We start from the raw sequence: 144,179 nt of genomic DNA on the forward strand, positions 1-144,179 counted from the left end.
TACACCCAGACCATGCCTGTTCTTTCTCAGGGCCCAACCCAAATGCCATCTCCATGAATTCTTTACTCCTTTCACATGCAAAGCAAATGCATTGTTCACACACTGTCACAATGATGCACACAGTTCTTTGTTCCTTATTTTACCAGGTGATGTGCTATCTGACATTTTCCTACAGACTCCATCCTCCTCACCCCACCCACAATCCTTTCTCTCAAGGGGGTAAGTGCTGTATTTATTTTCTAACCATCTGCATTACATTTTCTGTTCCTGTAAAAAAATGAAGTCTCGTTATATATTGGCTCTAAAAACTGAGAATATCTGAATAATTTTCTAATGTTTTAGAAATACTTAATCTAGAAATATTTAAAGGACAAGGAATAAGACATTTTTACATGTAAAGATATTCCTGTTGACAACCTCAGGAAAAGGTAAGCTCTCAGGTATCTTAGAAAATAACAGGGTGAATCTTTAAGGAGACATTTCAAAAAATAAAAGCAAAGGTGTTTCCCCATTTTGAAGGATAAAATGGACTATCTTCTTAAATTTTCAGAAATGAGAGAGTTATACTGTCAGACTCCAAACTGAAGTTTCTAGCAACTTACACAACAGCAAATTTGCACTTGGGGCAATTTGAGATCGCAGCCTAACTTATCTCATTGAGGAAACCCATATGTGAAGAAGAGACAGAATTCACAGAGGGAAAAAAAAAATATTTCTGAAACTCTTGAAAAAAATTAATATGGGGAAAATACTTTTTCACCTAAAGTAAGAAGATCAACATTCATCTGGTCTAACAGAGTAAGTCTTTCCAAAGATAAATAAAATTAATTAAAAGACCCTAAGAAGAAACAACTTTAGGGAACACAGTGACTAAAAGAAAATACACAGTGAAAATCATTCTTCAAAGGCTCTGAGGAATTCCTCTGAAAAGGAAAGGACTCAGTTTTGTTTAATCAGTGGGTTTTTAAAAATATATATATTTGTTTTAATTAGTTATACATTACAGTAGAATGCATTTATGCACTTTGATATATCATACATAGATGGGATATAATTTCTCATTTTTGTGAGTGTACATGTTATAGAATCACACTGGTCATGATCAGTGTTTCGAAAGCTTATTTAGACAGGGAACACTGTTCCTGTCATGCAAACCAACCTATACACTTGACTTTAGGAAATTTAGTCTGACTGTGCTTTCCTGATATTTTATTTATGCAGCATTCATGTTTGTATGAACAACAGAATAGGTGCAAGCACTGTGGAAGGTCCCTGTCTACCTTGGGCATCTCCCAGTTGAGGAGGTTTATTAAGAAGCGAGAAGTTTTCATTCCCACTCGGATCCTACTGTCTAACTGAATACGACCACCTTCCATTAGTTCTTAGTCATGCCCCAAATTTAAAAACAATAAAAAAAGATGAAGAAAACTCAAATCAGGAAAAAAAGAAAAAGAAAAAAAGAACAGAATATAAACTTGAAGAAATGCCTTAAAAACTAGATACCAACAGCAAAGCATAAAAAAAAAAAAAATCCCTGCCAGATGTAGCCAGCTAAAGTCTAACTGAAGTTTCAGTGGCAGGCATTTCATCTGTCATATCAAAACATTTTCAATACCATCTACCAATACAGCACTAAATTCTGGACTGCCATTAATGTCAACCCATTTATAATTTTGGCCCGCAGCACTACAAAAAGGCAGATGACAGCCTACTATTTCACACCTGCTGTTGAAATGAATAAAAATGACTGAAACCCTTAAAAGCAGAAGAAAGAGGAAGGGGAAAAATAAAGCCAACAATACTGTACGATAAGGCTCGAGAGAATTCCCCGTCTGCCTGCCAGCCTGCCTTGAGTTTTGAATATCAGGCTTCAAATGTGTCCCATACACATCGAATAGCAGCCATACAGAAGAGTTCAGGTGTGGAAACTTACCTGCTTGGGAATAATTTACTCTTTTTTTTTGATTGGTATCAAAACCCACTCATTGTATTTTCATGACTTGAACCTGTCCACTCATTCCCTTTCTCCTTGGCCAAAATGAATATGATATACATTTTCTGTAACATTCTTTTATGAACTTTGGCATATATAATATTGGGAATTTTTTGATGAACCTGTGCTCATTTCGGTGTGTTTTGTGAATGTTCTTCGTTATTCTTTCCCTCAGAGAAGGCAGCAGAACATGGGGACCTCTGCGTGTTTGACTAGTATGATTAGTGATCATATTGTCTTTAACCCACCCAATAATAACTGAAATGCAAAATACAACTTTGAATAATTAGTGCCGCAGTCTGACTGGGCACAATTCAGGAGCCACTTGTCAAAAGAAACAAACTTTATTTTTAAAACTACAAACGCCAAACAAAACAGCTCCTCAGGAAAAACCCTCAGAGCCCAACTGCCACCACTGGCTTCCAGAAGCCTCTCCCACACACCAACCACCACCTCCCACAATCCTCCTGCTCTTGAGGCCGATTGGCTAGGTCGCGTGGGCGGAGCCAAAGAAGTCCCCCAATGAGCAGTTCCGTAGTCTGAAGGGCAGGGAAACAGCCCAATGAACATGACTGCAGAGGAGCCAATCAGCTAGATGTTGCTGGGGCCACTGTGAGCCAATCATCAGCTGGCAGCTTGAAGGGCAGGGAAACAGCCCAATGAACATCACCGCAGAGGAGCCAATCAGCTAGATGTTGCTGGGGCCACTGTGAGCCAATCATCAGCCGGCAGCTGGAAGTTTGCTGGCAGCTGGAAGTTTGCTGGGGCCCCTTTGGCTGTGGCTCTCAACAATTAGATGCCCTGGCTTTTAATCCTTAAGTGTGCTTGACCTTGCCAAGTGTAGTTATGATAATATCTAAGCAGCTCTTCTTAAAGTACAGATGGTAGATCCATACTTTTATGATAATATTAAGACATTATTTGCCTTTTTCTTTGTCTTCTCATTTACGTTGGCAGTAGTAAAACGATGGGGATAAAACTGCTAGTACCTAAGCAAATAATAGTTTTTGCTTTGATATTATCTACTAGCTTCAGTTGAAATCTCCAATTATTCATGACTGTGATTTTTCCCATTTCAAGAACAAAGACGAGTTTCCAATACTTTCAGACTCTCTTGATACAGCACAAATCCAGATTATCTAGAATAATATTGAATGGAAATTTACATTCATAGTAAAGTAAGACCAAAACCACAAAGCTGAAAACAAGTCCTATTTATACATCATTCTAAAGGAAATCAAGTATCGTGCATATTCCTGTAGCGCCCAGTGATGTCACCAGGCTTCAGATGACATAAAGAAAAGATAAAGAACTTAGGAAAATTTTGCTTAATTGTGAGATTTCAATCATGGGAGAAAAAGTTATGCTCCAAAGCCCCAAGTTTTTGTAGAAATTAGTGATTCCTATCAGACAGCTGTATCTTATTCCCTGGCTAAATACCTGCTGAGTCATTTTTATAGCTGACATGACTACCTATTTTAAAAGGAGAAAAGGAATTCAAGAGAGTTTGAAGGGCAAACAGAAAGTTTAATCACAAACTTGTATCACTGAAGTAGCAAAGATGTAAAAAGTAAATTTCCCAACTTAATGCACCAAACATAGACAGGAATGAAATAGCATCCACATATCCCATTTTAAAGGTATCTCCTGTACCAGAGGATCCCCCAGTGGTAAAAGGGCTTGTGATGTAATGCCAAGGATTGGAGCTGAGAGAAAGTGGTAAGAAGCTAAGCCACAGAGGGTATCCTCTACTTCCAAGAACTTGTCTCCTAGAGGACGTAACATGTGTCCTTCTGAGCCTTTATTTGGATGCCAACCACACAAGTTTTCTACATTCTCATAAGGATGTTTTACCTTTTCCGTCAATTTTCTAGGTATCAACCTACTATAGATAAAAGAGAGGATGAAGAAGACCAACAAGTCCCATTCTCTTAAGAGACCCTAATGAAGAGGATTGCATATTTAACTAACAGAAGGAGAACTTCCAACTCTATAAGTTGCCTCTATGTCTTTAAGAGATATAAGGAAAAAACTTGACAGTTGAAGGTTAATGATCAAGAAAAATGAACGAAGCCATTTCAAATTTGTTACCCCACTCAGTTTGTACTCCAATATATCTTTAGTGAAGTTAGTTTATCTTTTAAGTATCACAATACTCACAAATATCTCAAAACATAAAATTATACGATGTAAAACTTATTTCTAAATATTATCAATAAACTAAAATGTCTCCCTGCATACAATTCTAAGTGAGAAATGCCCACAAAGGACTGTTTTTATATTTATTGTTTTCCATATGGCGAATAATAATGTCTTCCTATGCATCTCACTAATTCCAGTTGTATTGGTTTTTTTCATGTCAATGAGGTTACAATGAATGCTTGTATCTTCAAATCACCAATATGCGATGTTGGGCTGTGTGCTGTCAGAATCCTCTAATTAAAAAGAATTGGTCTCTAAAACTCTCATCCGTGGCACAGCTAGGAAAACCTGTCCACAAAACATGTAATTTGTAGAATGCAGGGGAGAAAAAGAGTAACCGTGTTATCATCCATCACTACTTGCAGAATATCTAGAGGCAGTTTACAACATTTGTCCAGTGGGAGAACAGTAAGATGCCTTGATGCTCCTAAATTATCTAACTATTTTGGAAAGTTTTTCTAAAAAAAGCATAGATTGCCTTGCACACTTCTGTCACACCAAAGCCTGATATGTTAAAACATGGCATTACAGGCAATGATAGAAGAGACCTTCAATTTTATTTACTGTAAACTTTGTAATTTACTGGTGAATATATTCAGGTATAGGTAAGTTGAATGACTTGTCCAAGGTCTAGAAGTCCATAATTCAATTCTCATATTTGCAGTCCAGTCTTTCCCTTAAGATTCCTGTTTCTAAAGCATCTGTTTATTTACCTCTCACACATTCTCAAATCTGAGTCCAAAACATGTAGGTGACAATGGGAACTGGAAATTTTTTCCTTTCGGGAATAGAAGAACAAAAATGGCAACCATATCAGCAATCCTTCTCTCTTGCAAAGAGATTAGATAATGATAGGATAATAGACAACCATTAGTAAATATCATAGGTATGTAGGACATAATCATACTATCAGTCCAAAATTCCTCCTTATTATAAATAATGCTGTTTGCTGGTAAAAAAAAAAAAAAAGAAAAAAAGAAAAAAGAAATTTTCTATGACCTGTGGTCTCCATTTAGGCTATGATCCCCAAGAATAGAATAATCCCAATAGGAGAGAACAAAGATAATCAATGACGAGGGGTTATTTTTTTCTCCAAGAACTTTTAGAATCTGATGTCCAAAATATATATGACAACTGTGGTTTCTCTGTGGATATCTGTAATACCCGGCATAACTTGACAGTCTGTAGTAGATGCCAAAGGCAAGAGGACTGTAGGCACAGAGATTAATGAAATTATACAGAGCTGGATTGGTTGTTCTTTTCAGAAAGAATGTGGTTGGCAAAGTTAAGAAAAAATTGATTGTTGCCAAAAGAGTAAATATGCGAATGATTTGTAGGCAACAATTGGGGCAGACTAGTCGCACATGATAAATAAATAGAGAAGTGGATCTAGAATGAACAAATACATAAAGGCAGCCATGTTGTTGGGTAACGGTGGGTTTATCAAATATTGACAAACATGAAATGATTGTAATCAGTCACTGTCAAGGGAGAGCAGGTCCCCTCCTCTCTTTTACAAATGATCCAATTAAAGGAAACATGTTGGCTATAAAAGTCAAAATCAACAATGCACTATATACTGACAACCCATCCAACATATAAAATCAATAGTGCATTCTGCTGCCATCCAGCACAAAGCGACAGTAGAAACTTCCCCACCTCTTTAGTCAAATATGACACTATATCAATCGATCAAAACTCAGTACTTATTGAGCAAGGCTTCTGAAGAATGCAAACTACATTATATGTTATGCCCCCATTTTATTTCGATAAATTTTAACTTAAAGGCATAATACCTGAGAATGTTCTGTTGGCATATAGAGTGTTTCTTTGTGTAATCACCACACAATTTGACATTGACTCTATTTACAACAAAATCATAAAACACTGTAGGGCTAGAAATGCAAATGTCACTGAATCAGGAGCTATAATTTTAGTGCTGTCTCCATACCATGGCTTTGCCCAAGTCCTCCATTTAGTGTGACAAACAAGACATATATGGCTCTAATTAGTCATCAGGCTGGCACTAGAACTAAAAATAACATGAAGGGGAGCTGAAAGAGGACTTGGAGATGGAATAAATTATGAGTTTGGCAGAAGAAAAAACAATCTACAACTTCATATTTGCTTCAATGTGAAAGGGCAGCAGAGTGGAAGGGGACTTTAATTCTATGTGTTCTGTCACCTTGAGCAAATAATTTTTTCTTGTCTGGATCTCAAGTTTCTTTAAACTAAAGCATAGGCTCCATAAACTACAGTAACCAAAGACTAAAGTTTGATATTCTAACTTAATGGATTTTTAAGCTTTAACCCTCAAGATCTACAGTCCAAAATATATTTCTGATCATGACAGAGTGCATAAAAATAGAAAGAAAATTTCCTAAACAGTATTTGCCAATGTTCTGAGCAATTTTCTATAACACGTTCTCTTCTATTCATTTCTATTTTCTTAATAAATGCTCGTTATGCCTTCCTGTGGATCACAACCCACCATTTGAAAAACACTGTTTCATATTTGTTTGTTGGTTTTCCATTCTGTTCTCCTTTTTCCCTTCCTTCAGGAATTTCTACCTAAATTCTTATCTCTGATTCTTTGTATTTATCTGAATTTGCATTTTTCTTCAAATAGTCTACATATCTACATTCCACAGGACTAGTGCAATACAGTTCCCTCATTAGGAGCTCAATAAATATTTATTCATTTTACCTACCAATCGCTTGGCTTCTTTGAGAATATAACTCATATGAAAGAAATCTTCTATTACTTGGATTTTTTGAAAAATTTTCCTACCATAGGGTAAATTGTCTAGTTCTTTAAAATTTTAGAGCACTTACAAAGACAGAAATATGTCCATAATATAATTTTAAGTAAAATTATAGATACAATAGTTCATATAGAGTATGATTTCAGTTAAATGCAAGTATGAGAAAGGCTGGAAGGAGAATTTTCAATATAATGATAGACTTTAATTTCTTGGTAGGGAGTTTCTAGGCAATTTTTAAACTTGCCTTTTATAATTTATTCTGTTTTATAAGTTATCTTCCTTAACATGTGCTACTTTGATAATTAAAGAAATACATTTTTTAAATCTTTGAGAACATGAAAACATATGCCAGAAAGTGTGTGTATTAATATATTCCTATATATTTAATTTATTTCCTGACAAAGAACTAGTTCTATCCTTAACTTGTCTTTTAGCCCATTTCTTTTACATTCTTAAGGAATCCAGTTTTGTTGCAGTAACAATACTTCATTTTTTTTACCATCCGAGGTGACAATCTAAAATTAATCAAAGTCTGATTGCTATTTCTTTGTTTTTTCCCATGTATGCCAATCTGAATAAAGTGTGGATATAATAAACTATCACTGATAGAAGCTGATCATGTCAGATGTTGTTCCTACTTGCTCCATGTGATCTCATCACTCCTCACGGTTATCCTAGGACCCCTTCATAGGTGAGGAAACCAAAGATTGAAAGATTAAATAGGTCACCATTTTAAGTGGTGGAACCCTCACTTGAATTTCAGCAGTTACAACAAAATTGTGCACTAGAGACATAGTTGTCTTTAATCCTCATTCATGTAGGAAGTTAGTACTATTATTATCACAAACTTATATGTGAGAAAAAGAGGCAAAGAAATGGCAAGATGGTAGGATGCAGAAGATGAAGTTGTATTGTGCATTTATAAGTTGTCTGCACACAGAAAAAAGGAAAAAATCATCCTATTTATGAAAACTCTTAACTAGAAGATGGTTTAATTCTATCTTTCATATTTTTTATTAATTTCCATAAGGGCATGGAGAATTTCGTCTCTAAATTTCCCAGAAATTTGCATGAGAAAAACAAGGCAAGGCTAGATATACTAGTGACTATTTTTACTGAAAGACCTTTAAGAGATATGGCATATAGTTAACATATAGTAAACAAAATCATAACTCTTCCTCAGTATTTTATATTTTTAATTACAAGTTTCAAAATAATACTACTCAACAAAATATGAATAAACTCAATTTTTAAATGTGAATTATAACACTATTTGTTCTTGTCTTCCCAAGTCTGTGCAGCTCTCCTTTCTACCATAAAAAATTTCCTGATTGGTACCATATTATCCACCATATTTTTTCACTCTGTATCCCTAGAAATTTATTTTCATTCCACCTAAAATGTGTATCAGTAGAACTGCCTCATTCTAAAGTTCTCAGAAACTCTTCATTGGCAGTAAGGCAGAGACAAAATGATCTAATGAGCATACAAGACCTCCTACAAGGATGCTTCAATTAGCCTTTCAATCTGATTTGGGGCAGGACTATGTTTTAGGTTACTCTGTATACACCTCTCTGATTAGCGTGGTGAAAAGATTAATAGAATTTAAGAGCTAGAAAAGACATTAGTATTCATTTCCCTCAGTCAGGTCATTTCAAATAAAATACTGTTGCAAGGAGTATACTAGATCATATAGATTATAGGTTAACAAAAACTTTTCTTCAACTTCTAAACATAATTGGCTCAAAAAATTGTTGAATTAGCTGCATTTTGCCATATATTTTATGCCATATGAGACGTGGTTAGAATTGCAGTGTTTAATGTGAATGAATGGAATGAGCCAAAGTAAGAGACAGGTCCATGTGATAAGCACTTCAATATCAGTGAGACACAGCAATACATTCTTTGAAGATTCTTATTCCTATGTGTCATGAGAAAGAAGGAAGTAAGAAAGAGTATTTCCTGAACCCCAAGTTCTATTGAATGTGCCCTACAGCAGACTTCTAATAAGATACAGACCTGAATTACCAAGAACATCACTCAGTTTACTTTCTAGTTGAGGTGATCAGAGAAATCTAGGAACACAAATAGTTAGAATTAAAAGAGACCATGGAGATGAGCTACATGGTCCAGCCTCTTTATTTTGAATGAGGAAATTAAAATCTAATAAATTAGGATCTAGGATACAATTTTAAATCTTCCTTAAAATAATCTCTAAGAAAATCCATGGATCATGTCAATAGGGTTTATAAACTGCACCTTACTAAACCGTTTGGATCTCCTGCATATTTTCTTTGGTCCACTTCTCACAATGGAAAGTGACTGAGGGGTTAACACATGTAACTTCTCTGTCCTAAATAAGGAAGATATGGATAATATTCTCTAGGAGAAAAAGATTCCAATGCTTAAAATTACTTATCCCAGGATGACTAATTTAGAAAATAGCATATGAAATATGGACAGATTCCATGCCCCCCTTATTCTCCTCTTTTTATCTCTTTGGTGAATCCACCCAGAGTTTAGAGTTGCCATACTTTATGGTTGTAGAATGGTGGTAGAAAGGAATTGAATGAGGCACTGAGGTTTAATGTTTAAAATTCATGTTTAAACCTTAAAAAGTTTCTTTCATAGTCAAAGCTCTCAACTAAAGAAGACAGACAATTATATCAATCATTTGAGCCATCTGAAACCTTTTTGAAATTGCCTTCAAAATCCAAAAACTATTATTTCAGCTCTTTTCAATTGTGGCAGAAGTGTGTCTTTTAAATATGGTTTGTTTTTTTGTTTTTTTCATTATTAAAATGATAATGAGAAGAAAGTCAGTTACTGAGTATGAAATCAAGCTTAAGACAACACTCAAGGTATAAACAGGTCATGATTAAAAAAGGATCAGGGTGATGCCTTAGGTATTTATTAGAAGTTCTTATATGCTGGGGAAAGAAAAGAATTCCAAAAAATATTGAAGATTTGGCTAAATAAAATAGGTGCCATATCTTGACTGTATTAAGCTAACAGAATAAAATTTGATTTGGTACAAGAAATACTTTGGTTTTGAGGAGATACCAAAGAGAACCAAAGAAACCTAAACCTCTTTTCCATCATTTCCAAGTTTTGGGACCTTCCAATATGGGGATGACTTTTCTTACTTTCTTTACTTTAATGTGCGCCTACTAGGGAGAAGATAAATGATGTGCATAAGGCACTCACCATAATTTTTGGCAACTTTCCTGAGACAAAGGCCCAATCTTAGGAAAAATTCCAGGTGAATTTTGAAAGATAACCCCCCTTTTGCCAGCCATCTTTGTTCTTTTCTGAGCCACATTTTTCCATGATATTGTGTGACATGAGCTTTCCTAGGCATATTTATATCATTTGTAAGAATAATACTTCTCATTTTCCTGCCAAGAAAATAGGTCCAAGAGGGCCTCGCTGCTTCACTCATGGTCATACCAAGTTAGCCACATCATGTGACAAAACTCTTCCAACAGTGAATCAAAGGATGTTTCCACTCTTCCACCTGAATCTTACATTACTGACAGACTAGAAGGAAGAGATCTGCATAATGTAAGTGTGTTGCACACTTACCTATTTCATTTTCACATACACTGCTACAAAAAATTAAGTATTAATACACTTACTGAACATGTGAAAATATTAAAGTTCTTAAAGTATCAGCATCTGCCCCAAATGCACACAGTGATGAAGTAGCAAATTGGATTTTAAATCCAAATCTTTCTGGAAAAAAACCACAAATTTCAAACTTATTCACGATAGAAAAAAAAAAAATCAAAGCATTGATGGCCTCACTTCAAAATACTCTGGGAAGAACTTGGCAGAAATATCATGAAATGTGTGAATTATTTAAATCAAAACATGATGATAGTATAACATCTGTTCATACCTGTCCTCATCTTCTCCTCTTATATCTCAATTGCAGGTGTAAGAATGTTGAATCATGTGTGAACATGCCTTTGTCCTCCCAATTTTTTTCACATCACTCCTCAGCTGGTTCTCTGTTCATGACCTGGAGGATGGAGGAGCTACCAAAATTTCCCCAGAATTGAATGAGCCTAATAACCATGCCACTGTATAAATGACTAGTTTATAGTCCTTTACTTTTTTTCTCTCAACCTTAGCCATATGTGTTTCCACTCTTAGGTTCCTGAAACATTTGTCTACCTGCTCTTTGAGGATCCTGATGAAATCTCCACCTTTGTATTCAATATTTAGTCACAAACTCAGAGGACACTAGTATACTCCTTTGATCAAATTGATTGCTAAATGGGGCAGTCTGAGTAATTTAGGGCAGGAATCATTCATTTTTCTTCCACACCAGAATTTTTAGACTTAGAGGAATTAAGAAGAGGATGAGCTGGGGATAACAGAGGAGACTGTTGGTCAAGAGCCTTATAGAAGTACAGAAGACTCAAACTGGCCCAAAATTTGTGTTCATCATCTATTCTCTAATCCATGTTGTCATCAGATGGTCAATGGTGAATTTAGGGGACATGGGACCTGGCCCAACATTTTTCTATGTCACCATAGGTTCCAATTGTTTAAAATGTGTTTGAGACTTTTAATAAACCAATGCCTGGAAGAGACATGTTTTTGTAATAGACACTCCATAAATATTTCTTGATTTGATTAACAGTATTAGAAAGCCAGCATTATAAACTATATAACAAAGTGTTGGTATCTTAAAACACTTTTTATCTCCCAGGACTCTGTCAGGTGCTCTCAAATGCAATTGAAATATATGAACAATTCCATCCACAAAGAGCTTACAATTAGCCAAAAGAAATGGTATTTAGTCTACTTTTATACTGGAAAAAAAAATCCAACTTCAGCCATTAAATAAAAAGAGAGAATTCATTTCAGCTTCATTTTCTCTCAGCCTGTGTATTAATATCTTGATTTCCCTGATAGTATCTAGGCATAAAAGTTATGTTTCCAATTTTTCATTTAGATGAAAGATATTCCACATTGCCTGCTACACCACTAAGGACTAAGTAAATGCTCTTCAGCCTTCCTTTTTAAAAAATAATAACCCACACTTATTTGGATGATTTTCTCTATATGGCTTGAGAAAAAAGAAGTATCAGGGCTGCAGGGATATTGTTAACCATGCAAATGACATTCTAATTGCAAAGCCTTCTTGGCTCACCTGGGATATCACTTCTAAAATTATATCCCAGTAATTTATTCTTTTAATTCCCTAAAGAGCTGGCTTGAGGTCAGCATCATAGTGAGACAGACAGCATCTTTCTGGATAAAAACTACAGTAAACTGCTATTTTAAAAATCCTTTCATTCCTCTTCCCCCTCCCTTAATAATTTGTTCAAAAAGAATTTCATATCAGATATGGTCAAATGCTGGTGATTTCATCGCATGCAAAATGGACTTCTATGAAGACAATTAACTAGTAATTTTAGGATGAGGTATCACAGGGTCACAGACATGGCCTCTTAATTCAGGCCTAACCACTCCAAACTGATACAATGGGATACCAGGAATATAGGTGAAATAGTTGCCAAGAAATTGCAGAAGAGAAAAAGACCTAAAATTAGATCACTTCTCTCTGGATGATTGTCTTCTTGTCATTAAGATGAGAGTTTGGACAAGACATCACAGTTCCAGTAGAGAAGGACTATGCAGCCACTGATGGATCATCAAGGTGGCACAGGTTTTTAGAATCTGCATTACCTAGTTGGAAGTTTCCACCTTACTGGATTGTGATCATTGGAAACTTTGAAAAGTTTCTAAACATCATTTTTCTCATCTAAAGGAAAAAAAATATATCAAAGAGACAATGCCAGCTCATTATAAGTACTCAATTAATGTTTGCCATTTTTCTTGTAAAAAATAAAAGATAAAGGGCAACCAATAATGGTCTACTGCCCCAGTGAGGCAGATCTTTCCTTTCTTCCAGATCTCCTCCTTCTATTACCAGTCCACAGTGCTTTGGTGCTGCTTCTGGGAGACCCAAAACACAGATAGTGTTTACCTGGAAAAGACCTGCTATCCTGCAGTAATTACCATTGTAAGTCATCAAAGAGGCAATTAGCGCCATCTCCCACTTCCCATCTTAGATTAAACTTCCTACAACTCGGCTTTATTCATGTCACCCACAAATCCCAAATCTTTCCACAGATTTATCTTTCCTACAGGTATTGTGCTTGGCAGATCAATCTGTGGTTTGGCTCCATGCTATCTGACCACATTTTACTTCTCTTGTCCATTAGAAACCTGCTCCTGCTCACCTAGAAATCTCCATGCTATGCTCACTTTCTGATCCCACATCTTCATTCACATGGCTTCCTTCTTCAGGCATGTTTTCTTTCTCCTTTCTCATTTTCCAAATGCTGCCAGTGTTTCAAAGTTCACCTCTTCTTGAAGGCCTTGCTGGTTTTTACCGAACATACTCTGTAAATCAGAATTGATGGCATTTTTCTGTAAAGGGCAGGAGAATAAATATTTTAGGTTTTGGAGACAACATCACCTCTGTGGTGACTTCTCAACTGGTTGTAATGCAATGGTAAACATAGACAACATGAATGGGTGTGGTTTTGTTCCAAAACACATGGATGTATAACCAATGTGATCCTGCAATCTGTACACGTGGAAAAATGAGAATTCATACCCTATTTGAATCAAATGTATGATATGTCAAGATCATTGTATTGTCTTGAGAAACTAACTAAAAAATTTTAAAAATAAATAAAACCATCTATTACACTTAGCATGAATATTGTAAGGTTTTATGATATTTAGTATCAATATCAAGATATACTTATATTTATTGAGTTCATCGGAGTAAAAATGACTCAAGTTAGACTTAATTGTAAGAGTAGGTACTATGTAAACCTATTGTCTAATCTTTGATGTCACATATGTTACAATTCCTTTCTTTCTAAGGCTGAATACTACATTATATGTGTATATTGACTTTTCTTATGCACTTACCTGTTGATGGACACTTGTGTTGCTTCTATATTTTAACTATTGTGAATAATGTTGCTATGAACATGGTACACACATGACTATCTCTTTATGACAGTGCTTTTACTTGGTTATATCAATAGAATTGGAAATGCTGGGTCATACTGTAGTTATATATTTAATATTGTTTGAGGAATCAACATTTTATTCACAGTGGCTATATACTATGTTACATTCATACTTATATTGTACAAAGTTTCCAATTCCCCCAACTTTTTTTTTAATAATAGCTATCATAATGGGTATAAGAGAGTATAGTAGTTTTGATTTGAATTTCTTTAATGATTAGTATTTTTGAACATGTATTCATGTATGTATTGAATATTTATATATCTTATTTGGAGAAATGCCAATTTAAATTCATTGCCCCTTTTAGAATCAGGTTCTTTGATTTTTCATTGTTGACTCTTAGAAGTACTCTATATATTCTAAACACTAATCCCTTTACCTGGACTCTTTTGTTTTATTCCACTGGTCTATATGCCTCTCTTTGGCCCAGTTAACACAATGTTTATTATTGAAATTTTGTAGTAAGTTTTGAAACCAATAAGAGTGAATTCTACGAATGTTTTCTACTTTTTCAAGATTGTTTTAACTTTCAGGATCCCTTGAAATTCCATATGGATGTTAGGAGAGATTTTTCTATTTCTTAACAATATCAGTGGAATTCACGTAGGAATTGCCTTGAATCTATAGAATGCTTTGGATAGTGCTAATGATCTAACAAAATTAAATTATATAATCTATGAACATGTAAGTCTATGTATATTGTATAATTTCTTTCAGCATCAGTTTTCATTGTTTGAATCTCTCACCTTTTTAAGTTAATTCTAAAGTATTTTAAAGCTATTATGAATAGAATTATTTTAAAATTTCTTTTTCCAATTGCTCATTGCTGCTATGCAGATATACAAATGTTTTTTATGTGTTTACTTTATATGATGTCATTTTGTTTCTTAGTTCTATGAACTTGTGGAATGTTTAGTGTTTCCTACATATAAGATCATATCATCTGTGAGCAGAGGTAATTTCACTTTTTGATTTCCAATCTGGAAGCCTATTAATTGTGTTTTGTTGTTGTTGTTGTTGTTGTTGTTATTTGTTTGTTTTCTAATTGCTCTGGCTAGAATATCTAGTACTATCTTGAAAACAATGTGAGTGAAAGTTGATATCTTTGCCTGTTTCTGATCTTAATGGTAAAACTTCTAGTGTTTACCATTGTATATGATGTTTATTATGAGTTTTTCAGGTATAATTTTAACTATGTTGTGGTTCTTCCATCATATTCCTAGTTTCTTAGATATCATATCATGGAAAGGTAATTTTGTCACATGATTTTTATTAATTGAGAAAATCATGTTTGCTTGTGTTTCCTCATTCTGTTAAGGTGGTATAATGTGTAATATGGTAGATTGGTTTTTGTATAAAGATCTGTCCTTGCATTCTGGGAGTAAATTCCAGCTGGTCTTGGTATATAAACTTTTTTAATTACTGCTGAATTTGATTTGCTAGTATCAGGTCAATAATGACCCTACAGAATTACATAGGATGTTTTCCTCCCTCTTTATATTTTGGGGAATATTTAAGAAGTAATGATGTTAGTTCTTCCTTAAGTGTTTGGAAAAAATCACCAAGGAAGATGTTAAATACAGAGCTTTTCTTTGTTGGGAAAAAATTGTTATTGATTTAATTCCTACTAATAAATCAGGTTTACTTTTCCACTTTTAATCTTATAGTTGCCATATATTTACTTAAGAACATTATTTTCATATGGTTTTGAATTTTTGCCTAGTACTTTTCATTCCAACCTAAAGTACTCCCTTTAGCAATTCTTGTAGAATCGGTCTGCTGGTAACAAACTCCCTCAGTTTATCTATAAATGTCTTAAATTCTCTCTCATTTTTGGAGAAAGTTTGGCTTGATACAGCACTTTGATTATATCTGTATCTGACTGTTAAAGCTTCACATGAGAATTCTGTTATTGATCATATTTACAATAGCTATAGTGACAAGTCACTTCTCTCTTACTGCTTTAAGAGTGTCTCTATGTTTTTGTCCCTTGACAGTTTGATTCTAATGTTTCTTAGCATGAGCTTCATTTACTTTGTCCTACTTTGGAAGTTGTTGAATTTCTTGGATGTTTATGTTCATGTCTTTCATCAAGCATGGAAAGTTTTCAGCTATTAATTTTTTTAAAAATCTGCATGCCCTGTTCTTTTTCTCTTCTCATTCTGTGACTCCTGTAATATGTATGCTGATTGGCTTAACGATATCCCAAAGGTCCCTTAGGTGATGTTCACATTTCCTTTGTCTTTTCTTTCTGTTTTTCAGGCTCAGTAATTTTAATTACCCTATTCCAAGTTTTCTGGTTCTTTCTTCTGCATTCCCATATAAAAATTTGAATCCCTCTATGGATTTTCTTTTTCATTATTATTGTCATAGTTTTAATCTCTAGAATTTTTTTGTTATATTTCTATTTTTTATTGATATTTCCATTTTGATAATACCTCATTATCCTGACTTTTCCATGCCTTCCTTTAGTTCTTTGAGAATCTTTAAGAAAATTATTTAAAACTCTTTGCTTGATAGGTCCACCAATAAGTATTATTCAGGGACAGTTTCTTCGGCTTACTTTTTTTTTTCTTTTGAATGGGCCGTTTTTGTATATGCTTCTGATTTTTGTTATTTAAAACTGAGTATTTGAATCTAAAAATGTAGTAGTAGTCAGATGGATTCTGTCCCTTTCCTAAGGTGTGAAGAGTTTTCATTTTTTTCTCCTCTTCACTTTTGTTGTTGTTGTTGTTATTGTCGTTGTTGCAAACTGTCTTCATAGAGAAGATTGCACTGAGTTAAACATTTAATGTCTTCTAAGCCTTCTCCTTCCCAGGAGCGGGTTTGGTTTTCTAATTGTCTTGGTGTAAATATTGCTTTTGAATGTCTTTATCTTCAATGTCTGCCACTCAAAAGGGAGAAGAGAGTAAAATGAAACAAGGGGAAACAAGATGCTGGCACTTGAAATCCCTTTTCAGTCACTTTACTCAAAGGAGTAGGGGTTTGCAACAGTGGGGTAGCTTTTTAACAGTGGCTACTTGCCTTTGTGTATGTACCTCCATTGTCAGAAGCAGCAATCAGCAATCAGGATAAGATTACCCAATATTTGAAGAAAAAAAGTCCTTATTGCCCATGGTGGCTGCAAGCTGTGTGTAAGCTGCTCCAGGACCATATGCACAGTTGCCACACACCAGGTTGGAGTTGTTGGAAATGTGTAGTTTCTTTGCTGTTAAAAGTGAAATCAATCAAAATTAGCCACAGCTTATATTATGCAACTGTCTGTTTTGAACCCCAGACAGAGTTCTAAAGACTTACATGAGACAGGTTCTGCCAATATAATTGCAATCTAGGTGGAGTGATTTCTGGTGCTTCCTACTAAACCATCTTCCCAGAATCATCTTGAAAATTTAAGCACTTATTAGATGAAATGGGATAAAAGCTTGGAGCCATTTAATGTCTGCATGAATTCAGTCCTCTCTGGAAACTCAAAAAAACCAAATAGGCTATTGCCTCTCACACACTATGAGGAAGATTTGGGTTAAGAAAATTAAAACATAGTTGGAGAGACAATCTTAAAGATATTATAATAGAATCCAATATAGACATTATAGGTTTAGTATGTCATCAATAGAGTATCCCTGTTGTTCACAGATAAGGAATAAAACAGCAAATACTAATTTACTTTCTTGTGGGAATGGCTACCTGCTCCTACCTTTTCAAGCTGAGAAATGTGTTGTTTCCTGGGGGACTCAAAACAGAAGAATGGAAATCTCTCCCAGAGATTCTTCTTCTCCTCTCCTTCTTCTTTGTAAAGATACATTTATAATACAGTATCACTAAATCCCTACCACAGGATTGGGTAAGTCAAGCTGGCCTAATGTAATGGACACAGAAGGGATTGGAGGAAGTCACCTGATGAGAATAGGACACTGAATGAGATCAGAGTCCAAGGGAAATTAACTTTGCTTTCATGAATGTAACCAAAAGAGTGCCTTAAGACATATTATCCTCAATATCAAATGAACAATAATTCCCTGATCAGGTGTCCTCTCCTCAAGTTTTCTGATTTCTCTGAGGATTTAACAATAACTATTGCTATTTTATTTATGCAAATAATAAAGAGTTGAGCATTACATAGCAAATAATAATTCTACAGATAATTGACACTTATCTCTCAAGTTTTTATCTCATTTTTTGAGTGACAAATAAAAGAAAATATCTACCTGCTTTTGTAAACATAACTCAGACGTAGCAGTTTAATCATTAGTAATGAACACCTGGTGTTATGAGCATGAGTTTTTACATAATCAAAAAAAGCTCTTGGGAACTGTTACAGAGCAAGGGATGATCATTTTCCACATACCCCAGTAGACAAGCAGTTATATTTTGGGGTAATTTGATAAGGTTTTGGGCCACTTTGCCCTTTTTAACTGTGAGACTACTTCTACTACCTCAAATTAGTATTTTTCTTCTGGTTAGTAGTTTATACATTCAGCATCTCAACAGCCTGTGGGTAAACATAGACTTCTAGTAGACTTTAATAGGCAAATAACATACCCAAAACAGTTATCTTATTGGCCTAAAAAATTTACACTATAAGTTAATGCTTGACTATTTATGTGTAAACTTTATAATTATTGGTATTCTTGCTAGATTTTAAATTGTGTTTTTATTGTTAAAGCTTTAGAACAAATACTCTATAGGTAATTGATGTGATTCTTATAAAAGTGAAAGAATATGAAATTGTGGCTGACCATATTTTAATTGACATGCTCTATCACACCCCTAATTGTCCTTTTTTTTTTGTTCTAATGCCCTCATACTATGCATTTTTCATCACATGCTTTCTGAGGCCCTCATATTGAACATACAGGTGAACATACAGGTTTGTTCAACATAGTGAACAAACAGGTAGATATGTGGATTAGACATACAATTATTCATGAAACGAACGAAAGCAAACATAATGCAGTTGAAAGAAGGATAATCAATGGCTGGACTTTGAATCTTAACATGACTTTAATTAAAATGTCCTATATAATTTCAAATAGTATTATTTCATGCCTCTGAGACTTATTTTGATTGTCTCTAGAGTGAAAGACTTAATCATTTCTAAGGTCTCTTAATATTTTGGGATTCTACTCTTTGAGATATAACTTTCCATTCTTGTGAAATCTGCCAAAAAAACACCAAAAATTAATTATGATTATAGAATGATGCATGCTCCAACATTAACAGTCACACCAGATAATTTTTGAAGTTTATTCCCAGGATCCTACTCGGTTAGAAACCTATTAGCATGGGGTTGGTTGCACAAATTTCTTTTGCTGCACTAAGTCACTGTGCTCACTGGAAAACCAAAAGTCTTGTCAAAGTAAATACTGGCTGCCAAACTGCCAGAGAGAAGGTGAGCTGACACAGATCTGAAGAGCACCAGAATAAAAACTTAGCAGAGACACAGACCTTAGGAAATGCAGGAAGGAATTCTGCTAACCTCTTTCTTCCCTCTGTAGAAATTGTGCCTTCCCCTATTGTGATTCTGTGTGTAACCTGGGGCCCGATAAAGAAATACAGAAATGCCACAGGGAAAGCTTCTCTCCCCACACGTCCAACTTGATTAAAACTGGGGCACATGTTCAGGGCTCTCCCTCTGAAAGCTGGGCCTCTAGGGATGTCAACACAAGAAAGAATGAGCACAGCTGCATCAGACCTGCTCCCTGCAGCACCCAGTGTGTGTCCAGGTTGAGGCTAAGGGGGTGTGTTTTCTCCTAGGTAGAGGGTCCATGAAGGTCAGGCATGGGCTTTCAGGATGCCCAAACATAATGCTCCATGTCCACGAAAATGTGAAGCAATGAGGATACTTAGGGTTAGACAACGTAGGTTGAATTTGACTCTGTTGCTTTGGAGCTATGGTTCTTCTATTTACTGAACATTGTGCTTCAGTTTCCTCATCTGAAGAAAATACAGGTGAACTTGTTTTATTGTCATTAGGCTGTGGAGAAAAAATCAAGATAAAACATAAAAATCCTGGATCCATTGTTTAGGACATGATTGTTCTGGACATCATTGAAGGTAGCAATGAACTTTGTTGTGCCTGAGTGTGTTTACTTCAAATAATGAAATAGTAATATAAATACCTCATAAAAATTTGAGGAAGACTGAAACAAGCTGATTCTTATTAAAATTATTTAGATCGATGCCTGTAAAAATCCCCATCCAATTGGCTTGTATCATCAGTAGTGATTCCATTATGGTAATCAACAACTTTGTCAGAGGTGGAAAAGTTCAGGAGTCTAGCCCAAGATATTTGAGTTTTGAGTGAGACACAGTTGGGTTTACAGTTGGTGGGTGATTTGGAGCCTCTGCTTTCTCATCACCAGAAAGGCATTACATATCTACTTCCTGAGACAGCAGAGCATGAAGTCTGGATTCATATGCTCTTGGCTAAAACTCCAGCTCCAAAATTTATTAATTATGTGCTTTTACATAAATTTTTCAGTCTCAGCGCATTTTACTTTTTTCATCTGTAAAGTGAAGGATTTTGCTTAGTATATATACACCTCATGGGGTTGCTATGAGAAGTATGTGCTAGAATGCTTTTGGCTGGTTTAGGTTTCAGAATTCAGAGCCCTTAAGTCATGAATGGCATTGCTTAGACGTGTGGTGTGTATGTGTGTGTGTGTGTGTGTGTGTGTGTGAGAGAGAGAGAGAGAGAGAGAGAGACAGAGAGAGAGAAAGAGAGACTGTGTGTGTGTACTGTACCACTGCTCTAAGTAGGGATTGGTTCACTTTCTCTGTGTTCATTTTGTATCTCCCTAATGTATTAATGTATGTGGGGTTTGACCTTGTGCTGTCTTACCCCATCATCCCGAGAATATAGGAACATTGTCTGGATAGCATGATTCTCACTGGTGTCCTCTAGGAAAGACAGGCAAGCTTTCCTTGTTCTCCTGTGACAGCAAAACACTATGTTACTGAAAGCTACCAAATAAGCTCTCCTTTTTTTTTTTTTTTTTTTTTTTTTTTTTTTTTTTTTTTTGGTGCAGAGTACTGGGGATGAAACTCAGGGGCACTTGACCACTGAGTTATTGTAGTGAATTGTAATCCACTCAGGCCATGATTGAGCATAGTGGTCTCTTTTCAAGTTTATCTCTTGGTTGGGGGGGGCAAAATTGCACAACAAGAGAAATTTCTCTACTATTTCTTAACTGCAGGAAAGACACAAAAGTAGTAACCAATAAATAATAATATAACCAATAAAAAATAATGCTGTTTATATTAATGGGTGATGGAGTTGGAACAAGAGTTAAAGAATCTGTGATTGAATTTTTCCAGCCCTCTGAGAGGACAAAGGAGATGAATTCAAGTGGCTCTGGAATGGTCTCAGTACCTAACAAGACAAACCTTTCACATTTTAGCGGTTTTGTCCTGGTCCTGCCTAAGTGAGTACACAGAGAGATTCAGAGAATCTTTCCATAAAATGAATTATTAGGTAAGGGACATTACTTATGCACTTTTATATTTGTTAATTGGCCTGTGCAGTTTATAGTACACACAAATATGCAACAGATAATACAACCTGGCATCTTTGTAGTTAATTTTGTGAGAAAGGCTTGGCTTACATATGCAAGTTAGAATTTACATTTACATATGCATGTTAACAAATTGACACATTATAAAGCTATCAATGAGCACATCTGAAATGTTACCCAACTTTCCTAGTCCTCTTATAACAGAAGTAAACACAATGAACCAGCACTTAATTTTTAGCCAGCAGAAGGGATACAGCTGATATAGAAGGGGAAGAGGAAGAGACTATGGTATTTTTTCTGCTTGTGTGTTTTCTTCTTATTCTAACAAAAGTCAAGGTGGGAACACCTACTTCTCTTCTATATAAGGATCACATTGTTCTTGGCCCTGGAAGATGTCACAGTTCAATTTATTCCTGTGTAGACAACTCTCATTTTTTTTCATACTTTTCTTTATCTATGTAACCTGAGCTTATCATTAAACTGAAATCAAGAAAAGTCAAAGTCATCAAACACCTTTTCCTTACCTTTATAGTAACCCTACATTTCCGGTGTTCTTCACCATGTCCGATAGCATTACTATCATCACCGAAAGACAAAAGTCACTTTTGAAAACTGAAATGGGTTTTAACATGAGCTTGTTACAAAGAAAACTGTAAACATTTCATTGTCTAAACAAGGACAGTGCCACTTTTTAACTATAAAAAATATTGATAGTGTGTCTTCGACTGTCATGAAACAGTCAGTGATCCATTCTGTATGGTCCTCTTCAGTTGAGATTGTTTATAATAAGTATGTATTTCTCATCCAAATACTCATTAATGCATTCCAAAAAGCACTGCTATTGTGATCACACAATGCTATGATGAGCAAAAGGTAAAAGTGCATAAATCCAATACTGCATGTTCTACTTATATCCCCAGGAGAAGGGCTACAGGTATAACCTTCCTTTTCTCCTACTTGACAGTTTGGGAGGAAATACTAATGAGAAGAATATAAAAAGCTAAGAAAATTTGAAAAAAAAAAAGGGCGATAATCCAAAATTCAAAACAGTAAAGTACTAGTTGGTTGAGCACTGTTTAGTGATAACAATAAATTAAAGGATAAAAGTAACTCAACAAAAATTTACCAGCATACCTCTTTTGAAAAGGATAATAGAATTCTGGTCTTGGATGGCTGAGGAAGTTCCTGTCTGACATTTTTTTTTCTAATTCCTTCATGAAACATGAGATAAAATTATGAGGTAAGAATAGATAGCAGATTGAAGGTATGTGGGTGAGAAAATGAAATGTTATATTCCTAAGTGGTAGAATTAGAAATAACAGAAAAAAGATCGTGACAACAGTGAATTGGACTCAGTGATAAAACAATGAGGTAGTCAGAAGAGAATGAGAGAGATGGTATTATTAGTGCCTGTGTGCCTTTAGGCAAGTCACCCAGCTCTCCTTTCTCCCTTTACTCACCTGGCACATGCAACATAAATATGGTGGTTATGGCAACTTATGCCAGGGGTTGTATGGAGCACAGGTCAAAATGCGGATCCACACTGCATTCCCTCAACATCAGCCTCCTCCCTTCCTGGGAGTGCTGGGTACCTTTTGAGCTATCTGGGCTGCCAATCCTCAAGGCTGCTGATAAAAGACCTCTGTGGAGGAAACAGGTAGAGAAAATGAATGGTCATAAATTCGGAAACCCTCCTGTTCCAAACCCTCAACTCATCATTTTTGCAATAAAATGATCCCACCTAGTGTTTCAGAGTAGACTTTTAGAAATGCTTTGTACAGAGAGAGGGCAACCTGCTGCTTATACACGTTTTAGAAATGTGTGGATAAAATAAAGTTTTGACTCAGATGACAAACCAACATTACCAAAAAACTTTAAATAGACACTCAGAGGAAGTCATTTAAATAGCAAGCCATATATTTACATGAACAGAAATTACATCCTCAAAAGCGGAATTTTACAAATAGAAGAAAAGAATAAAGTTTTTAATCTTTAAAAAAATAATTAGTAGCCAATTGCCAAATGTATTTTTCAACTATGGTTTTCTAAGCCAAATTATGCACGTGGACACAGCTGTCTTTACCTGCAGGAAGAACGAGTCCACAAAGAGCATTAGCAAGGCATTTCCAGAAACTGCCAGTTAAAAGCTATTTTGGTTAAATACAATGTGACCTTGAAGAGTGGGCTATTCCTTGCCCTAAAGTGTTCTAAGAAGGGGAAATGCACTCTAGTGGGTGTCTTGTGGCTTGTGGGCTGGATCAGAGTGAGTTGTTTGATTCCTATCCTGTACTTAGGTCAGAGGATCCCTAGTATCTCCCCACTCCTGTAGAGAACCCATCTGAGAAGTTAAAATGAAAAACAAGAAACAAAGGATTTTCAAGTTATTTAGAGAAATTTAGGTGACAGCCACTCATCCTGATAATTTGGTATCATCCAACCAAAATATCAAGCTGTTTGACTGGAATTTAGAGTCTCTGCATCAAGTGATGCTTTTCTTGTCATGCAGACACTGCCTTTATTTGGAAGAACATGTGCCATATAAGATCTAAACCTTTCCAGAACTCATTTATAATTGTGGTTTATTTATTTTTTTTTTTGCTTTTGATTTTTATTACAGAGCCACCAAATATTGGTAATATTATCATTGGTAATTCTAGTTCTTTTTTAAGATTAAATAAATAAATAAATGCAACATTATTTTGCTTTGGCTTCTGATTAAAATTACCTCAAAAATTCTACATTTGAGCTCAGGCTATCCAAACATTAGTCAACTCAATAAAAAATAGATTTAGACATAATTATTGATGAAACCCGGGTAGGGCTTAAATAATTGCAATGATGGCGGTCTCACTAATACAGCAAACCACATTCTGTTAAAGAATAATCTAATCTTTAGAGAGAATTCTCTTAAAATAAGCCAGATCTTTCTCCCTACTGATTTTACCCACCCTCCTCTTGGGCTACCACTCCGTATTAAAATGTTAAACTATTTTAAAACAATAATATCAATTTTGTCTAGCTGAGTCAAAGAAGACATGTACATGCAAAGATTCTGTTGAATCCAACATTGATAAGTGGTTAGCCCTTATTGTTCAGAAATAAATTCACAAAAAAAGTAGAACACCCAGACACTTCTCTTGCTTTTGACACCATTTGTTTGTTAGCAAGTCAAGTCAAAAGTGTCAGGAAGTTCTGATTTAAGAAAATTCTAGTTTCTGCCGATATGCTATTCATCAGGAGAAAAATATTCTCGGTACTAGTACTGTCTATGTTGGATACAGTATTTTACCTTATAGAGATATTGGTATGTAGCTCTTTCACATTTTTATCTAACAGCTTTCTACTCTGACTACAAATCTCATGTTTATCTTTTGCATTGACTCTCTATAGTTGGTCATCATTTTCTTGTACCCAAATTAATTGTTTCTCACACCCTTTATGGTTTCCCCCCACCCTTGAATCTGGGTTGAGCTGGTAACTTGACTTAACCAAAGCAGTGGGATAGAAGTAGTACTCTGACAGTTCAAGACTCAAACCTGAGGAGAGACAGAGTTTTCACCTTGGTGCTCTCTGAATCCATTGTCATGCTGTGAGACTCCAAATCTACCTGGACAGTCCATGTGGACAAGAAGTATGATCTGGTATTTATCCAGATGACCAGAACCAACCATTACTTGTGTACCATGTTGTGAACCATCTTGGAAGATGCAGAGATGCTGGGCCTCAGATGACGACAGATCCCATGATATGTTAGGGAACAGAGGATTGCTCAGATGAGTCTACAGTAAACTATTACAACAAACCATATTCCATTAAGAATAATCAGGAAATAAGAAAATAGTTGCTGTTTTGACTACTAAGTTTTGGAGTGGTATTACACAGCAGTGGGTAACTTTAACATTACCTATTAAAGGACATAACATCAAGTTCTTCCTCCAGCCATCCAATTAGGTTCTGAAATCTTACTCTGGTACATGAGTGTGTATAAAATAAAGACTATTCTATGTGAAACATTATATGAAGTTTTCTGACAACTGTAAGTTCACTTCTAGAGCAACTCCTTAGAAGACTGGAAAACTGAGTGGTGTAGCCATATCCACATTCTGCACCTACCAAACATCAAATAGCCATTATCATCACAGAATCTGTCATCTGTACTCTTGTAATATTCTTTATTGCCTTCTTTTTCTATTTCTACTCCATTCCTTTGCTTCTTCCCCTTATTGCACTCTGACCTAGGACAAAAATCTCACCTTATAATTGAACTTACTCAACGTGAAGAAAAAAAAAATAGAACTCTAGTCTAGGATTAATCTGGGTAAGAGTATGATTATTTATACAAGATATTAGAAGCTGACTGTTAGCACTAGTAGACTTTTGGCTTCTCTGTGATAGCTTGTAGCCTTTAGCATATTGAGGCACCCTCAGAGATAAAGTGAGTCACTGGTTGGCTCTGGGAAGCACCCAGTAACTGCTTTGGTAAAGAGAAATAATCAGAGGAGCTAAAGCAATGCTTAGGAAGGCTGCTTGCTAGCTGATTGGTGAAAAAGTAAGAGAAAGAGGTAGAAAAAAACAAAATGATTGGCTAAATTAAGTGAATATGAAGAGAGGAAGAGAAGGAAGGGGAAGGAAGAGAGAAATGCACTTCACCAATTATACATTGTAAGAAGCTCCCCAGTGGTTTCCTAGTCATATTTTCTCCTGCAACTTAAATTACATTGAGGAGGCAATACCTATATATATATAATGAGGTAGAACATTGCTGCCAAATTGATGATATCATCCTGTATGTCAATATGAATAAGCCAATAAGATGCTAACAAACAACCTAAAAAGATCTGGCCTCAATAAGATGATGGAACTGGAAGCAAGGACCCGGGGCTGTGAGCTGAGGCTGTGATTCCATTGCTGATTGCTCTGGGCCTCCGGGTGGGTCATTTAACCTTGCCTGTCTTCAGATTTCCTATCACCAAAAAGGAAATTAAAACTGGAATTCATTCTCCTGGGTGGCGGCCTAAGAGCCAGAGAGCATCTTATCATCCTATTTATAATTGTAGACTCACAGAATTTTAGAGTTGGATGGGTCTTTAGCCACCACCAAATTAATCCCCTCGTTTTACAGATGCCGGCACTGGGACTCCGCAAGGTGAAGCATGGCTCTCAAGGTCAAGCCAGCTGGTACCTGACTTTTTAACCTGAGAGTCTATCATGATATATAACACAGCCCACTCCCCCACAATATCCTTTTCTCCTTTCCTCTTTTTGACCATCAACAGTCCTGCATTCAGAGAAAATGTATTTGAGGGTACAGAATCACCTTGAGTCACATTCCAATTGTGTCTTAATGAACAATGCACATATTCACTCTAGCCCTAAATGTTAAGTTCCACATTTACCTAAACATGGACTGTACTAGTTCTAATTGCAGATCCATTAGGCTGATTTGGGGAGGCACAGGAAATGCCTTTGCTTAACAAGTTATGTTTGCTGTTAGTTAGGAATGTGATTATAGCTGGGCTATAATCGGATTATTTCTCCTAGGATTATCCAACCACTTCGTGAGAACGTTTCTCTTAAGATGACAGAAGAGGTGATGATAATCCAAGCTTAAAAAATAAATAAATAAACAAAAATCACCCCCAGGTGTCATTTTTACAAGCCCATGAGATCCACACAAATCATAGGATGAACAATGAGAGGAAAATTTCACTGGATTCCTTTCTATCACCCTTCTACTAGGTCCCACTTAATTTTGAATTTTAGTGGGTGCAAAGGAGTGTACTACAGTTGACAATTTTATTTACATTTCGGACAGAAAGCAAACATCATATGGTCTAAGTCCCAGTGATGCCCCTTTCTACTCCCTTTAAAAGAAAAACATGGCCATCTCCATTTTAGCAATGCTTTAAGGAAATGTAAATCAGAGCTCCGGGCTTTGTGTATGGTGGCTCACAAAGGCGTTTTCTATAATGTATGGAATGAACTGTTTCAAGTTTTTTTTTTCTTTCCTTGCTGCTATAATTTTTATATCTCATTTTACCTCTGTAATTAAGACAGGTCTGGTAGGTATTTAAATTAGCCTGGCTTTCATCTCTATCACACATTCATTTCAAAACTTTTATGAATATTTAATAGAGGTTTTATAATTCATGGTGATATGATGAACAGCCTTTTGGCCGTTAAGTCAATTGACAGAAAAAAAAAAAATCTCTCTCTTCAGGCAGAAATAATAACGATTCTATTTCTGTTCCTAGATTGGTGATTACACAGTCACCTGTTTTCACATTAAACTTTGATGATAAATTACTCAGCAACCATGATAATATCAGAAGTTTTACTGGCCAGAACAAATTGCCAGTAATTGCTCGCAAGATAAAGAGAAAGCACTGCCTCTCTTTTCCCCCCCTGTCCTTCCCCCAGGGGGTTATGGTGAGACCCCGCAATCCAACTGGCCCGAATTCCTTTCATTTGCTCTTTCCTTTATATTCTATTTTATTTTTGTTTCCTTTCAAGCCTTAATCTGTCCTCCTAGTAAGAATATATTAATATTCCATTAGCATGGCTGCAGATTTAGCACGCACACCCAGAACACAGGCTGCATAAAAACAGTTAACTTTGAGATGAATTGTAGTTCAAACAGGTTCATTTTCTACCCGACTCCCCACAGGACATACATGCACATTTTAAAAAATATTTGGGGAAATGTCTCCAGATTAAAGTATGCGTCAAATGATGCGGTTTCCAAAGCAACCTAGAGGTTTTATTTCATTTAAATATATCAAAGGTTTAGAAAAAGACAGTCTGATGATAATGCCTAAGTTATGTATCAGACAATTATAAAATCTAACCTTGGCATCAGATCCAGGTAGCTGGGGCATCCTGCTTTCAGTATTCATCTCAGCACAAAACTGGAACCATAAATGGTAAGATATGAAGGAGTCACGCTCCTTGCTCCAACCCCTCCAAGTCTCCAAGGGGCCCAGGAGGAGGCCTTCCCTATAGCATATTGGGGAACTGGACCATCCGGCCAGGCTTTATGTCCCCTGTAATGGGGTCACAGACTCCACTGTCTCCCTGGGGAGGTAATTCTGCTGCCTAATAGCTTCCACTCCAACAAACTTTTTTCCCTGATATGCAGACAACTCCTCTCTGCTCATTTCCTTCTCAGTAATGCCCCTTTTACTACCCTGCAAATTCCTCTTTGGGGGTTTACAGCCCTGCGGCAGAGGCTGTGATACCATAGCTTTTTAGCAGCAGCTCCACAGAGCTACACACACTACTACGTTCTTTTAATCTCGTCTCGTATGTTAGGGCCTTCATCCCTTCAATCATTTTTGTGGCTCTTCTCCCTACTTTGTCCAATTTGTACAAATATATGACTTGTATGAATGATGAATTTGACTCTATAAACTGCAATGCATCAATGACGACTTGATAGTAAATACTCGAACTCTCGCTGTATCCACAGTGTGTACACGCACATGCACACTGCTCTTTTAGTATATTTCATCCCAAGGTCATAAATTCTAATGGCATTCACTTGCCCTTGGTTTTGCCCAACAAGAAATGCCAAGAAGCCTAGATTGTCCCTCCTCTCCTCAACTCCTTCCAAACTTTATTTCTTCGTGAGATTTTTTGGAAATCTGTCCTTGGATGAGAGAGAGTTAGCAAACTACAGAACAGAATTATATCATGTTATTATCCAATGCAAATTTACTTCCATAAAAAGGCATTAAACATAAGCATGCTTAGGTTGAGTAGTATTCAGAGTCCTTTTTGAGAAATAAAACTGGGGATTCTGTGAATATTCTCCCTCTGGAGAGATCTGTCCCTGCTAAACTTGTCCTGGAGAAGGGTGGAGAGAGTCAATTGTAATCTAAATTTCAGACTGGATCATTTTAAACATCATACCCCTTAGCTCTTATGAGGAGGGAGGGTAAAATTCACCATCAAAAATTCCACACATTCCATCCCCTCTTCCTTCCAATGAAACCTCAGCACTATGCTACCAAAGTGGCATCATGCAAACAGGAACTCATAAACATCAACTGTCTCTGTTGTACAGCTTTTGATGTGTGAACAGTGTGCCATTGTGATGCTGGCAGAAGCCCAGCTCCCTCCTTCTTTATTGTGGGCTGCAGGGCCTAATAGGCATAAAATAACTGCCAACTGGGCCCACGTGCATTTTAGTGCTTTTAGATGCTGAATAATTTAAATATTCATTCCAGTGAGGTGGGGTAAACTTAAGAAAGCAAATGTTTGCAGGATGGTTGTTGTACATAGGTGGACACTCTGGATTCCCACAGCACATACTTGCACATGTAAATGTATATGAATACACACACACACACACACACATACACACACACACATGCACACATACACACACATACACACACACACATGCACACACACACACATGCACACACACACAACTTTGCAGTTAGAGCCATAGAAAAAGAGAAGTTGGATGAGCACAACTTTTTGTTATTATGTCTTTGCCTTCAATACATGTGCACTGTACCTTTGATGAATGTCAGTCATCCTTTTCACTTGTGAATTCTTTTCATCCATAAATCCACCACCCAAAACACTATCTCAAATATTTAATTGAAATGCAAATCTCACAATGTGGCCATCTTCCTTTATTCTATAGTCATATGCATGGAAAAGAAGTTAAAGTTGATTTTGTTCTATCATAAGCAGTTTCAAGAAATCTTCTGGACTAAGAGGAAAGTCTACATTATTTAACACTGTGATGTTCTTCTTTCATTGAGTGCAATTACTACATTTCTAATTTTGATTTTATGCCAGGTCTTTGTGGTAAGATATACATAGAGCTGTTTTTACATATACTTGAATATGATGAGAAATACAGATGCTCAGATGGTGTCCATCACAATCTATCTCTCTGCCAGGTACAATCTTGACTAGAGTTTGGTCAGAGCATACTGCTGTGGCTAAAGCAATGCAGGTAGACCAGATATCCTTGAGGATCCTGGCAGTTGCTGACAGTTTATAAAGACAAATATATGAATTCACTAGTAAATCTGTATGCTTGGTCCTTTAAATGTATATCAAGTATCTAAATAAATGTCACTCTTTGGGACAAACCAGAAATTGATCATAGATGTATAAATGGCAGTTTGCCAGCAAGGCTGTGTCACATATCATGGTCATTACAAATTACAGTCACTTGTGATCATTTTTACATATATCACCACTACTTCAACCAAGTATTGTTTCATACTTCAAAGATTGAGACAATGACCAGAAGATAGAATAAAAACATATACAAATCTCAGAGATTTTGTCTTAGAAGTAGTAAAATGGAAAGGATGCTTAATAATTCCCTCAAATCTGGGTGCTATGCTAAAATGGAAACTGGTGCACACTTACTTGACCCTTATAACAACTCTTTGAGATAGGGTGTAGACATCCCCACACTGCAGAGGATACAAAGGCTCAGCATAATTCACAAGGTTTCCCAGGAAACACTGCACCAAAATCCAGGTTCTGAGTCCAGGTCTGATCACAAAGCCTAAGACACTGTGCTCATATTATCTACAATGAAAGATGTAGCCTCAGAGTTTGCATTGGATTCTAAATTCAGACTCTGTGGGTCGCCAACATTAACAGCTGGAGGGAAGAACTGAGTCATTATTCAGATGTACAGTTGCTTTATATAGAGGCAGAATAGACTGAGACTCTATGGAAGCATTTAAAGGGCTCTGGGGAAGATCGCTACTATTTCCCCAATGAGCTATACCACCTGCTTGCCAGTGCCTGCATTCCTTTACAGGGAACAACACCTTCCATTTCACAAAAACAGAGAAGGCTTAAAATAAAAACCTCCCAGAGAGTTGTACTACATAGTCTGAAATACATACCTAAATTAGACAAGCTCCATTCCTGGGAGTAAGTTTGATCATACAATAAAATATACAGGAAAACATGGATGGGCTGAATATCTCCCTTGAAGGAAAAGGCTGGAAGCACTAGAAATAAAAACAGAGGTGCAATTTGCCAAGTCCAAGTGTGTTCTGATTATTTGAACATTAAATATTGAAATTTAAGTGCCATGTGACATAGGCAGGTCAGGTCCTTTATTTTGCTCTAGGATTCCATTGAACATGGAGACAAACATTTATTTGAATCAGAAATATTCAGCCGCTGCAATAAAAAATATTCATGTTTACATGGGTAATGTGGTGCATGAAGCAAATCATTTACACCTGTTTCTGTGAGAAAAACATTAAAATTAGGAAAAACAAAAACTTCAGAAAAATTTTAAAAAGGTAATTTTTGTCCCTCTCATGCTGAATCTAGCAGTGACTAGCTGAGATATATTTAGAAAGCATATGCAAATATTAAGGAAATATGCCAACTTTTCTTCAAACAGAGTTATAAAAAAAGGAAACTATCATATTCCCTGAAGAACAAGACTGCATGAGATCACACTGATCAACCCCACCCCATATAAGGAATAACTGCTTTTGATACATCAAGAATATATCCAAGTGAGCTGATCCAGTAAAATTAAAAGGGGTAACATAAGCTGGAAGGACCATAGTCAAGCATAGAAAAGAACTGAGTGTATAGAAATGCAACTGATTTTTAGAATGCTTATTTTTCTGTTCTATAACTTTACTGAGTCTATTATTTCTAAAAGATTTTATTTTTATTTTTTGGTGAAGTTGTTAGTGTTTTTTTACATATACAGGAGTATGTCACCTACAAACAAAGATAATTTAATATCTCACTTTTAAAATTGGATGGCTTTTATTTGTTTTTCTTATTTAATTGCTTGGGCTGGAACTTCCAGAGGCAGAGAGGGACACCTTTTTCATATTCCTGATCCCAGAGGAAAAGCTTTCAACTATTTTTTTAAAGCTTCACCAGTATACACTAACAATGAATAATTGTAAGAAAGATATTAATAAAATAATCTCACTAACAATAATATCAAAAAGAATAAAATACTGAAGAATAAATTTAACTGAGAAGGTAAAAGATCCATATACTGAAAACTTTAAGATATTGGAAAAGAAAAATAGATAAAATAAATAAATGAAAAAAAATATATCACATTTAAAATTGAAACTATTAAAATGTCCACACTACCTAAACAAATCCACATATGCAATAAAACACCTACAAAAATCTCAGTGGTGTTTTTCACCAAAACAAAAAAAATCTTAAAATTTTTTTATGCAACACAAAAACACCTGAGGAGCCAAAGTAATTTTGAAGAAGAAAACTAGAAGAGTCACTCTCCCTGATTTGAAACTATCTTACAAATCTACTGTAACCAAAACAGTATGATATGGACATAAATTCATAGACTAATGGAACAGAATAAGGAGCCTGAAAGTAAATCTACATATATATGCTCAGCTAATCTTTGACAAGATTAGCTGAGCATATATATATAGGAATAAATAGAAAAAGTCAATTATTTCCAATAAATGATGTTGGGGAAATGGGCTGTCCACAGCTAACATGGAGGTCTTGGACTCTTGTCTTGCACAAACTACACACACACAAAAAGTAATGGTTTAAGACTTAAATGTAAGATCTAAAATGATAATAACTAGAGGAAAATATAGAAAATGTTTCCTTGGCATTGGTTTTAGTAATGACTTTTTGGATATGATACCAACAGCACAAAAGCAATAAAAATATAAATAAACAAATGTGATAAACCAAATTAAGAGATTCTGTATAACAGACAATCAATATAGTGAAAACCTACAGAATGGAATAGAATACTTTCAAACACTAGATCAATTACAAGATTCATGTTCAAAATACAAATGGGACACATACCACAGAGCAAAAATAAGTAACCAAATCAAAATCCTTGGAAAAAGACCAGAATAGGCTTTTTCTCCCTCCAAGGAAGATTCATAAATTGCCAATAAATATATAAAAATGTCAACATCACCACTGATCAGAAAAATGCAATTCAGAACCACAATGAGTTATCACTTCTAGAAGGCTATTATCAAAAAGACAACATTTTAGAAAAGTTACAAAGAGAATCCTTATATCTTGTTGGGAGGATGTAAATTGATAGTACCATTATGAAAAAAAAATCTTGCTCAGTAATTTAATAACTATTTCTGGGTGTATATCCTAAGACAATGATATTAGTATATTGAAGAGGTATCTGCACCCACCTGCATAGCAACATTGTTCAAAACAGTCAAGACATGGATAGTTCAGACATGCCCATGAATGAATGTGGATATCAAGACATACCCATGAATGGATATGAATAGTCAAGACATGCTTATGGATGGATGGATGAATATACAATGGAACTTTGTACATCAAAAAGTCTGCCATGTGCAACAATGTGAATGAACCCAGAGGAAAATTTGCTGTATTATACATGCCACCACAGGAAGATAAATACCATATGATCTCGCTTACATGTGAAATTATACTGAAAAATTTCACAGTGATAGAAGCAGAATAGAATAGTGGTTACCAGGGGCTGGGGTGGGAAAAATGAAAAAAAAATGTCAGTCAGAGTAAAACTTTAAGTTGTAAAGCAAACTGGTTCTGGAAATCTAATGTACTGCCTGGTGACATGTAACTAATAATTATGTATTTTATATATGAAATTTGCTAACAGTAGATCTTCCACTCACTCATGACACATACACTTATACAAACTGTAACTATCAGGCAGTGGATGTGTAAATTAACTTGATTGTGGTAATCACTGTACAATGTATACATATATAAAATCATCACCTTATAGATCTCGAATATGTACAATCTTATTTGTCAATTAAATGTTTTAAAGTAAAAAATAAATACATATTCAAATAAATAAAATTCACTTGTAGTTCAGTTAGAGTTAAAAGGTAACCACAGTGAACATTTTGAAATCCTTTCCATCTTTGATTTCTTCTCTGCTTATATATATTAAGAAAAACATATATAATACTTTTTCATTGACACGTGCTTGTAAACTTATCTATATCTGCTAAGTGAGAAGTTAGAAATTTAAAACTGTATTACTTTTAAAATTAACATTACAATGTGATTTACTTTTCTAAGTTACTAAAACATTTTTCTTATTGACATAAATAAAAAAAGAACTGATTGACTAATAGGGATCAAATATTGACCTAGACAGGTGAGTAATCTATTTCCCAGAGATATTCTGAAGCAGGCATTTTTCTGAACGTTTCCTAACTCCACCACACAATGACTCTTCTCTCAGTGACTTATTAAAGAAAAAAGTTTTGAAATGAATTAACTATTTTGCTTTAATTGCTTAACATATAAGTAGTGTCATTTTCTTAATAACAGACTAGTCATTTATAGTAATATTTACTTTTTTTTAGGTTATTGCTCAGTGCAGCCTATTTTCTATACTGTAGTATCTTAATGTGGAATGTGACTTTTGACAGTCACATGGTTAATCAATGACATTGTCGGCTATTTAGATAATTACAAGTTCAGTTACGTCTACAACGTTAATTTCTTTGAAAATATCGAGACTTTAAATTTTCAACTCTTCTTGAACTCAATAGAAAGTGCAGCTGCAACCTTTTTCTCACATTTGACTCTTTGGCCAGCTCATCAGCCATCCAGTAATATTCATTGTTCTTCCTCCTTAACATGTCTTGTGTTTAACACCTGTGTACCTCAACTTCACTCTCTTCCTATGGGCCCACATTGCCCTAATCTCTCATATACAGGATCAATTACTGGTTTTGTGTTCTTCTCCAACAAATGTCTTCTTGATACTAGAGGACATTCTAAAATTCAAATCAGATCAGATGTTGCTCTTCCCTACAACTCTCCAATGGTTCCAATTCTCCCCAGAATGCCATCCACCTCCAGCACAACCTCTCTGGTCCTTATCCCTGCTGTTCTCCCCAGCCATCATGGCATTTCATAGTGTCTTCTTCAGGCTGGCTTCTGTTCATGCTACCCTGACCTGTAAGAGACTGCACAGGATGGAGCTTATGTGACCAACTCGGGAATTCCTTCCTTTGTTTCATGAGCCTCTTCCAATGGAAATATGCTTTCCCTTTTCAGAGCACTTAAGACTTTGTGCCATGAACTGTTCACTCATCTTGTGCCTGGCAAGACGATAAGCTTTTCAGTGACAGTGACTTGGACTTACCCATTGATGAATCTTCATGAGCTTCTTATATTCTCAATCCAGGATGAGAGTCTAGGCTTTCCACTGGAGGTTAATAAATACTTACTAGCTACATTTATGTATATATTAAATCTTGTATGATCTAGTCTATATTAATCCCAACTTATAAACAAAGGCTTTCCTTTTTCCAAGCCACAAAACTGCACGTCGAACATTAAACCAGAAGAATGAACCGAACCACTAGAGAAGAGAATGAGGACTGCTCTCTCTGAACAAGAGAAAGGAGTGTTCAGTGTCCACCAGTTAATTCTCCTTTGTTGTTTTTCTCAAGGGTGTACACATAAAGCTGATTTTCTTGCAACAATACAGATTTTTTGGCTAGGCACCATTAACAAATGTGTTAAGTCCCTGTGACAACTGATTAATTTTAGTCTAAGGTTATGAATACAAAACAACGAGTGTTGGTATGTAACGTGCATTTTAATGATGTCACAGCAAAAGTAAAGGATGAGAAAGATAATTTAATTTGCTTTCTCTGAAAGGTCAGTTCTCCTGAGATAAAAATTATCCCTTAGGATACCAATGCCTTTTCCAGCATACTTCCCCTTCTGCTCTTTCTCTAGCTCTTCTGTTCCTTAGGGATGGGAACATTTATAGTTAAAGACAATTAGACTGTTGTTTGGAACAAAAGTGGGTTGGTAGAGGAGAGCAGAGGATACCTCATGCTCCTGAAATGAATACACACACAAACACACACACACACACACACACATATACACGTATATATACATACATTTGCTTGTAATTTCATCATTATTCTAACATACCTTAAGTCACTTCAAAGTATATATTAAAAAAAGAAAATAAATATTAATGGATATGTGCAATTAAATCCATTTGCCAATCTTTGTGTATACAAAGAAATGGAAGATTCTGTAAGGAAAAGAAAAAAAAACCCTATATGTCATGAACTCAAAGCTTGTCGTCAAAGTGATTATAAGTGAGATCTTGTATTTGGGCAGAATTGAATATTTCCTAGCAGCAGGGATCCACACAGGGTGTTCGAAATCTGGGAGCTCTATGCAGAATTGTAGAATCCATAGGTTAATATCCAACTCTAGCCAAATTTCTAGTACACAGCCCTTAAGCTCTACTCAGTAGCACTCAGTAGGTTTTTATAAGCAAGGAAACAAATATTTAGGACATAATTGTTCAAAGCAGAAATTCCCTTAAGAATACACATTTAGATTTAAGTTTCATAGAATAACACAAAAAATAACTTTAATGGCATATTCAATCAAAATTTCAAAAAGCAATTGAATATAAATCATAATTACACTTAAGAAATCAAAAAGTAATCTTTAATATTAAACATATCACAAATCTGTGCATTAAATAAATAGTACTGAAAACCCAGAAGAAAGATGATAGATACAATAATTGAATTCCATGAGAAACAATTGTCCAAGGAAGAGATGTTTCTCTTAAGAAGAAATGTGTATGAGAAGGCCAGAAGAATTCCCAAAAAAAAAAATGGACTCAAATATCTATCTCTCTATCTTCTATTTATCAATCTATGTATTAATGCTCTAATTAACAAAATTAGAAGAAGTTGAATAGGAACTAAGTGAAAATACAGTTAAGTCCATATCAATTGAAGACAAGTTGTGGCAACATAGGTCTTCACATATTTGTGGGCTGGAGACACTCAGATTCATCACCATGTTGTCCCCCCTTAAGCTTATGCCATCTTTCATATTCAGGCTGCACGGAAAGAGAATGGCTACTCTAAGCCTTCCAAACCTAAGGGTCCCTTCATGAGTGGAAGATCCTATCACCATGTTCAGAAACAAAGACTTGTAGGTTCCTGTCTGAATGTCAGTGCAGGCTGGACTTACATGTACAATTAATGCACCAAGGCCCCAAACTAGGGAGACCACCTATGATGGGAGTGAGAGGAGACAGAATATACTGGTGGAAACTTTCACTTTCTACACAGAATTATTGGTTTCCTGAAAATTGCTTGCAAAGTGAATTTTTTAAATCCAACCATATTGTCTCTCGGTTTTGTAACTAAGCCGCTGCTCCTATAGCTCTTGTCTAGTGTTTATTTGTCCTCCTTTTCCACTAAGACATTAAAATCATAGAAAAAAAAAGGTTAAAATCTGTTCCAAATGGTGTCGAATGAAAAGTAAACTTTTTATAAGCTATTATTACCAATAATCAACCAAAGTCTCAAAAGACTAATTCATGTAAGCTATTTTCTCAATTGACATAATAATGTCTGTTGTGAAGAACAAAAATACAGCTCAACCGAACAGAACACTCTCTAGAATCCCATGGGCTCTCGCAGTGTCAGTACTCAGTTGCCCATGGAGTAAGGGAATGGACTCTTGCTATTGCAGTCCAGTGTGGAAACAATCAGCAAGGTAACAGAAAGCCAGGGAATATAAGAGATATGAAAACTGGGAAGAAAATATTGATTTCAAATACATGCACATATACAAGGAGTCAAGGACTGCAATTAAATAATACAAGATACATTCAAAATAAATTAAATGCGCAGGACCTAAGCTTAGTGGCTAAAATGCTTGACCAAGGAGTTCAGAAAATGTTGTCACTTCTTCAAGTAACACACATCAGACCAACTCACTTCTTTTGCAAACAATGTGGAGAATGTTATTCTCTGGACATACCCATTTTTGTAGAGAAAAATAAAGCTATATTTGTTGCTGCTTCTCAAAGCTTAAATTTACCTTAAAGCATAATGCACTGAAGACTGTTCCCCCCTGCAAAAAACTAACCAGTAATGATCAAAGATGTGCAGTTTGGGTAGTTCAGACGAAACTGATGAGATAGTATTCAACCACTTCCTATTTAACTCTCAAGGCTAGAGGACATTTAAGGCAGGGGGGATTATCAGAAAGACAGGGAATCCAGGCCTCAAGAGCAGAAGAATAATAACTCAATTAAGAATATGTACTGAGAGGTATAAATAAGAAACAAAAATAAATACATTTTCCCACACTTGCCTCTTAGGAGTACCTGATTCATTAAGAATTATTTATGTAATGCCAAAATATACATCAGTCTTCAATTTGGCATCATAACAAGAGTGTCATTTGTTTTTGCAACTGATAGTAATGAAAGGCAGGCAGATCAAGGAAAATGAAATACTCCCATTCTCTTGAAAACATTTTTTTTCCTAAGAAATTAAAAAAAAATGGTTTCCTTTATACCCCCCACCCCACCCCCCAAAAAAAAGCTCTGTGAGAAGGAGAATTTGATTCCATATGCAGAGTAAAAGCCACCCTTCAATGCAACCTCTGGCTTATTTGCTACATGCATGCTTGTATTTCTGCACATTAGACTCACTTTTTCCAACCCCATGTTTGAGAAACAAGCATAGAAGAGAAGTACCTCCATGGAAGAAAGAAGGCTACCCTCTCAAAAAATTTGTGATAAACTACTTTCCATGTTTGTTGCATCCAGGAAACGAAAATATTTTCATCAGTAAAACTCTGAATCGACTCTTAAATCCAGGTAAAAAATTATAATGTTGCTCCTAAAACTGAGCTCACTTATTAAACAATGCTAGAGGATGCTCTTTTTATTGAGATATCTATGAATGTTGTAGCAAAGTTGTTCAATGTACAGTCTGTACAGCTGTACATGGCAGCCAATCTTTCTGTGTATGAGAAGTGCTGACCTTCACACCTTGACAGTTTGAAGGAAAATGATTTTAACCATGCAGATGGCTAAATAATAATGAATATGGACATATCCACAACCCCCTTATAAAGTGTAACAATTTTAACCTCAGTCTTAATAATAAGTATGGAAAGTTTCGAATTACCCTTTCAAGATTTGGCACTGTGTTTATGAGAACAAATTACTGACCACACCCTCCCCACCAATTGTGTTATCAAGTTCTTCTCCTAAACACTTATTGACCAGCAAAGTAATGAATAGAAATGCTTCCACCACAAGTGCCTCCTTTGTGTATACTATTTGCAATTTTTCAAATCAATTCAAAACTTGCTTTCAGGACAGATGAGGAACGGAGAATCCAGAGAACTCAGAAATGTGGGCTATGCTCCTTGTGAATAGATCAGCCACGTGATGATGAAATAAACATATTTTCTTACACTGCTTTATCACCCAGGCAGAAACAGGCATGTAATCATTTCCTTTTTGTTTGCTTGTTTGTTTGTTTTTCTTTTGTTTGCAGCCTGGTAAAATATGAAACCAAATATTTGAGCCCAACAAGTTCACTTTTTCAGGAAAGAAGGGAGACAAGATCTCCTACATTTTACTCTGATTTTAGGCTGGCTCCCTTCATGACAGACTCTTCATGGCACAATTTGGTTATGTACCTCATGCTCATCAGTCCAAATCCAGAAGCCCTGCATGCATGGGTGTCTCCTGTTCTCTGCCATGTCCCTTGTGTCCATGGCCTCCTGTCATATGCACAAACTCTCTGCAGTTTTCCAACACAGCATCTCCCCCCAGCCAGTTAATCAGCACCTCGTCCCTCTGCTAGAGCCTGGCTAGACTAAGTAGACAGTGTCACTATTAAGCCTCGGAGAATCAGATGCCATGTCACACATGCAGTTTCACAAGAGTGGCTATAAGAGGGACAGCAACCTCCCCGCCTGTTGACACTGTGATGGCTGGCCCAGTGGACAAGCAGACCAGAATCTCATTAGCCACTTTCCTGACGGCAGTATTGCATGTTAAGCATCCGTCTGTTTTGATTTCAGTTCTCGGCCTGGGGCCTTCAGGGAGTATCCCTCCAATCTAAGAGCCTTGTCACCACCCTAGTTTTTAATGTGGCTGAATCTTTTCAAAATCTTCTTGCCTCTCTGGCCCAGCTTTAATATCACCAATCCTCATCTCCTCGCATACATTCAAGCTTTATCATCGCCTAGTGTAATTTCTTTTGTGTTTCTGTTACCTTTCCAGCTCAGAACCCTCAAGGTATTTTATTTATCTTGGACAAGCCTGGGTGCCAGTCTTTTCACAGGTTTATTTCATAATGCTTAACCAAACTGCTGCCTGAACCAGGGGGTCTCCTTTTTACTGAGTTTCCATGAAATATCTGACGTTGCTTCTGAATGTCTTGTGTGTATCAACTGACCAACAGTCCATGCTTGGTCAGTTGTTAAAATTACATGCTGTCTCTGGACCTACCTGTATCTGATTAATAATCCTTAGGGGAATCCAAGGTATTCCACATCTTTTCTACCTATAAACTCTTACCACATCAACATGAACATTGAAGCAAAGAGCACAACTTCCCCTATTCCTCAACAACTCCACATTTTTATAGGTTTTTTGCAGAGCATCGACAGTGTTTCTGTATAACATTCAAATATGCTCTTAGTGGTGATTGCAGTTGGCCGTACCCCTTTTCCTCAAGGTTTATTCCTTTCCATTAAGTCATGGCAGAATTTATTCTATTTCAAGCATTGGAGTTTAAAAGGACAGGACACAGATCTCAGCCCTCAAGAACTTTTAGTCTGTGAGGAAAAGGTCCATCCTGACTTTGGCAATTTGCACAAGCTTATAGTTGCAAAGCACAGGGATTAGTGTTTCAACAAAGGCAGTTGGTGAACCTTACTTAAGACTGCTTTATGAGCCAGAAATGGTAGAGTGGGACTTAACGGGCATAGAAAGTATAGAATAACAGAAGGAAGGCCTTTGGTCTGGAAGACTTTAAAAGGCAACTGAGATGACATGTCAAATGCTTTAATTTTATGTTTGGAAGAAGAGAAACTAGCGAAAGAAATTGAAATGATTTTGAATGTCAGAATCTGGTAGGTGACGAATAATCAATGTGTCAAGTACAGTGACTCACTTCTAATGTTCAATTCATTAAAATGTACACATTTTTGGGTTGATTGTTCCATGAATGATTTAGTTCAAAAACAGCAAGGTAACAGGGAAGGAGTCCACCCTTTAATCTCTGGAAGATTATAGTGGTCTGTTTGCTGTAAGTGCTCCACTAAATGTATTTCTTTTGAAGACAAAAAAAGGAAAAAAAAATATTTAGACTAAGAATGATAACATCTTCTTTATCATCTACCATGCTAGGCACCATACTGGGCTTTCTGCTTTCATGATCTGAATCGCAGCAGCCCTATGAATCATTCATTTCCATTGTCCTTTACTAAGTCAGGCTCTGAGGCCCAGAGGCGTCAAGCACCTTGTACTTGTGAGACAACTAGTAGAAGATGCAGCTGGGATTCAAACCCTGCATCTTCTGGTTTATGGGGCAGGTTTTATATGATCTGCTCTAGAAACTTAGCTAGGCTGGACTCTGTTCTTGGCCTTTGAACTAATGCAAGAGGGGAATGGATTCTAGATCTTAGAAGGAGTCCACTTGAACTTCTTAGTATCCTTTAAAGGAGCTTATGAATCAGTCTGGGACTCAGCTCCTTCTCTGGGCTGCCCAGCAGATGGAACAGGCTGCATCACTGTCAGGTTAAAGCATACTGTTCTCACCTTTTGCAGATAGGCTTCCACAATTGTAGGACCACGCCTCATTCAAACTTATTGTATTCAGCTCCTGGATTTGTAGGGGTCCAGTGCTGTCTGTTGAGTTATAGTGAATCTTACTAGGATTTGTGCTGGGTATAAGTATAATACAGTATCTAGGTCACAGACCTGGAACTAGGTTCCGGGCCTCAGGATGTCTGATATTGGTAGTGTAACTGCGGGATCCTTACTCTCTTTGAATCTCAGTTTCTTCTTCCTTTACTCCCTTCCTCAGGATTATTGTGAAGATCAGATGAAGGTAAGAAGATGAAAGAAGCACCCAGCATAGTGTCCATCTCACAATTACAGAATCGGATCAGGATTCCTTTCCCTCCCTCCTTTGATGCTAATTTTGAAGGTGACTTTGGTAGATGAGCATCCTTTGAAACCTAGACATTCCAGAATTCAGAGTATTCTTGTGTTTCAACTGTTCTTAGATGTATGCTAAGTGGCCTGAAGCCATTAATGATTCACTCATTGGTCTTAACAAGCTAATATGCCCCCAAAGGTGCCTTCGTAACACAAGCAAAGGGAAGCAAAGGGTTGAACCATTTATTCTGTGAATTTGATTGATGTCGACAGGCAATCTGGACAGCTGAGGCCCAAATGCACATTTTTTTTTCCCTTCTCCTTCATGGCAGGATTGATTTTGGCCTGAATCATCTAAATAATTGCCTTTACTCCCCTAAGACATGTCTTTTACTTTGTGGGTGTAGACAGATATAGAAAACAAGTATTATTTTAACCTCCTCAAAACATGGAAACTCTCAAACACAGAGAGGTTAATTGATTTGACAAATGTCACACAGCTCCTCAGTCACGAAGCTGAGAGACAGCCTCCAGGTCTCCAAGCTACCCCTTCCTCTCAACACATTAAAGAAACTGTTACAGCTGCTTACATGCATCTGCGCTTTAAATAGAAATAATAACCTTTATAAGCACACATTTCTTCCCTTTTGGGCACAGCAAAACTTAGTTTGAAGCTGGTATAATAATGAAGTAATCACAGATGAAGAATTTTTATTATTCCCATTATTTAAATGTCTTCTGTTTTAAACTTATACTTTGTACTCAGGTAAAGCTGACAGTAGATATTTGTGGGAAAAAGAGATTAAAGCCCTTTATCAAATTGTAAATAATGCAATTGAGAGACATAAATTCATTGAATTAAGTGATTTTAAAGATCCTTCTGAACAAGGTGCTTTGTGTTAGAAAGTCAGACTCCAGATAGGGATGAATGAGATATCGGCCAGGGAGACATCTGTCCGTGCTCATGGTGGGAAGGAGTGGGGCTCTCTCTAGGATCTGCAGTAACTGTTCACAACACTGCCAAGTGGAGGCTATAGGTTCTAGCTAGACTAACACTAATGAGTTTTATATACAACCCCGCGAGATAATCTAGAAGAACAAATGTAAAAAAAAAATAGCAGAGGACTATATGAATAAATTGCTGTAAAGGAGGAAGCTTAAATGATGATCAGTACCAGGCTGTACACAAGTGCTGAATCCATAAAGCAAATATTATGCACCCAGAGAATTTCTAGAAGAGTCCCTATCTGCGTTGACAGTTGGGAAATGTCCCCTATTGAAGTTGAGTGGTAGGGAGGAGCACTCACTTACATAGTGCTTTAACTGTGTTCATGGGTATTATGCAGAGATTCTCATTATCACCCCCATTATTCCCTGAGATGGCCATGCGAAGTCCATGTAGGTAAATTCATTGTCTTGCTCAAAATCACACAGCATGCTTCTCTGTAAGGATAGGATTTGTAACTCAGGGCAGTTGGATTGGAGTTGTCCTCAGGAGGCATAAATGTAAGATCAGAGAGAAGAGAAAGGAAAACATCCTATAGAATCACTCACCTCTGTTTTGCAGATGAGGTGCTAAACCTAGTGGAAGTCTTAGAAATACCTGCCTGCTCCAATCCCAGTTGTCTCCCTCTCACCCCCTCACAATTAATCACTACTTTGTGTGCTAGCTCAAGTGCTCATAGTACTTGCTCTAAGATGCTTTCATAATACTTAAACCTAAAGAAGGTGAAGGAACTAAGCATAAGATAAGGCCCAGGAAACTGCACATTTACTCTTAGTTTGGGGACTGACTTGCTCTGTGACTTTGAGCCAATTCCTGAATTTCCTTTAGCGCTCTTATGTTTAATTCTTGCTTCCCTTTAAAATGAAGAAATTATACTAACAATGGGCTATGATAATTTATGTTGCTATAAAGGTTAAAATGCTATGCAAATACAAGATGTTTTATTAAGACAGTTGCTCTGACGGCTATTATAGAAAATGATAGTATATATGATAATCAGTCAATCAAAATGTCCTGAATACTGCATAGGTACTGTAGAGAGAACAAAAAAATTTTTTTTTGCAAGATCATAAGAATTTAAGGGGGATCATCAGGCTAAATAGATGTGATGAGTATGCCCAGGTAGCTTCACACTCAATGGAAGCATTGCTTGCTAAAGAATAAACAGGTGGTTCACATCTTAGAAAATTCGAAATTTCAGAAGAAAAAAAAATTGTATTTCACAGAGAATGTGGAACTTTATCATGTTCTAATAATTAATTGAGAGGACAGGGAGGAGCAGAAAGGAAGAGATATAACTGTGGAGGAGAATATTATCTTCATCAGGACAGCGCTTTCGATCTTAATTGGTTGATGTATCTTAGAGCCATCTACCTGGTTAAGGTACCATAAAATACATAGGATTTATCAATGAGTGACAGCATGAGCGAGACAGGCAAATGAAAATGAGCCAGCATTCTGGCAACTGTGGTTGTCTTTCAGACAGGAGAAGGTTCCTGATGGAGGTCAGTGGAAGTTAATTTTGAAGAGTGAGATGCAGTCAAAGCTGAGAATGATAATAAAAGAATCAAATTTCCTTTGTAGGTGCCACGAAGAATCTTAAAAGAGTGATATTTCTAGTTGGACAGACTCCCAGGAAGAAGAAGCTTCTACATATGTCCTGAGGAATCCTTAACACCCTCCTCCAACATGGTTCACACATGTGTGCACATTTCATGGCTGAGCTTAGCTTTCTGTCTCACCCCTAAAGTAGTATATACCATAAAGCAGAGTCAGAGTGTCTGACTGAGGTCCTAATAGACCTTTATTTGTAATGGTTTTGTTATAAGAGGAGTTTTTTTTTTTTTAATCACTTGTTACTGCATCTGGAGAATCTTCATCATTGACTAATTGCACCTAACTCAGTATCCTACGTTGCCTAAATTTCCAGCACGTGTGTTTATCACCTTGTAAGAAAATGGGATGTGTCTCTGCCTTCAATACATGGCCCAGCCCCATTCAGATTGTAGGGGCTCAAGAGTGCCTTTGTGAATAAGAACGTGTCTTAATCCACAAAGTAATATAGCTCAGTGTTATAATTTATTTCATATTATGAAAATACGACACTTATTATTTCAAAGAGATGGTCTTTTCTGCTATGTGTTTGAGAATCTTTGGTATTCAAATACATCTTCAAGTGCTTTTGAGACATTGTCTATACCGGATGCAATTTCAATAAGCTCTTCTAGAGGACATTTCCAAATAGTCAAAGCTTCTTAGAAAATCTCTCTCCACCTGCTTTTATGACTAGGCGGAAATATAAGAATCATGCCTTGAATATTGGAATCGGGCATTCCTTCACTGAAATCAGAAATTGTAAAAATAAAATGTTCAATATGAATTTTTCAGGTAAGAAGACATACATTTCCTTTAAAATTAAATGAAGTAGTGAGCATATAGATTGGCAGTGTCCTCTGAGAGCTTTAGGTGGTAGTCTCCCAGTGAGGAAGAAATGAAAGTCCATCAAGCATGACAAAATCATGGTCACAAACACCTCTGCCTATGAAAATTAACTCAGAAATAAAGGCTAGAAACTTGTTTGGAAGTGTAGTCAGTTCTAATTCTAGTAATTACAAAAATGCTTTCAGATAAATACTTCTCAGCAAGCTGCGACCAGCAATCTTAGAGATGTCTGATGAACTTTTAACTGAGTCTGAGAGTTGAGGCACATCCCTTCCCCAACAATTTTACCTGCAGGGTTTACTAACAGGTGTCTCAACGAGTGAAAATGCAAAAAAGAGTCTTCTTTTCACAACAGAAAGTTTGGTCTTCCCAGAACCCTGGCTGTGGTCAACATGTTTTGCTGTAGAATGCAGCTCCCGATAGCATAAGAATCACATAAGTACTGTCAATTACAGTGGTGGTAACACACACACACACACACACACACACACACACAGAGTGAGTTAGGAGATATTCCATCTGTTCTCTGTTCTCCACTTGCAGATCCTTGCATTACTTCTGGGTATGATTTTTAAAAATATTAATATAAGCATAAAAACACCGCAAGGAAAGACAACCATAAGTATGATAATATATTAGAACTCACCCAGATATCAAATTTTACAATACTCACACTATCTCTTTAAAGTAGACAAAATTAGGCTTAGATTATCCTTGCCTTAGAAGAGACACTCAACTCAACATCCCTGGCCCTAGCCTTGCGACTCTCTGAACACTGAGTGTTTTCCTTTGGGATGTCTTTCCTAGTCTTCTGAATGGTCCTCTAACAACTGACCCCTCCTTGATTGGTCTTAGAGTACCTAGTCAAATCATTCACTCCCTTTTACATTCTAAATCCTTCCAGAACACATCTGGTGCACTCCAACTCCTCATCTCATTCCCTCGAACCATTATAGCTTTCTCCTAGTCACACTCTCTCCATATTAACCCTCCACCCCTAGTCCTGGCAATAAATCAGATTCTAGGCTGAAAGAGTATCACCACAGAGACCCATTCTCAGGGTGAGAGAAAGGGGAAAAGAAGACAAAAAGAGCAGAATGAAGGACTCCAACAAGCAACAGCAGGAAGCCACCACTGCCCCTGAATAATAGCTGGAGCCAGACAAAAAGGGCTGCATGAGAGATGCTCTGGCCACAGACGGACAGCCACCAATAAAAGCATGGACAGACAGTGAATCTGAGGAATAATCTTCAATAGCTGTCACCCTGAGGAAACGGTGCCTGTGTGTGACAGCAGAGCCAAAATGAGTTACCCCATATGCTGTAGTTGATCTGAGCACCGCATTAGAACTCTCCCTCACCCCCACTTTGCTCTACAGAATAAAGCCCAACCCTGGCATGCAAGGCCCTCCTTGTCTTTGTTTTACTGACATCTCTGTACCATCCCACTTACTCTTTGCCTCTTGGAATTATTTTACACAACTGTAGTGGGATTTTATGGTAGCTTTCCTTATACACCATGTAGCTTATTTCCTTAAGAGTTTATGACTCTTCTTTGGGAATACCCTTCCTTCTGCCCTTACCAGTGGAACTCAAATGCCATCTCATTTAGGAAGCCTGGGCTGACAATCTGTATAATCCTATGCATATTTCTTATCTAGAACTTTCTGCCAAATTAGTTCGGATTGTATGACGCTTCTGGTACTCTGCCTTTTTGACCGACAAAAAAGGAATTTCTTGCGTATAATCCTGTCTGTCTTGCCCACAGGGACGTCTGCTGAATGTAGGCCAATGTCTTATTTTGTTTTATTCCTCAACAGGCTGCACAGTAGACAAAAATGGTGGCTTACATATACAGGCTTATGGATCTGACTTGCACTAAGATACCAATTTTATTTGTCTAGACCATGAGAAGCAATAAACACATCAATCATGATTTCTCTGTAAATATTTGTTGTTTGGAATATAAAACATAATTCAAACCCTTGTTTGTCAGTTCTCATCAATAAGGGAAATGGGTGAAAATTATCTTTTTTTTTTTTCTTTCTTGGTCTGGACTTGACCAAGAATGTACCTCAACTTGCAGAAGAATCAGTTTGTAAACATACTTTTAAGAATGGTAAAAGTTAACTTAATAAAACAGGCTAATCCATACAATTAATCAAATGCACTCATTAGGAAAACACCAGGGGTAAGACAGTAGGTTTTATAAAACACATATTAATACATATAAATAAACCAGATAGAGGTTGAGGTACCTTGTCATTTGCTAAAAATCCCTTCTGGCCACAAACAGCATCTGATTATGTTTGATGTCACTCAAAGTACGAGGGCCTCGGATTCTGAGACCTAAATGGGGCTGACAATCAGAAGCGGCATTTGAGCCTTCTAGATTTATAGTCTATTTCCAAGTCACTTTTCCTTCTTTATTCATAAAAAAAAAAAAAAGGAAAGAGGAATGCCACCTGACCAACAATGACCAATGAGTATTCATAAATCTCTCTCAAGTCCTATCCAAACTAAGGTTTCCCTGGTAATTCTCCTATAAAAGGAAATGTCAAATTTATTCCAAAACGGGGGGGTGGGGGGGTGGGAGGGGACATGGCTGAGTGCATTCAGGAAGCCGGGGCTTTTGAGCAAAATTAGCTCCTGCTTCTTCTGGCAGGAGTCTCATTTGGGGCTCTCATTTCATGAGAAAACCGTTTGTTGTGAAATGTAAGGATTCAGCCTGCGTGTGGTTGTGTGCGCATGCGCGCACAGATCCCCACCCCTCATCCCCAGTGGCACAGGGCACAGGGACGTGGGTCCCCATCCCTTCACGCCTCGTTAGGGCCAGGCTGGGCCAGCTGGCCAGGCTGTCCCTGTCCTGAGGCCTGAGCACCATTGTCCTACAGCTCAACCGGCCCGCATCCCTTTGAAGCTGCTCCAAAGAAACTTTATCCCTCTGTTCCAGCTGGCGTTTCATTAAGCCCCAGCTTCACAGGATTTTCCACTCCCATTGACACATCAGAGCAAAGATGTAGCCATTAAAATAATGAAGAAAAAGGAAGCAGCAGAGGAAAAGCGGTTCTGAGGGGAAATTGAAAAGGAGTACAAGGTTATTTAAAAAATAAAGGCCAACTGCAGAAATAAAATAAAATGTACCCACTTTCTCATTGCCCTCTATCTTTCTTTTCCTCTTTTTTTTCCCCCTATCCTACATGTGTGTGTCCTAAGCTGTCCAAATGTTTCACAAAGCCTCACGAGGAGCCGCTTCAGAGAGTCACCAGGTCTGTGAAAAAGCCGACAGTCACAGGTCTAAATTAAAGCAGTCGATAAGATTTCCAAAGTCATTCTGAACATACATGAAGGCTGGGGAACTCTGCACTAAAGATGCAGTGAATATTAAATTTAACATTCTTTCTTGCTCTGAAAAGAAATCATGGCATCTCCTGCTGTTTCAACATTAAGCCCACCTAAGTTATTAGCCTCCCTGGGTGTGACCTGCTTCCCCTCTGCCCAGTCTTGCCCCTCCAATGCCCAGCCTCTAAGGCCTATTCCACACTGTTCCTTCCACTTCTTTAAGGGAACATTGGCTCCATGCTTATCTGGCCATAAAATGTTTCTGATGTTTACTTATCCATGGGCCATGCATCTCTGATGTGATTTTTTTCCTCCAAAACTAGATTTTGACTTTAAGAATCAAAAGAATGGCACTGTTTTGTTCGTCTTTCTAAACAAAGACTTTACTCAAGATTCTAGACAGAATTTTTACTTCCTATATTATCTGCCCATAGTATCAGCAGACTTCAGTCACCTCCACCAAAGACACAGACAAGGAGGATGTTGCAAAAGGCCTCTAGTCTCCCAAACCAACTATGACAAAGTCTGAGCACTAAACCTACATATTTTACTCCCCTAAGCTCTAATTCAGGCATTGTGATTTCATTAACATGCTTGTCTATTATCTCTTCGCACAGAATTAGAAACAATAACCTAGAATTGGGTTCTTAGATATAGGCCTGACGACACAACGTAAGTGACAGCTGACATGTAGTTGAAGGAAAGAACAAACAACGACAAAATCAATGAACAAACAAATTGCTTCACAAAGACAATTTGTTATCTATGAAAATGAATTTTGAAATTTATTCAAAAACTGCTGTTAAAATGAAAAAGGCACATATTCTTAAAAGTGTGATACAAAAATGGCTAAAATTTGTAGCAAGAGGCCCAAAGTATCAGGTGTTTAAAACATTTGCTTCCCTCTTATTTCAAGTATTTTAGATAGAACTGGGGGTCATCCACACATGTTACGAAATCAGTTCTTATTTATGTTCTTATATTAAAGGGCATGGAAAGAAACACTTGTTTATGAAACTAAACAACTTTCATAGTTAAGAAAGAATCATGAGCCTCAATATAAACCCATGGAATAGTGAGCCAAAGGAAATATATCCTGTACATATACAGAGTAATGTAGGAGGAGAATTGGAGTCCAGAGAATGATAATCACATGTTCCAATCTTGACATTTCCTTTTCTGCATTGTCACTGAGTGATTCTGATCATGTCCTTTAGTATCTCTGATTCACACTACACAATATGTTGTGGGAATTAAGTGAGATATATGCTTTCCAGGATTTTGTATTGGAGAAAGGCATTCAATAAGACATTTGACAAGCCCATGGGGTAGTACAGTACTGAATGTCATCTTCAGAAAAAAAATAATTAACCAATAAATTATTATTTGTGAGATAAGTTCTTGTGAGAAAAATAGAAAAGAATAGATAAGTATTTCTTTCATTAAAGAAATAGAAGTTTCCTTAGGGAAAAAAATATTTAATTCATTCAGGATACTATAACAAAATACCATAGACTGTGTGTCTGGATAAATAGACATTTATTCCTGGAAGTTCTGCAGGCTGAGAAGTTCAAGATCAATGTGCCAGCAGATTCTCTGTATGTTGAGGACCCATTTGCTGATTCATAGATGACTTTCTTCTTAACTTGTGCTCATGAAAAGAGGGACAAGTGGGTTTTCTGAGGTCTCTTTTATAAGAGCATTAATCCCCCTCATGAGGACTCTACTCAATCACCTCCCACAGGCCCCTTTCCAAATGTTATCACATTGGGGAACAGGTTTCCACTTAGGAATATAGGATAAAGCAGGCACCTCACACATTCACTTCACTACATAAGATCAGATGCATGAATAACCAATCATTTCCCAGTAATGCAGGGAGTTGGCCAGGTACTTTTTGGAAGATTGCAATTGCTATAATTAGGAGAACTGAGTCACTGAGGATTAGACATGTCACGGGAGATACTATGGTAATTTAGGACTGGATAATTTGGGGAAGGGCAAAGAAGAACACCACAGATGTAAGGAATGAAAGAGAATTCATGATGTGGGGAGGGGCCGAGTTAGCATGGTGTGCTAGCTGGCCAATCAGAAGCCTCGGTCAGGTCCCATGTGGCACTCCACAGTTGTACAGCATCCAGACATCACAGTCACAGGGGGTTTGGAATCTCACCTCTGCCTCTTGCAAGTCCTGGCACACTGGGAAAACTGGTATAAGAGCAGTGCCTAGGTTGCCTCAGCTGTAAAATCAGCTTAACCTCTGTCTTAAAAAGCTGTGGGGAAGATTACGTGTGGAAGTGAATGGCAATGTCCTCAGTGCTGAAACTAAGCAGGCTTATCCAGTCTTTTCTAGCAGCCCATGATTATCTGTTGACTTCTGCCCTTCTGTCCTCTCTCCCTACTCTTGCATTGTGTCCCTTGTTTTGTTTATATTCCTTGCACTGCCTTGATTCTGATCTTTACCTAACCAAATCATTGAAATTACTCCGTGTCTTCAATTCTCCCTTTCTCTTCCCTAGATTGTATCTATTAACTTGTTATCTTCCATCTCATCCTCCAAGGTCTCCATCAAATCACACCTCTTTTATAAACCCTTCCAAGTTGCCAGGGCCATTTTTATTATGCATTTTAACCTTTGTTACAGCCATGACCATAAACTGCATTATTTTATTATGATATCTAATGCAAATGACAACCTCTTGCTGCGTCCTTATTAGGCAAAAATACTTTTTGTTAAGTTTAATTTTCTCCAGGGTAACTTTATAAAAGTTTGAAGAGATAGGCCCAAATCATCTGATCTCTTTTTTTCTTCCCAAGGATAGACTCTAAGTTACTACTTCTGTTTTTTTTTTCTTTTAATATTATTTTATATTTTTTAAAATATATTTTTCATTGCATGAGAAGTATTCAAGGAAAATGAGGAATCAAAATAAATGATCTGACAATTAATTTTGAGTCCACAGATCATCTTGACCAATACATTTTTTTTCCTTATGACCTAACCCCAACAGGAAGAAAATTCTGATTATAATAATTATAATAATTTCTGATTATAATAATTTTTGGATTGTAGATGCCATGGTTGTCTGTGTGTGTGTGTGTGTGTGTGTGTGTGTGTGGGTGTGTTTAAATGCAATGGGACTCTGTATTGTCTGGCTCCATGCATGTTTTTCAAGGTTTCAGAATCCATTAACTAGAGCTTATTTAGCCTCAGCTGATATGATAGCTTTTATTGTGTGAGTATGTGTGGGGATTTTTTTTTTTTTAACAGAAGCCAAGTGTGCCCTTTGGATGAATTGATTTCCTCAATCTCATGGTGAAATATTGCATTTCAGTTGTCACTTTTGATTTATTGTTTCTTTAAACATTAAATCTTCCTTTGCATTTTTATTGGTTTCATTAAAAATGTTCTGCTCATCTTTTTCATGGCCACCTCCATAAAGGCAAGGAAGGTCTCAGACAGGAGCCTTGGGGGACCTGCAGAATCCCCTCCTCTCCAGAGTCCTCCCGGATGCTGCCCTGCTATTGGTTGTATGTTCCAAAGGATTGGCAAACAAACCAACAAAAAAACCCTGCCTGCTTTTGTTATGGAGTTTATAAAAAAAAAACATGTATTAAATCTAATAACTTTGGTGTGTAATGAGGCACAGAGCATATGTCAGAAGTATGGTGTCCAAACAGCAGTGGGCTTGAATGGCTTATCTTGCTGGCAAATGTGTTACATGAGATTTGACCCTTAAATTGAGCACTGGGAGAGATAAATAGGGTAATCAAAAGGACTCCCGTACAGTCACAGGAACCTGGAGCCATCTGGTCAAGACAAAAATAAATCAGTAATGCAACTGGAAATGGTCTCCAGAGACCTTTGGGGATTGGTTTAGAATCACTGTCTCTCAAATTGTGGAGCAGAAGAAAGTGACAGCAGAGATCATGAAACCAACTCTAATTAACACACACACACACACACACACACACACACACACACAGCAAAAGACTCAGAAGTCCTTTCAGACTGAAATGCCTAGTACCTGAGGGACTAAAACCCTGATGATAATTTGAAAGTCCCCCCCCCCAGCTTGGTAAAGTCAAAAATAAAAGCATGTGTTGATTGTAAGATAAGCTTATGAAGGTCTGATACAGAAAAACAAACACAACAAAACAAAAACAGAAATCCCATTTAATCAGAATTTAACAAACTAGGGCTTTCAGCTTTACAGCATTGTTTTTCTAACTTTAGTTAAGAAAGCCAGGATCTGACCTATCTCTCTAAGAGATCTCTTTACTCAACTCTTTGTATCTGCAATAATTTGGGTGATTAAAATTACCTGAAATATCATAGTGAATTATTCTATCTTCAATATTTTTTTCTGTCTTAAAATTTTAATCAAGCCATCTTACCTACCATACTTGTTTTTTTTTAAAATACATGACAATGGTGGAATGCATTTCACTCATTATTTCCCATATACAGCACAATTTTTTGTAACTCTGTATATAAATTATGTTCACACCAAATTATGCCATTATACATGTACTTTTGTTATAAAAATCCGTCTTGAGTTACAGGGATTCAAATTCTGCAAAGTTAAACTATCAGTTATATAAATTAACACAAAAATATCTGTGATATCGTAGAGTTTTAATTTGTGAAAATATTTTAATTTTGAAAAATGTCACATAGCACTTGCATGCTTTGGTGGTTACTCAAGATGGTTAAGTGGTAACTATAGTGGAGCTGTGTTGATCCCCAACTCCCACAAACCCCTTCAGTCTATGACATTGGAGCTTGTACAGCAGGATTCCACATGCATCACAGAAAGCCCAGCTCAAACACAAGTGTTGAGTGCTCTCTCTGTGTAAGGTACTCTGCTTAGGAAAGTGTGAGTCCCACTTGCCTGCTTGGAATGCATGAGACATTTGCCTGTCCTCAAAGAATATATCCTAAAAGAGGATCAGACATTGACATTAAGAGCATTCTGGAAAGCGTCACCAGTGAAGTTCAAGACATGAAGTCTTCAATGACAAGCAGAAGTCTCACTAGACTCTTTCCCATGGAGCCTAAATGTACCTCACCTGTATCCTTACCTGCAAAATGGGAATTCTGACAGTATACAAATATTCATTTTCTTTAAAGTTTAAATGCACGAAGGCATACAAAGCACTTAGAGTAGCGCATGACATATTTTTAGTACTCTAAAAACAATATATTTTAATATAGCACATTATTTTTGCAACTATCTTGTTTGTAGTGATTAATATTTGGTTATTTTTTATATTGACTCTAGTCTGACGGTGACTTCTTTCTTGTCCCTCTTACCTAGGTGTTAGTGATGTCAAGGTTTGCTCACTACCTTGCAATTTTCCTGAGACTTTGACCCACTTCTGAGCCCAAGCAAAAGAGAATGCATTTTCGCTAAGGAACCTCTGGAATAGGTGGAAAAGCAAGAGATATACATGCATGTGCGCACACACACACACACAAACATACACACACTTGTAGTATTTAATGACAGAGCACAGTACACACAAAGTGATTGGATAGAGTGTTTTCTATCCTACCTGGCACAAATATAGAAATCCTAACAAATACCATGTCTGCTTCCAGTCTACAGAAAGCATGAGTATCTTTAGGACTCTTCATGAGCTTTCTTAAATCGTCTAACATGTGTCCAGTATGCAAATGAAATGTCTGACCAGGTTAATAATATTGGGAAAAGAGTATGAGACAAGGAAGTAAAATAAACCACAACAAAATGTAGCTCTTATCTCTGCTTGGCCACTACTTCAAGCAGAATACCTGAGCATATGGGGTTTCTATTGCCTAAAAAAAGCAGATTGTACAAAAGGGTATATAAGTTCTCTTTCACTTACAAAAAGACTATGGTTCCTTCCAGAGCCATGAATCCCCATTGTGTCTGTTGTAAGTTATGTTGCACACACACCTATATATCTGCAAACACAGCTTCTCCCATCACACTTAACACACTTCCCTTTCCACTTTTCAGTCAATTTGGGGGTTAAGTTAAAATTTACCGTTGACATAATAATGGAATATTTAAATATCACTTACAGTTGGTTTTCCTTTACTATCATTCTGAAAATCCCATTGTCTTGTCTTTTGTTGGATCCCATGTCTTCATCTTTCCAGTTTAAATAGAAACATTTAGTAGCAATCAGAGAAAAATATGGAATGGGGATATAGTTTTAGGTCATGGACATAAGTGACCATGTCCTTATTTTCCTAACTAATTGAGTGTCACATGGATATTAAATTCCAAGTCAAAGATTATCTTCCCTATGTGTTAGAGTCTGTAAATAAGTCAAGATGGCACCAGGCATTTTGCAGAGGGAGTGGTTTGTGAAGTAACACCAGCGAGCCATTAAGTGTGGAGATTCCTTATTGTTGACTGCTGTATCTAGTTTATGTTAATTAAGATAAGCTGTGTGTAATGTATATATGCCCCTCCGGTCCTACAATAAACGGCTCCCACTCCTGCTGTATCAATGTACACAAGTTGCTCGTCACCCCCCCCAGGTTATTTTGCCCAGAGTCACACCCCCCCCCGTTATTTTGCCCAGCCAGCGGGACTATGGCACCTATGAATTTGAAGACTTTTTTTCATTCATTTTAGCAAGCAATATCTCCATTTTAGAAAATAAATGTGATTGTAATTAGACGCCCTCTGCCCTGATCTTCTTTCTCTTTATGAAAAATAAGGATCCTCTCTTTTGACCCATAATTCTGGAATTTAAAAATGGAAGGCTTTGTGGGGGGGGGGGGTCCATTACCACTCATTGTACATGGAATTTATTTTGAAAATTTTTGGAAACTTGAAATTTAGATCTGAGATGTTTTCTTGCATTATTTATTTTATAATAACTTAAGTCCTGTTTCATGTGCTCTCCTTTTCTCTGTTCTGTCACTTTCATGCTATAACCATAACAGATGTTCTCGTTTCTTTTCTCTTTTATTAAAAAAAATATTTCTTTATCTTCCTTTTCTGCTTTCTAGATTTCTTTATCTTCTAACCATTGGGTTGAACTTTTACATTTTGGCTCTAATTTTTTTTTTCTATCTCCAGTAGCACTTTCTTTTTCTCTGGATGCTCCTTTTGCAAGGCATCTGATTTTCATTTTATAAATGTTGTATCTTCACTTCATTATATGTATGATTTCTCAAATCATAATACATGTGATTGAGCCCAGGGTTTTTAGATAAATATCCATTGTTGCAATTAAATATTTATTTGCCTGGGGATTGTAAAACTCAATATTTATTAACATATTTCAAGAGTCATTGCAAAGACAATAGTAGCTATGATGTTTGCTTCCTAGTCTCTGGAGTGGAATTTTCATAGCAAAGGGATTTATTTACTAGCTTCCTGTGATACTTAATTTTTCTGAATAAGATTACAACCTTAGGATTAATTATACCAAGTACAACTGGAAACTCTGATGAAAAACATGGTCATCAGAGACATCTTGAAATTATTTACTCTGACAGATCCAGTACACTGTAAATACCTATCATGTTAACATCAGCTATTTTTAAAAGAGTAGTATGAATGTTTGTGCTTGGGAATATGTGTGTTCAGAGAAGGCATAGATTTCTTGGAGGCTGCAGAGCTGGTTCTGTGTGTAAGAGCCTTTTATTAAGATATGTCCCTTACATTGGGTGGGAGAAGAATAGAATCATGAGGTGAAAAAGAGGCCCAGGAAATCTGTGCTTCACATATCTAACTGTAGATATTCAAGAGGATCCCTTTCTATAGCATCCTTGCTGTCACCAATGTGAGGGGTACAACTCCCCTTATTGAATAGCTGAAATAATTGTAAAAGTCCTCCTTGCTTTCAACCAGAGATCTATATTATTGATAAATGCTGGATTTTTAAATTCTTTCTTTTCCCTTTTATTTCTTTTAATGTTAACATTTTTTTTTTATTTTTATTTTTTATTTTTTTATTTTTTTTATTGGTCGTTCATAACATTACATAGTTCTTAATACATCATATTACACGGTTTGATTCAAGTGGATTATGAACTCCCGCTTTTACCCCGTATACAAATTGCTGTATCACATCAGTTACCCTTCCATTGATTGACATATTGCCTTTCTAGTGTCTGATGTATTCTGCTGTCTGTCCTATTGTCTACTATCCCCCCTCCCCTCCCCTCCCCTCCCCTCCCCTTTTCTCTCTCTACCCCTTCTACTGTAAATCATTTCTTCCATTTGTATTCTCTTGTCTTACCCCTCCTTTCCTCTTATATGACATTTTGTATAACCCTGAGGATCGCCTTCCATTTCCATGCAATTTCCCTTCTCACTCCCTTTCCCTCCCACCTCTCATCCCTGTTTACTGTAAATATTCTTCTCAAGCTCTTCGTCCCTACCCTGTCCTTGTTTACACCCCTTATATCAAAGGAGTCATTTGGTATTTGTTTTTTAAAGATTGACTAGCTTCACTTAGCATAATCTGCTCTAATGCCATCCATTTCCCTCCAAATTCTATGATTTTGTCATTTTTTAATGCAGAGTAATACTCCATAGTGTATAAATGCCACATTTTTTTTATCCATTCATCTATTGAAGGGCATCTAGGCTGGTTCCACAGTCTTGCTATTGTGAATTGAGCTGCTATGAACATCGAAGTAGCAGTGTCCCTGTAGCATGCTCTTGTTAGGGCTTTAGGGAATAGACCGAGAAGGGGAATAGCTGGGTCAAATGGTGGTTCCATTCCCAGCTTTCCGAGAAATCTCCATACTGCTTTCCAAATTGGCTGCACCAATTTGCAGTCCCACCAGCAATGAACAAGAGTGCCCTTTTCCCCGCATCCTCTCCAGCACTTATTGTTGTTTGACTTCCTAATTGCTGCCAGTCTTACTGGAATGAGATGGTATCTTAGGGTAGTTTTGATTTGCATTTCTCTGACTGCTAGCAATGGTGAGCATTTTTTCATGTACTTGTTGATTGATTGTATGTCCTCCTCTGAGAAGTGTCTGTTCAGGTCCTTGGCCCATTTATTGATTGGGTTATTTGTTATCTTATTGTCTAATTTTTTGAGTTCTTTGTATATTCTGGTTATTAGGGCTCTATCTGAAGTGTGTGGAGTAAAGATTTGTTCCCAGGATGTAGGCTCCCTGTTTATCTCTCTTATTGTTTCTTTTGCTGAGAAAAAACTTTTTAGTTTGAGTAAGTCCCATTTGTTGATTCTATTTGTTAACTCTAGCGCTATGGGTGTCCTATTGAGGAATTTGGAGCCCCATCCCACAGAGTGTAGATCATAACCAACTTTTTCTTCTATCAGATGCCGTGTCTCTGATTTAATATCAAGCTCCTTAATCCATTTTGAGTTAACTTTTGTGCACGGCGAGAGATAGGGATTCAGATTCATTTTGGTGCAAATGGATTTCCAGTTTTCCCAGCACCATTTGTTGAAGATGCTATCCTTCCTCCATTGCATGCTTTTAGCCCCTTTATCAAATATAAGATAGTTGTAGTTTTGTGGATTGGTTACTGTGTCCTCTATTCTGTACCATTGGTCCACCCGCCTGTTTTGGTACCAGTACCATGCTGTTTTTGTTACTATTGCTCTGTAGTATAGTTTGAAGTCTGGTATCGCTATACCGCCTGATTCACACTTCCTGCTTAGTATTGTTTTTGCTATTCTGGGTCTTTTATTCTTCCATATGAATTTCATGATTCTTTTATCTATTTCTACAAGATATGCTGTTGGGATTTTGATTGGCATTGCATTGAACTTATAGAGAACTTTTGGTAATATCGCCATTTTGATGATGTTAGTTCTGCCTATCCATGAGCAGGGTATGTTTTTCCATCTTCTAAGGTCTTCTTCTATGTCTTTCTTTAGGGTTCTGTAATTTTCATTGTATAAATCTTTCACCTCTTTTGTTAGGTTGGTTCCCAAGTATTTTATTTTTTGGGGGGATATTGTGAATGGAGTAGTTGTCCTCATTTACGTTTCAGAGGATTTGTTGCTGATATACAGGAATGCCTTTGATTTATGCGTGTTGATCTTATATCCTGCCACTTTGCTGAATTCATTTATTAGCTCTAATAGCTTCTTTGTAGACCCTTTTGGGTCTGCTAGGTATAGAATCATATCATCTGCAAATAGTGATAATTTAATTTCTTCTTTTCCTATTTTTATGCCTTTAATTTCTTTTGACTGTCTAATTGCTCTGGCCAGTGTTTCGAGGACTATGTTGAACAGAAGTGGTGAGAGAGGGCATCCCTGTCTTGTACCAGATCTTAGAGGGAATGCCTTCAATTTTTCTCCATTCAGAATGATGCTGGCCTGTGGCTTATCATAGATTGCTTTTACAATGTTGAGGTATGATCCTGTTATCCCTAATTTTTCTAGCGTTTTGAACATAAAGGGATGCTGTACTTTGTCGAATGCTTTTTCTGCATCTATTGAGATGATCATATGGTTCTTATTTTTAAGTCTATTGATGTGGTGAATAACATTTATTGATTTCCGTATATTAAACCAGCCTTGCATCCCAGGGATGAATCCTACTTGATCATGATGTATAATTTTTTTGATATGTATTTGAATCCGATTCGCCAGAATTTTATTGAGGATTTTTGCGTCAAGGTTCATTAGAGATATTGGTCTGTAGTTTTCCTTCTTTGATGTGTCTTTGTCTGGTTTCGGAATCAGGGTGATGTTGGCCTCGTAGAATGAATTTGGAAGTTCCCCCTCTTTTTCTATTTCCTGAAATAGCTTGAAAAGTATTGGTGTTAGTTCCTCTTTAAAGGTTTTGTAAAACTCTGCTGTATACCCATCCGGTCCTGGGCTTTTCTTAGTTGGTAGTCTTTTGATGGTTTCTTCTATTTCCTCTATTGTTATTGGGCTGTTTAGGTTGTCTATATCCTCCTGGCTCAATCTGGGCAGATCATAGGACTCAAGGAATTTATCTATGCCTTCACTATCTTCTATTTTATTGGAGTATAAGGATTCAAAGTAATTTCTGATTATCTTCTGTATTTCTGAAGTGTCTGTTGTGATATTGCCTTTTTCATCCCGTATGCTAGTAATTTGGGTTCTCTCTCTTCTTCTCTTCGTTAGCATGGCTAAGGGTCTGTCAATTTTATTTATTTTTTCAAAGAACCAGCTTTTAGTTTTGTCAATTTTTTCAATTGTTTCTTTTGTTTCAATTTCATTAATTTCAGCTCTGATTTTAATTATTTCTTGCCTTCTACTTCTTTTGCTGTTGTTTTGCTCTTCTTTTTCTAGGATTTTGAGATGAAGTATGAGATCATTTATTTGTTGGTTTTTTCTTTTTTTGAGGAATGAACTCCAAGCAATGAATTTTCCTCTTAGAACTGCTTTCAATGTGTCCCATAGATTCCGATATGTTGTGTCTGTGTTTTCATTTAACTCTAGGAATTTTTTAATTTCCTCCTTGATGTCTTCTAAAACCCATTGATCACTCAGCAACCTATTGTTCATTCTCCAGGTGATGCTTGCTTTTTCCTTTCTTCTTTTATCATTGATTTTCAGTTTCATTCCATTATGATCAGATAAGATGCATGGTATTATCTCTACCCCTTTGTATTGTCTAAGAGTTGCCCTGTGACATAGTATATGGTCTATTTTTGAGAAGGTTCCATGTGCTGCTGAGAAAAAAGTGTAGCTACTTGATGTTGGGTGGTATAGTCTATATATGTCAATTAAGTCTAGGTTGTTAATTGTGTTATTGAGTTCTATAGTTTCCTTATTTAACTTTTGTTTGGAAGATCTGTCCAGTGGTGAGAGAGGTGTGTTGAAGTCTCCCATGATTATTGTATGTTGGTCTATTAGACTCTTGAACTTGAGAAGAGTTTGCTTGATGAACACAGCTGCACCATTATTTGGGGCATATATATTTATGATTGTTATGTCTTGTTGGTGTATGGTTCCCTTGAGCAGTATGAAGTGTCCTTCTATATCCCTTTTGATTAGCTTTGGCTTGAAATCTATTTTATTAGATATGAGTATGGACACTCCTGCTTGTTTCCGCGGTCCATATGAGTGATATGATTTTTCCCAACCTTTCACCTTCAGTCTATGTATATCTTTTCCTATCAAATGCGTCTCCTGTAGACAGCATATTGTTGGGTCTTGTTTTTTGATCCATTCTACTAGCCTGTGTCTCTTAATTGGTGAGTTTAAGCCATTAACATTTAGGGTTATTATTGAGATATGGTTTGTTCTTCTATCCATATTTGTTTATTGATGTTACTAAACCTGATTTGTTATCCTCTTTGACTACTTTCCCCCCTTTACTGTCCTACCTCCCATTGTTGGTTTTCAATGTTATTTTCCATTTCCTCTTCCTGTAATGTTTTGCCAAGGATTTTTTGAAGAGATGGTTTTCTAGCTGCGAATTCTTTTAACTTTTGTTTATTGTGGAAGGTTTTAATTTCATCTTCTAACCTGAAGCTTAATTTCGCCGGATACACGATTCTTGGTTGGAGCCCATTGTCTTTCAGTGTTTGAAATATGTTATTCCAGGATCTTCTAGCTTTCAGAGTCTGTGTTGAGAGATCAGCTGTTATCCTGATTGGTTTACCCCTAAATGTAATCTGCTTTCTTTCTCTTGCAGCTTTTAAAATTCTCTCCTTATTCTGTATGTTGGACATCTTCATTATAATGTGTCTAGGTGTGGATCTCTTATGATTTTGCACATTCGGCGTCCTGTAGGCTTCTAGGATTTGGGATTCTGTCTCAATCTTCAATTCTGGGAAGTTTTCTCGTATTATTTCACTGAATAGACTGTTTATTCCTTTGGAATGGAGCTCTGTGCCTTCCTGTATCCCAATGACTCTTAAATTTGGTCTTTTGATATTGTCCCATAATTCTTGGATGTTCTGCTCATGGTTTCTTAGCAGACTTGCTGAGCTGTCTATGTTCTTTTCCAGTTGAAATACTTTGTCTTCATTGTCTGATGTTCTCTCTTCTAAGTGATCTACTCTGCTGGTAGTATTCTCAATTGAGTTTTTAAGTTGGTTTATTGTTTCCTGCATTTCTAGAATTTCAATTTGTTTGTTTTTTATTACCTCTATCTCCCTGTGAAATTGATCTTTTACTTCCTGGATTTGTTTGTCAATGTGATCTTTCATTGTCTGATTTTGCTGTCTCATGTCTTCCTTGAGACTCCAGATCATCTGAAGCATATATATCCTGAACTCTTTATCTGATATTCCATCTGTTGCAGCTATTACCTCTTCTAAAGTTGAGTTGACCTACATTGCTTGTGGTCCTTTCTTTCCTTGTCTTTTCATACTGCTCGCGTTTCTTTCTGCTTGGTGCTACTGTTGTGTTTTGAAATTTACCCCCTATTTATTTATGTTGCTCTTGTATACTTGAAAAGACTCCCTTGCAGGTGCGGGCGGCGGCTGTGCCCCTACTCCAATTGGGGTGACGTGTCTACCACGCTGGCGGCTCTCTGGGCCTGTTCCGGGAGTGGAAGGCGGCTCTGCTCTGTCCCTATTCCAATTGGGGTGTCGTGACTACAATGCTGGCAGGTCGCTGGGCCTGTTCCGGGCTTGGGCGGTGGGCTTGGCTGGCGGGATTCCACCTAATGGCAGTCCCTAACCTCCCTGCTTGCTAATTAATGGCTTCTCTGAGGCGCCACGCCTTCTGTAGCTGCGGGGCAGGCCGCGCGAATCAGTTGGCCTGGATCTCCGGGGTCCTGCTGCTGGCTGTTTTGATGTTGCAAGCTGTTGGAGAGTGGTGGTGTATTCTTCAGCTTTCCCGGATGGTGGCCGCTGACTGCCTGGATGGAGTGTCCGCTGTTTTGATGTTGCACTCTGAAGGAGAGTGGCGGTGTATCCTTCAGCTTTCCCGGATGGTGGCCGCTGACTGCCTCGGTGGAGTGTCCGCTAATGTTAACATTTAAAAAGTCTCTGATGTGGCTATAAACAAACAATCACAACAAATAGAGCCAAAATGGCATTTTCACTAAAAATCTGGAGAATTAGCAAGTAAGGTTCTATGTACTCAGTATCTAAATTCTGGGATACTCCTAATTCATTGAAGTTTCCTTCCACTGTTGCAGTGGAGACCATAGGTTTGGTGTATGTGCTCAGATGTATGGGCACTATGTGTGTATGCAGGTGTGTATAATTGTGTATGTACATGTATGCATGTATTAATCTTACTTTGTTACATGAGAAACTCAGAAAAACAAGGTATAAGTAGGACCTCTGGATACAGATATTAGAACAATATGTAAAAGCAGTTCTAATATTGTTTCCAGATTTGTAAAGAAATCTATTTACTTCTTCAATGTCATCTATAAAAAGGCCCATGCTCTCTTCTAATTTAGGTTTTCTTGACTTCCTCAAATTTTCATTATTCTAAAATCCTCATACACCTTCCAAATGGAAAACTTATATTGTGTCTTCATATTAGGATGTCAGGCATTTAAGGTGTCACTTCTCTCAGAGGATTTCACTTTAAGAGAGAAGATTTATAAGGATCAGTCCCAGCCTAAAGGATCAATCATGATGAACTCTCACACATCAATGTTGGATACATTCCTTGAAAGTATACTTCTTGGAGCCCATCAAATGGCACCTCCACACTGTGGTGATTGTTAGTCTTTCTTGATCTACATACATTGGTCCACCTTGGTGAGTTGGGTCTCTAGCCTTTTTGTAAAATTAAAGTGATAATGACAATGATGAAGATGAGGATGCATGGAGTTGAGGGTGATCTTATAGCAAACTTGCCCAACTTAGAGATACTTGGAGCCAACTACCAAGACACCAGAACTTTATTACTCTGGAGGAAAGGATATAAAGTGGTTAGAAATCTCAGTCCACAACTCAGATATGCAAGACAGATCAGGTTCTTTTTCTATAATTAAACCTAATTTGGATTTCAAATTCTCAATCTTCAGAACATTGCTCTTAATCAAATCAGTTTCCCTTGCTGTTTCTTACAAGAGTTTGGGAGGGCATAAATAGTGCCAAGATGTTAGAATGAAGGGAACATCTGGACCTTGACCATTAGTCCAGATAAGTTACCACTGAAATGACCTTTACCTCCATTGGCCTGTCTCTCCCTTTTGTTCAGTGATTGACTCTGTTGTACACATGCTATAAATAGGCAATATTCGAATCATAATTTTGGGTCATGAAAAATTGTCTTTGGTCTCTATGTCTCAGTAATACTGATATGGCTATTCTTATCCAGTTTTTTCTTCCTTTGCACTCCCTGAAAGTCTACCAGAGAGATGAGGCATGCATCTTTTCTTATATTCTACAAATTTATCTGGCATTTTCTAACTCTCCATGTTTTTCCCTAGAGTACAGATTCCATGTTCCTCTCCCTGTAGCTATGATATCTCTTCTTTCACCATTCCCCTCTGTTTCTAGAAGGTCACAATTATTGCTGTATTTTAGAGTATTGCTCCACCAAATTCTATCTATGCCCAGTGTTTTTTTCTTTATCCCTAAAGACTGACTAGTGGCGCCAGGACACACAAATAAACATTGTGCTGAGGTTTGGGATTGGAAGACATCAAAGGTGACACTAGAGTACTTTCCCCCCCAAAAATATATAACCTTTTAAAGCTACTCCTCTGTTCACTTGATATAAACATCTGTGAAGCTTTGGAGATTACTCACATCAAATCTTTTTCCCTACTTACACTATTATCTTAATTTTCCTCATTATTTTTCTAACATATAATTTTCACTGTCAGTTTATGATTCAGTTATTTACTCATCTATCTAACTACCCTCTTAAATATCTAGTCTAAAAATATTTTTAACAGTTTTATGCATTACCTTGCTACATTCACGCTATGCCTCTATATGTTTATATATTCACATAAAGACAGAAAGCCACCTATGACTGTATGTGTTATTGACCAGAGGCAAGTGGTAAAGTGGCCAGGAGACAAGGCTGGGTTTCTATATATTTTTTTCCCTATTTGTGTACTTATCAGGTAGGGCACTGGTGTAGAAGTGAAAGATGATCCCAAGGACAAATATTGGAGTTGATGTTTGGGATAGCACCTTCTAAATGAGAGTTGGTTTCATCATTTGAGCTAAATGCTTACTTTAGAGTATCCAGGACAATATTTCAAACATACAACATAAATTTTACAAGCCCACAAAGAACTAGTACCACTGGGGAGGAGAGCAAAGGAATCACTTATTTTAGAATATGAATAAGGTATGATTGATGCAATTAAAACTAGTGAAATCAGTTATTTCAGTGCATCTTCACTTCACTGAGAATTGCATTTATCTGCCAACAATCTACAATAGAAAAAAAACGATGGCTTAGAGTTGTATTTCTCATTTGAAAATATATATATAAGTAAAGAGATCAAGTCTAGGATGGCAGCTGCCTGGAAGTTTCAATGTTCAAGACCTTCTTAATATTTTTACTTCTGCAATATTGCTAATAAGCTTGAGCCAACACAAATTAGGATGGAGTAGGTGGAGTGAAAGGAGGTGCCCCATTTAATGAACTTGGAATGCCCATTGTTGAAAAATGAGAATCAAGGAAGACAGAGGAGGTGATGGAAGGTGATATGAAGCCATAAAATAAGCCATCGGCATCAGGGAGACTGCAGCCTCTTGACAACTGGAAGACAATGTAGTAATGCAACTGGTGTTTTAAGATGATGGGTACAATACTGAAGCGAAGAGTGCTCTAAAAAAGATGAAACAGCAGTGAGAATAGTTCAAGGAAGTAATCACAAAGGAGGAGTGGCATTTGGAATAGAAAAACAACTAGAACAACTCAGAGACATTATGATTTTATTTCATCTTAAATACAATAATGATCCAAGAGCTGCAGGAAGGATAAGTAGGAAAACTAACCAGGGAAGTAAGCACGATGATCCAACTACTTTTCTTACCATTCCAGCCTCTGAATTTGTTTCATTTCTGCCCACATCTGGAGACAGGCTCACACCGAGCTCAGGCAGGACAAATCAGCCATCCCCCACCATAGAGAGCCATCTGCCATCCTCACCAGAAAACAGGGCTTGCTTCTTGCCTAGTACTTTACATTATTATGGCTCTCTTGTGTGTGTGACCTACAGGCTTTTCTATCGTAAGGGTTTATTCTTGAATTCAAATCCACCTGTGAGGAAAAGTGCTATGAGCAATAGTTTTTCCATTTTATCTGATAATTTTCAGACAATTTCAAAGCTCAGATGATTCCTGGGACCCAAACCAATAGTCTGGGTCTTCTGAGGAGAAAGCTGGGAAGGTGCTCTAAGGACAGGCCAATGTGCTACATGCAAACATCTCCTAAGACAAGGAAGAAGGAATTGAATGTGTTTATTCTTCACAGCCAACCTCACCTCCATATTTCTTTCAGAGCCAAGTGGAATGTGGGATTGGGACTATAGTTCACTATTGGCTATCTCTACGTTTGTATCTTGTGTGCAGCTATTGGCCAAACAAGAAACTCTCTGTACTAGCTTGCCCTTAGGAAGAACAAGAGACTTGAGCTAAATGGGCTGTGGAAGAATAAAGAGTGAGTGATTACAGCAGCTTGAGATTTTTGTGAGATTTAGGGTCTTAGCTATTGACAGAATGGCATCTGAATTGGAGATCAGTGATAATCTTGAATTCTATCGTAAGAGAAGCTGTCCATATTCCTCGGCATCCACAGGATGTTTCTGTCACTCTGGATTCTCTTCTTAAGGAATGAGGCTTTAGGAGTCACTGGGAGTCTGTTGCATGTGGCAGATGATACAAATAGCAAACATGCAATGGGGAGCATCACTCCTCTGTAGCCTGGAAAATACCCTGTACAGGTATGGCTTTGCTCCCTCCCAGAGAGAAGCATTCTACTTCTCACAATAGCTTGCTGTTCATTTGTGGATAGAGCTTTGTGACAGCCTGGTGTCAAAGTTGGGGGAGAAATGTTAGCTTAATTGTTTACATCATCAGCCATCTTATTGGTTAGAATCTGAGACTAGAGCCCTTGGAGTAGGCACGTCCCTGTGGATGGAGACCCTGGGTGAAGGGAAGCCAGGAGGGAGAGGGGCACGTTATGAATAGGAAGGACGTTCTGGGGAGCGATATTTCTTGGCGTCTAATTGCTCTCTGTTTTATAGAACCTGATCATTAGGGGATCCTAGGCATGATTCCGCAGAGATGTTCTCGTGAAATAAAGCAAGAGGCTATTAAACAGAAAGTTTAAATATAGCTACAGGGAGACATACTTCCTGACAACTTGACAGATGTCTTGGAGTGAGGACTCCTTCCTTCATCGCTAATTACAAAATCATTTGTCTTAAGGAAAGGACAAAAGAGAAGTAATTATGAAAAACATGATTCTTAAGGGATAAAAAGATAACATCAGTTTAAAACACGGAAGCAATCATAACCACTTAGAATCATTATTAGTTTGGTAGAACCAATGACAGGTTGCTTTTTAGAAACCAGAGGGAATGGGGCTCCTGAAGAACAGGGAAAGAAAACATCCAGTTTCTTGTTATGCTAAACTTATCCCCAGACTCCTGAGACTTCTTTGATGAACAGTTCATTAAAATTTCCAACCGCAGATGAATTTGAGCTAAAATACACAAATGTTTTAATTATACATTCCTTTTTAATTACACTAATGACTTGTAATGTGTTTATGTTGGTTTAGAGTTTAATTTCTTCCCTTAGATTAGGTGGTTGACTTAAGGACTGTGCTTTTCAGTAAAATAGCATGATTCATCAATGTTTGATTATGAATTAATGCCCAAATGTAAAAGAGCTGCTGCCCTTGGCAGGATAGCTCTGCCCATGAACAATTGCCTTTCCTTTGGGGCCAGGGACACAGTAGATCTTTCCATCTTTGTAGACACAAATGACAGAAATTTTCAGGAAAAAGTTGTGCATAGCTTCCACAAGGGATAGGAGTGTATGAATTGGGAAGAGAAGACTCCATGAGCATGAAATGGGTCCATTTACATGTAGACATGATAAGACGCAAAGCTGGCCCAGAATCAGTCTGTGAGAGATTACATGCCCACCTTATGTTTTTGACTATCCTTTTATATGCTTTTTGGGGACGTTTCCTTTTGAGGTCCTCTAATTCTTCCCCCCAGAGTATCCATTGTATTATCTCAGCCAATGCTAGCGTAAAGAATGAGACTTTGAGGGACACTTTCACACTACATTATGAAACATGAGTACTTATTCCCACCCTAGCTTCAATATTTATATTTTAAAAGAGAGCTCTTAAATGGAAAATGCTTAACTCATGGTAGAGGACAGGTAGCTAGGTAAATAAATCTGTTTATCTACTTTCCTGAACAATAGATATTGGTGGCTGTCTTCTTTTGCCCTATTCTGCTAAAAAACTCTTTTTTATTTTTCCTGCATTGTACGATTAGAGCAAGAACTTTCATTTCTTGCAACCTTACCACTGGATTTGGTCTCATGTGACACACACTAGCCAATACGAGCATGCAGTCCTCTGTTGAAGAGATTGGTTGAAGGTAAACCTATTACAAAGGCGAGACCACTCCATGTTCACTCAAGGACTTTTTTGCCTAACCTGTCATGGTAAACAGAATAATGGTCCCCCAAAATATGTCTGCAACTTAATCCACAGAATCATCTGTGAATATGTTATCTTGTGTAGCAAAAGGGACTTTTTAGATATCATTTAGTTAAAAATATTGAGATGGGAAGATTATTCCAGATTACAAGTGTGGATTTGTTTTCAGTGAAAAATGTAAGCAAGAAAGTTAAAGAAAGAGATATGATCATAAAATTGTGGTCAAAATAATGCAATTGCTTTGAAAAATAGAGTGAAGAGACACAAGCCAAAAAATGCAGGCAGCCTCTTGAAGCAGAAAAAAAAAAAAAAAAAAAAAAAAAAAAAAGCTCAAAATGACTTCTCCTCTAGAGTCTGCAGAAAGAAATGCATTCTTGTAGATACATTGATTTTAGCCCCAATAGACTTGCCTGATATTCTGGAGGTTAGATCCAGAATATCAGGCAATATGTTTATATTGCTTTAAGTCACCACATTCATGGTAACTAGTTACAGCATCAGTAGGAAGACATCAAGTGAGTTGCTGTCTCCCAGATGGGATTTTGATGTTCTGAAAATGATCATGTTCATTACATGGAAAGAAACTCTCCAAGAACTGAAGGAAGAGACATGGATCTCTAATGTTGCTAATTAAATTTCTTTGTCTACTGGGCCTAAAAATAACATTGTCTTGTCCTTCTGTTATACCCTTCATAAAACTTTTTGGTTTATGCTATATTCGTTTGAGTTAGATTCCTCTCACTGGCCATTAAAGGTGTTCTGATTAGTATAGCCCTTTATTATTATGTAGAACATGAAATATAAAAGGTAAATAGACATTTTCAATTGGATTAAAAATGTCCATAGCATGTGGTAAAATCACATTGACATGTATATATTGATACTGTTAAATGAAATTAGCAGATAATATCTGCATTTTTTTTGTAACTTTCGCATTCTTGCTGTCCAAAACTGCTCTGAGTATTTCAGAATGAAGGCTGAAGACTGGGTATCATACTCCAGTGAATGTAGTGAGAGAACAGTATCATCAGTGCAGGTATATGTTTGGGTATGAGCAAAGATATCCAAATTCCATATGCTGAAAATTGCACTCTTATGCATCTACCACTTTGAGTAACTATGGGGTCACCTCCATCAGTGATGTTCCTTCTGTCTAAACTGTAGGCACTAGTCCTGTAACCGGGGAAGCCAAGTTGGAAACCATCAACAAAGGACACAGCAACTCTTTTACAAGTGTGAAAGAAGAGGATTTAAAAAAAAGCTGTGATTTCATTCAGCAGAGTGAAAGTGTTCAACTATAGAAGGACATCCACGTGAAAAGGTAAGTGATTTACTTTTTTACTTGCTTGTTTATTTCAACGAGAAAGGGCAAGTAATCAGTACACTGCACACAGAGCCTCCTGAGACTCTCAAGGGAATGGCGGCATATGCCTTTTTTTCACAATCTGAAAAAAAATGGGATTATCTACAGGGTCTGACTCAGGAACTCTCCATAGGCTTTTTTCTTGTCATATGCTTGTATAAAACAAAGTGAGTTTAGTAAAAGACACTTGTACTTGAAAAAACAAAGGCCTAGAGGCTCAGCATTCAGATGGGAATCAAGGGCTCCAGATGCGGAAAAAGAAGGAAGTAGTGAACTGGGAACTCAGCTGTGCAAAGCACTGTTGCCCTCTGAAGTACTCCCCATCTTCCATATTTGTTGCAATTAAATTTGAACTTACATGGCTATGGACTTTTCCATATCCATATCTAATAACAGAAATTCATTTTAGCCTACAGATAACCATTTATTCTTTAGCATGAATTTAGTTACATATCTTCCTCCAGAGAAGAGGCTTTGATGGAGTTTGAGAAATCATTCATTCAAGAAATATTTAGTGAGTGGTTGTTATGAGCCAGGCTCTCTGCTATGTGCTGGGAATACTAACAAGAATCAAAGTAAATATACTTCCCTCCAGAAGGATTCCGTGGTCTGATATGAAGGTGGCAGGGAGATATGAGGTGCAATATTAGGTTGAGAAAGTTAAAGACAAATATTTCTTCATTTCCCAATTTTACAAAACACAGAGTTCTGCTATATTTCATGTGTGCCCCAGAATGCCACAGCCAATTTTTCTTACCGTTTTTCCAAAGCCCACTCATCAGTTTGCATATAACATTAGCACTTCATAGTTCATACATACATTTAGAAATATAAAAGATAAATGATAATTTTATTCTTATTTCTTTGTTTTACTGATAATCCAGAAAGATGAAGCAAAGGTAAGGACAACAGAAATACGAATTCATGGATTTTATAACTCTCAGCTCAAATTCGTCTTATTACATCATGCTTGTGCAAAAATACATTCAGCTAATAATAAGGCATATGGACTTCAAAAAACACTGGCTTTCTTCCAACACTTTATGAATGTAGTTCACACACATTGGCCTGGTATTCCAGGCCATCCACATTTCCAAGTTTATTCTATCATTCACCTTGTAAAATTATATAGTCATAACTTCCAGGACAGAATTTGTTCTTTTTCTACTTCCATGATCCCAAAAATGCTTTGCCCTTCCACCTCAATATCCTGCCCACACTGTCTTCTTGTAGTGACTTTTTCCTAATTGTTCAGTGTTTTCTGAAGACTTTCCCAATCTTACCAGCCAGAAATTTTCCAAAGCTACTTTGTTGAACTTTACTGTATGACTCAAATGGCCCTTGTCACACTCCACCTTCTATCACAGGCATTTTGTCACTGCTTTATCTCTTCTAATGGAAGGTAGAGATTCTCACATATATCTGTGATCCTGCAGTTTCCAGCACACTGAATGCCAGGCTTCATAAATATCTGATCAATGACTGAATTAATTGCATTGAATTCAGGTCATTGAGAGAAAGGGGAGACCAAATCTAAGCACTGTAATTATAAAACTTGGCCTATCTAAGGTAGGCTAGGGAGGGCAGAGTGTGGAGAATCTAAAAGAAGCAGGTAGAGGAACCAGGTAAGGGACTTGCATAGTTGGCCTGGTGTAAGGAGATAAAGGTGTACTCTTTCTGGGAGAACTGGGACAGGAAGGGAGACAGCAAATTGAAAAAGCATTTTTATCCAACATATGGTGCTTGCAGGAGATAAAGAATAATGTTCTTGCTTAGGAGAACGAACCTAGTAACACATATAGACAAAATATGCAGACAGCAATCATCAGCCTGTTAGGTGCTTCCTTCCTTGTTGCTATAAGGTCTGAGGATTTTTGATAATTGTACATTTTTGTCATTTTCCTGAAAGTTTTGGGGATTCTAGGAAGCAGAGATAACCAGATATCAGAGCCATGTTCCCAAGAACTCTTGTGCCATTGTTTCTTTTTTTTAAATTTTTTATTGTTGGTTGTTCAAAACATTACATAGTTCTTGACATATCATATTTCACACTTTGATTCAAGTGGGTTATGAACTCCCATTTTTACCCCGTATACAGATTACAGAATCACATCCGTTACACATCCATTGATTTACATATTGCCATACTAGTGTCTGTTGTATTCTGCTGCCTTTCTTATCCTCTACTATCCCCCCTCCCCTCCCCTCCCTTCCCCTCTTCTCTCTCTACCCCATCTACTGTAATTCATTTCTCCCCCTTGTTTTTTTTTCCCTTTCCCCTCACTTCTTCTTGTATGTAATTTTGTATAACCCTGAGGGTCTCCTTCCATTTCCGTGCAATTTCCCTTTTCTCTCCCTTTCCCTCCCACCTCTCATTCCTGTTTAATGTTAATCTTCTTTTCATGCCCTTCGTCCCTACTCTGTTATTAGTTACTCTCCTTATATCAAAAAAGACATTTGGCATTTGTTTTTTAGGGATTGGCTAGCTTCACTTAGCATAATCTGCTCTAATGCCATCTATTTCCCTGCAAATTCTATGATTTTGTCATTTTTAATGCAGAATATTGTGTATAAATGCCACATTTTTTTTTATCCATTCGTCTATTGAAGGGCATCTAGGTTGGTTCCACAGTCTTGCTATTGTGAATTGTGCTGCTATTAACATCAATGTAGCACTGTACCTGTAGTATGCTCTTTTTAGGTCTTTAGGGAATAGACCGAGAAGGGGAATAGCTGGGTCAAATGGTAGTTCCATTCCCAGCTTTCCAAGAAATCTCCATACTGCTTTCCAAATTGGCCGCACCAATTTGCAGTCCCACCAGCAATGTACAAGTGTACCCTTTTCCCCACATCCTCGCCAGCACTTGTTGTTGTTTGACTTCCTAATGGCTGCCAATCTTACTGGAGTGAGATGGTATCTTAGGGTGGTTTTGATTTGCATTTCTCTGACTGCTAGAGATGGTGAGCATTTTTTCATGTACTTGTTGATTGATTGTATGTCCTCCTCTGAGAAGTGTCTGTTCAGGTCCTTGGCCCATTTGTTGATTGGGTTATTTGTTTTCTTATTGTTTAATTTTTTGAGTTCTTTGTATACTCTGGATATTAGGGCTCTATCTGAAGTGTGAGGAGTAAAGATTTGTTCCCAGGATGTAGGCTCCCTATTTACCTCTCTTATTGTTTCTTTTGCTGAGAAAAAAACTTTTTAGTTTGAGGAAGACCCATTTGTTGATTCTAGTTATTAACTCTTGTGCTATGGGTGTCCTATTGAGGAATTTAAGTTGGCTACGATCTACATATTGTGCCATTGTTTCAAGGCTACCTGGGACTGCAGAAAGAAGGCAAAGTTTCCAAGGTCCTGGGACCTCACGGAATGGCCCAACCACCACCACTTGTGTGGATCTTCATTATTATGGATTACCATCAGATCTCTTTTTAACAGAAATTTTCTGCTGCTTAAAGGTATTTTAAAACCTGTGTTTTACAGATGAGGTAAGCAAACTGTGGCCCATGAGGAAAAAAAAATGGCTTGTATCTTTTCAAATGGGTTTCTTAAAAAGTAAGAGAAGAAAGAAAGAAAGTATAGGCGATAAAGGCTAAAACTGGCCTACACACTCTATTATTTTACAATCTACTCCTTTAAAGGAATGAGAAAATAAAGATTAATTTTCCAGGGCTGGGGATGTAGCTGAGTAATAAACTACTTGCCTAGCATGCATGAGGTCCTGGGTTCAACATCTAGCACCTTGCAAAATAACAACAACAACAATTTCACCTAATGCCCTGGCCAGAATCTGTTATTAATATGAATAGTTGATAACTTTGCTCCTTAGGGCCTGATGTCCTAGTATATATTCCTATTCTTAGTCTTCTTTCCGACAGTGGCCAGCTAAAATCCTTGAGCCCTGTGTTAATAGCAGTGACCAACTTCTCCTTTCTCCGTGTTTATAAAACATGTCGGGATCCCAGCCAAGCCAGAGCTCTTGAAAATATTTATGCAATAAACAACTAATTTTTTGAAATAGTTATGGTTATACATATTGGTCAGGGAATATCCTAAAAATCGAAATAAAATACCTTATTTTAGTTATACGGTATGACTTTCCAATCACAGCAGTCACCTTTTCATAGAGGTACATCAAGATAAATAGAGCAATATCCATATTTTACAGTCTATAAAATTCAAATCTTTGCTAAAAAAAAAGAGCGCTTACATGCAATGCATACACCAGCTACCAAGTTTATTTATCAACATATATTCATGCAATATGTGCATTGTAAACTTAGGACATCAGTTTTAGGGTCTGAGCAAATATTTATAGCCAAGATCCAAACAGGGGTGAGAGCCTATCAAAATGTTTTGTGACAGGTAATTGTAGTTCATGGAGAAAGCGACATACAGGGTCAGTTCACCCCGACATTGGAAAGGTATAAGCTGTATCTCCAGAAGCTAAAACTTCATTTCATGAATCTGAGGGGCTTTTCTTCCCCCTCAACTTTAACCTGGAGATTGGAATTGTTATTCTTTTACCCTACCTCTAACTTTGAATCATAATTTAAACGCAAAATTTCATTTTTATGGAGGTATATATGTTTGTTGATGTATAAAATTCACCTTCTCCAGAGATGTCTGGATTTTGCAATCAAGTAGAACATTCAGGTAAAGTCCAGGAAACATAAAAACAAATGTTTAAAAATATGATGGGTAACAAGTTTGATATTTGAGATGGAGTTATATTGTTACCTTAAAATTATCCAAACATTACTGTTTGAGACATAGTCAAACTGAGCTTCCAAGAGTCTGGCTAGTATGAGAGTTATGGCCAGGGAATGTAGTACTGACAGAAATCTGTGTGACCGTATATGAAGGTGACAATTATGACTGTCCTTTATCAAGATTTCCATAGAAGGGCTGGTGATATAGCTCAGTTGGAAGAGTGCTTGTCTTGCATGTACAAGGCCCTGGGTTCAATACCCCGCACCAAAAAAAAAAAAAAAAAAAAAAAAAATTCCAGAAAAAAAGTCAATGTAAGACTTCAGGCAATGAGGCAGAAATCCAGGTATGAAGATCATGGATGGATATTGAGAATGTCACAGAGGAACAGGAGAGTTAGGAACTCCAAGCAATAGAATGACGTGAATGGATAGAGCTTGTCTCAGATGCCTCTGATTTATTGGTGCGGGAAGTGTTACTAAGGGCAAGATTCTGACCTCTGGAATCTCATCCCATGTGAGGCAGACTGGGGATTCCCACGTTAACCTAACAATCTGAGGTACACTCTGAAGAGAAAAATCACTTCTAGACAAATTGCCACTAGCTGTTGATTTGAGATGGGAGAAGGGAGTTTGAGGCGAACTTGGTCTACATAGCAAGACCCTGTCTTAAATACGCACACCTACCTGCAAAAAGTCACATTCTGAGGTCCTAGGAGTGAGGATTTTAACATAGGGATTTAGGGAGGCATACAATGCAGCCCATGACACTGATTATAGTGAGGAATTGAAGTTTATTTTGAATTTTTTCTCATTTTTATTGAAAGACATGTTAGGTTTCTTGCTATTAGTTTAAAAATCGGGTTAGTTGGGGATGGGAATATAGCTTAGCTGGTAGAGTCCTTGCCTTGCATGCACAGGCCTTGGGTTCAATCCCTAACAGAAAAAAAAAAATGAAATCAGGTTAGTTGAAGCACTGACATGTCTCATTCTTGAAAACAAAACCCACACTTAATTGGGCTTCCAAGTGCAGCCCCTGCCTGGCTTGGCCATGTGGCTTCCTCTGGCCAGTGGAGCCCAGTCCCCCTTCCAAGGCAGGCAAGGAGAGCCAGAGAGTGAATGATCATCTTTCCAGCTGCTCACTACAGCTGCTTCCCACAAGCCCCCAGGGCTCCCCAGGGCTCCCCAGGGCTCCGCAGAGGGCAGGAGCCTCAGTCTCCCACAACCACCTCCTGCTCCATCACACAGCCCTGTCAGCCATCTTTATTATTGTTTCTTCTCTTGTTGGTGCTTCCTGGTTTTATTTTCCAAATTAACCACTTGTGTTATGGAACCCAGGGCCAGAGGCCCTTCCCACAGAAAAAACAATGTCTGAGATGAATGTTGGGGAAAAAGAAAGGATCTTTTTCAGAGACTAAAGAACAGAGAAGAGGGAGGTATGCTTCCAAATCAGCCTCTAAATTAAGCAGCCTAAGTAGGGGATTCTCCTCCATTACCCAGTGGAATAGTAGACCTTTACTGGGACCAATTTGGGTTCATTTTCCCAGACATGATAACTACCAGATACTGATGGAAGCCCAGTTTTGGCACACTAGGCTAGGATTCCATGTAAGGATCTATTTTGGGAAAAGTTATGTAGGTCTCTGAGGTTCAAACAAACTCACTCTGATTTTTATTTATATACTTATTTATTCATTGCATTTTATGTTGTTTTATTCAGAAGCAATGTTATTGGGAGGATGAAAGTGAAATATTGAAACATGGTAATCACCACAGAAACCAGAAGAAACCAGAAATAATTAACCTCTGCCCCCCCAAAAAAAATATGGGATAATTTGACAGATAATTTTTTTGTTTGTTTTTTTGTTTGTTTGTTTTTAAATATAGAATGTAGTATAACTACATTCATTCAGCATTGTGTGGAATTAATTGCCACCTCCCTGCTTTAATCATGCATTTCCCAGAGTTGGTCAAGGGAGGCTAAAGTTTCCACAAGTTGTTAGGAGGGCTTAATCAGGAACTCCTGATGGGGTCAACTGGGATCCAGGCACAGGTCTATCCAGGAGATTCACAAAGATGGACTTGACACTGATAGTTACTCAGCCTAGGTGCATTCTATGAAGCATATTGTCTCAAATTCCTTAGGTTGAAGGCAGAACCACTCTGACCAATTCTAGGATTTGAGGCAGGATGTAAAACTCTAAGATCTCAGCCATTTTAACTTTGAAGATGTGCAAAGACATTCCTGTGACTATTTCCCAAGATCTATGTGTATTTCCAATTTTGATCATCTAAGAGCTAGTCTCCACAAGGCAGCAGAAGTTCCTGACTGACAGCATCGGTGTGATAGTTGAGGCAGTGTTTCTTTCCAGGCCAGGCAGGTGGGCATAATGTTCCCACAGTGACTTCCTGGGCTGAGCCTGAGATAGAGATTTCTTGGCACTGCTGGTCAAGGGGATAGGGAGAGGCAGTAACCTTCAGCTAAGTGTGTGGAATTCTTGCACTTGGGTCTAAAAATGAGTTGTACTGTAAAGGATGCCTGTAATTTTTTTTTTTGGATGAGTGTGTATTTGTAATGAATACTTATAATTGAACTGAACACCTATAATTTAGATAAATGCATTTCATTGCATCCAATGATTTTTTTATTCCACTTATTCTTCACCATCATCAATGAGGTAGAAAGTGTTAATACTATTTTTAATTGGGAGAATTGAGACTCAGAGTTATTCAATATTTTGTCCTTGACCACACAGTTGAAAATAAAAACCAAGTCATTAAGGAAACTCACATAGATACCTCAGCATTAGAGACCCAAAATGCAGAAGTTTTTACTTGGTCTTCATCTCATAATAAAAATGATAGCAGTTGCAATACTGGGTGCTTATTATTCATCAAGAATATGATATGGTCTTTCTTTTCAATTGAGAAAAGTAACTTATTATCTCATTTACCTTATAGCACTACACATGGAAAATAGCTTCTTGAAGTCTTGTTCTCAGAGCATTTTCTACTTTGAAAGAGACATATGAAAAAACTAATGTGTAACCTGAAGGAATCAATGATTAATTATGGAATGTTAGACCTTGTAACAAGCAGTACAAGGAAGGTTTTGGAGTCAAAGATGATCTTAAAGATCATTCTTTCTTCCCCTTTGCATGGAATCTTGCCACAGTTCATTTTCCAACTCCCATTTTAGCTTACATGACCCTAAAGCAAAGGGAATTAGGATGAAGAAGTTTGATAAATATAGCTTCTTCAAAAGGCACAACATGGATAGAGTCAAACTGTCTCAATCCAGCTTTGTGTCTAAAAATCTGTCTAAAATCTCATTAGAAATTAATTTCTTCCTATTAATTTTATCTCAAAATCCAAATATTATGAAAGGTCATATAATTTTTAGGTATTGTTTCACTTGGTATAAATAAGCTCATTGTTTATCAGTTCTGAGAGTTCAAAAGCTTGGTCCACTGAGCATTAGAAAGCAAGAGGGAAGTAGTTGGCTAGGATCTTTAACAGAGCTCCTAAAGGGTTGGCTTCTAGGACTGGTGTGGCCTATGTGATGAATTTTGGAAGTGGTGACATGGTAACAAATGACATGAGGAAAGTTTTAGGAGATCAGACCCAAGTCAGGGCCCACAGGCTGGTGTACAGAAGGACAGAGCATAGAGTTCACTGCCAGGAAGGCCGGGTTTAAGTTCAGCTGTGCTGTAGCTTTCTGTCTGGGTCACTTCTTACATCTCTGAATCTGTCTCCTCAACTCTAAAGTCAAAAACCAAAAGTGTAATGATTTGGGAGGAAATCTGTTGTTTTGAAGAAAGCAGGCCCTCTGCATGGAAGTCATGTGAGGGGTGTAAATTATGATACAGACGTTGGTAGCAATTGTTAAATGATAAGAACCAAGGAGAAGGCCCAGATGCTGATAAGGTTGAGAGACTTCAGCAAGGTATTAGTTTTGGCCAGATAAGCAGAAGCTCCTTAAACTGAAAACCTTGAGGAGTCTAACCTGGACAGTTTGTAGATTAACTTTTCCAACTGGTGCAAACTCACACAAATCACAGCTGTCTCACATGCAGAAAAACAGCACAGGCTGGTAGAAACATCACCTCCAATATCTGAGGGTGGCACATCCAAGGGCCTGTGTATAAGGTGTTTATAAAAAAAGAGAACCTTAATCTCTAAACCACAGCTTCAAATGATGCTGTTTGGAGTAAATGACTTGAAATAATGATTAGAGAACCCAGCATGAAAACTCTGTTTCTGCTACAACAAAGGGTCAATGTCGCTGGACTGTAGGAAATGACAGAAAATGCTCCCACAGATATTCTGTATGCTGATCTCGAGTTAAGATCTGTGCCAATGGCGGAGTCTATGCAGAAAAAGATTCAGCTGAAAAATTAGCTCTTTATGATTCAGAGTTCAGAGTACCTCATCCATGAGATGGATTTGCAACCGGCCTCTTATATGACTTAATGATGGACAATGTTAATTCATGCTTTTGAACTCTTTTTCAGAATTAAAGTCAGCACCACTTTACATCTTTCTGTTATAGATTCTCCTCTGTTTCCTGGTGACAGGACCTGCTGCTATGGGTTGTCAGGTTTACTTGTGTGGTCAGAGAATGAGCTGACCTCTTGACTGTTTCCCCAATCCCATAGGCATCACCACCAAGGAGGACATGTCACTCATCCCGGCTTGATCTGTGGCCTCTGTTGCCTTCCAGTAAATACCTAGGATTCACAAATCTCAGATTTGCATCCTCCGTCCAAATTCTAATGCTATTTACAGCAAGTGCAGCCTCGGGAGGTGGGAGGTGGGGGATTTTAGGTTTAACTGTGTGCAGATGAATGTGCTGAGTGGCATATTCCAGCACATAAAGAAGGATATCCAAGTGACTGTGCTGCTCAAAAATGCAATTTAAATTAAATTTCACTTCTCCCCATGCCCACCCCATCATTCCTGTACTCATGTTCGTAGTCCAGAAGGCAATCACCCTTGAAATAGTAGCAAATAAAATCAGAGACACAATCAAAGCTTCAGGTGTTGAGAAGAGTCAGCCTTGTAGGACCACAGTCTGTGTTATAACTGACTTGCTGCTTGGGAATCCAGGACATGCCCTATGCCCATTCCCTACCTGCATCCAAGCTCAGGTCCCAGAATGAGTTGCCTGAAACATGCCTTTGAAAAGGAATAGTGTTTATAGATTTATTTACTTATTTATCCTTTCAAAACAAAGACTAGGCATCATATAAAGAAAACAGGCTTAAATCACAACTTCTGGGATTAAATAAAATGAAGTCAAATCCTGACCTGACCTTCCACAAGCTCTCTGACAATGTATCAGTCACAGGGTCTGAATGCCCACTTCCCCACCTGTTGAATGGAGTTAGGAACATACACTTGTACTGTTGCACAGGACAGGATTAGAGCCAGGGTCGGATAAGCACTTTGTGACTACAGCACACTAATGTACCTGTTCAGCAAATCAAAGCTCTAACAGTACATGTTTGAAGATATAATGACCCAGTAGGTGAAAAGTGTTTCCCTAAACATTCAACATACTATTTACAATGCACAGCCTTTCAGCCAGATCCCCTGTCCAGGCCAAGGCATGTGGAAGAGAAGGAATCACAGCAGATAAACCCCACTCAGAGCTGCCTTCACACTGAGACCAAGCCAGGGGTACTGGTCAGCAGGACTCCCTTCTGCAGTTCTTATGTTTTGCACATTGACAGCCTCTCTTGATGTCCCTGTATCTGCTGCAGATCTGAGGATGTGGCTGCACTGAGGGGAACATGCCTCCATTTCCCAGTAGGACAGGTGTAGCCCTATAGGTTGTAGTTCCTTAGAATGAGTTCAGGCCAGGAGGAGTGATATTGCCACCAGGAGAAGCCTTGTTTTTTTTCCACCTGTCCTAATGAAGATTCTCTCTCCTTTCCTAGCAGATTCCCTTTCCCAGTGTCTCCGTCACTGTCTGCCAGTTGCCACAGCAGCCCACGTCCTATCGCCTCTCCTTTCTTCTCACCCTGTCCTCTGTGTCCTCACTCTTCTCACTGTTGAGTCGTCTGGCCAATTCTTTAAAGGGGAATCATTTAAGCTAATTACAGTTGGGGTTTTAGCCCATGGATTTCTTCTTTCACCCTGACCTTTAAGAAGATTCAAGTCCAAAGATTAGACATTCAAGACCTTGACTGGGCTCTGTGGAGAAGTTTTCAGGCTGATGGGACATTTATAGCTCTCTGATCATTTTCTATACGCGCTCCTCAGTCAAGACAGCTGTTTCTGGTAAAAAAATAAGAACAAGTAATCAGGGAAGTGGTGAAAAACTACCAGGTTTTAAATGGCAGCATCATCTTCACACTATAAAACAACACTGTGGGATAGGATGGATGGTAGGTGCATGGAGGATATTTTGAATAATGCAAAGCAAGAAAGGCATTAGGCGGTAGCACTTATAAACTCAGCTGTGAAACCAACTACCAGGATCGGAACTCCTGTGGTGCTACTCCACAGCTCTGTGACCTCAGGTAAGTTGCTTGATATCTGCTTCTGTTACTTTATATGTAGAAGGGGCAATAACTATGCTTACCTGATGGTGTTGCTGCAAGAGTTAAATGGCTATACTTGCACAGTGCTCGGATCAATCACCCGACTCTCATAAATGCTGTTACACTTAACCTTTATTGTTAATGAAAGGTTGGGTTCAGTGGCATTGGAATCTGATAGACTATGGTTAAAGTTTTGGTTCCTTCTCTGTTGGGCCATGAAAAGGTTATTTACTTCCCTGTGCTTTAGTTTCCTCACCTGCAAAAATCAAAAAACAAAAAACAACAACAACAAAAAAGAATATCAGTAATGATGGTATGCACCACCACTTCCACAGCATTTAGAACAGAATATATGGACCAGTAAAGTGGCTGTGAATTATTAAAGAACTAGGCCAATGCTCCATGACCAACCCAGACCTGTCTCTGAGACAATCAGAATTATTCCACTTATGTGTTTACTCTCATAAATAAACCTTGGCAATGACACATTTCAAAGTCAGGTTCAAATGCATCCTTCTCTGTAATCTGCTTGACCAAACAACCCTGGCCTCCCATCATCCAGGTTGTGAATCTTCCAAACTGACTTATGGTACACTAGTTTGCATGTAGTTTATCTTTCTTGGAATGAAAAGACCATCACAAATTCATCTTTTTCACCCCACAATTTGGCAGAATACACTCCAGTGTTGTATATAGATCCTGACCCTTTAAATTCTGCTTTAGATGCTATCAATTTTCTTCCTTTAGAGCTGTTTATTCTGCTACTGTTTCGTTGGCATGCTCTAAACATGATTAACAGTCCTTTTCTTTAGTTACAAGCACAGTAACTTCATGGTGCTTCATGGAAAAGGTACACGGGAAAGATAGGCTCCTTAGCACAGAGCTTGATATATATATATAAATTTTTAAAAATGTTCAAGATTTCAAATATCTCTTTTTAAAAAGACTTTTTGTTTGTTTGCTTGCTTCATATCAAATAACTAGAATCAAAAGTCCTAAAGCTGACATAGTCTTAGGACAGGGCCCAATTCTCAACATTCTTTGCTTGTACCAACAAAGCTCTCCATGAATACGATCAGTCTCAGCATTCAGCTTTTCTCCCCAACTCCAATTAGCTAATTTCTTTGGGAAATGGTTCTCTGCAGAAGTTCAGGCAAAATATATGATATCCACATATTGCTGAGGAATTTTTTTTATTTCCATAGTTGATTATAATAACATAAGACTGGTAATTGCTTAAAATATTTATTCTTTATACTGTGGGTTTTTTCCCCCTAAATCTGGAATTCAATGATCATAATAGTCTGAAATTCTTTGCAGTTTGTCCAAGCTGTCATAGTCCATCAACAGTGATGGCTTATGTTGGATCAACTTGAACTTCTTGGTATAAAGGTACAACAGATTTAGGTACTCAAGATTAAAATGCACTGCTGGCACTGGTCTGGAAAGATGATTCTACTGAGAAAGAGTTGGAGTATGCACTTACTATGTCCCTATGAGAATCATCCAACAAGCCCAAGTATGACCTTCTTCCAGTCTTAGGGGTGCGTTGATTTTAATGAAACACAACCCATCAATCAAGAGTGATGGAAATAGAATTCTTGTATTTAGTGATATTTTAAAAAGATCTTAAAAGGGCTTCTCATTAATAACTTATAGCAACATTTCACAAAATTTTTCTTTTCTCCTTTCAGTACAAATAAAACTAGCATCAAGGATACAAGTGGTAGTTAGAGGGTACAAATATGGAATGCTTATTAAGGTGAAGATAAAAATGTTCTGAGCAGGTAGGGCCACAGATGGATAGTACAGGTAAGCCTGAAAATTTTCTCCAACTAACATGGATTTATTATTATTATTATTATTATTATTATCATTATTATTAAAGATTGAAACCAGTGTACTTAACCACTGAGCTACATCCCCAGCTTTTTATATGTTTTGATTTTGAGAGGTTCTTGCTAAGTTGCTTAGGGTCTCAATAAATTGCTGAGATTGTCTTTGAACTTGTAATCCTCCTGCCTCAACCTCCTGAGTCTCTGGAATTACACCATGCACCACCTCGACCAGCCTAGATTTATCATTATATTACCTTAGTAATAGTTCTATAGAATATTCTTTGAACAAGTGAATGGATTTTCTCTCTCTCTCTCTCTCATATTCACACACACACACATACACACACACACACACACAAAATGCACACACATATACATGCAAAAACTAGGCATATACCAATTAATTCACTTAATAAGTGGAAAACATGCACTTTTTTTTTGCTTTTGTTTTAATCAAATGTGACCATACAGCTCCTAGATAGATATAGCTTGGAGAAAAATTGAAATAGCTATTCATTCATCATTTCATTCATTCATTCAAGAAATTCTTTGGGACACCTACCAGAAACTTGACACTTTTCTGGGCACTATAGTTGGACACAGAAGCAGAGATATTGTACCCAAGGAACTTAGATTTGTTGGGGATAGTAAACAAATGCGATGTGATGAAATTATGCAAATAAGAGGGTAAAAGGACAGAAAGGGATTGTGGAGTTGTTTTACACAGGGTGTCAGGTAAGTACTCACTAAATTGGTATCCGAGCAAAGACTGGAATAAAAAGAGAAATGAGATTGGAAGTAAGATAAACAGGTACTGGGAGGCACCGACAAGCCAGCATTGTTCTTTAATACCTTCATTCCATTTATGAATGGAATGCTTTTTTGCTCTTTTTCTTTCTTTTATTTTTTTTCCTTAAGAAATCCTGTGCTTCTTGAAATGTGAAATAGGTGAAGGAAAATACAGTTCGGGACCATTAATTGTGCTTTCTTATTGAGTATATAAATTTGATGTCAAACGGGCCTGGCTGAATGGTATATATTTATTTCAAAAATATCATTTCTGTGAGGCATTGCTGCATCATCCTATTGATTTAGGGATTGGTGTGATTGTGCCTGATGCTTTTATGAAAGGCAGGCTATTAACAAACTAAATTGAAAAACTAGTGAGTCTGCCTTTCCGGGCCCAATCCAGCATGCTGCCCATGTGAGGCTTAAATGGGGAAATACTGTAAAAAGACTTATTTTAATGCGACAGACTCCTCATTGCAATCCATAAACCTTATTTGCTGTGAAGAAAAAAAAAATTCCTACAAGATAGAATTCTCATGCTCGGGCAGCAATCTCCCTCTGGTTTCTCTCCCATCCATGGCAACATTAATCTTTCCATTTCAGAAGCTGACTCTCTTTGACCTTGTTGGACATTAGGATTAAAATCTTGTGTAAGACAAAGTAGCTTTAAGAGAGTCAGAGGAACCCTGAGTGCTAATGCAAAAAAACCTGGAAGTATTAGGGATTGAAGTTTCTCTGAGTTCTTGGTGTAAAGCTGGAAGATTAAAAATAGGGTATGGAGGCTAGACGTCATGAGATTTTGATTAGTTCGTACTCCTTGTTTTACAGATAGAAACAAAGACACAGATAAGGGGTGACAGTTTGACATCTATCCTCTATCACACTAGTCAAACTAGTGGCAGAGCTGAGGGGCCCAGAGCGGTTTCCAATCAGCCTCACTAACTCCTTTAAACCTTGCCTTCCTGTGACCCATGCCCCATGGAGGATGATCCAGGTCAGTGTTTGAAAAGAATTTGGAATCTTTAATTGAATGAAATAGCTGTATTAAATAGCACTCACAGGAAAGGTACCTCCGTTTTGATCAAAAGTGAAAGGGTTCCAATGGTGGCTTCTTCTACCTGCAGTGCTGTGTAAGTTAATATCCCAGTTCTGCTCCTCTGATAGCAAACACCCAAGATACTATCAGTGGCCTTGGAGTACCTAAGAGGCAGGTGTCTGCATAAGGGACCCGATGGCACCGGACATTCTTCGATCATGATGATGCAGAGGGACACTTATTGGATGATAGATCAAAAACTTACACATTGCATGGAGTTTTCTTTTCTATTACTGTATTAGTAGAGGGCACGTATTAACCCACAGATGTGAATTGAGAACCTGAAATACCCTTAGGCCTGCATGATGTTACCCAGGAAGTGTAGACAAGAAATGTAACACAGCCTTGCTTTCTGCTTGAAGGGCTTCGACTCAAATGGAGGAGGGCCCAAGGACTGAGGAGCAGAGAAATCCCGCTGTGAGCTTCACAGACTGGAAGCTTGGAGATCAGAGAGAAAGAAATGATGAAAGGAAGCCGCAAAGCCTATTCTATGGGTGAGTTGGTGCAACTTTCTCTGCAGGCCCTTGCTTGGGGTGGTCTGGACTGAAGGTAAGAGTTGAAATAAAATTGCCAGGAGCAAAGTCGGACGTACCACTAGCATATGGCATATGATTGATTTGGCTGATATCTTTCTTCTCTCCTTTCCTTTCCTTTCCCTCCCTCCCTCCCTTCCTTCTTTCTTTCTCTTCCATTTCTCTTCTTCCCTCCCTTCCTCACTTCTTTATTTGCACATACCCAATAACAGTCACTCCTGGAGAGAGTTACCTCTGAGAGAAAGGTATTCCAGTTCAAGTTCAAGTTCAAGGCTGCATGGAGGCCTTTTGTATTACATTAGGAGAGCTATGTCTTTTTCTGTAAAGGAGGAGAGGCGCACAGCAAGCAGCAGACTCTTCCCTAAGGGAACACACTCAGAAGATGTGCCTGTGCTCCATTTCTCACTCTTCAGAAGGTGGGCGACCTTGGGCTTCCCTGCTGTGTGCAAAGCTGGCCCCTGGATATTTTTTTGGAATGCTGCAATGAGAAATACATACTGGCCTACCCTGCATTTTGTTTAAGTTATACTTTATTAAAGCAGAAAGCTCTCTGAATTTCTCGTATTTTCTCTCACAAAATCTGTATTTTACCCACTTCCTTTCTTGTGCCTCTCTGTGTCCTCCTCCTCCTTCCCTCCTGCTCATAACACTCACACTCCTTTCTACTGGTTGGAATTTCAAATGACTGTTCCAACTAGACAAAAAGAAATCCTGTTTCTATGCTCAGACAGCCTTCAGACTGATGGCCCATTACATTAGCATACAATAAAAGCCAGCAGGGGGTGCATTGCCAGGCTGTTATCCTGGGTCTCTGTGCCCCAGGGGGCTGAGAAGGTTCCTAGCATGCAGCTCCTCTCTCTGGTAATGAGGCAATTGCACACTTTGGTGACAGCTCCTTGGCCTGGATGGGAGCCGCAGTCTTAGTGGAAGGAGAAAGGAGTGAAGGTCGACACCAAGCATCCTGCAAGCTGACGTGGGCTTGTTGCTTTCCCTGGCCTCTTCATTTTCTCCTGCACCGGCCTCAGAACTGCTTCAAATTCCTAGGTTTCCTGTCCATAATAAATCAGACAGTTTTTAACATGGGGAGGACTAATTCTAAACCTGACCCATTAAAATACAAAGAGCAAGCAATCATATGTTTTCGGCATCCCACCTGTTTGCTCATCCTGTAGGAAAGACAGGGGAACCGGGGCTGTTGGGGAAAGGATGCAGGCGACCTCCCTCCTCTTACTGTGTATATGATACAATCAACTCCCTAGGAGCATTGCTGGCTGAAGCTAGGACTTTAGCACCCAGAGTTCAGAGCCATCCTGAAGCCATTCAGGGACACAAACCATAATCCTGCCTCCCCAGTGGAGTCACCTAAGCTCCTTCCAGCAACACTGGGGTCTTTAACTGAATCCCTGCACCTATCTTTAAATGCTATCTTGGGTCCTTCTCTCCAGCCTTCTCTGGCATGGAGTCACCATAGCCATTCTGCTGGGCTAGCTCTTTGTTTAAATCTCTGATGAAAGGGAGGGAGAACTGAGCTGTGTGCATTTATGAACATGCACACGCATGCGCACACACACACACCAGAAAGCCTGGGCGCATCACCTCTGTTGCTTCTCCATTGCAGGAAACCAGAGAAAACAGAGCATGGACAAGTTCCAGCTCCTTTTTTTTGTGATAATGCCCTTGTTTTCTCTCCAGGGAGGGGATGGACAGAAATAAGCAGATTAGGAGCCCATGAAAAGGGCTGTAAACCCCAGATAGAAACAGAACAATTGATATACAGGTTCCTTTGTGATCGAGTGACATAGCCTAGCCTACCCAAGTTCCACATCTACACTCTACTCTCCCTCCTACAGCCAATTCAGTTCCACATGGGCCTGCTCCAGGCACATGCAGATTACTTGAGTCTTAGAGCCTCTCCTTCCTGAGATGTTACTGAATGCTGGATTACAGATCACTAACTAATAGGATATGGAAGCTTCCTGACCCCAGACCTTTTAACTTGAGGAAAAGAATGTGAAAATGAATGCTGGGAAGGTTATTTTGGATAAGGTCAGATGTCCCTGACCATAGGTAGGCATCAGGTCCTGAGAAGGAGAATGGATGGAGTGTCAGGGTCTCTGATCTCACATATCCTCAAGAAGAAAACCCACCCTTGATGTGTTCAGGCTAGTTTGTTCCCTTAAAGGGACCAAATCAAGTGTCTTGAGACTCTCAGGGTCTTGACCCCATAATCTTGTACCACCACTGGTGTGAGATGGTGATTCCTGAAAATGACAATATCCTCTGGAGTATTCTTTTAAAATTATCCTCATGTCCTTGTCCTCTCACCAAGGGTGCTTGGACATTGGCCAGCACTCCCTATGCTTGAACTATGACCTACCTCCCTAGCTACTGTATATGCTGCAACTAGGTCGATACTCCTACCAGACCATTCTGGAGACCTTCTTCCTTAAAACCTTTTGATGACCCCTATGGGGAAACTGGAGTTCAAATCCCTAAATTTCTCAAGGTTGTGCAACCTCAACTCCATTTGTATCATTATTGATTCTCTTCTGTGTCCCCAGTGGGCATGTCCCTGACCACACTTCATACTGTGCACCTTAAATTTCATTTCTTTTTCTTTTTACTTTCATGCAGAATTGCAGAGTAGGAGAGAGAAGGTAGGATATGGGGAATAAGCACCAGATAGGTATTTGACACATGAGTTTGAATAGTATATCTACTACTTAGTAACCTTTACTTGATCATTTAATATTTTTCTGAGTCTGTATTATGAACTTTCAGCTGGGGATAATAATAATCCCTTTTTGTTATATTCAGAAGTTAACGTATGTAGCATATCTTATGCATGGTAGGGGCTTCATGTACTATGAAGTGAAGGCACTTATTATTATGCCTTCACTCTTTTATACTCCTGTATCTAGTAGAGATGACCCTCACATGAGGGCTGTGTTTACATTTTACTTACTCCATGAAGCTTTCTAATGCCAACAACTCTTGTTTCTTCTCAAATTTTTTAAAAAATTTTTCTAATAGTTATATATGACAGTAGAATGCATTTTAACACATAATACATAAATGGTCTTCTCAAATCTTTTATTCTATTGTAAAAAACATATTTCCTGGGCAATTACTCTACACCACTAATTGTATTTTCATGTATATACAGTCTGTATATTCATCAGGACTGAGAGTGGCAATCCCCCTCTCTACCTGCCCCCAACCCCATTCCCATCTAAGTAAGGGTGGCCACCACATTGGTTCTTGAGCCAGACACAGTCTCTCAGGAAATGCCTGAGATGCTCAGATCCTGTATGTAGTAATCATCTGTCCTGTTGCATGGACCCAGAAGATGTGCCTGGTATTTTCAGGTAAGCTTTTGTAGGCAGGACCCCAACTTGGGAAGCTGGGATGTTGCTCAGTGGTAGAGTACTTGCCTGAACAAGGTCCAGGGTTCAATTGCTGGAATCTTAAATTAAAACAGAAAAGAAAAAAAAAAAAAAAACCTCTCCTGTAAAAGCAGAATTTGAACCAGACACTCTCTAATTCATTTCCTTTACTTCAACAGGACCCCTTTTTCAAATTCTTGAATTTGAAATTTAAAATTCAGTATCTCCCAGTTCCTATAAGCATTTTCCTGTTAAAACTCATATATATATATATATATTTTCCAAGGGCACCTACCTGAAAGTCCATATGTTATATAGGTCTGAGATCAAGTCTGGGCCCCCCAGTTTTGTAATCTAGACTCTGCTGCTTCAGAACTCATTTCTCTCAGGTGCTATCCCAAAGTTCAAAGATCAATAGCTATTCAAAGTCCCTTCTGCACAGGCTTCAGCCCCTGATGCTGGCTATTATAAAATGTGCAGGTAGCCACCTTTGAGTGGTGATCCTTACTCTTAGCTGGCCTGCCCCAATGCTCTTTACTAGGCAGACTCAGTTACAGTTACTTTTCCTGCTTGTGTCTGTTATAGGTTACCGGTAACAACCAAATCCAAAATACAAAGTGGCATTATACACAGCTATATTTTCCAGCCATCTCTGTCCCCTTCCAAGAATTTTTACTTTTCCTGATATGAATGGGATATTTCTAAACAGAGATGTCTGACTACCGAACTGATGAAACAAAAGGATTTGCATGGAAGACCAGGTGTGCAATAAACTCATGGTGGCTCTGTGAGTCTGGGTTATGTCAGAGGAGGCTTCGTGGAGGGCAGACAGGTAGACAGCCTCAGGAGCTTTGATATGAGTGGAGAACTCAAGACACTTGCCTGCCCTGACATTCACTGTTCTGTGACCTTGGGAAAGTCACTTATCCTTGTGAGGATTAATGAGTTAATCTCAGGAAAAGTACTTTGAGATCATTGGATGACAGGTGCTGTATAAGTACAAAGTATTATTATTAAAATGTCACTGTGCTGGCTGCTTTTGCTCTTGAGGGTGCAGAGGCAGGAATGACAGCCTCGGGTGAGTGGATAAGGATTACGTAAGACAAGGAAATAGAGAGTTCTTTCATGAGAAGTTCTTTCCTGCGACACTACACCTCTCCACCAACACTCTGGTTAGCAATCTTGTGACTTGTCTCCAAGACACAGGTGAGCTGCATTTTCTTAAAAATCAGTAGATTTATGTCCATAGAGCTTCCTGTTCCTTAGCATAGCCTTGAAAGTAGAGACAAGAAAAACTTATTTTAGCTTCTCCCAAATACTATTTTTGCCCACAACAAACTCAAAAACTTCCCACATGTTAATAGAAATGAAAACACAGAGAATTTATAAGATAGCGATCTCAGACTATCATAGTACAAACTAACTTGCTCTGTTAGCAAAATCTTCCATCTTCTTTGTGTTTAGCTTTTAGCTTATTTTTGTTCCTGAATCAATAGACACCCAGTTTAAAAAAAGAAAGAAAGAAAGAAAAAAACGAATGAGTTCTTTATGTCCAAGTCTTGATATCAAAATTCCAAGGCATATTAAAATATCAAAAAGTCAACAAATAGCCATTGAATATTGCGAAGATTTTCATTAACAGGGTTGAGAGGTGGGAGGGAAAGGAAACGAGAAGGGGAATCGCATGGAAATGGAAGGCGATCCTCAGGGTTATACAAAATGACATATAAGAGGAAAGGAGGGGTAAGACAAGATAATTCAAATGGAAGAAGTGATTTACAGTAGAAGGGGTAGAGAGAGAAAAGGGGAGGGGAGGGGAGGGGAGGGGGGATAGTAGAGAATAATACAGACAGCAGAATACATCAGACACTAGAAAGGCAATATGTCAATCAATGGAAGGGTAACTGATGTGATACAGCAATCTGTATACGGGATAAAATTGGGAGTTCATAACTCATTTGAATCAAACTGTGAAATATGATGTATGAGGAACTATGTAATGTTTTGAATGACCAACAATAAAAAAAAAAGAGGTAAAAAAAATAAAAAAAAAAAAAAAAAAAGAATATTGGTTCCTTTAAAAGAAAATCAAAATGTGAAGGACCCAGTTGTTCCCCTCAGGGGTTGTTAGGTTGGTTTGTGGTGGCTAAGGAAACAAAGCACCAGGCAATGCTGTCTGTCATGAAAGAACAACAAGTCAGGCACCCACAGACAAGCAGTGAACCACCTGTCAATCAGGTGGGGTCTCCTGACCAATCCTGGAAGGACACGGATCTCAGGGTCAACCCCAGGAGGACAAGGGACTCTAAAAACCTCCCTTTCCTGTCCCAAGCCCTCTCTTTCTGCTGTAAACTGCATCAAATTCCAATCTGGCTGAGCCTGGGTGCGACTCCCCCCCCACCCACCCACCCACTCTGTTGGACTGGAGGGTCTTCCCTGGAACAAATCTCAATCAATCCTTTTTCAGCAGCTTTTAATGTGTCTCCTTTTGGTCACTGGTGCCTGATCTTACAAGGATCATCTTGTGTTTGGGGAAAAATATGATTTAAGGAGATGGAAATTGGGCACTGTTGCAGTCTGAGGGAACATTTGTACACAGGGAGAGGCATAGCATTTTTAGAAGGTATTTGAGTGGTAAATATAATCAGTAACAGAGACAGCGGAACCTACACAGGTGACAAAACATGAAAAAAATACGAAATAAGACTTTGAGCAAGTGAAGATCTAGGAAGACTTCCTGTATATTAGTAACCATGTGAGGTTTTCAAGAGAATCAAAGAAGGACCAGGCTGTACCCAAGTACCTACAGGTTAGTAGGAGGTTTTCTTACAACTGGTGTAGCCTCAGTTGTGGATCTAAGAGTTAAAGAAGGGTTTAGTTTAGATTGTGTAGTTTGGGGTTTTTGTTTGTTTGTTTGTTTATAGTTGTTTCTTAAAATAAGTGTACTGTGGACTCTATTAAGGGGGCAGACACCTCCAGAGGAATTGCTATGCAGTCTGCCTATTCCTGTCTTCAAGACCTCTGGGGAAAAATTCCTAGCTGGAAAGGAAGTCCATTTCCAAGAAGGAGAATGAAACCCGCTTCTTATCACCAGCTGTATTTCCACAGCAGGCTCACCTTGTGCAAGATCAAACCTGTCCTGGACAGAGGGAAAGGGCTTGTTGCTCAGTTCTGAGGAGTGAGGAGACTGGCCTCCAAGATTTTATATGCAGAACCTAGATTTTTCCAGTATAAGCTCAGGTAAGGCAAAGAAATAGTTCCCTATTAACAGCTGTATGTAGTCAATTGCTCTTTTTTATTTTTTAAAAATTATTACCTTAGCACCGTTGTCATTCTGTATGTAACTTTTCTTGGAAACATTTTGAGACTTTCTCATAGAGAGAGGCGACTGTGTGAATGAACGAAAAGACGGAAAAAAGTCTTGTGCTGTGAAGTCACCTCTTCTCTGTTCTGCAACTTCTCTGTAGCCTTCTGCTACTCTATCAACCCTGTGAACTCACACTTTTGACCTGGATCCCCTGCAATCCCCCAAGGGGGGCAAAAAGTAACTGCTTCTCAAAGCCACCTATACCTCAACAATGAACTATGTGATTAATGAATTTGATGATCAACCATTCTTTGCTAGGGTATTAATAACCATTAATATCTAATCTCCCTCATAGCAATTTTATTTTAAAAGTCGGATTGAACAAGTTTCTCTGAAGTGCAATACAGCCTGGAAATCTTAGAAGTCTATGGAGGGCCAGTTTAGCAGGTATTTGGAGCAAAGATACCAATAATCATGGCTTCTAAGCAAATACTATTCATATAGAAAAGCAACATGCACTGATGACTTTTTTTGACAAACTCCCTTAATTTATAGACCTTAGCCTGAACACTGCTTTAAATGACACCTGGGGGGTGGTGTGGGGCACAAAGCTAACTCAGCAAAAACAGAACATAAGCCCAGGTGCTCTGTCTCAGACTGAAGCAGAACCCACACACAGCACCAGGTTGTTTTGTAAACCCAATCCTGCCCCCGCCTTTCTCTGTGACCTTACACAGAAAACTCAGTTTCTGGGTTTCTCTTTTTACTCTGTAAAACAGGAGTTAGGTTAATGGGTCTTTAAAAAAAGGACTCTTTCAGCTTTTCAAGTATTTTGATTCTGTGCATGTGGAATCACACATATGCATTTTACATTCATCTACATATATAGAGCCTTGGGAATTTGACTTTATCATTTCTTCAAGTTTCCCTATGCCTTGATGCCTCACTCCTGGTAATGGTCTTTAGCATGTCAATGATTCAAATACAAGGCCATTTTCTTGGGCCTTCATTGTTTCAGAGTGAAATTGAAAGAGGGAATCCAGCTGTTTATATGCAATATGCAGCAATTATGAAGTTCATTTCCAGAAGCCACTGTAACCATGGCAACCTGTAATTCTGGAAGAATAGAGACAGGCTGTAGACCGACTTCCAATGGGGCCAAATTGTAACCAGAGTCCCGCTCAGGAAATGCTGATGAAGAGTCAGAGCTATTTACTTTAAGTTAGGAGCAGTTTCTGAAACTCAGACCCCCTTAATCCATAACTTCAGTTCTTCTTTAAAGTTCAGTAATCGGTGAAACTCAAAATTTCTAGATTTGCTGGAGTCTGCCCTAGAGGGCTAAATAGTTCAAATGAAACAAGAGCCAGCATTGTATTGATGTTTATTTCATAGCACCTTAAACGCCAAACTCCAAGTCATCACATCAAACTGACTGAACTTTAAGTCAGTGTTGCGGGAACCTCAGAAAGTTCAAATGAGGACCAGAGAACCCAGTCTCTTGATATGCAATGTTTCTGAGAGCACACTGACTTCTTTGATATTTCAAAAAAAAAAAAAAAAAAGAATAAGACTTATGTTAGAATGGATGATTTTGTGATATTTTGACCTCATCAGGCCAGAACGGAAGCAGGATTTGCAGAAGGGGCAGGCAAGAATGGGGGACATCAAAAGGACAGAGATAGGGTAGTTTTGAATCAGAAATCATTTGAAACAATTTGTCCAGGTTACTGAGTTGCTTGTCTTCTTATCTGTCACCTCACATGTGTCCCTTTGACTAATAGTGTGAATTCCTGGATGCTCTAAAAGGGAATGGGACAATGGGCAGCTAAGGGTCAAATCTTAAATGCACACAACTCCTGCGTGCACCCTGGGAAATTCATGGAGATGAAATGCTAAATGACTGCCAGCTGCAAAGGCATCGGAATTGGATTTTTGCTATTTCTGCCTCCTTTGACTTTGTGTTTGATCCCTGCTGGCAGCACGCTGGGCATGTGTGAATACCACAGCTCATAGATACTGTACCTATTGGGAAAGTGAAAGAAAAGCTGAGCCTATCAACCTCAGGTCTTCCTCTCTGAAATTCCCAGGGGAGTTAAAATCAGGGGCACACTCCAAAAAGGTTGAGATGTACCCTGTCTGAATGGGGCATCGTTCTATGCTTACTGCCTGAGGATGAGCAGACAGTCTTGCACAGACCTGAAGCAACAGATAGTCGAGAGCTAATAAACAGTCCCCAAGATGGGTTGACTGTCACTCCTAGAAACAAGTAGACTAGGGAAGCAACTGGTTAGGGAAGTTCCAAAAAGACACTGAGGGTTTGATTGTATCCAGATTTAGGCCTGAAGGGAGGTTACAGAAGGAACCTAAATATACTCAAGGTAAACACACACAAGGATTTTCATGGCAGCCTGGGGCTTATTGCAGAAGACACAAATCATGAAGACATCAGGAAGACCTCCTATAGTGATTCCCAGGTTTCCGAATCCCATCCTTGACTTTGTGTGGACTCCCACCAGCTGTGACTGTTCTTTCTAAAAGTCCTGAATTTTTCTGCTCAGAAGTGACACTTTTTTTTTATGCTAGCCTGCTACTATATTCTGGGTCATGTACACTGGGGCCTGACTCTGAGGCAGAAGTTAGCTTTCTCCTGGAGAGGGTCATAGAAGGGAACACAAGTTTTGGAAGCTGATAGTCTCGCCTATCTGTGTATGTCTGGACTGCTATTACAAATTACCAGCAATTGGAAAGCTTGCAAAGAACGAAAATGGATTTCTCTCAGTTATGGAGGCTAGAAGTCTGAGATCAGGATGCCAGCACGGTTGATTCTGACGAAGGCCTCCATACTACATGCTGCCAACTTCTCCTTGTATTCTAATATGACACATAAGGAAAGCTAGCTTATAGCACTCAGACTTTTTCTTATAAGGCCACTAACTCCATTCTTAAGAATTCCACCATCATGATCTTCAAAATTACCTTCCATTGATGCCTCTTTTAAATGCCATTGGGTAAGATTAGGTTTTAACATATGAAGCTTGAGGTGACACAAAAATTCAGTTCATTGTAGCTGCTCACTACACCTGACCCACAGCAATTTGCCTGACCTTCCAACCCACCTGTAAATGGTTGATCATGAAACACTGATTATATGATATGCTCAGCATAGGGCCTAGCAGGGGGCAGGCTTTCACTAATGGTAATAACATATATCTAACCCCTGTCTAGATTAGAATTCACAGGAGCTGTACCAATTGCCTCCACAACATAAATGAAAAAATAAAAGGTCACGAACCCAAGAAATCAGACAGAAAATAAGGTCTATAGTCAGGGTAACACCAGTCTCAGAGAGGCAGGGAAGCAGATGGCATTCTATATACAAATGAAAAAAAATATATAGCAAACATGGTTTAACATCATTTGGACTCAGAATATTGGAAGAACAGGGCTTATGCTCCCATGCATCACTCACTGGTACATCCCCAAGCAAATGGATTAGGCCCCATGGTCAATGGAATGCTCTGTACAACAAACTGGTGGGATGACCAAGCAGATGCTGAGAATTGATATACACTATTATAGAGAAAATACTAAAGAAGAAGAACAGAGTGAAGAGGATGTTGAAAGAATTTCTTAAAGGAATAACTGAAATAAAAGGAAAATATTACCTGGGTAAGTTCAGAGGTTAAGCATAGGGTAGGGATAGGAGGAAATCTAAGATCAATGGAGTGGTCAATGAAAAGATAAGGTTGAATGGAAGAAAATAGACTGAAGTCAAATAGTAAAACCTAAATATTTATTTTTATTTTATAAGAAATGAAGAACCATTAAAATTGCAGCATGGGACACAAAACTAAAGTGTTTCATTTGCTCTCATCCTTATCAATTTATAGGAGATTCGCACCCACATGGTAACTCTATGTGATCAATTTTATATTGTCTACCTATTTGTATAGTTTATATTCATGAAAATGTGTATGCTTGTATATACGTATTTTTTATAGGTACAAATACTCAAATAAGTTAGGTCACTAGTAGAAAATAGTATCAAATGTATACATTTCTGTAACTTTTCCCACATATGGAAATCAATCAGCCCCTATACTGTGAACATGCTGACCTACACTTTTAATGTGTGTGCAATATTTTATGGTGATTATTTGATGACTTTGTTTCCTGGTAACCATTTATTTCTTCACAAATGATTTTTTGTTTGTTTGTTTCTTGGCTTGTTTACTATTTCAAATTCCTCTGCCACAAAGACTAGTAGATTTATTATTATAAAATAGATTCTTATGTGTGATATTGTTCCAATGTGTCAAAATACGTGTGCATTTTTTTAAAAATTTGGATTGCTTTTAAAAACTATCAATTCGCATTTCTACATGCTACATATAAGACTATTTTTTTGTAGAACCTTGTCAGCATTAGCTGTTATTGTTCTTTTCATTTCTTTTTCAGTATCCTGGTCATAAAGCAATATCTCATTATTAGGTTAATTTGAGTTTCCCTGGACCATTAGTGATTTTGAGATGTTTCTTGGTTGTTTGTAATTTCTCTCTTGCCTATTGATTACAGATAAATGTTGTTCATTTTTTCTGTTGGGCTATTTCTCTTTCTCTTGTCAGAAAATCTTGTATCTTAGAGACATTAACCTGGGCATGAGCTTGGCAGAATGGCCTGGAGGAGGGAGAGATGGAGCCATCAGGAAACAATCACATTGGTCTGAAAATGAGGTGAGGTGAGCCTCCTCTAGACATGGGTATTTGGCAATGTAAAGAATGGGCTGAGGAAATGTTTTAGAAAAAGGAATAACAGTACCAAAGAATTGATGTATCTATAATAAAAAGGGTGGGGAGAGATTGCATTCATTTTGTGGTTTGGCAGGTCTGATGGTTGGGAAATTGGTTATTGCATTTTAAAAATAGGGAAGTCAGAGGAGGAAGGAACAAGAGTTGTAGGAAAGATGAGTTTGGTTTACAAATGAGGTGATTTTGCAGGGACAGTGAGTCTTGAAAATGAGACTTGCAGGATTAGAATGTGGGAGAAGGAAACCAATGGAAGAGCTTCATGAGGAAGAGAGAGACAGGAGAAGGGGCTAGATTTTTCCCTGTCTTGGAGAGTGGAAGGTGGTATGACATCTCTGAGAATCAAATGCTAACATGTCTGAAAACATTCACTGCCACGTCGAGTTATGGAAGGAGACTTAACAGAAATGTTGTGTAGAAGAGAAACTGGGTTTTTATTAGGGTCACTAGATTTAGCAATAAAAATACAAAATGCTCATTTGAATTTGAATTTCAAATAAATGATGAATCATATTTTAGGATGAATAGGTCCCATTCAATATTTGAGATATACTGAAAATACTCAATCTTCTCTACATACTTATCTTTAAAAAATTTTTCAGAATTTGATGCATACTCATCAAATAAAATGTTCATTCTTTATCTGTGATTTAAATTTAACTGGGCTCTTTATTCTATCCGACAACCCTACTTTGTAGCTTAACACAATTAGGCATGAATCTTTGTCCTGCTATCCTTTAGCTGGATGATGCCAACCAATCACTTCACCATCTCTAAAAGAAAAAAAAGACATTCTTTTTGGATCAAAAAGCTTTTCGTGGAAATACCCTAGGCAGTGAAATATCTGTCATTCTCTTTAATAGCACTTTATCCATCTAAAATAATATAGTGATTATTGAAGTCCATTCACATCTATCCATTCTACCAGCAAACACTTATTGAGCATATGTCATGTGTAAAAGAAGGTGGTTGGTGAAAATGTTCACAATAGTAACCCTGAAGTGACTTGGGCACCATGTAGTGATTGCCAAGCTATAGAAGGTTTAAATTATACCCAGGAGGTTTTGATTATTTACATTTATTTTATCACTTTCCACGTTAAAAAAAATCACTAATACAGAGCTTCTATTAAGCAGAATGTTAACTCCAATCTCAATAAGTAGAAATTGAGAAAGTACAATTTGGAAGCTTCACTCTTTAACAAATAATGTGCCATTTATTATCCCTTAACCAATTCATATTCCTCAAGGACCATGCAAGTACTTTCTGCTGTGAGCGTTGAGCAAAGTAGCCTTTCTTTCTACTTGAACAGGCTTGTTACTAACATGTATAGGTCCCCTACATGTGTCAGATGTTTTTATCCAGCCTCACAACACAAGGGTAGTATTGTGAAATGAAGAAACAAAGAACAGAGTCCTTGAGTGTAAGGGTCTGGCAGAGAAAGAGACCACACAAAAGACTGGCTCCATGCAATTGGCAAAAGGGGATTCATTGGGGATCCATTCCAGCACGCTGGGGCTCCTTTCTCACTCAAGAAGGGAGAGCAGCCCAGAGCCCAGAGCAGAGGTCAAGCAGAGCTTAAGTACACTTTTTGGAGAGGGCGGGGGGCTTTGCATACATCAGAACAAATCATCATGAGGCGTGGGAAAATTGAACAACAACTCTGAGACAGGGTTAGTACATTCATTGGCGGGAACAGTCTGGGCAGGAGTGATTGGTCACTCCTAAGCGGGGTACACATTTAAACTGATTGGTTTTGGAGCCTAGATGCTTACGTGCCGAGCTACTTGGAGCCCTTAGCTATTAAACAACCAGGGAACCAGGAGAAATATTTACTGGGCAGTTCAGGTATTGTCCTAACTGCTACAGGGATTACAGGTTCTGGGGGTAGCAGAGGAATTTTAACAATACCTGGTCTTTTACTCTTTAGCCCAGGCCTTGCAATTTAGAGACTTTACAATGCCCAGTCTTTTACACTTTAACTCAGGCTTTTGTAGCTTAGAATCAGCTTAGAAATTTTACCTTTACATGAGGAACTCCCCAAGGTCTCACAGGAGGAAATAGCCAAGCATGGTTCAAAATCCCAGTTGACAGAGCTCCAGCGCACTTTTCCACTACTAATACACTTCATTCTGTAACCTACTACAAGGCAGGAGCACTAGATGGAATTGGGTGACACTAAGAAGAAAACAGCTTTCAGACTTCAGCTTAGGCTCAGAGAAGGACTTTCATCTGGGTAGAGAAACAGCAGAGGTGAGATCCTACCAGAGTCCTAATGAAACTTACTAAGACCCAGCAGCTGAGTCTGATAAGCACACAGGTGACTTAAAGTAGGAGTTAATGGGAGCTGAGTCATATAGAACTAGCTTTAAAGTCTTAGACCCAATGCCTGAACAGCTCTCAAGGATCAGAAACCCCTGGGGAGCAGTGCATGCCAGAGTGTACCCCAAGCTGCTGGAGCTGGGGGATCTCTCTGACTTGCCCCACCCACGAAATGGGCAAGAGTTTGATGCTGTCCTTCCTACCCTATCAGTATTACCAAACTGGACAAGTCAGAGAGGCCAAGTACTTGAAAAGTTTGATACATGATCAGGTTCTGAAAGCAATGCATGCAGGTTATTATAAACCACACTCATCAGAGAAGTCTTAAAATTTAACTTAGAATGAAAATATATAGTTAAAGTATGCCTAAACATCATTAATAAAATCCAGTACACTTCTGAAAAACAATACCAAAAGTTAAAATACTAATCCAAAACACTGGGTAGTTTTTGTAGAGAAGGAACGACCTGTATTCGCCCCTATCCCACGCTCTCAACAGCACCTGACCAATTCAAAGAGGTGGAGCTCTTCAACTTTAGTCATGGGATTGAGCTTCCAATATTTTACATGACTTCCCTGTTTTTCTGAGGGAAGTCACTACACTTTTAGGAAGAGTTATAAAGTAATATAGAAATAACTCTCATTTGCCCCAACTTTCCCCATGACGTGCCAAACGTAATTCCATTTCTTTCTGACTCCATGTCAGTTTGATGGTTTGTAATAGTCAACTATCCATCAACCTAATGTTTCCACAAGCTGCTAATCCATTTTAAAGGGCACCTCCACTAAGCAGACACCTGGTGATGGAGGAAATCTCTGCTCTATCAGCAGTAATAGACAGGAAATTATTCAGCAAAAGAAGAGAACAGAGCACAACAGCCCATCACACAGGAAGTGGATGGACAGGAGACAAACATCAGGGACTGAAGAGTGGAGTGGACCATGATTGAAGGTTTTAGGGGAGGTTACTTTAGGGAAGTTTCAAGCTGACGAATTCTTGAGCTGAAAGAAGAATACTGAATCCAGCCCAGGTAGCCTGCCCCTCTCTAGCCATGTACCTCTCTCTGCCTTCTGCTCTCTAGACTCTTATAAATTGTAAGTATCATTTTACAATATTCATGGAACTCATTCTAGGTGCCAGGAAATATTCTAGTCTGAGGACATAATTATCAACTAAACATCGAGTAATCCCTCTCTGTATGGACTATTCATTATAATAAATTTGAAATTAAATTCATAACACCTCATAATTATCTCTTAAAACAATGGAATAAAATAAAAATCCTTTGTACAAAGTGCTTTTCCTTAAAAATCTGAGATTGACAGGTAGTTATTTCTATCTTATTAGTGTTGTCATATTAGATACCACAGAAAGTACATAGCTCCTATTGCCAAAGGACATAACTCTACAGTTAGAAATACATTATACTGAAAATGGCCACTTGCACAAGAGAAAGCCTTTCTTTAAACTATAAGCTATGTCCACTTATGTCTACATAATATGGGAAAAAGTCAGAAAATTATATAAACATACATATACACACACACACACACACACACATATATATACATACACTCATATATAATTATAGTTATATATAATGCTATATATAATTATTTACATAATTATATATAGTGTTGTGTGTATATGTATATATATATATACATATACACACAGGCACACACACATCCACACTAAACACACAGGAACACATTTTTTTGTCCCTCAGCATATATGTCTTTAAAAAGATACCATTTATTTTTAGAAAATATCTGAGAGTTAAGGAGTGAGAATGATTCTTGATCTTTCCTTCTGTCTTTGAACACATAAGAAATAACAGCTTGAGAATGAGGTATAGTGAATATTCAGAGGAGCCATCAATGGAAGAATGAAAATTAGAGCTCATAGGTGACTTACACATTTATCCAACCCCTTCACTTTGCAGATAAGGAAACCGAAGCTATGGAGAGTTACCCTAACTGACTTAACTGCTGCAAGGCTAACAGGCAGCGGGATTGGGAGAAAATTGACCTCCTCTGAACCACAGTCCAGGGTCCTATCAATTATATCACATTCTCCCACCTATTAAAGAGAGATCACCTGTAAATCATGCTCGTGTTAGGAGTAATGTTTTCAAGCCAAGGCAGGAAGCCAAGACAGGCACAGTGAAAATTACTAACTGCAGAAGATGATTAAGGAGTCAGCCATCAGGCCCTTTGCCCCAGGTGCCTGACTACATGGGCCCTAAATCACCAGTATAGTTGTAACCAATGAAGAAATTTATATTTACCTGGGAAAAGACCAAATGTGATGCCAGAACACATTTTGATACACAACCTTAAGAATAAACAGACACAAAGGGAGAACCTAGTGGAGTCTGCTCGAGTAGGGATAACATATACACCTTTGTATTCATAAGAATTAAACAAATATTATCAGTAGTATACCTCCAGGGAAAATTCCAGCTGTTTATCAAGTGTTCATCTGACCTCTTTTCCATTACTCCCTTCTTTTTCCTCCCAAAGAGGAATGAGACTGTATCTAGGGTGGGATAAATCCTATCCCTCACTCCAAACTGAGCATTTTGATGTAAGTCAATTCTCCTCCTTGCCACAATGAATGGCTCAGCAATGGATGCTTGAGCTAAGATAATTCAATTGGAGAGAAGGCTTAGATAAGTAAGGAAAATAGCAGTCCCTTCCCCTATGACATGAAAAAGAAAGAACACTGTTGTGTTTTCTGGAGGAAGTTCTGATACAGTCACAGGAGCGACAGTTATGAGCTGAAACCAGGACCTTGGACTCAGAGTTGAGAGATTGAAAACAAGAAATGTTTCTTGAGTACATCATCATTAGCTGTTAGATCCACTTTTTTTTTGAAACCTTAAAATCATGAACTTCTTGATATACCTGTCAGTACTTTTTTCCGTTTCCTTAAGTCAGTTTAATGTTTTCATATCTTCATTCCTTGTAAGCATGGAACTTTAAAGAATACCTGACATACGTGCTTCATTCTGTATCAGAATCTTAAGAGAATTTAATGATGGTAAGTGCTTCTCTTCCAGGACCCAATTTCCTAAATCTGCTTTCTTCCTTTTCTCTTATTTTCAATGTAAAATGGACCTTCAAAGTTCATTTCTCAAATGCTAATAACATACATTGGTCAATAAAAAAAATGTTCTTCTTGCTTCCAAACTGGGTCCTTTGCTTTGGCTGGAATAACCTCAATCTTCTCTATGTCAAATTGCCAAGCTCTTGCCTCTCTTATTTTTCCTCTGTAGCTGCATTCTTAGTGACCCCTGCTCCCATGACACGATGATGAGTTTGGGATCATTCACGGTGTTTAAACCTTTCAGGAACATTTTCCACTTGAAGAATTCTCTTAAAGTGAATATACATTATTGAGCATGATTATCCAGGCTTAGAAGAACAATACACAGAACAATATGGTCTCTGTGGAATTTGCTGACAATCCTGCCATGACTCGCTACTCACATTTTCAATTCAGTTTTAGATTCATTGTTGATTGAATGCTTTGTCTTTCTCCTCCATTTCTTGGAATCAAAATCTCAGGGTTGAAGGAACTTGAAAAGTGATGTAAGCCAGTGATTCTCAAACTTTGCTATGCATCACTATCCCCTAAACAAGTGGTTGAAACAAAGATTATTTGGGCCTCGACCCCAGAGATTTTGATTCAGTAATGTAGGATGTTATTAATAAATTGCATTTCTAGCAACTTGGTACCAATTTTTTTTAAAAAGTGAGTTTTTAAAATTAATTTATTAATTTTAATTAGGTATATATGACAGCAGAAGACATTTTGAATAATTGTACACAACTGCAGCACAACTTTTCATTTTTCTGGTTGTACACAATGTAGCATCACACCATATGTGTAGTCATACATGTACCTAGGGTAATCATGTCCATCTCATTCCACCATCTTTTCTGCCCCCCTATACCCTCCCTATCTTTCCCTTCCCTCTGCCCAAAGTTCCTCCATTTTTCCAATTCCTCCCCCTGCTTATGGATCAGCATCCACTTATCAGAGAGAACATTCAGCCTTTGGTATTTTGGGATTGGCTTACTTCACTTAGCATGATATTCTCCAACTCCACCATTTATCTGCAAATGCCATAATTTTATTCTCTTTTGATGCTGAATAATATTCCATTGTGAATATGTACCACAGATTCTTTATCCATTCAAAAATATTGGAGGGCATCTAGATTACTTCCACAGTTCACCTATTGTGAATTGAGGTGCTATGAACATTGATGTGGCTGTGTTACTATAGTGTTATAGTATTGGTGATTTTAAGTCCTTTGGGTATAGACTAAGGAGTGGGATATCTGGGTCTAACAGTGGTACCATTCCAAGTTTTCTAAGGAATTTCCATACTGCTCTTCAGATTGGTTGCACCAATTTGCAGTCTCACCAACAATGTATGTGTGTTCATTTCCCCCACATCCTAGCCAACATTTATTGTTGCCTGCATTCTTGATAACTGCCATTCTGACTAGCATGAGATGAAAACTTAGAGTAGTTTTGATTTGCATTTCTCTAATTACTAGAGATGTTGAAATTTTTTTTCATATATTTGGTGATAGAATGAATATCTTCTTCTGGGAAGTGTCTGTTCAGCTCCTTAGCCCATTTACTGATTGGGTTGTTTTTTTGTTGTTGTTGTTTTGTTTTGTTGGTGGTAAGTTTTTTGAGTTCTTTATATACCCTAAAGATTAGTGCTCTGACATGCATATGGCAAAAGTTTGCTCCCAAAATGTAGGCTTTCTGTTCACCTGATTGTGTGTTTTTCTAAGAAGAAACTTTTGAGTTTGAGAATTTATTAATTCTTGATTTATTTCTTGTGCTATAGCAGTCTTATTAAGGAAGTCAGGGCCTAATCTGACATGATGAAGATTTGAGCCTACTTTTTCCTATTAGACTCAGCATCTTTGATCTAATTCCTAAGTCATTGATCCACTTTGAGCTGAGTTTTGTGCATGGTGAGAGATAGGGGTTTATTTTCATTTGGCTGCGTATGGATTTCCAGTTCTCCCAGAACCATTTGTTGAAGAGGCTAATTTTTCTCCAACATGTGTTTTGGTGCCTTTGTATGAAATAACTGTATTTATGTGAGTTTGTCACTCTGTTTTCTATTCTGTACCATTGGTCTACATGTCTATTTTGGTGCCAATACCATGCCATTTTTGTTACTATAGCTTCTTAGTATAGTTTAAGGTCTGGTATTGTGATGCCTACTGCTTCACTCTTCTTGCTAAGCATTGCTTTGGCTATTCTGGGTTTCTTATTTTTCCAACTGAATCTCATGATTGCTTTTTCTATTTCTATAAGGAATAATGTTGGTATTCTAATTGGAATCCCTTTGAATCTTTATAATGCTTTGAATAATATGGTCATTTTGACAATATTAATTCTGCATATCCAAGAGCATGGGAGATCTTTCCATTTTCTAAGGTCTTCTTCAATTTATTTCTTTAGTATTATGTAGTCTTCATTATAGAGATCTTTCACCTCTTCTCTTAAGTTAATTCCCAAGTATTTTATTATTTTTTGAGTCTATTATGAATTGGGTAGTTTTCCTAAATTCCTGAAAGAGTTCAGAGAATTCATCACTGATATATAAAAATGCATTTGATTTATGAGTATTGATTTTATATCCTGCTGCTTTGCTGAATTAATTAATTAATTATAGAAGTTTTCTGGTGGAGTTTTTAGATCCTCTAAGTATAGAATCATGTTTTGAGTTTTTCCTTTACTATTTGCATTCCTTTAATTTCTTTTATCTGTTAATTGCTCTATATAGAGTTTCAAGGACTATGTTGGAGAGAAGTGGTGAAAAAGGGCATCCCTATCTTATCTTATTCCAGTTTTTAGAGGGAATGCTTTCAATTTTTCAACATTTAGAATGATGTTGCCCTTGGGTTTAACATAGATAGCTTTTACAATGTTCAGGTTTGTTCCTACTATCCCTAGTTTTTCTAGTGTTTTGAACATGAAAAGGTACTATATTTTGTCAAAAATAATTGATATAATCATGATTCCTATCTTTAAGTCTATTGATGTGGTGAATTACATTTGTTGATTTCCATGTCGAAACAAACTTGCATTACTGAGATGAATATCACTTGATCATGGTGCACTATTTTTCAAATATGTTTTTATTATGGATTTGCCAGAATTTTATTGAGAATTTTTGCACCAATGTTCATCAGGGACATTGGTCTGAAATGTTCTTTCCTTGATGTGTCTCCGCCTGGTTTTGATATCAGGATGATAGTAGCTGATTAGAATGAGTTTGGAAGGGTTCCTTCCTTGTCTGTTTCATGGAATAATTTGAGGAGTATTGGTATTAATTCTTCTTTGTAGGTCTTATAGAACTCAGTTGTGAATTCATCTGGTCCTGGGCTTTACTTGTTTGGAAGCTTTTGATGGCATCTTCTATTTTCTTGCTTGAAATTGGTGTTTAAGTTGAGTATGTCCTCTTGACTCAGTTTGGGTTGATCATATGCCTCTAGAAATTTGTTGGTTTCTTTGAGGTTTTCTATTTTACTTGAGTATAAATTTTAAAAATAGTTTTTAATTGTCTTCTGTATTTCAATAGTTTTGTCATGATATTTCCTTTTTCACCATAAATTTTATTAATTTGAATTCTCTCCTTCTTTTCATTAGAGTGGCTAAGGATTTGAGATTTTATTTATTTTTCAAAGAACCAGCTTTTTGTTTTGTCAATTTTTTGAATTGTTTCTTTAGTTTCAATTTCATTGATTTCTGCCCTGATTTTAATTATTTCCTGTCTAATGCTACTTTTAGTGTTGTTTTGTTCTTCTTTTTCTAGGGCTATGAACTGTAATGTCAGGTTTATTTGTTGACTTTTTCTTCTTTTAATGAGTGAATTCCATGAAATGAACTTTCCTCTTAGCACATAGTGTCCCAGAGATTTTAAAAGTTGTATTGGAGTTCTCACTGACCTCTTAAGAATTGAAAATAGAATTACCACATGATCCAACCACCCAACTACTCCACCACTGATGATACATTCAAAGTAGGGAAAAGAAGTGTGTTGAGATATCTATAGTCTCATGTTTATTGAAGTATTATTCAGAATAATCAAGATACAGAATCAAACTCTCCATCAACAAATAAATGGATAAGGAAAATATGGTATACATGCACTTAAACATAAATGAATATATGTGTGCATATACACAAGTATGCAAATGGACATATGTATATACACATGTGTATGTGTATACATATGTATATGTATATAACAATGTGTGTGTTTATGTATATATGGATACATTTGAATATGTAAATATATACATATGTATGTATACATATTATGTAATACTATTAAACCATAAAAAATGAAATCCTGTCATCAGTGACAACATGAAACCCTGAAGGATATTGTGTCCAGATACAGAGAGATAAATATCACATGGTCTCACTTATATATGGAATTTAAAGAAGCAAATCTCAGAGAAGTAGAGAATAGAAGAGTGGCTACCAGAAACTAGGGAAGGAAGTGATAGGAAGACATTGTTCAAGGAGTTCAAAATCATAGTTAAATAGAATAAGTAACAGAGTTCTATTGTACAGTAGGGAACTATGATCCATAATATTTTATTGAATATTTTAAAAAGCAGGAGATGGTTTTGAATATTCTTACCACAAAGAAATGGTAAATGCATGAAGAGGTGGATATGCTGAATATATTGATTTGATCATTATGCAATTTAGACACCTATTGAAGCATCACACAGCACCCCACAAGTGTGTACAATTATTACGTGTCAATTAAAAACAAAGTCTGGAGGGGATGGCAAGGGGAGGTACTGGGATTGAAATTGATGCATCATTATTATGCATCAATACAAACCAATTTAAAATATTTCTCAAAGAAAATCAATAGCGATTAGTAATGTCTTCTGATTATTTGTATTCTAAAAGTTTTAGATATTTACCCTATTCTAGTCTTCTTAGAAATGTGGTAAGAAATTATCATAAATTTGATGGTTTAAAATGCCAGTTTTGAGCTGGGGATATACCTCAGTGGTAGAGTACCTGCCTTGCATACATGAGACCCTGGGTTCAATCCCCAGTACTACAAAAAAATAAAATAAAATAAAATGGCAGTTTAAGTGGCAGCTGTCATGTTCCCAGGGGAGACTCTGTTCTCAGGTATTTTCCAGCTCCTGGTGTCTCCAGGCTATCCTTGGCTTGTTGCTACCCTACCCCAGTTTCCACTTTCATCTTCTCATGACCTTCTCTTTTTACATCTCTTATGGGATTTAGGGCTCACCCGGATAACCCTGGATATGCTCATTGTAGGATCCTTAACTTACTTTTATCTATAAAGACCCTTTTTTCCAAATAAGGTAAGATTCACAGGTCCTGGGACTCATGGTGTGGACGCATCTTGTTAGGTATATCATTGGACTCTCTGTAAGGCCATAAGTTATCAATTCATAATTGAGACTTATTCCTCTTTGTTTTCTCACTACCATCCAACAAGTGTGACTTATGCAAAAAGAAAATCAAAAACTTAGAAGATGGAGAGAAGATTAAGGATGAGGATACTTGAAACCATAACATAAATGGTGAAAGAAATGGAGTTGATTCCATCTCCTGGAGAAGAAAACACTCAAAAAGATCATAGCAGCTCTTTTTATGTGTTTTAAAGAATCACAAGTGAATGACAGAATTGTCTTCTATGTAAATCCTGAGAGATAAAGTTAAAACCAATGATCAATGGTTACCAGAATATATGCTATCAACTTAAAGATCAATTTCCCCAATATAGCCATCCACAGCTGGGCTGGAGTGTCTCAAAATGCAGCAAACTGTTTATTATGGAAGATATTCAAACATAGCTTTGTATGGTGACTGTAAAGCAAACTAATTAAAACTTCTACATGTTTTTTTAACAATTAATAAAAGACTTAAAATTAGAGTCATTTGGAGATCTTTGAAAGCTGTCACATGATCTCGAGTTAGAGGTAGGTCTGAGTATGAATGGTTAATAAGCTATCCTGTTGATTCTCCTTGGTACCTGCAGGTTGAGATTGGTAGTTCACAAGGTGTGATCAGGGACCAGCAGAATCAACATTACCTGGGAACTTGCTAGAAAGGCAAATTCTTGATTCCCACCCCAGACCTTCTTCTATATCAGAATTTCTGTGTTGGGACCTAGAAAATCCTTGTTTCAACTGAAACAAGGTGATTGTAATGCACAGTAAAGTTTGAGAATAACTGGTTTATGTAACCTTTCAAACTCCTTCAACCCTGAGATTTGTTTCCAAGAGATGGAGAAGAAGCACAAAGCATTCAATCAATAACAAATCTAAAATTGAACTGAAATGTGCAGAATTCTACTCAAACTCTTTCAAAGAGTTGAAGAACAGGGAATATTCCCAAATTTATTTTCACAGCCAGCATTACCCTGATACCCAAACCAGGCATAAATACCTCAAAAACAAAGGCAAAAAAAATCTACAGGTTAATATGTCTTTTAAATATATATACAGCTGGACACATTGGCACAAGCCTGTAATCCCAGTGGCTCAGGAGGCTGAAGCAGGAGGATCACATGTTCAAAGCCAGCCTCAGCAAAAGAAGGCACTAAGCAATTCAGTGAGTCCCTGTCTCTAAATAAAATACAAAATATGACTCGGGGTGTAGCTCAGTGGTTGAGTGCCCTTGAGATTAATCCAGGGTCCCCTCTCAAAAAAAAAAAAGTAGATACAAGCCAGTCCTGTTGGTACACACCTATAATCCCAGTAGCTTGGGAGGCTGAGGCAGGAGGATTGCAAGTTCAAAGCCAGCCTCAGCCACAGCAAGGCACTAAACCATTCAGTGAGACTCTTTCTCTAAATAAAATACAAAATAGGACTGGGGATGTTGCTCAGTGGTCAAGTGCCCCTGAGTTCAATTCCTGGTTACCACCCCCCCAAATAGATGCAAACAAAAATACTAGCAGACCAAATTCAACAACACATTAACTGAATCATTCACTTGATCATGTGGCATTCATTGTGGGGATCCAAGAATGGATCAATATACATAAATTAAAAAGTGTGATATATCATATTAACAGAATGAAAGACAGAATCAAAATGCTCATTTTAATAGATTCAAGAAAGCATTTCACAAATTCCAATACCCCTTTATGATGAAAACATTCAACACATTTTGTATAGAAACATCTTAAGGGCTGCATATGACAAAAACCTACATTTGATATCACAGGAGTGGGGAAAAGCAGAAAACCTTCCTCTAAGATCTGGAACAAGACAAGGATGTATACTCGCACTACTTGCACTACTTCTAGTGCTGGAAGTGGGGTCCAGAGAAATCACAGGGTAGAGAGAAATAAAAGTCATCAAAATTGGAAAGGAAGAAATTAATTTAGTCTTGTGAATAAACAGCATGAACTTATACATAGGAAAAGCCTAAAACACTGTTAGAACTAATTTAAAAATTCAGTAAAATTGGAGAACATAAAATCAGAACACAAAAATAAGTAGAATTTGGGGCTGGAGATGTGGCTCAGGCGGTAGTGCGCTCGTCTGGTATGCGTGCGGCCCTGGTTCGATCCTCAGCACCACATACCAACAAAGATGTTGTGTCCGCCGAGAACTAAAAAATAAATATTAAAAATTCTCTCTATCTCTCTCTCTCTCCTCTCTCACTCTCTCTTAAAAAAAATAAGTAGAATTTTTATACTCTAAAGACAAAACTATTTAAAACAGAAGTTAATCACATTTGTAATAACTACAAAATAAATAAAATTCTCTAAAAAAGTTTTGATGATTAGATCAAAGATCATTTGAATCCAAGTGCCAATCAGAATACAAAGGTCCTTATTTTCAGAATACAAAGCTAATCTTTACCAAAGACTTTACTAGAAAGATTTCTAGTGCAGACAAAAGAATGGACTTGTAGGAGCCAATATAAATGCACATAAGAAACTCTTATGCTTGATTTCTTTTCTTCAGAGTATTACTAGACATTTTGTTCAGAGATGTGCTATAGATAGAATTATGTCTTGACTTCGGACAAGCACTTGGCAAAGTCATGGTAATATATGAAGATAAATGTAGGAATATGAGCTTGATGATAGAAATATTATGTCATTCACAAAAAATGAGAATGTTAGTGAATGGATCAATGACAATTAAGGAAGTCAGTTTCAGGGATGTCACTGTCCTATACTTTAAATTCATCCATTTCCATTATAATGTGGTGATTAAACTTATGTTCTTTCTTTTTATGAAGAATAGAAAAATTACCAAATACCTGGGAAAACATTTCAGGACCAAAATGTATTAATAGATTAGACCAAACATATCTCCATTATTTTTTCAGTACCCAACATCTCCAGAGATTCTTTCTTCCCTGCTATGTGTGTACAAGGTGAAGTTAACTCCAGTTACATGCAGGGAAGTTCTGGGCCATTTTCCCAGCCACGTGCCCCCCGCCTCCTGTCCTCCTCCTCCTTTCCTCCTCCTCATTCTCCTCCTCCTCTTTTTTTTTTTAAATATATCTACAGTCCTGAGTGATATCTCTTCCAACAAAAAACCTCACTATGCTAAATAGGAAAAATAAAGCCTAGAACTAGTGGCCCAATGCAAACTGATAAAATTTATTATAAAGTCCTTGACTCAGTCATTTATTTAATGAACACTTACTATATTCTTTATTGTTCTAAGCCCTTTACAAATATTAACTTGCCTAATCTCCATGGCCATCTTACAAGTCAGGTATTATAAGTCCACTCCTCCCACTGATGAGGAAAATGTCACAGAGAGACCCTGTGGGATCACATCACTAATGCAAAGACTTGTGTGTGTCCTCTGGCTGTGGCATCCCTGTGGTTCGTCAGCACCCTTTGCTGACTCTTGGATGTATTTTAGAAGAACAGGAAAGACTTGGCTTTTTAGCTCCCGAAAAGCAGATCTGTGCTCCTGGTGATACCATTGGCACCCTGGAACATATTGCCAAGTTTGGAAATGTTCATAAACCGAAGCTCTTTCTAAAGAAAGCACTGCAAACAATAGCTGGTAGGTAAATTGTGTGGCATCTCAGATTCTCGAGAGGGAGAGGAAAGTTGAATAGGAATCACAGAAGACATAGGAGGGCAAAAATAATCAACACCTACAAATATGTGAGGGACTACAGGTGGGAGAGTGATTAGATGCATCCTATGCTGTGAGGAGACAAATTAATCTAATAGTCAAAATTTTAAGGAGACTATGACCAGTAGAGCTCTCCCGAAATTACTGCAGGGCAGTGAATTCTGAGCTATATATCGTGTTAGTAAAAAATTGGTGACCTTCTGACGGCACTGTGGTAGGAAAATTTTCTGCATTATGTAGGAAGCTGGATTAGATAATTTGTGGGTTTCCTTCCAAATATTAGATTCTATATTTCTGTGTTTATTTTTCTGCAGGCATGCTGAGAAATTGACATGGCAGTCAATGAGAGTTTTTGCTTGAATAAATATTTCAAAGTCAAGCCCATGTTTCTCAGGAATTCTATTGTATCTCCTTTCTCTACCACTTTCCAAATGCCTGTTTCAAAATTGAATGAAACCCACAAGAGCAATTTCTTTCTAATTACATAATTGCTACATTTTGGTGTAACACCAGTGAGAGATAAAAAAAAAATGGCTTGACACCCTGAGATTTCAGCAAAGAATTACTTAATAAAGAATCTAGACTCAAATAATTATTTACTTAAAACTGGAATTTACTGAAAAACCACCACCACCACTGTTTCCTCCTTACTACTGCCACATAATTAAATAATTTCACAATTAATTACTTTCAGGAGAGATAATTTGTTTTCATTAAAATATGTAAATATGCATCCCTTGCTGGGCTTCCTTTTTCTTCCTAAAGCTTCCTCACCCACTGTTGTGCTGATACTCCATCATAAAGGGCTCCACCAGGGTCCTCCTTTGTCCCTCAGCCTGGGACACCACTTTTCCTTCACTACAGGGCCTCCACGGCCCCAGCCACCCAGAGTCACTTTTCAGAACAGCCTCAAAGGTCACTGCTTTGCATTCTCTTCCTGCCTCTGTTTCCCACCGCCTTTAGTTTTGAAGACCCAGTGTGTCCGGTGACATCCCAGATAAAAGAAAATGTTGGGTTCAAAGAAATTCGAAAAAAACAATCCAGAGTATGAATGGCAAGGGGTGGAGTGCATTTTGGGTTATTTAAATAGAATTGGATTTTAAAAAGGATCTAATGCAAACAAACCAACAGACACAAGTGTCCTCTATATGCAAGGCACTGTGTGTTAAGCCCGGAGACATGAAACAACCAGGAAAAGTCCCTTCAGAGGAACTTTTTCTTATCAGAATCAAATATAGAAGCTGCTGTGTTTGCATAAGAAAGGGAATGTTCATACAGGAAAAGGAAATAGATGAAGCCGTTTTCATTCTGTGTCCAAGGATCTTCTGCCATCTTCACTGCCATCATCAAACCAAATTATGGAAGGAAGAATCAAATGTCAAATTTTTCTTGGCTCATGCTAGCCTAATGAGATGCTATGACATTCAGAAAGAATACCAACAACTAAGCAGTGTCATAAAGGAAATAAACATGGTGAGTCCATGGGTCTACACCCAGAGGTTCAGGTGAGGAATTCATATCCTACTGTAGAGGTCACTCCTGATGCTGTAGGTCCTGTTCATTGTGAATGCTGCCTAAGGATGTTCTTTCTCCCTGAGACACTACCCACCAGGCCATCTCTTGAGGCCGGTGACTGATTTAGATCTCAACTGATTGAACACCAGTGATAGGTGAGAGGTATATGTGGAATTCCACAAAAGACACATTAGGAATATGTAGTAGCTATGAGCTATCCCTTTCACGAGTGTGATAGTAAGCTATTTCACTGCTGTGAACAAAGACCCTGACAAGAACAATTAGGAGATGAAAAGTATATTACCTGGTTTACGGTTTCAGAGGTCTCAGTCCATAGATGGTTGACTCTATTCCTCTGGGCCCAAGCTGAGGCAGGACATTGTCACAGAAGAGTGTGATAGAAGAAAGTGGCTCAGAATTTCTCACCAGGAAGCAGAAAGAGCTTAGCTCACCACAGAAAACTTAAATTCCAAAGGCACCCCCCCCCCCAATGACCTACCTTTGCCAGCCACATCCTACCTGCCTACAGTTACTGCCCAGTTAGACCCTATCAGGGGATTAATGTGCTGTTGAGGTTAAGGGTCTCATAACCCAAGCATTTTACCTCTAAACTTTCTTGTGTTGCCTCACACATGAACTTTTGGTGGAAACCTTATAGCTAAACCATAAGAGCTTGCTAGCTATGTTTAATAGGAAACTTGCTATTTTTTCTAGGATGCTCTTTCATCTGGTGTTTATCTTGAAGACAGAAATGTTGGGTTATTGGTGGGTTTTTATTTCCTCTTTTGAGGTACCTTAATGGGAGAGTCAATGACTTTCTTCTTTCTTGACTGATTCCCCTCCAGAAGAAAGTTACTTTGCTGTTAAATGTTCCGTGCTAGGATTATGTCTTTTTGTCTTTAGTTTCTATTGTACCCACTAAAATAATTTTCTAAAATTTCAAGGGAAAGATAAACTGTACTGCTAAAGTATTATAAATATTATAAGCAACTTTGATAGGAATTAAATGTCATTCATACAAAGAAGTTTATTGTCATGTATTAAAGTGACTACATGTTACTGAAACTCATTTGCTTGGTAGATTTTATTTTTAACAGGAGGCTGAGGTAGGAGGATCACAAGTTCAAAGCCAGCCTCAGCAACTTTGCAAGACCCTGTCAGGAAGTTAAAAAAAAATAAAAATAAAAAATAAAAAAGGCTAGTGATGGAGCTCAGTGGTATAATACGCCTGAGTTCAAAGCTGGTACTGCAAAAATAAAAAGAAAATTTATTTAAGATTTTTATTTTTGAAAGCTGACTCTATTAAAAAGAGGAAGTTCTCCTAACACCATAATATTGGAAGAAAAATGCCATACTTTTAGGTGCATACAACATAAATTAAGACCTTTAGCTTTCCTTGTGTTTTTTTGCTTTACACAGAACTATTTTTAAGGAACCTAATCATTTGGTGGTTTCTAATTTGTTTTCCAAGGCCCCTTTCCTGGGTTAAGCCCTCTATCCCCAGGCCTTTAAAATGAAATGCTAACAGACCATTAACTGCAGTGGCACTCGGAGGCCTCTCCATTAGAGCCTCTGCTTTGTTAATTAAAGAGATGCCATCAAGGCAGCAAGGGTCTGAATCATGACCTACCTTTTGAGATCAGTTTGCAAATGTCTCTTGGCTACTTTATGTGCAACTTAACTTTCAAATAAAACCCAGGAAAGAATGAAAAGCTTCCTCTTTCCCCAACATCTATAAAAATATATAGAACATCTGAAAATGGAATAAAGAGAAGCCTCATTTATCTCTTGTCATTAGGGAAGACAATGCTACAAGATAAGCAGTTTCAGCAAAAGGAATTGGTCTTTTTCAGTTAATTATTTGAAAGGGAATATTTCAGACTATGGCACGCTATATGTTTTCTTTATTTTCATTAATTTGGGGTTATGAAATAAAACACACAGAATGCATGAAATACACATGTAGAGTTTAATAAAATACTATAAATATATTCTTCTCTAACATGCCCCCTCCCCTACTAAGTCAGGATATAGAACAATGTATGCAAAACTCCAAAAGTCATCACTATCTTAACTTTTATGGTAATCACTGCCTTTATTGTTTTTTCTTCTCTTTCTTTATTTTTTATTTTTTAATTTTATCACCTAGTTAGGGCTTTCAAAATGAAAATAAAAGTGGTACTAGTCTGCCAATTTCTTTGATATTTCATAAAAGGAATAAGACATTAGGTGTTCCTTTGCATCTAATATTTTATGATGTCAATAACATAATTTTAGGATTTTTGTTCCATATAAACTACTTAATTGCCATATAGTATCTTGTTATTTGAATAGATCACAATTTATTTATGACTATTATTACTCATGAACATTTTGATCAACTCCAAGTTCTGACTGCTATAAACACTGTTCTTATAAACATGCTTGTTTTGTACCCTAGTATGGAGAGAGAGAGAGAGAGAGAGAGAGAGAGAGAGAGAGAGAGAGAGAGAGAGAGAGAGAGAGAGGGAGATACCTATCCATGGGAGTGCTGGCTCATACACTAAATATTGACAATGGTTTTCCAAAGAGTTTATAGAAATTTATACTGTTACAAATAAAACATGATTTTCTTACTACAATATATACTACTCAGACTTTTGTATTTCATGCGTCTTCATTTGAGCCAATCTGAAGTGTGGGTAGCATTATCTCCTGATACAAATTGCATTCCCTTGATTATCATTAATTTACAATGGCCTTTAATATATTTACTAGTCAGTGGATCTTTTATTGAGAATTTAAATCTTTTGCCTATTTTAAATTGGTTTGCCAAAAATTTTAATATTAATCTATATGAGTCTTCATTTATGTTTGGGCAAATTTTTGTAAGTTATATGTACTACAAATGTTCATTCACATTTATGTAACTTGAGTTTTTACTTTCTTAATTGTGTCTCTTGTAAGCAAAAGTCCTTCATTTTAATGTATACAGATTTGTTGACATTTTTCTATTTAGTGCCTTACATACCTTATTTAAGAAATTTTTGCATACTGAAATCATGAAACCCACCTGTTACTTGTGAAAGATTCTTTATTTTGTTTTCTTATGTTATTTCTTATGCTAGTTCCCAAAACTTTCATTGTTTTTATCTTATAAATTTAGGTCTATAATATACAAGAAATAATTTTTAATTATGTAAATACATATAGAATTTCTGGTATTTTTGTCATATACAATTATTCAACCTTCCTAGATTTATATAAAATGTATTCCTCCTTGTTATATCATGTCATATGGGCCTTAGTTTTTTCTAAACATGTAGCATTGTCTTTTTCTACACCAATTGTATGTGTCTTAATTTCTATTGATCAAATCTTCCCACATTGTTATCCCAGTATGGCTCATTCTTTACATTTTCTATATGCATGTCAAAAATTAATCTTGTAAGTTTCAAAAGTAAATAATGATGTTAAAACTTTGGGAATTGCAATGAACTTAAATAAAATTAGCTTCTATATAGCAATAATTTTTTTTTAAATGTCTTCCATTTTATAGTACTCACTTTAATGAACTTCAGCATATTTTGTTAGATTTATTCCTAGGTAACTGACATTTTTTGATCCATAGAAATGACTTATATATGCACAAATAGATAATAGAGCTATTTAGTCTTATTGAAAAACTTAATTGATATTTGGAGATAAAATTGATCTTGAATTTGTGATTGCAATCTACTATGTTAATCACAATGATTTCACTACATTAAATATTTTTAAGGTTTTCTATAAATTGTGAAATTTCTATAAATATCACTTGTGAATAAGGACATTTTGAAGAATATGTGTGATTAAAATTATTTTTTCCTTGAATGTTGTTCATGAGCCACTTGTGAAGAGATTTAGATACACTTTTCTTTGTGAGAATTTAACCACTGAATCAGTTGTTTTAATGAATATAGCAATATGCATACAACTATCCTTTGTTCAGATAGTCTACTTATCTTTCCAGAAATATATCCACTTTATAGGATTTTTAAAAAATTTTTGGTTTGTTTATTTATTTATTTATTTATTTATTATTTTTACCAGTATACTGTAATTAGCGCTTTAAGACAACAACAACTCTGGTGAATTCAGTCCTGTTATCTGTTTTTATGCCCTCTTATTTTCCCCTGGAGGTTTATCAATTATGTCTTTATAGAGAACCAAATTTTGTTAGACCAGTCCTTTTATGGTGGATTTCTACTTCATAAATCTGCTACTAGTTTTACTTTTTTGCTTAGCACAAATTTAAATTATTTGGTGTTCTCTTTCTAACTTCCTGAGATGGATGCTTAGCTCAATAATGTACAACATAAAAAAAAAAGAATACTTTCCATGAATGGATTTAAAGTTTTGCTCATAGAAGCCAAAATCTGGAAACAACTTAAGTGTCCATGAAGGGGAGATTAGATAAGCACATCCTGTATAGCCACACAATGGATTACACAGCACAAAATAGAATGTTACTATTGACCCCTACAACAATGCAGATGAAGCTCAAATAAATGATGTTGAATGAAAGAAGCTAGACAAAACATAATAAATATGTGTGATTCCATTCATACGAAGCTCAAGAACAGGCTAAACTAATCTGAGGTGACAGACTCAAACAATGGTTGCCTATTATAAAAATGTTCTATTATTTTGATTGTGGTAGTGGTTGCATGGATTTATACATTTGTCAAAATTCATTGAATTGCATAACTAAAATCAATGCCTGGCTGTGTAGGTGAAATTTTATCTCCATATAAAATATTATTAAAGAAATACATGAATTACACATTATGCTGTAGCAATGTGATGCACATAGGTAAGAATCACACAGATTTATAATGCTGTCTGCTCTCACTTGTAACTTTTTGTTGATATTAATGCCCTGTTTTGTATTTTAATTTGTTGTTCTTGATCTGTGATGGGATGAGAAATAGAAAAACTAAGCATGGGAATTTAGGTGAATGAGTCTCTAGATGGCTCCCGCATGTAGAATCTGAGGATTTTAGTAAAGGATTTTTTTGATAAGTGTTTAGTGAATTGCAATTCTTACTTGATAATATGTAGATAGTATATTGTGACCCAGAAAGTACAAATACGTAAGAAGAGAGATAAGGGAATCACTATACATATGCCAGAATGCACATATGAAATATTCTATTTGTTTAACAACAATGAATTAAAAAAAAACACAAGAATGCTGATAATTCCAAGATTCCGTTTTGTAGCCTGTTTGATACTTTGAACATTTTTATTAGTCCCTTTTAGGTCAAGAATATTTGTGATTCAAATCCCAACTTTCTAAGGGAGAAAATTATATGTTGCATCCTGATGGTCCCTTTAGATATGATTAGATTTTTATTCTTTTCTTTGTTAGGTACTGAACCAATTGTATTTGCTACCTAAAAGAACTTACTTATCTTTAAGAAGTGTTTGCTCTAGGATCACTGAGGTTAAAGGGAAGGCTTTGTTATATATCTATTTCTTCATTTCCATGTCAAGGTGACATTTTATGTATTCTGGTTTGAAGATGTAGATTATTGCTGTTTGGGTCATTGGTTTACATGGTTTAATTTGTTGTTGCTGATGTTGTTGTTTGTTTGTTTTGGATCTTGTTTTTTTTTTTTTTTTTTTTTTTTTTTTTAGGGGGTTCTTTAATGTATTTTCTCCAACTCTGGAGTCCTATTCTCACCTTCAGGAAAGAAATCCAAAAGCTGTCTTGAATAACAAGTCAGCAAATTCTTAAGTTTATTCTCTGTTCCAAATATTGATGGGACCTTGCTATTTTACCTTGAGGTGACAAGACTTCCAAGTGAGGAAACTGAACAAGATGATTGGTATGGGAGCTTCTTTTACATCCATGTGTGCTCTTCACTCCTGAAGATTAGTGCAGGTGGATTGAGACCTTGGAAGCCTCTCCTGTCCAGTTTTGTCTTGATGCTAGACCTGGCTCACAATACTGGAAATTACCAACATTTACTGTGAAGAGATTTCCTTGGGTCAGCATTTTCTATTACTTTGTCATTGACTCCTATTACATTCACAGAATGATTTGAGCTTCTATTTTTTTTCCCTTGAGCAAAGAAGAAAATAGAAAAAAAAAGTGTTTGGTTGCGGGGGGGCAATCTTGATATTTGTTATTATGCAGTTTTACTTGTGAAGCATAATTTATAGCCAAAAGTCTCCTTTTCTGTATTAGGTGCCACTTCTGATGTCCGATGCTAAACAGAAAGTGCTATAAAAATGTCCGTCCTCCCTCAGAGAGATTCAAATGCTTGACAATAAAGTGAGAAATGGTTTCAAATGTAACCTTGGTGCCACTTTCATGGAATATTTATTTGTCAATTATTTTATTCTTAGGCTAGTTTTATGCCTGTATTTTTTTTTCCTACTGTGATTTCCAACACTCTGGTAACCACATCTCCCTGTAGGCATTTATGTTTTGATAACATTTCTCCAAGTCCTATCTATTCTTCCATCTACATCCTACTTTCTCTTTGGTTGAAGTCAATTCAAGGAGTGGTCAGAGGGAAAACTTCTGTAACAGGAGGATACAGGGGAAATAACACTTTACTATTGCCCCCCTGCATGGAGCTGCCAGAGACAGGCCAGCTTTACACATCTGCTCATGATCTTCAACAGTAAATCAGAACCCTTGAATAAAATCCAAATTCCTTCTTTCAATATTCAACTTACTCATCTAGCTCAAGATCATTACTACATGAACCCAAAACTATCTAAATTTTTACAGAAGCTATTTTTCAACACACATATTTTGCTTTGTACAATAAGCACATGACAAGGATACAAATTCTTATAGTGTTTCTCATTCTTTCAGATCCCCAATTCTTCATTCCCTAGGACTTTCTGATTTCAGATACTGGCAGTTCAGCTCTCCAAAATATCTGATCTGCCTCTTAGTGCAAAGGGCAATGACCTTACCTTCAATAGTGCTTATTGTTCCATTCTATTGTATGTTGAGTTTTTTCCCTTGATCCTAAGACAAAAATTGTGATTGAAATAGTTTATCAAATATTTTTTTTTCTTAAAAATACAAACATTGTTTCATTCATTGGGGTTTTTTAATATATAATTTTTGGTACTGGGGATTGAATTCAGAACCCCATGCATAGAAGTTATACCAGTGAGCAACATCCCCAGCCCTTTTAAATTTTTTTTTTTTTTCTATTTTGAGTCTGGGTTTCACTAAGTTGTCCAGGTTGGCTTCAGACTTGTGATACTTATATTTCAGTTTCCCAAGTAGCTGAGATTATAGATGTGTGCTACTGTGCCTGACCCTAAGTAACTTTTAAAAAAAGGTGTATCTATCAAGAATTTGTCTATTTTATCTGTGGTATAAACTTGCTTATGATATTTTGATTTAAGATAAATCTTTCATGATATTTCTTTAAACATTTTATTTTTATTTTCATACTCTTAAGACAGAGTCTCACAGATTTTCTCAGACTGACCTCAAACTTAGAAACTTCCTGACTGAGCCTCACAATCTTCAAATTGCTGTTTGTAATTTTATTTTATTTTTACTTCTTTATTCTTAGTCATTTTTATAAAGACCCAACTTTTGAGTCACTTAGTTTTGTCAATATTATTTTTTAAATTTCTATTCCACTAATTAAGTGAATTCTTATTCTTTGTTGAATATTTTCTTCTACTTGCTCTTAATGTTTTCACCTTTTTAGCTTCATATATTTGAAAATAAAGTTATTAATTATAAATCTCTTTTAAATATCTACATTAGCGCTATCAATTTACTTCTAAGCATTGCTTCAACAAGTACACAACCATGTTGAGATGTTATATTCTATATCATTCAGTTTGAATATTTTTAAAATGTACTTATTATTATTTGATTTAAAATTTATTTAAAATTTAAATTTGCCAAATTTTTAGGATTTTTTAAATATGATATACAATGGCTTCCTAATTAATTTTATTGGGTTCAGAAAGTATACTAAGTATAATTTTTGAGTATAATTTTTATGTTTTGATGTTAGGCTAATTTTCTGGCCCAAAATATGATTAACCGAAGTGAAACCGTTACAAGTAATTGAATAGTATTTGTTTTGTGTGTCATTATTTTTGTAATATTTTATGCACTTTTTGTGATGTTTTGTGCACTTTTTCTTCATGTTACCAATAAAAGTGGGTTGATAGTTCCTGTACAGTTGTATGTTTGTCTCTTTCTCTTATTATTTTTTGTTCAGTACATTTTGAGACTGTGCTATGGGTATAAACATTTATAATTGTGATGTTTCCTAATGAAGTGATTCACTATTATTGTCACACTATAATAGTTCTTGGAGTAAAGTTATTCTGTCATATATTTATATAGCCATTTCATTTTATTTATGCTCACTATCTTAAGCTGTATGCATAAATCCATTATTTTATTTTTGACCTCTCTTTGACTTTTGTAGACTGTAGATTTGGGTTTGCTTTTTAAATCCAGTCAAATAATCTCTGTCTTTTTATGAGAATATTTAATCTATTGATACTTAATATTGAATGATGTGATGTTTCTTTACTGATTGATATTTGTTCCTACTTCTTTCTTTTGTTTTGACATTGTATTTCACATCTTACCAGACTATATGGCTTTATTTCATAATAAGGCAAACTTAATTCTGTTTTACTTAAAATCCATGTACTTTATTTTCTTGTTTGCTGCTCTAAGTTACAATATACATCCTTAACTGACTACACTCTAGTTTGTAATTAAACTGTCTCAAATAACAAAAATTATATAAATTTTTAAACATCTCTCTAGTTACCAAACCCTGTGCTTTGTGCTTTTGCTGTTGTATACAGTTTAGTTATGCATATTTTTAAAAAGTAAGTCATTTGTCCATTAAGACATTTAAAAAATTTATTTGGATAATTTCAAGGATATTTCTTTATGTGTGGTAAAGTTTAATTTAATTATGATGTGCTGTGCATGTATATGTGTATGTTTGTGTATGTGTGTTAGGAGATCATGCATGTTTTATATTTAATCATTTAATCTCCTTGATTATCAAATTTCTTCATGTTCTTTTTTCTTTTCTTTTCTTTTTTTTTTTTTGTTTGTTTGAGGGATTGAACCTAGCGCTTCCCATGCTAGGAAAGCACTTGACCACGGAGATACATCCCTAGTCCTTTTAAAAGTTTTATTTTGAAGAAGGGTTGCATCAAGATGCCCAGTCTCATTTTGAACTTGGCAATCTTCCTGCCTCAACCTCCTGAGCAGCTGGAATTACAAGTGGACACTACCACACCCAGCTCATTTAAAAAGTTTTTTTAATCACTTTTCTTGTTTTGATTAGACTCTCATTACATAATTTAGTTGTAATATTGTCTCAAAGATTCTGTGATTCTGTTCATTTTATAAATTAAAGCTAAATTTGAGATAATTACAGATTCACATGAAGTTTTAAGAAAGATTACAGAATGATTACATTTTCTCTTTACACAGTTCCATGCAATGGAAATGCTTTGCAAAACTTAACACATGATCACAGCCAGGGCATTGACATTGATAGTTAAGATATAGAACATTTCCATCACCACAAGGACCCTTCCTGTTGCTCTTTTACGAGTGCATCCATTTCCTCTTTCGTCTTCAAAACTGGCCAACTGCTATTCTATTGTTATTTCTATGATTTTTTAAATTTCAAGAATGTTACAATATTTACCATTCTGGAATTGACTTTTTCAGTTAGCATAATTTTCTGGAAGTATATTTGAGTCATTTGTGGATATTAAGAGTTCATTCTTCTTTATTGCTGTGTTATTTTCCATGGTGTGGAAGTACTAAAGTTTACTGCTCATCTACCAAAGTGTATTGTGTATCTGCTCTACAAGTTCATGCATGATTTTTTACCCCACTCTGGAAAAAAAAACCTAAAAGTCCAATTGCTAGGCATTATATGGCTGTTGCTTGTTTAATTTTTTTTTTTTCTCTTTGTTTTTTTTTTTTTTTTTTTTTTTCTTTTTTTCTTTTTTTTTTTTTATTGGTCGTTCATAACATTACATAGTTCTTAATACATCATATTACACGGTTTGATTCAAGTGGATTATGAACTCCCGCTTTTACCCCGTATACAAATTGCTGTATCACATCAGTTACCCTTCCATTGATTGACATATTGCCTTTCTAGTGTCTGATGTATTCTGCTGTCTGTCCTATTGTCTACTATCCCCCCTCCCCTCCCCTCCCCTCCCCTCCCCTTTTCTCTCTCTCCCCCTTCTACTGTAAATCATGTCTTCCATTTGTATTCTCTTGACTTACCCCTCCTTACCTCTTATATGACATTTTGTATAACCCTGAGGATCGCCTTCCATTTCCATGCAATTTCCCTTCTCACTCCCTTTCCCTCCCACCTCTCATCCCTTATTACTGTAAATATTCTTCTCAAGCTCTTCGTCCCTACCCTGTCCTTGTTTACACCCCTTATATCAAAGGAGTCATTTGGTATTTGTTTTTTAAAGATTGACTAGCTTCACTTAGCATAATCTGCTCTAATGCCATCCATTTCCCTCCAAATTCTATAATTTTGTCATTTTTTAATGCAGAGTAATAAATAGTCAGCCAAACTGTTTTCCAAAGTGGCTGTACCACAGCATGTTTCCATCAACAAATATCTAGTGATCAAGTTTTTCCACACCCTAAACAGCAGTTGATGTGTCTTTTAGCTATTCTGATAGATACAGTGGTAAGTCATTGGGGTTTTAATTTACACTTTCCTAATGGTTGAATATCTATTTTCTATCCTTGTATCCTCCCTGGCAAATTGTCTTGTCATGCTCTTTGCCCTTTTGTTTTTATGATAGAAAGGTGTTGTTGTTGTTGTTATTGTTTAGTATTAAAGTTTGAGAATTCCTTAGAAATTCTCTGTACTGGTTCTTTGTCAGACATGTAATTTGAAAATATTTTTGTTTCTCCAGTCTCTGGCTTTTTTTTTTAACCTTAATAGAATATTTGCAGAGCAAAAGATTTAATTTTAATTAAATTCAGTTTACAAATTTTTTGTTATATGCTCTTGTATTAAATTAAATAACTCATTGAATTACCTAAAATACTGAATTTTTTCTTCTCTGTTTTACTTTTTCAAGTTATACATTTTCCGTGGTGCATTTTGATTTAAATTTTTTACATGACACCTATGTAAAGGTTCATTTTGTTTGTTTGTTTATAGATTTCCAATGGATCCACCAACAATTGTTGAAAAGGCTTTTTCCTCCATAGAATTGATTGTGTGTCTTTGTCAAAACTCAGGTGGGCACATTTTTGAAGGTCTATTTCTGAGTTCTCTATTATTTTCCATTGATCTATCATCTATGTTTTATTGATCATGTGTTAATGCCCCCATCAATACTACACAATTTTGATTACCATAGCCATATAATAAGTACTGAAAATGAGGAAACTGATTCCTCCCACCTCAATCTTCTCTTTCAAAATTGATTTAGCTATTCTGACTCTGTTATATTTTCATATAAATTAAATTATCTTGTATATATATGCAAAATAACTTGCTGAGATTTTGATAAGACTTGTATTGAATGTGTATAACAATTTTGGAAAAGTTCGTATTTTTACTATGTTGAATTTTGTAAGCCATGAACATGTTTTATGACTATATACATTTAGCTCTACTTTGATTTATTTCACCAATATTTCGGAGTTACAAATATATGTTCCTATATATATTTCGATAGATTTATACCTATTTAATTTTTTATAAAATAGTAAATGGTATTGGATTCTTGGTTGTGATGGCCACATGTTCAATGACACTGTTACAGAAATATAATTGACTTTGGTATATTTTTGATTTATACTATTGGTATGAAAAGCTCAGTCCTTTTCCCTGATGCCAATCCTATAACAAGGATCTAACAAGGGCACTGTTTAGAGAAAAGGGAAAAAGAAGCAGAAACTTAGGTGACTCCTGTCCCAGAGGCTGTGATTCTGTCCATCAGGGGGAACAGAGATGATTCAAAGGGTATATTCCAGGTGTTCTCTCTCCAGGGTTGTAATTCACTTGTTAATTTGGAAGAAAGTCATTTCTTAGACCTTCTGGTGCCATCCCCATGTCTGATAGGTGGCATTAGACTTTGTTCCTGTTGTGGGTGTATGCTTAAGCAGGGATAATGCTGTCAAGGAAGGGGAAGAAAGGTAATCCTGTTTCCCCAGGGATTAGGGAGAAGAAGTTCAGGGAGGGGGAGGGAGAGAGGAAGAGAAAAAAACATGTCCAAACATGTTCATTTGAAAAAAAAAAAATAGTTGTAGTAGCAGAGCAGCAAGAGCTCTGTCTCAAGCAGAGAGTGGACTATTGTTACAAAATTATCCAAACTAAAGAACCTAGAGGAAAAAGTGATGAGTTTTCAAAATATACAAAATGGAAAATGGAGTGAATGGGGAAGAAAGAGGGAGACGTGGGGAGGATAAAAAAACACACAGCATATATTTTATTTTTGAAAGAAATAAATAAAACTGTCCGTATTTGTAGATGGCATGATTATCTACATAGAAAATCCTAAGGAACCTACCCAAAATAAAACCTCATAGAGCAAGTGAGAGAGTATACCATGGCCACAGTGAAACAGTCGTCCAATTAATGCTTTGAATATAGCCCTTGCTGCTGTGCCTTATTTTTAAAAGGACATGGTTCTTTATCTTCCTCTCCCCTCCTCTTTCCTAATCTCTTCCCCTTCCTATCCTTTGGGGAAACAGGACAACCTTTCTTCCCCATTCTTGGCAGAGTTATCAGAACTTGGTCCTGGAACACACATCCACCAGAGATGGCACCAGAAAGTTTAAAAAATTACTATCTCCCCAATTAACAAGTCAGTTCCAACTCTGGACAGAGAACACCTGGAATGAAGCCTTTGAATCACCTTTTTAAGATCTCCCTATTCCCCACGATGGATAGAATCACAGCCTCTGGTCTAGGAGACCCCTGTATTTCTGTTTTGCTAACAAAGCAATAAAATTCCTTTCTCTCCTTTGCTTTGAACTGTGTTTCGGTGTTTTCATTATTGGATTGGCATTAGGGACATGAACCAAGCAACTGAGTAAGACTCTGCATCAAAATTTTAAAATTTTTAAAAACTTGGGAGTTGTAGCTCAGTGTTAGAGTACTTACACGCATGAGGCCCTGGGTTCTGAATTATTAAAAAAAAAAAAAGTAATGTTTGTTCTTGTAGAGGATTTACATAGCCAGACTCTAAATACTTTTACACAGCCAGACTCTAAATTTTTACTTTTACATAGCCAGACTCTAAATACTTTTGCTCCCTGTGGGAGGCAATTGCTGAAGTTTCAGTTTTTATCTTTCAAAAGTCCAGGTATTGGTTTTGGAAAGGCTTTCTGGAGCCTCTCTTTATAAGCATAGTAAAATAATTATGTAAGAATTTAATGCGCTTCTTTGTCACTCACCTTTTTACTTCTCTCTCATTTTCAGAAGTGGTTTTGAACAGGGTTCTCTGTCTCATACTGCCTGGACTGGAGAACGGCCTCATTGAAAAGTCATGTATAATAGATCTTTCAAGGCTTAAATTCCCTATGCTTCTGCTTGCTTTTATTCTCTCTCCAAGGTTTTCTAACAGATATTTAATTTTTTTAATAAAATATGTAGTTATCATTTGCTGTATTTGAGTCCAACATAAACTACTTTGCCAATACAACAACAACAACAAAAATAGATTTTGAATTACTTTTTTTTTTTTTTTTTTTGTACACATTTCTCCTGGAGTTCTCTGCTCAAATATGGACACAAATCTATGATCAAATTTCTCCCCTGTAACTTCAGCTAAGAGACAATCTTTCTTTACTCATTCATTATAACAGAGGACAATAACCACTTTGTAGGAGATATTTCGAAAATGTGCAAATTTCCCCAAATTTATTTTTTTCATACATGTTTGATATTTACCTGGATATGTAGAACATTATTTATATTTTGATGTTTTCTTCTATTCTTTAAATTTCTTAGTTGCTTTTTCTTGATGTGTTTTTTTTTTTAACTCTTTGTTCCTTATATGTTGGAGAGTGTTTTTCAAATGTCTGATGGGCATTAAAGAGATCGTCATAATTAACAGAGTACAGAAAACAGTGATTTTAAAGCCCTGCATGGAAGATAATGGCAGGATTTCTTTACTGTGAGCCGTGCCTCACCAAAAACTTTCTTTTTCTTTTGGTTTGACAACCGATAACTGATAACATTTGTGTTTGTTTATCCAGAGAAGATACATGAAGTTGTAGAGGTAATAATGCTGTTTCCCAGTGTTCTGAGACCCATGTGGAGAAAATTGGGAGATTTCACCATTCAAAAAGTCGGGTTTACTTCCTGCTAGTGTATTTAGTTAGCTCTTTGCTCAGTTACCAACCTAATTTCCTAACTCCAAATTCTCATTTGTACCTAGATCTCTCACTAGTTGTCATTGCTTCTCATGTCATCTTTGCTTGCATAGGTTTATATCATCTTTAATTCCTCTGGTATCATTTTCTTCAATTAGAAAAATATGTTCCAATCACCATTTTTACTTAGGAAAAAATAATTTAAGACTTGATTTGATATTAACATTCGGATTAATTCTCATAACTTTTAAACTACATGTTAATATTAAATCATATTTATACCAAATATTTGACTTTAATCAAAATTTGGAAATTTAATGTGATTTAACTTTTAAGGATTAATGACAGAATGTTAAAGATTCATAACACTCGAAACAATAATAATTGCCATTTAGAAGCTTCGTTAAAGATCATAAGGTACATGTGTAATAGTTGCTAACATCAATTTTTTCATCTAGAATGTTTGGAAAATTCATCAACTTGACTTTCCTGAGCTAGGCTTTATATTTTTCTTGCCAATTTTCTTTTCTATAGGAAAAGTTGAAAGAAAGTTTATTCTCTGCTTCTTTCTTGGATTTAAGGGTATAGTATGTGGTACAAAGATCTGGTCAGTCCAGGAGTGTTTTAACAAACAAAAAACTAGCAGCAATACATGATTAGGTTGAGAAAGGAGTCTTGAAACTCTCTTGACTTCTGTGTGAGGAAGAATGAGTCCCTCATGCCTCATATTGTAGAATACATGAAAGGAGGGTGATATTATAAGCATGGCAACAATCAAGAAGGATCCACTATGTAAGTGGGAGGTAGGCAGCAAGGATTAGGTTATAAATGAAACCTATGTCTGTGAATCAGAGCAATTAACAGCTGATGACATAGCCTAAGTCACTAAGGCAATGAAGGAAGACCAGGAAGCCCTGATGACAGAAAAGAGCTCAGCTTTGGGCCACAGCTCATAGATAGGACACAAGCTTGGGCCCATATCTCATATGTTTGGATGCATCTATGGGTGGACTGAGAATGAAGGAAGAAAATATGTAAAAATTGAACATAGTCCCAAAGGAAATTGTTTTATATATTCATTTGCAGATTTGTTGATCCATTCATTGATGCATTTATTCATTCAAGAAACATTACCAGTGTCTACAAGATAATAAATCTAGAAAATAGAAAACTACACACACATACACACACAAAAAAAATCATTTCATTTCACATATCATCCTTATCTGAAGGAGACTGACTAGTCCAATAATGAGATGATAGACACATGTTTGTTCCTCGGATTATATGGTGGGTAGATTTTTGGTAGCAAATTCAGATGGGTTAGAGATAATAAAGAAACCATGCTTTTTGTACTTTTGTTTTACCACTATAATTTTATCATATTCCACATTTTATAATTACTTGAAGTCAGGGATTTCTTTCTTTATTTATTTGATACATATTTATAAAGTGTTGACAAAGAGGTAGGTATCTGTCTAATGTAGAGAATACAATAAATAGTAAAGGATTCTGTATTTGTTTCTTGATTAACACATTAATCACTCCATACTTGCAAAAATAAGTAGTAAGTTTTGCTCTACTTACCATATTAGTTTTTGTGGAAGGAAAAGAGAGATATATGGAAGTGCCTCCAGCATCAGTTTGTGAGAACATTTTGTGTGGGACCTCCCTGGAGTCCAGGCTTTGAGGTCTCCCACGTCTCTTCCAACCCCCATGTTTATCTGTCTCATCCCAGACTGTATCAGGAAAGAACAGATCTATAGAACCTGCAATTCTAGGCCCTACTTTGATGTTGTCTATGATAATATCCAATGAAAATTGAGATTAGTTTGGATATATTATAGCTATCTAAGTCTACATGCATGTATTTGCACATGCCCACTGCACTTTAGAAGAAATTCTTAGTGTTCAAATTTATATAATTCATGAGAAAAGTGCTAGATTATTTATGCTACTGAAAATAGTGGCATTAAATCAATTAGAAGAAAAATTAGAAGAAATATTCAGGTGGAAAGCATTAGAAACTGACCCCTTGAGACATGACCAAGTCTTTAAATAGTAATGATTGTCATTTTTTATGGACAGTTGATTAATTGCTGGATCTTTATTCACATAACAAAACTTTATTCAAAATTGAAAACAAAATTTGCATGTATAAATTTTGTGCTTACTGTATTGCTCTACAAATCAAATTTACATGCTAGGGAATTTCTATAAGGAAGATACTTAAAGATAGTATATAAAAATGGGAGTTCATAACCCACTTGAATCTAATGTATGAAATATGATATGTCAAGAGCTTTGAAATGTTTTGAACAACCAATAAAAAGAATAAAAAATAAATTAAAAAAAAAGATAGTTATAATCCCATGTAATACAAGTTTTGTTAATGCATTAGGAAATATTTATGTTTTCAAATTGATCAAATGATATGGTAACAATTGGCATGAGGTTACTGCTTATAACCTTGTTTCTGATTTATTTCAAATTTTCAGAATTCCCAATTGTTTCTTAATTCCGACATCCTTGGGTTTAATAGAAAAGTTTCATGATACCTTATTTTACTTCTTTTATTCTACTCTTAGTATTCTTTTGTCATTTCTTTTCTGAAGGTTTTGTCTTTTTAGACTAACAGCTTCTCCAAGAGTCTCCTTCAGTTTATTAAACTCGGTTTTAATGGGTATTCTGAAGTGGCTCCCTTATCATTTTTCACTCCTCTTTTGTCTTCTTTCCTTTTCTTCTTCTTCCTCCTCAAGTGTACTTCCACCTTGGGAGAATTCGTAGGCTCTGGCCAGGCTGCGGTTTACATCTGTCACTAGCCCTGCAGCCTCCAGCAACTTTTTATTAAAGCCGGTGATGTAGTGGGCACTTTGGCCAAAGCTGTCCACATGATGGATAGGAGCACGTCTCCAGGGGCCTTTCCCTTGCAATGAGATGAGATTGGCTGATGTTGGGAGATGAAGCCTTTCCCCTCTAGGTCAGTGCCTGCAATCCATTCCAAGTCAGAGGGGAGAGGAAGTTATTACCAGCCGGTGGCTGCTTCGTGGTCACTGGGAATTCTATGACTGGGAGAGCCTCATCCCTCTTTTCTCTCTGTAGAACCACAGTTCCTATCAGCTAATGCTAGCCACCATGGTACCTGTCTCAGAGGAGATGCCCTGGGCAAAATGAACTGGAGTCAATTAACTAAATCTTGACCTGCAGTGGAAAGTGAGGCAGATAATTATATTCTTTGGTTTCCGTCGGTATAAGATATAGTGGCAACATTTCCTTACAGGCAGACTTCTAGCCATCTACACTATAGAAGCATAACTCCAGCTCCACAAAGAAGTGAGGATGGCCCCATAGCAGTAAGGAAAGAAAATCACAAAGCCCACATACTTCATTCCACATAAACAAATAGAGATCCATTCTCTGAGAAAACATTTTTGATCTTTCTTTGGAGAAAAGAAACTAATGGTTATTGAGCACTTACTATAAAGAAGTTTATGTCCATATTCATTGTCACAAAGATGATAATACCAATGTTAGTTATTATTTCCTCAGTGTTTACCATGTGCAGTGATTTTCAAAATGCTTTATATTTATTACCTCATTTTATCCTCTGAGTGTCTTATGATATGCTTTCACTTTATATTTTTTTCATTTTTCAGATATATAAGATAATTGTGAAAGAGTCTAAGAAACCTGAAAGAAAATGAGAAAGGTGAAGCTCAGAGAATTTGAGCAAATTAAGGTCATCCTCTTAATGATTATGCTCTTGGATACCAAAACTCAAACTTCTGCTACTTATCAAAAACTTGGAATATATTAGGAACTATACTTAGTAGTCAAGACTCACATATACATTAAAGGTACTCAAAAAAAAAAGTAGAAGTAATGGTAAGAAAGGGACAGAGAAGCAGAAAAACCATAATCCCAGAGTTTATCTTTGTTAGTACATATTACCAGAAATATTGTTCTACTGGAATATAAGTAGGATAATTGATATTCATGAATATCACCCTGAGGTATCCAAAATTGGTTAACTTTGTTTCAGTATACAATTTGATAAAAATAGATAGAAAATTTATAAACAAAATTTGAATGTGTAAATTTTTTTGCAGTGTGTATTGTACTAGTATTGAATTTCCATGATGGAGAATTTTTCACAGAGTGGATATTGAAAGAGAACTATGATTCCATAGAAAATTTACATTTAAAGATAATTCAAGCATTGCTTAGTTGTATGGTTGAACTAGGTGAACTTTCAAGCTTGCACTCTACAAGATATAGGCCACACTGTTGGTAATGCTATAATGTACAGGTACTCTTAATGGATATGCTACCCATAAATAGGAAGTAGTTGCACTAGAAATTGAAATAATTTCCTTTTTTTTCCCCTAGGAATTCATCCTACACAATGGTATCTAACAGTTCCCCAGCTATACCTTATTTCTTCCAAAATGAAATTCCATGGTCACAACTGTGAATATAATGTGTATAATTCTTCTAGAAAATGGCGGACAGTTAGAAAAAGCTTGCTGAACAAATTCATTAATGAATGGTACATACATAGCCACACGTTGTCTTCCTTATTACTAAGAGTTCTCTTTGGCTGAAAAGATAACCAAAGGCCAGAGGGCAGAAGTGATAGATTGTTAAAGCCCTGAACAAGGTCTCATTAACAATTTGGCCTCACTGGGGGAGTGAGGTCACTGAGCACAATGTCACAGTGATCAAAGCTGCCATGGGCGTCTATGCTCAGAAAAGCAGAGTACAAATGGGAAAACAACATTATCCTGCTTCTCTAAATCTCATCACTACCGATGGAAATATTGCCACAGATGAAAGTCAGATATTTGAGCTGATAAAAATGTACTTTCCAAAAATTATTCTACAGTTGAGAAAAATATTCCCTATGGAATAGCAATAATTAAGTGTTATGTTAGTGAAAAGATACACGATTTCCATGATGGTTGAGGTTTTAATTACTACATTCCCAGCTAAGAAAAAGGCAGTCTATGGGAGGGAAATGGATTGTAGAATAGATTTGACATTCTCTTTTCCATACAAACATTTTACTCAGGCTTTTGAAGATGTGCTAAATATTTAATGAAGTCCCGTTATATCTGTTAAAATAAAATTACAAGAAGTTATTGTTTTAGACTAACATCCTACATTAGTTTTCAAGAGACTAGACTCCAGACTAAAAATCAAAATGGAGACACACAGGCTAAAGTTTCTTATCATCAAGCTAAAACAAAATTATTTATCAGCTGGGCATGGTGGCACACTCCTGTAATTCCAGCAACCTGAGATACTGAGGCAGGAGGATTGCAAGTTCAAGACCAGCCTGGGCAATTCTGCAAGATCCTATCTCAAAATAAAAGGAGTGGGAAATGTAGCTCAGCAATAAAGTATCCCTGGGTTCATTCTTCAATTTCGCAAAGAGAAAAGAGAAAAACTGTGTATCAGACCTTCTGAGAAATCAAAAATCATGATTAGAGACAGGAACAGCCCACTTTTCCAAACAGGTTAGTTTCAACTAGTGTGAGAATGAAGTTCCCTTTGCCTTAATCTCTACACAAAATGGTTAATTGAAGTAACCTGATACTGAGAAATTAGTTATTTTTCTATCATCTCCTTGTCCCTATCTTACAGGAGAGTAACTTTGAAATGACCACTCAGCTTCTGGGTTTTGCTTTTTGCTTTTTCAGCTCTTTGCTGTATATAAAACCAAACTTCTCTGCTTGGCTCATTGGAACACTTACTCTGTTTTATGGAGTGAACTGTTGCTTGATTCTAGGATCAAAAACAAAGACAATTAAGATCATTAAACTAAGTTGTTGTAATTTTCTTCTTTGATATATCTCATAAACCTTTGCAATACACAGAAAACCTCAGTTCAACTGTTTAAATCCACATTCATATAACTTTGTTTAAACTTCTATTAAAATTCTTTAATGGGGATTATAAAAATTTTTAATTTTTAAAAAGTTTTTAATAAGGATGACCTTGTTGAGTCTTTGTTGAAAAGTCATGAATATTCTAAGGAATCATTGGAATCCTAGGACAATGAAGATCTAACGAGTGTTAGGTCTGCTTAGCTCATACCTCCACGGCAAACCAGAGTCGTCAGCTCTGAAACAGCTAAAGTTTCCTTTCTGTCCAAGTACCTTAGTTTTCAGACTTGTTTTTTTCTAATATTTTGATTGGGAGAGAGGACACTGTGTTCTTGATCATGATGTCATCCTCTGCTATGCTTTGCTCTTTCCATATTTTGGTGAAAATGAAGAATTGGAACACTCAGGGATATGGTCTGTGTCTGGAGAATGACTTCTCTCTTCAACCTTCATAAAACTTTGAAGTAATATAATAAATTTAAGAACAAATATGAATTGGTACAGCGAAGCAAGCCTATTTCCTACCTGGAGTAAAAAGAGACAGTCATGAAGATTTTCATAGATAATGCCCTTTTTATAAAATATCCAATAATCTCCCGTGAGTTCTAAATCTGTTAGTCACCAAACAACCCAGAACTCATAATAAAAGGTCAGAACTATTATTATAAAAGAGGAGACATTTGTTCCTGCCTTACTTCCTCTTCTTTCATCATACCTAAGGCACTCCTCATGGAGCGGATCTCTTAAGACCAATTAGCAAGGAAGGAGAAACCATGGTCCTAGCTTACAGATAGACCTTCATGATATAATGTCAGCAGCCAAAGTGAGGGACCATCTCATTTTAGTTCTATTGAAGGGGTGGCTCTGAAATACAGTGAGGAAGGAAAAGTCTCCATCTAGATATATCTTCAGATATCTGTTTGTTTACTTTTTATGAAAGGAGAGATAGATAAAGGTATGGATCTATACCCAGTCAAAGATAGTGAGTGAGGAGTTGGTTTGTGGGACAGGAATTTGAAAATAATAATATTGGAAAATTAGAGATAGAAAGTTCAGCATAGAGGTATGTAGATATATAGCAACAGAGAAAATGAAGATATTTATATCACATGTAAATGCCATCCTGAGAGCATCCTTTATAGAGGGATGCCTCAATAATCATGAATGTGAAGATACTTTGGATTTCGATCAGTTTTTTTCTGCAATTCTTGCATTTGTTCATAAGTCCAAGTACAAAATACTCATTGCCACAGAGATGATGTCTATGCAAGATCTCAAAAAATGTATTTCTTCTCATCAAGGGTGATATGAATGCCACACTGCTGACTGTTAACTAAAAAATAATGATGACTAATGTTGAGTTCCTGACATGATGCCAGTCCCCAAAAAGGGCCAGCCAGCCACCCAATGGCCCACTGATTCCATTGGATCTCTCCTAATCATGGAGCAAGTAGTAATTTATCATCATGGGAACAGATTCATATTCCAGATCTGGATTTGCCTTTTTCTCCAGCAATGTTTGTGTCAGAAACCTTATTTTTTGAATTATAGATTACCTTAATCCTTTCCATGATATCTCACATAACATCACATCAGACCTAAGGATTAATATTATGGGGAAGAAAAAGTAGCAGTTGGTTCATGCCCACAAAATTCATGTTTCTTACCACAGTTTTCCATTCTGCATAATGATCAGGCTTTATATAATGGTGAAGTGAACTTTTGAAAGCTCCACTATTATACCATCTGCACAAAGGAGAAAATGCATGACTTAAAAAATATAATATACAGTGTTTTCCTGCATAACCATATCATACCTATCAAGGAATTCAAGTGTGGCAGAAGGTGGCCCCACTCATATTATCCCTAATCATTTGTTGAAGAAAATTTGTTTCACCCACATTTTCATCAGCATTCCTGAGAAAAATACTCCTCTATAGTAACATTGTTGTCAGATGTGGGTTTGGAGATACCTTTTCCAAGGAAACAATGGTATTCGCAGGAAATAGAAATCCTTCATGTTCTTGTTAAGTAGCTGAGAGTGTTAATTGGACATTTTGGACTTCTTTTATTGCTGAACAAACAGGTGGACGTGGGGCCAGTTTGCTGGCTGAGATGATTGATGCTCTTTACTATTTTGCTACTACACAATTTGGGGTAAGAGAACTTTTTCTACCATATGGGATATTTACCACGATATCTCATAATACTCCTGTGTGCAAAAGTAAGAGGAAACACAAACCCATAACAAGAAAAACATTAAGGGCGTGGATTACGAGGGAAATTGGGGGCTGCTTTACCAGGAAAAAAATTAAGAATCTGAGGAGCTGTCTGAGAGTAAAAGAGAATTGAGATTGGTTGCATAGAGATGGCAGAAGCAATTGTATTTTAGGTCGGTTAACGTCCCCAGTGCATGTGTCATTTTGTGAAGCATATAGTAAAATTTAGGTTTCAAATGTGAAAAAACTTTATTGACACCATGGTGACAATATAGTGGCTCATAGGATTCTTGAGTTTTACCTGGGTGAGGAGGCAAGGGTCTTCATCCAAATGAAGGAAAGATACTGACATTCATGTCCATGATTGACATGTAAAAAGTCTGAGTCATCTGGGCTCTCTTACCTTCTGGTTTTCAGTTGGTTTTGACAATAAGAATACAACAGGAAGATCATAGGCTAAGAGGAAAGAAGAACCTGGATTTATTTCTCCCCACTCCCTCCTGGACCCTTCCACGTGAACTTCATTGTGGTTCTGGCTACAACAGGTATCCATGGTTATCTCTTTAGGGTTGTTCTATCTCTGATAGCACCAAACTTTCTCTGGATTTTGGTAAAGAGTATTTTTCCCATTGACTTTTCAGGGTTTGTGAGGGTCCATGGTTTCCCACACTTCCTACTTTCTGCCAATTTTAGTTGATTTCCTTAACCCTGAATCACAATGCTATATAAATTAAATTGTCCTTCCTCCATTGAACACATCTGTTGAACATGTCGGGTGTGTTAACACTTTCCTATCCGTATTTTGACTGGCAATGACCACATACCAGGCAACAGGAAGAAAAAAATATCTATTTTCAGTGGGCCCCCTCCACAAAGTGTTCACTTCTTGGTACCATAACCTCTTTATCTAAAAATGGGATGGTAATGCTGAAATTTTTTGAAGATAAAAGCTATATGACATATTGAAAGTGCTTATAGAGAGTATCTTGCTTTCTGATAAATTATTTTATTGCCATTTATTGTCATAAGTAATATCATCATCAACATCACTTTACTATTGGTGATCAGTGCATTTGGAAAGAATTTTCATCCTACATTTTTTTAAATCAGCATTCCTGAGAAAAATACTTCTCTAAAAGAACATTGCTGTCAGATATTTTCAAAGAAGTTTTTATACTTTTTAAACCTTACAGTATCATTTGCTTTAGAGTAATTTGCAAAGCAGAAGAATCTGAATCCATTCCTTCCAAGAAAATGAGTGTAGAGGCTGAACTGAGATGAAAACAGGAAAAAATAACAAATCTCAAATGATCCTGCCTAGACTGTCTTTATTAACCTTCTAACTACTCTCTCCAACTCATGAGTATGTAGAAAAAGATCTCTGAGTTAACAAGGGAGTCTATTGTCTTCATTTTTCTTCCATTCCATTCTCCCTGAGAAGAGGCATAAGGTAGCACCTAGTAGGGGTATATTGAATTTTAAAACAGTTCATGTAGGTATAATTGATATAAAATCAACTGCAGATATTAAATATACCCCCTCACAACCTGTCAGAGTCTCCTACTCCTCCCTGTCCTCATCTTCAAACACCAGGCAACCATTCATCTGCTTTTTATTGATAAAAACTTGTATAAGAAAGAATCTTCAAGCTTGGCATAGTGGCACATGATTTATCTTTAATTTAAAGATAAATTAGAATGTTATGTAATTTATACAAATCGAAAGAAATTGTATAATCTCTTATTTGATCTGGCTTCTTTTACTCTGCATAATCGTTTTGGAAATCATCTATGTTTTGTACGTGTCAATCATTCACCCATTTTGCCTTTTTTTTTCTTTTTTGAACCCAGAGGTGCTTAACCACTGAGTTACATCCTCAGCCCTTTTTATTTTGAGATAAGTTTACACAAAGTTGTCCAGGCTGGCCTTGAATTTCTAATCCTCCTGCCTCAGCTTCCTGAGTAGCTGGGATTATGGGCATGTGCCATGATGCCAAGTGTGAACATTCTTATACAAGTCTTTGCATTAACATGTTCAGTTTTTTCTTTTTGCTAACTACCTGAGAGTAAGACACCCAGATGATATAGCAGCTATCCATGATCCTTTTAAAAAATTGCCACACTGCCTTCCAAAGTGGATGTACTAGTTTATATTCTCATGGGCAGTATATGTGAAGACTAGTTTTTCAACATATCCTTGTAACAGTTGGTAGGTCAGCTATTTTAGTTTTAGTTATTCTAAGAGATATATCGGAGTATCTTATTATAGTTTTAATTTTCAGTGAGGTTGAGTATTGTTTCATGATTTTATTTGCCAAATATACATCTTCTATGCAAAAATTTCTGCTCAAAATTTTTGAAGACGTTAATGTGTTTTTTAATTGAGATTTTAGTCCTCTTTATATAATCTAGATTTAAATCATGTAAATTAATATTTTCCTGGTCTAGGATTTAATTCTTTTTTTTTTCTTACAACATCTTTTGAAGGGAATTTTTATTGTTTGATTGGTGTTATGGTTAGGTATTATGTCTACCAAAATCGCATGCATGAGACAATTCATGAGATTTTAGAGGTGAAATGATTGGGTTATGAGACCCTTAAAGTAATGAGTGCATTAATCCTTGATAGGGATTAACTAGATGGTAATTGTAAGCAGGTAGGGTGTGATTAGAGGAGGTGGGACACTGGGAGCTTCCTTTCAGGTATATACTTTGTCTTTATTGAATGGAGCACTGCTTCCCTCCACTACACTCTTCTGCCATGATGTTCTGCCTCAACTCAAGCCCCAAGGAATGGAGTTGACTGAGACTTCTGAAGCCATGAACCCCCAAATAAACTTTTCCTCCTCTAAAATTGTTCTTTTGAGGTCTTTTGGTCACAGCAGGGAGTGAAAGAGGATAAAAACATTTGTTTTTAATTTTTATTTTCTCTGGATCATGCTTTAGTTATTATATCAAAGAAATTCTTGCCTATTCTAAGGTCATAAAGATATTCTCTAACATATGTTTTTGGTACCTTGCCAAGGATCAGAGGACTCTGTGTGGGTTTGTCTCTTTGTTTTCTCTTTTACTCCATTGGTCTTCATGCTCATTTTGATGACACTACCATGCTGTTTTGTTATTATACATTTGTAGTATAATTCGAGATTGATATTGTGATATCTCCATGATTTTTCTTCTTGTTCAATGTTGCTTTGGCTATTCTGGGTCTTTTATTCTGCAAATAAATTTTAGAACTTTTTATTTTCTAGTTCCATGAAGACTGTCATTAGCATGTTGATGGGGATTGCATGGAATCTGTATAACACTTTTGGTAAATGTGGCTGTTTTCACAGTAGTAATTTTTCCTAAAGATATTTTTTGCCAGTCTAGATCCCTTTGTCTTTTCATATGAGTATTATAATCAGCTTGTCAATTTCTAAAGAAAAGGCCACTGAAGAAGTTATTGGAATTGCATTGAATCAATAGATAAGTTTGGAGAAAAATGACACCTTAATTAGGAATATGATGAGTCATAAATAGGGCATATTTCTCTATGCATTTAGATGTTCTTTGGTTTCTTTAAACGTACACATTAGCTCTAACAGCTTTGTTCTATATTCAAAATGATTTTTTTTATAAATGAACATGTCTTCTGTGAATAAGTATTTATTTCTTCTGTACTAAAATGGTAATGTTGTATTTCTTTATCTTGTTTTATTTTTCACCAATTAGCAGAACCTACAACAAAAACATGAATAGAAAATAGATATGCTCACACCATTTCTCATCCTAGAAAAGAAATATTCAGTCTGTTACCATTAAGTATGATTTTTGATGCCAGTCTTTTACAGACTTTTACAGAATTTTTTTGTAAAGTAGAAGTATTTCTCTTACATTTCTAATTTACTGAAAGTAATTACCTGAAACGTTTTGACTTTTGTCAATTTTTTGCATAAACCAATACTTTTCTTTAATATGCATTATATAATATATATAATTATATACATTATACATTATACACACACACATATATATCTCTATGTACATTCTGATGTGTCAATATGGTGAATTATAATGATTTTTAAATGTCAAAGCAACCCTGCATGACTGGAAAAATCTATCCCTCGCCATGATGTATTATCTTTCTCTATTGTTAAATTTTTTTGGTTAATATTTGTCAAGGATTTTTATGAGTTCGTATATGGAGACTATTAGTCTATAATTTTCTTTCCTGGAAATGTATCTATTTTGTAGTTGTATTAGTGTTATGCTGACCTCAGAAGATGAGTTAGAGAGTGTTCTCATTCCTCCTATTTTCTCAAAGAGATTCTATAAAAGTTTTATTATTCATTCTCTCAGTGTTGGGTAGAATTCATTAGAAAAGATATCCAGATGTGAGATTTTTCTTTCTTGAAAGATTTGTAACTTACAAATTTAATTTCTAAAATAGGATCCTAGGACTTTTCATATCATCTATTTCCTCATGAATGCATTTTGGTAGTTTCTGGTTTTCAGAATAGGTTAACCTATTCCATCTGAGTTGCCAAGTTTTGGGACACAGTTTGTTAATAGTGTTCCTTTATTACCCTTCTAATGTCTTGTTCATGTCTGTGGAAAGCAGTGATGGCCCAACAAATTTAAAAAGATTTTCTTTTTAAATCTGGACACAGGTTTGGCAATCTCGTTGATAATTTCAAAGAAACTACTTTTAGTTCCATTGATTTTTCCCTATCTTCTTTTTTTCTGTTTAAATGTAATTGATTTCAGTTTTAATTTTATTGTTTCCTCCATTCTGATTGTGTGGATTTAATCCACTCTACTTTCACTAATTATTTAAAGTGAAACTTGTGTCATTGATATTAGGTTTTCTTAATAATATAAGTAATTCTTGCACTAATTCCCACCCCCAATTATTGCTTTAACTGAATATCACAAACTTTGATATATTGTTTCTAAATTTTCATTAAAAATTTCATTAAAGATTCTTTTGCCTGACACAGTGGTATACACCTGTACTTCTAGCTATGTAGGAGGCTGAGACAAGAATATCTCAAGTCCAACACAAACCTGGGAAACTTAGCAAGAACTTATCTCAAAATAAAATAATAAAAATAAAGCAAAAGGGCCAGGGATTTAGCTCAGTGGTAGAGTACTTGCCTAGCACATGGGAAACCCTTTGGTCAATTCCCACTACCCACAAAAAATAATTTTAAAACAATTCTTTTGTGACTCTCTCTTTATCCACAGTTTATTTACAAGTATGTTGTTTTGTTTCTAAATATTTAAAAAATTTATAGATTTATATCTGGTGTTGATTTTTAGATTAAATTACTTTTATATCAAAAAGTATACTTTATATCATTTGTATTCTTTCAAGTTTATTTTTTTCCTTTTGTAACCCAGGGGTACTTTACCACTGAGTAATATTATAGGCCTTTTGATTTTTTTTAAAATTTTGTGACTGGGTCTCATTGCTTAGGGGGCTTCACTTAGTTGGTTGCTGAGGTGGGCCTTTAACTTGGGGATCTCCAGTCTCAGCTTCCTGAGCTGTTGGGATTATAGGCGTGCATTATCACGCCTGGCTCTTTCAAATTTCTTAAGGTATATATTTTGGCCCAGAGTATGGCCTGTCTCATTATACTTTATGTGTACTTTAAAAAGAATGTGTATTCTGCTTCATGGAATGAAGTATTCTGAAAGTGTTAAACAGATCAAGTTGGTAGATAGTGTTGTTTATGTCATTTATATACTCACTGCTTTTCTGCCCACTCATTCTGTCAATTACTGAGAGACAAGTACTGAAGTCTCCAATTCTAACTCTGGATTTTCTCCTTACAGATCTATCTGATTTTGCTTCCAGAATTTTGAAGCTAAATGTGCATACATATTTAAGATTTTTATGTATAACTAGAAAATTGGCCAGTTATCAATATGTAATGTCTGTCTTTCCACTCATTTTTGCATTATATGTTCTTTTGCATCCTGTATCTTTTATCCTATATACAAGTCATCTCATTGGACTTTCAATAGTAGTTTCTTTCCAACCTTCACTTAGGTTTCTAGCAATACTCTCAGCCAAAGATTTTATGTTCCTTCTTTTGAAGATTAAGGCATTCAAGTAGACAGAGAAGGAGGGTTTAGCTGGGGTTTTGAGAATAGCGATTGTTTCCCTACACCATTCAGCACCAAGAAGAAAGCTTTCTTTTGCTTCTCTCCATCTTTCATAAAATGGCAGATGACATCCGTAGAGGAGACTACAAACCCTCCTATATGTTTATCCCATAGGGTTTTTACTCTTTTAAATTACCCAAACTCAGCCTTTCACAATTCATTACAATTTTCTGGTTGAAGCTTTTTCTTTCTTTCTTTCTTTCTTTTTAATCTGTTCATTGTAAATTTGTTAAATATTTTTTATTTGTTCTAATTAGTTATACATGACAGTAGCATTTTGAAACATAATACATAAATGAAATAGAACTTCTTGTTTGTCTGGTTGTACATGATATAGAGTTACACAGGTCATATAATCACACATGCACATAAGCTGATAATGTCCACTTCATTCTACTTTCATTCCTACTCCCATACCCCCTCCCCTTCCTTCATTCTCATATGTCTAGTCCAAAATACCTCTATTCTTTCCCATGCTTTATTGTGAATTAGCATCCACAAATCAGAGAAGACATTTGGCCCTTGGTTCTTTAGGATGGCTTATTTTCCTCAGCCTAATATTCTCCAGTTCCATCCATTTACCAGCAAATGCCATCATTTTATTCTTCTTTAAGGCTGGGTAATATTCCATTGTGCATATATACCACGGTTCCTTTATCCATTCATCTGTTGAAGGGCACCTAGGTTGGTTCCATAGTTTAGTTATTGTGAATTGAGCTGCTTGAAACATTAATGTGTCTGTGTCACTGTATTATGCTATTTTTAAGTCTTTTGGGTATAAACATAGGAATTGGATGACTTGAGCAAATGGTGGTTTCATTCCAGTTTTCTTTGGAACATCCACACTGTTTTTCATAGTGATTGCACCAATTTGCAGTCCCACCAGCAATGTATCCGTGTACCTTTTCCTCCATATCCTCATCAACAATATATTGTTGCTTGTATTCTTCATGATTGCCATTTTGACTAGAGTGAGATGAATTCTCAGTGCAGGATTTTGTCTGATTGATCTTATTATGAGTTTAGTGACGTCCACTCCAGTAAGCAAATGCTTGGGTCTTGTTTCTTCATGCAGGTTCCTGCTCTGTCCCCATGGTCTGATTTAGTTGATTGAGCTGTGTACTCAGTTGTGATGGATTTAGGAAAAGTCATTCATTTGTGTTTTGTTCAACTTTTTTTTTTCCTTTTTCATATCTAGGAATGTGTTCTTTCCATTCCCTACTTCTCTAAACTGAAACCAACAGTCCCCAAGTTTCATTATATATTATTTGATATGTAAAACACATTTATGCAATGCAAAACATAAACATTTATAAATCCACCACCTGACCTGGAGGACTAGAAATGATCTCTTCACCTCTAGGAAGCAGATGGGACCCTGTGAGTTAAACAAGTAAATGAAATAACATGTATTTTTCTTTAATAATGGCTAATAGTACTTATAATTGGCATCTGTGAAAGACCTGAATTCAAATTATTTAAATAACCTGTAAACTAGGCATATTTATGCTATAGCTCTGGCCAGCCTTATATCTCTTTATTTTGTGCCGAAAGACTTAAGATTTGAAAATTGAATCCTACTTAAAAGCCACCATCCCGGTCATCAGTGAGTGAACCGGGGAAAGCAACAAATCCTAAATAATGTCAGTATTTCTTGTTACAGTTTATTGCTTTGTTAGAAGAAATAGTATCTTGGTAACTATAATCATTTTACTCCATATGTTCTTTAGTCATGTGAAATTACATCCTGGCATATTGTCTGGAAGAGTAGTCCAGCTCCTTTTTTTTCCCGTTTAGCTTAATTTTTGAGTGATATCATTTTGTCTTTCCTGTTGAATAAATAATTTTGAAATTTACAATCTGATTGATTAATAAATCATTTTGCCTTGATTAGGAAAGCAACACCTACTTTCAAGGAAAAAAAAATTGAGCCTATTCTTGCCTTTCAAAATCTTTAGAAAAGCAACATGGCTCCTTTCTGGGCTCCCCATCCATTACATTAATACGTTTTATTTCCTCTAATAGGCTGCAGACTCCGGGAATGTGATAGGAAGTCATTAATGCAATACAATCACAGCAGAAGATCAAGCTCATCTCTTTCTCTTTGCATTGTCAAGTGTTTCAATATTTTATTTTATAATGTGATGACCAGAACTGATCATGGTAATCTAAGTGTGGATCTGACTAATGTTTTGTATAATCAAAGATTTTCTCTTAGATGATGATTCCTTTACATTCCCTAGCTGGCCCCATATCACAGTAAGCCCTAGGAAATGCCATGTCAGAGGGTTATTCCATAAAGAATCAAGAAACT

The sequence above is a fragment of the Urocitellus parryii genome, chromosome 7, assembly GCF_045843805.1.
Source record: "Urocitellus parryii isolate mUroPar1 chromosome 7, mUroPar1.hap1, whole genome shotgun sequence".
NCBI lineage: Eukaryota > Metazoa > Chordata > Mammalia > Rodentia > Sciuridae > Urocitellus > Urocitellus parryii.